Source organism: Coptis chinensis, chromosome 7 (assembly GCF_015680905.1).
Source record: "Coptis chinensis isolate HL-2020 chromosome 7, ASM1568090v1, whole genome shotgun sequence".
Lineage (NCBI taxonomy): Eukaryota > Viridiplantae > Streptophyta > Magnoliopsida > Ranunculales > Ranunculaceae > Coptis > Coptis chinensis.
Window position 1 is genome coordinate 55,259,012 of NC_141462.1, and position 144,179 is coordinate 55,403,190.

General features: G+C 36.9%; 8 pseudogenes across 2 annotated transcripts; 3 read left to right on the plus strand and 5 right to left on the minus strand.

Annotated features, from left to right (window-relative positions):
- Positions 1-2,580: 2,580 nt before the first annotated feature.
- Positions 2,581-33,930, minus strand: LOC147488023 (putative chlorophyll(ide) b reductase NYC1, chloroplastic; annotated as a pseudogene).
- A 10,734-nt stretch (positions 33,931-44,664) lies between these two features.
- On the plus strand, positions 44,665-47,902 carry LOC147488024 (ruBisCO large subunit-binding protein subunit alpha-like; annotated as a pseudogene).
- Positions 47,903-48,086: 184 nt separating this feature from the next.
- LOC147488025 (ABC transporter B family member 28-like) lies at positions 48,087-50,523 on the plus strand (annotated as a pseudogene).
- A 9,915-nt stretch (positions 50,524-60,438) lies between these two features.
- On the plus strand, positions 60,439-60,927 carry LOC147488026 (secreted RxLR effector protein 161 pseudogene; annotated as a pseudogene).
- A 3,540-nt stretch (positions 60,928-64,467) lies between these two features.
- Positions 64,468-75,926, minus strand: LOC147488027 (serine/threonine-protein kinase PEPKR2 pseudogene; annotated as a pseudogene).
- A 10,239-nt stretch (positions 75,927-86,165) lies between these two features.
- On the minus strand, positions 86,166-87,470 carry LOC147488028 (uncharacterized; annotated as a pseudogene). The gene is made up of 3 exons (XR_015202810.1): positions 87,262-87,470; positions 86,712-86,811; positions 86,166-86,282 (listed from the first exon to the last, which is right to left on the minus strand). The product of XR_015202810.1 is annotated as an uncharacterized LOC147488028 (transcript).
- A 736-nt stretch (positions 87,471-88,206) lies between these two features.
- Positions 88,207-94,998, minus strand: LOC147488029 (uncharacterized; annotated as a pseudogene). Its single transcript, XR_015202811.1, has 8 exons — positions 94,848-94,998; positions 90,887-91,009; positions 90,678-90,754; positions 90,348-90,462; positions 89,082-89,347; positions 88,868-88,963; positions 88,686-88,758; positions 88,207-88,569 (listed from the first exon to the last, which is right to left on the minus strand). The product of XR_015202811.1 is annotated as an uncharacterized LOC147488029 (transcript).
- Positions 94,999-105,427: 10,429 nt separating this feature from the next.
- On the minus strand, positions 105,428-106,266 carry LOC147488030 (putative potassium transporter 13 pseudogene; annotated as a pseudogene).
- Positions 106,267-144,179: the final 37,913 nt, after the last annotated feature.

The following is a 144,179-nucleotide window of genomic DNA, read 5'->3' on the forward strand; positions in this document are numbered from 1 at the left end:
AACCTCAATTCAAATCAACCATATATTCATTATTACTTAGCCACATCTTTTACTTACATCCATTAGAGTAATTTATATTAGAAATTTTTATTATCATCAACTAATTAATTAGAATAGGATTGATACCTTGCTAGCCACTATACTAATCAATATTTAATAGGCTAAGTAAGATTTGTAAAAGAAACGTAACACAAACAACGACATATATAATATGTGTTACGTGCTTTTTCAATGGCGTCGCTGCCCGCTCTAAATTGATTATGTGATAGAATACTTAATTTAGATTACCTTAGTTTAGGAATTCATATAGTATAAATTGTATATTTAGCATAATTAGATTAATTTAGCATAAATTAGATTTGCATAGAAGAAAGTATTTTCATAAAGTTTAGTGTTTGTTTAACATAAAAGAACAGTACAAAAAGCTTATTTATAAATTTCGAAAATTTCAAAAATTTTACAGAGTTGATTTGTAAACTCTCGGTAATTTACTGAAATTATTTCATATTTTTTGTACTTGTTTTACTTGGGTAAATAACATCATCTTTGCAGTACCCCGTTTTCAATTTTCTGGATGGAAGCATCTGTAAAAAACAGTTGAGCAGAGTTATTTTCACATTATTAAAAATTCTAACTTGTTTACAGGAGGAACCTCGATTCGTCAGGAGCTTCCAGTAAAAAGTTGGGCATTGTTTGACCTATTTTGACCACTTAACTAGTTGCTTGTTTACAGTGTGTTGCTACAGTTTTTCAGGACCAAGGTCTTTGGAAGAACAGTTGAGAAGAAGGATCTGTGAAACTCCAAATAATCCAAAATTTTTACAGGATCATCCTTGACACGTCAGGAGACTCCAGTAAATATTTCGTGATTTTTAGTACTGTTTTACGTATTGAATCAATCAATTGTTTACAGTGTGTGCAGAAAACTTCTTCACTAGACTCTACAGGATTAAAAAGTACATAAGAGAGACTTTACAAGCTCCGATAGCTCTGAAATTTTAAAGGCTACTTCCTAGACGTATCAGGTAGCTGCTGTAAACTTTTCAAAAATTTTGGACTTGTTTTGCTTTCTGTAACAGTAAGTACTTCTCTTCCACCATGAATATCCTGTTAGCGGTTTCATAATTAGCATTAATAGTTAGTCTCATATAGTTTGATAGTATAATTTAATTAATTAAGTGCATATTCATTTAATTTATATAGCTTAATTGTCTAGTGCATGAAAACTTGGTTTCGTGATTCACCTCGCAAACGTTTAATTAGAAGAGCAAATTCTTGTAACAATCTTCCAATTCTGGTTTTGGAGGAGACTACACCATCGAACTCAGGATCTGATTATGAATCTGAGACACAGACACCACTAGCAGACTTACTTACACCATCTACACCATCTACACATGTAGAGGATACACTAGAGAGCGTACCATTAGCCGCCATGGCTGATCAAAGAACTCTTAGCACCTTGTTTCAACCTATCGCGGTTCAACCACCGAATTGCATAGTGATGCCCGACAATAACAATAACTATGAGATTAAGTCCACCATTCTTAATATGTTGCCAAGATATTATGGTAAAGCAAATGAAGAACCGTATAATCATCTAAGTTCGTTCTTGAGCATATTAAGTACATTTAAAGCACCTCATCTTTCCCCTGAAGAAACTAGATTAAGGTTGTTTCCCTTGACTTTTGAAGATGCCGCACTACATTGGTATAGATCTCTACCCTCTAATTCTATAATTACTTGGGAGCAACTATCAGAAAAGTTTATGAAACAGTATTACCCTTTACGTAAAACTGAAGCCATGCAATTGACTATTTGAACCTTCAAAGGAAAACCTAATGAAGAGTCTCATACAACATGCACTACAAGAAAACAGGTTTTACGCCACGATAAAAAACCGTGGGAAAAAGGCTTTTCCCACAGTTTTGGACAGTCGCAGGACTGTGGACTTTTTTTGCATCGGAAATGGTCTACCTATAATCATGACCGACGGTAAAATCTACCAATAGCGACGGCCTTTGCATCAGTTATTGCTGTCAGTATGGCCACGGCAGAAACCGTTACATAATCCATGGCAAAAGGTAATTTTTTCCTACGGTTTTGGGCTATAGGAAAATGTCAGTTTTTCTACAGTTTTGGTCCGTGGGATTTGCTGTTTTTGCTATGGCTATAGACCATGGCAGAGTTATCTTTTTTGAAAAAAAAAATATTGATATTTTAATCTGTAATCAATAGAGACCTTCCAATTACCTAACAAAGCTTCCATAATAACCATACTACACCTCAAAATCATCATTTCCATTCATCGCATGTTCTATATAAACTAGTACAAAGCAAATGATTGAATTAACTAGTGCAAAAAGGGAGTCTCTCTGTATCACATGTACTATATAAACAGTTTCCTAAACAAAAAGATAGACGAGTAATATGAGATGTTCTATACACAAATCACTAATAAATGCACGGTAAACTCAGATAATTAGAGCGGTTAACAACTGCTATTTCCAAGTACTATACATATTCTCAAGTAGAATACATATTCTAAGATAATAGGCTAGGTCGTAATCTCAAATTACATTAGTGTGAGCCTTTCAATCCTGTAACTGGTTCAATAGGCTGCAACAAGTCAAGCATAAAGACTACAATAAATCTTAGAACGAAAAATTACTTTAACATATAATGGAATGCATGGTAAATGTAGGAGTCTTACATAGCAAGTCAAAGTGTCAGACCAAAAAAAGCAAACCTTGTATTGAATTCGAATCAATCCTTAACAATTTCCTACAAACCGAAAAAGGATATAAAAAAATGAGTGGCTTAACTTTGAAAAATGAATTTAGAAATCACTACTGTGCTCGAGATATAGACTAGTGTATGTGAGCAACTGGATGAAACCTATCAAACAAATAATATATTGAGGCGCTGTCTAACTTGAAATTAGAGAACTGAATGTCGTAATTTAACTTTAATATGACCATATAGTATAAGGACATAAGGAGGAAAGAAATGTGCTTCATGATCTAAGTTGTTGGGGGGCAAGAAGAGGTGCAAGGTGTTAAAATTCTCAACTAACACAGTACGTGGGCCTCCATGGAACGCCTTTGATTGCGACCAACTACTTTCATTAAACATTGCCTCGAACATCAGGGTGCCGCCTTTGGCAGCAAAGTTCATGATTGAAATTTTGAAATGAGATACATAAACAACAGAACCACATGCATGCTAAACTCAAAATGTCTCTAAGCTAGCTTGTGTAGTGATTAACTTACAGCAACAAAACCACAATACCCAATGCAGTTTCACCCAAAAAGAATTACATTGCTAAAACAAGACAATGCAGACAATTAGAGAAGATTGCTTGAGTACCTTAATCAAATATTCACTACCAATTGAATTCATATGCCTCTGAACTTTACATATAACCTGAAATCACAAAGCCTTAGTTTAAGTCCTAATACCATTAACAACAGAACGCGTCAAGCCCTAACCCCATGGTCAAACGCGTGATATGAATCTCTAGAAATAAAAAAAACTTACCCGACGGTTTTTCTCGTAGCTGCAGTGACTGCCCAAAAAAGAGTTAAACCATGGGTACCCCATGTAGTTCTATAAAATTGCAATTTTTATCTTAGAGTTAAGCCACTATAGAGTGATAACAATACAATGTTTAGAACACATAATCCTTTAGTATTCCATGCTGTAATAACTATACGCACTGTTATTGTGTGTAGTCGGTGGTGGAACAACTAGCATGTGATTGCTTGGGTTGGTGCCTGATAGTGTATCTTCAGGAACTTGCTATACCTTTTTCGGTTTACTATTAACAGAAGTTTAACTTATCATGAAAAAGGTACCTCAGAAGTAAATCTGTAAGCACCATGCCTGGAGATGCTGTATGTACTCCTACCTTCGACCACTTGTTCTCTGTCAAAAGTGATGCCTGAAGTTGCCTTAGACTGCACTTGGTCCAACCATATCTACAAGTCAAAGTAGTGAAAACTGAGTGAAAAGCATTAACAAATAATAAACAATCTTAGATCTATGTTGTCAAGTACGAGGCAAGGTGCTAGGTTCCCAAGTAGCATCTGGGATCTGAGCCGCCTCGGCTACGCCTTCAACAACAACTTGCAACTTGCCGCCATACTATTAGATGCTAAGCACAAAAACTGCTGTTTACTTTAAAATGAATAAAATTAGATTAAGAATGAACAAGAAGAGAGCTTACACAGCTTTCAAAGGGGTACTAGAACCTCCATATCCTGCACCATCCACGTTAAATATGTGACCTCCTTTTTCCTGGGATCTCATCACCCACATGACTTCTCGTGTGCAAAGCAAAGAGCCAACTAAATTTGTTGAGACAATCTATTCATACAATCATGATGTATAAAACTATGTCAGTTAAGCACCACCGGCCCCTTTGGGAAGAATAAGTACACTTACTAACTAAAGTAGACCATCCGTCTCAATTGAGAAAAAAGCCAAAATCCTTCATATCATGGAAAGCAATGGTTATTGTTTAGATTTATGTCACCAATTTTCTTAGCTCATTAAACATATAGTCACTAATTGTTTAATGGCATTGGACCTTTACTATTACCACCCCCTTTGCGGAAGGTGATAGAAAACCACATTTTGGAACAAAGCAATTACTCAGATGAATGAATTCAGAGAAAAAGAAACACCTGCTCAATATCTTCATCTGCGAACTGCAGTAAGGGTCTAAAACCTTGATTAGTGCCAGCATTGTTTATCTGTTGAAAAGCAGCAAAACTAATGAATTAGAAGAAATATAGGAGGAGATGATAAATACATTGCAATAGATAGACAGATTGAAACTGCCATATCTGCGGCATTGTAACCAATAAGATAGTAGCTATTCACTCACCCAAATATCTATTGAACCAAGTTCTTTGACAGCAAAGTTGGCTAGTCTTTCTACATCTTCAGGTGTGCAAACATCACATGCTATACCAAAGACCTTTGCATGTGCCATATTTGCCCCAGATGTAGGATTTGCACTGCGTATCCCTTCTTTTAGATTCTCTTCAAGCTCTCCAACAGTTGATTGGACAGACTAAGAACTGCCTTAACAAGATCTAAGTGAGGAAGGGAAGGTAAACATAATGCACCAAAATGACATAAACGACAATAAAATGTGTATGCCACCTGCGAGAAGCAACAATAACACGATCCCCAGAAAGAAAAATTCTCGTGCAAGTGCTTTGCCTAGTCCCCTTGTGCTGTAACAGAAAGAAAAAGATGAATAAGAGAAAACAAATGTTTTCAAAGCAATCTTTGATCTATAATATCCAAATGTAATTGCATAACCAAAGGAAACATTCACAAGGATATAATTATAAGAACGCTGTTTCAAATCGGGTATAGCATCAAATCAAACATAATTAGTATACAAGTCACAAAACAATGAAATATAGGCACAATCCCGAGAAAGTTGAACCAGATAGCCAGGTTACTAGGTTATTCAACGATTCCCCCCAAATCATTAGAAAGAATAACTAACTACCATAAGAATTCAACATCAACATAACATCACAAGACCATCATTTGGTATCAAGAACTTGGCACCGATCTCTAATAAGCAAGTACTTTTATGTTTTAAATTGAATCTGGTTGAGAAACCGAAAAAGACTATGACAATTATCTTCAAGCATAATACTAGACAAGTACGACTTCAACTGTTTAACAAATTACCAAGAACATACTCCTTATTTCCTTCTTTTGGTTTATATTAAACATAAAACAGACTGAGAAGGGAACAACAAAAACAAGAAGAAGAATAATCACAGTAAAATGAACATATCAGTTAAATTGAAGGTAATTAAAATTTCAAACTAATCTAAGAAATCTTACCTTCCAGTAATGACAATATTTCTTGGACAAGCCTTATAATGTTCTTCCAAAACCATATTGGAACCAATCATCGTTCCGATTATAATTCCCCCAAGCCAATTGACTGTCCCCACCTTCAAACAAAATTCACGCAAAACTTTCTCAATCCAAAAATTCTAAATTAATGTAAAATGTCCCACCAAATTATGAAAAAATCAAACCTGACAATTGAAATCCAGTTGCAAGTATGACTCCAGTACTCATCATAGTCACAAGATATCTTCCAACTTGAGTAGCACACTACAATTCAAACCAACAACAAGTTTATAAGCAAAATAACATAACAAGCATATTATCCACAAATCTTACCGAGAAGAAAAGCCCTTGGAAAACCTGCGTTCTTATATTCTTCTTTACCAGAAAGAGTAGTACCAGAAACTTTTAAAAGAAATGTTTTCAAAGAATACAGTGGCTCAACTCTAAAATTGCAACCACAACTATCATGATTCTAAGATAAAAAATGGAATGACTTCAAACCCAGTTCAAGAAAATGAACATAATATTAAAATACAAAGACCATTCACATATATTACATAAATTAGTAGAACAAACCTGTAGAACTCTTTGGCCTAGACTGCCTTGAATGCCCCCCCTGATTTGGGATTCTTGTCTCCTCCCTATTTTTTGTTCTGTGCTTCCTGTTTTTCAATATTCTCCTCTATGAATTTCAATGAACGGTCTATTTTGATCCATTCATCCCTATGAACTAACTTGAGTTTTAAAGCTAGTTCTATAAACAAACAGTAACTGAGTTCACAACCTAGTTCACATTGACAGAAACAAAACATTTGAAATAATCTCTGATTCAAAGAATAAAGAATGCAGAGCCTAATCTCTATTTCACTGAAACAAGAGCCTAGTTTCTTCTATTTTTTCTTAGCTGACTCTCTTTTCTTTTTCTGTCCATATATAAGCTTTCTCACCTAACAAAAGATGATACTAGCCTTACACTTGGTAACATCTAAATAAACTACAAAAAACCAAACAACCCTCTAGCTTAAAAGAAATGACACCCATATCCTTTGTCAATGTCCTGGGACATGACACCCAAGTGTTGATGAAAAACCAATTTGATAAGATAATCATGTTTGGCGAGATGTCGTACAATAATGATGAGCACTCACCTTTTGTTCCCCTAATTTTGTCAAATAAAAATTGAAAATTAGTTCTCTTAATTTTGTCAAATAAAACCCTAAAAGGAAAATCGGTGCCTGAAACAAATTTTTTGTTTTCCTTACCTTGTCAAGATGAGAGAGAGAGACAGAGACAAAAAATGTAAGTGGTGGTGGGAGGCGAAGGTAAGTGGTGGGGAAGAAGAAGAATAACTGATCGAGCGAGTGCATATTTTCGAATTTTCTTTTCTTGTTCAACCCGACCAATTTTTCGGGCCCTAAGCCCACGGTCATAACGCGTGGATATGAATCTACAACAAAAAAAGTCTTACCCGACGGTTTAACTCGTGGCTGCCACCCACGACCCAAGCAACAAGTAAACTGTGGGTAATGGTATGTAAGTATGCTTCGTGGGCAAAGTAGCAAGGGTTCATGACCGCGGCAAAAAATACCGGTTAGCTGTGGGTAAAAGTCCATTTTCTTATAGTGATGGGATAGATTTAATGATTTACTTGTCTGTTGTCCACATCATGGTTTTGACATACTTAATATAGTACATTACTTGGTTTTGACATACTTAATATAGTCCACATCATGGTCTTTTATCTATGAACCGTTAGTTAATTGAATCAATGAATGGAGAAAGATTTACAAGTCTTACTCTTGATGAAGCCTATACTTTCTTGCAAAATTTTTATGAGAGTTCTAAGGATTGGGCAAATAGTGACCCTAAGGGCATGGCACGTGTCGATGGGGGGATGAGTTTTAAAAAACCAGGTATGTATGATGTTAGAAACGATAGTTGATAAGCACCAAAAAGTGTATTATGAAACCCCATTGAGACATATAAATTTGGTTAATTATGTGTTTAATAATCATGAAATAAATATGTTTTCATACTTTTGCAGGTATTCACAGTAAACATGGAAATATTGGTTAAACCTGCGATAAAGTACGGGGAACGACGTATATATGAATTCTTCCAAATCCGCACAGAAGCATCAAACTTCCGAAGCTCCTACCTCTTGAACCAGGACTCCGAATGTGACAAGTGAGCTGCTCAGACAATCAGATGATGAACTCTACGCGATAGGGGGAAGTTGTAAAATTGCCCAAAGACCGGACCGCCACTAGACTGCACATGGACCCACTATGCAGGCCCGCAAGATTGGATGAGTCATCAATCATGGAGCATGTCAAGACAAAAATGACAAATTATTAGTACAAAGTTGACACCTTGCATATAATTAATTAGATTAGGTGTTAATAGTGAAAAAAAAGACAAGGTGTCACTTTGTTTTAATGTGGTGGATAAAAATGAAGTAAATGTGGTTTGATGTTTCACGTGGGAGGAAATGAGATTTCTCTCAAATGGAGAAGAAAACAAAACAAGGGGGGGACACTCCATTTACTCCCTTGACTTCTTTTCCTTACCTTGTATTATTTTAGTTCCTTAGTCTTAGATTTTTTATTAAGTTTTATTTTGGTAAGAAATAACTTGTAATAGTTTTAATGGAGGAAACCTTGTGTTCCTCTTGAAAAATTCTCACTTCTTCATGTAAGTGAGTATATAAATAAATAGTTTTCTTCTTTTTCTTCTCTCTCTCTCTCTCTTTTTACATTCCACACTTGTTTTAGTGTTCTCCCAAGGATCATGAGCTAACTTTCCTTTTTTGGGGAGTTAATAAAACTCATGTGAGGGAAAATCTTTGTTGTTTGGTTTAGTAAGTTGTTTAGGAACAACAACTAGACCTACATCCTATCCCAAAATGATAGTTGGTGTAGAGTCTAGTTAGGGATCAAAGTGATGAGCTTAGAGATAAGTCATTGCTTTGGTTCCACATGCTAGCATGTATGAGCTTAGAGATGAGTCATATATGTTAGGGATCAAGTTTTCTTTTATTAGGACTTGTCTATGAGTTCTAGGAAGATAATAATGAACTTATTAAAATCAAATAACAAAGGTTATCTTCACATGAGGAGGATTAACTCTCCACCTTTGTTTTTAGTAAAATTTTATTGTGTCTTAGTTGCATGACTTTTGTAACTTAATGTTTTTAATTTTTGTGTAGTAAAGAAACCAAGTATTTAGTATTAATATAATCATATTTAAACTTACTCACTAGTTCCCTAAAGAGTAAAACAACCAAGTTGTAGTTTGTCCTAAGCTTTAGGTTGGTTCAAATCCTTACTCCAACTATATGAACACGAAGATCGTGAGTAAGGAAAAACTTTGAATTCACACTTTTGCCAAAGAAGAGAAGCAATTCTCTAACATAGCAAAAGGAAAATATCAAAATGGTGTCGCTGCTGTTCTAAAGGCATAGGACTTGTGCTACAGATTGGAATTTGCTCCAAAGGGAAACCCCCCTCTCATCCTCCCTTATTTTTTTTTTTGTTTTTCATTTTTTTTTTTATTTTTTCGCCGACAAACAAACAAACGACGACGACCTCTCTCGAATTTTTTGCTGTACTTCCAGGTACAAAAAGTTAGGACTGGCAAAGTAACCTACACAAGATCCTAAGGTTTATGTGAAAAGTTGAACTTATTGTGGCATAATTGACACGCATGCGCTAAAGATCTTTGACTCTCGTCTAGGGTCTAACCAGGCGTCAGCTGGGTATTATTTTCTTTTTTGCTCCTGTTCTACCTCCAAAGATCCATCGATAAATCTTGATCCATATCCAGGCCTAACTCTCTGGAACTGTGACATAAAATTCGAATATCTTCTGGGATTAATTACGTCGACGGATTGAAACGTCTGTTTTATTTCTTTGGCGGACTTGCGGGAAGCAACAAGTTCCAAATTTTTACTGTTTTTGCATGAATGCCATGTACGTAGTTATTATGTACTAATTTATGGATTATTATTTACGTGTTAGCCTAGAAATATGCATGAATCATGTTCATATACCTGTAAATATTTATATACGATTAACTGGGCATGAATTGCATCTTAATGTATATATACATATAAATGGTACTGTTTTGCATGGTTATCTGTCTTTTTACATATAAGTGTCTATTGTTGCATGTTTCGTATTTCTCTACGTATAAGTACACGTCTTGTATAATACTTCGATTTTGTCAATAAAGAGGAGAACATTCCAACGAGGGTTAAAATCTGAGTTGGGTAAGTTGTTTCTAAACCCTACGGGGTGAAGCTGCTCTCTATATGACACTCGCAATCTCAATGAGTATTGCCGAAATCAATTTATTATGCAATACAAGAGTCGTATTTTAGTCTATGTATAATACGTTACATGTTTAGTTTTAGCATTGTCTTATTTATATGCGTACGTATACTATATTCGCATGATACTGTATTTAGATACGTATGAGTGATTCAAATTTGCCTGTTACTGTTGATATACGTCTACGTAATATCGATCTACAAATTAGCGTACATATACCTATTACTGATGTATATTTGCCTGTACGTATGGAAGTATTTATCGATGATACAACCTTGCCTATTCGTATAGCTATACGTATGAGTAGAGTATCTTCACATGCTACTACATCTAGTATTGTATGAGTAGATCGTATTTGCATGCTTGTATTTTCATCCTTGCATAAATTTTAATTCCATAAATCTTAAGCATAATCATATTCCAACAGTGTCTAGGAAACTTGAAAGATTGAGGTTACTTAATTAGAATTATGCTTGCACGGAAAACCTCCCTCATATCTCTCTTGTGACCTGGCTGTTTGTTTATGCACACGTATTCCTAGCTTCACTGCTACGTTAGCAGCAGCTTAGGCCTACGTTGTTACACTCTAATGTTTTAAGATAATAATACAATTCAAGTAATAAGAAGTTCCTTCTGTAAATTAGATCTAATTTTATGCTTGCATGAGATTAAGGTCTAGTTCCATTAAAGAATTTGAACATACCTATAGTCGGAGAAAATACGATAAGCAATTGCGGAATTTCTCACCTAAAAATTGTTCTTCTTCTGTTAATTACCTTCATCAAGTTCCTTTGTCGCCATTAACTTCTGCAGTTATGGCTGACGATCCTCCACCAGCTGAGAAGCCCCTGTCGGACTTCTATACTGCATTACAGGAAAGACCTTCTTCCTGCATCAAACTTGAGGACATTGTCGGTGATTTTGGTATCCCACCAAACGTTTTTAGTTTGTTACCTGTGTACCATGGTTTGGATCATGAAAAACCATACAATCATCTTTGTAGGCTTCAACAAGTGGCCACAACATTTCACCATCCAGCTGTCTCTAAGGAACAACTCTTGCTTCGGCTATTTCCATTCACCCTAGCAGAAAAAGTGTCAATTTGGCTTGCAGGACAACAGCCACAATCCATAGACACATGGAATAAACTTGTTCAACTTTTCATGCTTCAATTTTACACTCAAAAGAAAACTACTGAAATGCTTCAGAAAATTCAATTCTTTTGTCAAAATCCTCATGAATCGTTTACGGAAGCATGGAGTCGCTTTACTGATCTTCTTTTAGAATGTCCTCATCACCAACTAGACAAAGTCGTCCTTGTCTGTTCCTTCTTTAATAGACTTTCTGATCATCAAAAAGAAACTCTTGATATAATGAACGGCGGTTGCTTCATGGACAAAGGAGCTACTGAAGCATATACTTTTCTTGAAAAATAAGCGAAAAAAGGTACACACTGGGGTAACACTGAGCAGTCTAGATCATCAAAGGATACTGTAACAAAGGCTACATCTATTTTTGAGGTAAAACCCGATCCCGAATTAAAAAATTTGATAGAATCCCTAACTAAAAAAGTAGATGCCCTTGCAGTTCAAGTAAACGATCAACTCCCAAAACAGGTCATGAACGTTGACACATCCCCATGTGTTCTTTGTCTCAGTCCTGACCATCCTGATGTTTATTGTCCCTTGTTATATGCCTCCCCTTCTCAACCATCAGAAGAGGCATGTGCATTCAACATTCCTAATGCACCTTGGCGACAACATCCGAATTTCGCTTGGAGCCAGAATAACCAACAACTGGAGGCTCCTCTAGGTTTTGCTAATCCACCTGTTCGACCAACCAACAACTTTATTCCATACCGCTAAGGAAATAATCAATAATACCAACAAAGTCAGAATCAATTTCAAAATACTTCGGATGCTAACTATCAAACCAACCGTGGTCTTGTTCCAGCCAATCCAAATCCCAACTATAATCAACAACTTCTCAGCAATAATCGTGATCTAGTACCTGTTGCACAACCTGCGCCACTCGTTACGGATAGGACAAGTGAGACTTTCTTAGCTTACGTGAACTAGCAATCTCAAATTTTAACGTCTATCTAACAATCACTTCAACAATTGGCACAAGAAAAGAGTCAGAAAGGTGTGTTTCCTGGACAAGCAGTTCCAAACCCTAAGCCAGCAAACACTGCCTTTGAACTCACCAATGCACCTGGTACAAGTACTCCCAACCAAGGTGAGGTGCACGCAATCACTACTTTTCGATTTGGAAAAACTGTAGATAATCAAATACGTATGCCAGATGATCAACCAAAGGAATCCGACGGTTCAAATGAATCTATTTCCAATAATGAACCTACGGAGGATTCAGCAAATACAACAAAGTCAACATCTCAGAATTTAGGAAACAAGCAAGTAGACCCCTTTGCAAAATTCCGCCCTAAGGCACCGTTTCCTACACACTTGGCAAAGAATAAACCTGATGAGAATTTTGCTAAAATTCGAGAGACTTTTCAAAATTTGACAATCAACTTACCTTTTCTCGATGCCTTAAAGCTATTGCCAAAACATGCAAAATTTCTGAAAGATATGTGCACCACAAAAAGGAGAACTAATATTCCTCAACAAGCGTTCCTCACCGAACAATTTCCATCAATCACCGAACACAATGGTATAGTCAAATACAAGGACCCTGGTAGACCAACGGTTCCATGCACCTTAGGTGACAAATATACGGCTACTGCACTACTAGACCTAGGAGCTAGTGTGAACTTACTTCCATATTACTTATTTAAGCAACTAGGTCTTCATGAGCTGAAACCCACCACCATGACTCTACAATTAGCCGATCGTTCCATTAAGTATCCAAAAGGAATTGTGGAAAACATCCTTGTAAAAGTCCAAGACCTTTTCTATCCTGTCGACTTTGTTATTTTGGATACTGAAGTTGCATGTGATTCCATTCCTATCATCTTAGGACGTTCGTTCCTAGCAACTGCTAATGCTCTTATTAACTGTAGGGATGGTTCCATGACCATGTTCTTCGGAAATCTTTCGGTCGAGGTAAATGTGTTCAAGATGATGAAACAAATTCCAGAGCCTGACATTGATGGTGAGGTGAACAGGGTTGATAACATTGTGCAAGAGTATTTAACAAACACTTTTCCTGAAGATGAAGTATACCAATTTCTTTCCTTTAGCGATTCGGAATTTGACGACGATGATTATACACAAGAAGTAAACGAATTATTAGAGTCAATACCATTATTTGACCCTACGACCGTGATGTCTAGCAAATTGGAAGAACATCAATCTGTTTACTCTATGGACAATGACTTTCCTCAAGAATCTTTAATACCCACACCCTGACTTAAAACCTCTTCCTTCGGAATTAAAATACATACATCTGGATCCAGATGGTAGTCATCCAATTATTATGTCATCTCAATTGACTGATGATCAAGAGTCCCGTTTAATAGATGTCATTCAACAACACCGTTCTGCTATTAGATGGTCCCTCGATGACATTAAGGGCATTGACCCTAATGTATGCACCCATCACATACATCTTGAAGAAAATGCTAAGACGTCACATGAACCGCAGTGTCGTCTAAAGCTAACCATGAAAGATATGGTAAGGGAGTAAGTTTTAAGATTACTCGATACAGGTATTATTTACCCTATATCCGATAGTATTTAGGTGAGTCTAGTACAAGTTGTTCCAAAGAAATCTGGCATTACAGTTGTGCGTAATGATAAAGATGAATACATCTCCGCTCGTATTCCAATGAAATGGCGAATATGCATTGACTATCGCAAACTTAATGCAGTAATTTGTAAGGATCACTTTCCCCTGCCCTTCATCGATCAGATGCTTGAACAGTTAGCCGGTCATGCATATTACTATTTTCTTGATGGTTATTCAGGATATTTTCAGATAGTCATAGATCCTATTGATCAAGAAAAACTACGTTCACCTGTCCTTTTGGTACATTTGCATATAAACAAATACCTTTAGGCCTTTGCAATGCACCTGGTACTTTCCAACGCTACATGCTTCACATTTTCAGTGATATGGTTGAACGTTTTATGGAAGTATTCATGGATGACTTCTCAATATATGGAGACTCTTTTGATAGCTGTCTATCAAATCTTGAAAAGGCCTTTACACGTTGTGAAGAGAAAAACCTTGTTCTTAATTTTGAAAAATGCCATTTCATGGTTAAAAAAGGAATAGTTTTAGGACATATCGTTTCAAAAGACAGAATCGAAGTCGACAAAGCTAAGATAGAAAAAATTGCTTCACTTCCTATACCAAAAATAGTTCGCGATATTCGTGCATTTTTAGGACACGCATGTTTCTATAGGAGATTTATTCAAGATTTCTCAAAGGTTGCTTGACCTTTAACCAATCTCTTGCTTAAAGATGTCGTTTTTGACTTCAGTTTCAATTGCAAACAAGCTTTTGAGACTTTAAAATCTGCCTTATCTACCACTCCCATAATTCAACCACCTGATTGGTCTAAACCTTTTAAATTAATGTGTGACGCGAGTGACTATGCTATTGGAGCTGTACTAGGGCAACGCCGAGAAGATAAGCCAATTGTCATTTACTACGTGAGTAAAACCCTTAATGAAGCTTAACGTAACTATACAACCACTGAGAAAGAGTTTCTCGCCGTTGTATATGCCTTGGATAAGTTTCGTCCTTACCTTGTGGGTTCTTCCACAATTGTCTACACTGACCATGCGGCGCTTCGTTACCTATTAGCGAAAAAAGATGCAAAATAGAGGTTAATCCACTGGATTCTCCTCTTGCAAGAATTTACTCTAGAAATTAGAGATAAAAAAGGTTGCGAAAATGTGGTTGCAGACCATTTATCAAGACTTGTCAGTGATATTGATACTGATACCGAACCTATCTGTGATTCCTTTCCGGATGAACACTTATATTCCATTTTTTCGTCCCCCTGGTACGCTGACATAGTAAATTACTTAGTTACCGAGGAAGTCCCTTCATCTTGGTCTCATAATGACCAAAAAAAGTTCTTATCCACTGTGAAATTTTATTTCTGGGATGATCCCTACCTCTTCAAGTATTGTTCCAACCAACTAATCCGTCGTTGCATTCCCAACTGGGAATACAATGACGTGTTATCCTTCTGCCATGAACAATCTTGTGGTGGTCATTTTAGTGGTAAGAAAACAGTGGCCAAGGTTCTACAATGTGGATTTTATTAGCCAACACTGTTTAGAGATGCACATGAGCATTGCAAAGCATGCAACCGCTGCCAGCAGCTAGGATGTATTACTCAACGTAATATGATGCCCTTAAATCCCATTTTAATTGTGGAAATCTTTGATGTATGGGGCATCGACTTCATGGGTCCCTTTCCAAATTCTCATGGCTTCCTTTACATACTGGTAGCAGTCGACTACGTGTCAAAATGGATTGAGGCATTGGCATGTCGTGTTAATGATCATAAAATTGTCGTTTTTTTCGTAAAAGAAAATATTTTCTCTCGATTTGGCATTCTAAAAGCTATTATTAGTGATGGGGGAAAACATTTCTATAATAAATTTTTTGAATCATTAGTAAAGAAATATGGAGTCACACATAAAGTGGCAACTTCGTATCATCCTCAAACCAGTGGCCAAGTAGAAGTCTCTAATAGAGAAATCAAATTCATTTTGGAAAAAACTGTTAATCGATCTAGAAAAGACTGGTCTTTACGATTATCTGATGCCTTGTGGGCATACAGAACATCTTTTAAGACACCTATAGGGATGTCTCCTTATCGCCTCATTTTTGGAAAACCTTGTCACTTGTCGGTTGAACTTGAGCATCGTGCTCTATGGGCCATCAAAAGCCTCAATTATAATACTAATGCCGCAGGCGCAAAGAGAAAATTACAATTAAATGAGCTCGAGGAAATTCGGAGTGATGCCTATGATCTCTCGAAATCTTATAAAGCCAACATGAAAAGAGTGCATGACAAGCACATATTGAGAAAAGATTTCAAAGTTGGTCAAAAAGTTTTGTTGTACAACTCAAGATTACACATTTTTCCAGGAAAATTAAAAACTCGATGGTCTGGTCCTTTCATTGTCTCTGCTGTCACCCCTTATGGGGTTATATCTTTGAAAAATGAAAATGATGAAAGCGAATTTCAAGTAAATGGCCAACACGTAAAACATTATCATGAGTTGCGCTCTCCAGATGTCGAAAAGACTCTTCTCAAAGATCCAGTCTACACAGACTAATAGATTCACTGGTGTACTTCTTTCCATGTGATATAAACAGGGAAAGTATGCCATTAGGGTAGCCGGGCCCTCTTCTATTTCTTTTCTAAAAATCCATAGAGTGTGTGGTTGCAAGCGCCAGAACCTTAGTCCACAAAAACTCTACTTTAGAACTGAATATAAATGTCTTCTGTTAATCGAGCAAACGTGCCATCTGGTAAACAATGGGTACAAAAAATTTCAACTCCTTCCTTCTCTTCCCTTTTCTATTCTCTTCCTCGCGAACTTCAGCTCATCATTTGGTGTAAATCTCACCCATCTCGAATAGGTAATGGTCGTAGTACTTTTGCTCGAAAGCAACGGGCGAAAAGAATGGGGTGGTGTATGAATTGTCAAACACCTTTCTGTCCAGGTCTTGATCTACTATCCGATATGAGCTGGTATAAGGTATATTATTGTCTAACACCAGCTCAGCAGGATAAACTTCGTCGTCGTCCCGTTGCTCCCACAGGTTGGGATTCGTCTTGAGGATCTGACGTTAAAAGACTCACATTCGTCTTGAGGATCTGATGTTAAAAGACTCACATTCGTCTTGAGGATCTAACGTTAAAAGACTCACCTTGTTTATACTCGTGTCTTTTATTTTCACCTTTGCACTAAGTGTTGTGCACAAAGAGAGTCGTGATATGCAACATCGGATGGTCCCTCGTTCGTACGGGCAATGGATTTCACCAGGCCAACCCCGAATAGTTTTCTATTTGATGACAGTTCGGGGCGGTTTGATGCTATACCATATGTACTAAGGGTAATATTATTATTAGACCATTGCACATTGGTCAGGGATGGTACCGTCCTGAACCCTAGGCTCCCAAAATATAAAGGTTAAGCCACAGTCTGGCTAGATTGGGTTCGTCCCAGAGCCGACATGACAGTTGCCTGATTTTACAGTAATGATTTTCTTCTTGAAATCCAGTGTTGTTAACACGTTCATCTCCCTTTGTACATTTGTATATAAAATTTGTAAATAAATAAACCCCCCAAATAATAATAAAAAAAAAAGGTTTGATTGTGATTATGCCATATTCCAGTGGATGGCATTTTTAATGCCGATCGTTTTGATATCTCATTCGTTCAATTTGGAGTTAAAACGAATCGAAATTCTACGTTTGAAACGAATCGTTCAATCATGGCTTCTACTTAGACGGGTTCACAATCCTAGTTGGTGACACACATCATATTTTTTCTAAACAACAGCTTGCCCTAACTTTGGATCTTCCATATCACGAATCGGCCGCATCATGGAATTACATCTATCATAATTCTTACTGTTCCTTTCAGTGGCAAGTGTTTCGCGAAGCTTACGGTGATGGTCTTGAGATTAAACGAGGAGCTGGCCATGTGCCATGGCGCGACATCACCATTCCCTTAGCAAGCATGACCATGAACATGGGGACTGCGATGTTGTTTGTACTCCTGAACATCATGGGAGATTGGCATTTTTCTACTGCCAATGAGGCTGCCTGCGTAGTATTCAGTGCATTGGCTCAAGGTCATACATTATTTAACATCTTAGGTTGTGTTATCTCCAACCTGAAACGAGCTCGCACTTTTCAGGATCAGTATATTCTTTTACCGGTAACCGCTTGCCGAATCATGAAGACACATTTCCCACAGTTTGCAGCTACTTTTCATGACTGGGTCAAGGTAGATTCTATGTGCCCAACAAAAAGAATCATTCGTTCATTAAGGTTTAGGCAATGGAAGCGTCCCGCTCGGTGATAACTATAAAATGAATAGTCTACCTACGAAATGAACTATGAATTCACAACGTAAGTAAACTAGAACTATTCTTTTACGTGGTTGATTATCAAAGCTTCTACTCTCAATGCGAATTGCACTAAATGGAGTACGAAGTTCGTTCCACTCCTAGTTCCATAGCATGGATTGTTTTCTAAGTCTAACTAGTCGCTCTTAAGTCAATGAGAGCTTTACGAAATATTATACTACGATACTTAATTAAGATGATTACTAGAAATTAACTACAAATGCTATGGAAATACTATTGTTTGACTCTAGATAAAGGAATTAGAGGGGAATTGAATCCACCTCGAATCCAACTTAATGACCTAGTACAGATTGTGGTATCTCGATTCTTACGTTTTCACGGCAAGAATTCGAGTCTAATCCCTAGTGTTCATGGAATTTCTACCAAGTACTAACTAGCATGTGAGGTAAGCCCACCCATTCTCATGGCTAAACACGACCTTCTAGAGTGGAATAGATGCTAAAACGTTTCTATACTAAACAACTAAGTTTTCATCAAGGCTTCATCAACCCCTCTAATGGAGGTTTAGCCTTGAATCATCAATCTAACATTTCCCATTGAATCTAAACTAAACATAATGTAAGAAATTTAGATTTACTTAATTTGAACAATAATGAATCTAACTTAATGGCTGGAATGAAATAGGAACAAGAATTGAAATTAGATCTAGACTGGAAATGACAAAATTCAAACTTGATAAAAATACTACTTTATTTATCTAATCAATCAAGAACAATGATTCAGAGATTTAATCTAAAACAAGAATTTAAATGGAACTAAAACTTAATTTAATTAATAAAACTAGATCTATAATTCTATATCTTAATTTAGGTCTAACTAGCTACCATTAACAAAGAGCTACGCTTTTGTTTTTATACATCCAGATCCAAAATTCGTGCATGGGCTTGGAGCCATGGTTTGGGCCAGAGAATCAGGCCCAAAACCCAATTCTTTCAGTCCAAAAAGGCCTCTTCAGCTGCAGTTGGCTTCCACAGACTTTTCGTCCATTTCTGCTCCTCTGATTGGGTCATGGCTTGGACCATTGGAAAGCTCTTTTCGAGCCGGTCGTTTTGACATAAGGTAGGCCTCATTCCGAGGTCTGAGTCCAAAGATATGGCATTCGGAAGTTCTGCTGACTTTTGCTCCTTTATCTCGCTAAAGTGGCACATTTCTGCACATAATGGACTTTGAAGCCTGAAATGCATAAAAACACGTAATCAGTATTAACTCTTACTTATTATTCATAGAATTGGTCTAACAGTATGATTATTAAGGGGTTAAAACTACAGTTTTGGGCTCTTATCACTCGGTACCTGAGGCATGTTTGTTGTTACCCGAAGGATGAAAATATGAAGAAACATTTGAGGAAATCCGGAGACAAAGAATGGGCATAAATTTGGCAGACTATTATCTTTTAGCGCGATGCTAAGGAAATGCATTTCCTTATTGAGGATGGCAGACCTACACATCCCGCTGGAAGGTAAATTTGAGCTTGTCATTGTACATATATCTAGCTAAAAATTATGTTTCGTGTGCTATTGTCTTTCATTATTCCGTGTGCTATGTTTCGTGTGCTATTGAACATTTTATTGTTTCTTTCTGAATAATATATTATGTTCTCCAACCTTTCTGTTCCAGCAATCTAGCCCTAATTTTTGCTCACGGTTCTCAAGTAATTTCTCTCTTTATTTATTGATACTTCGAGGACTAAGCATCATTCTGTTTGGGGTTATTTTTAAACCTGTAGCAAAAATTAGGCATATTGTAACCTGTATATAGTTTTTATTTTCTTGTTAATAATTGTAGTTAGTGACAAAGTCTTGTTTCCTTTTCAATGATGAAAATTGTCTAGAAATCTCACATTAGTATCCGAATTATGATTTGTTTTAAGAAACTTAAGATAATACGTATGCAATAGTTTATACATCTTTTCATGAACATTTATGCACTGAGTATCATTGATTGTCATAACAGTAAGTTTCTGGAACCAACGGTTAGTTACTTAAACTATAAATCCTGTGAGAATCTAACCAAAAGCCTTAACATGAGTCATTTGTGTGTGATGACATAGAGGAGTAGTTTTTCCGATTAGAGAAAATCACGCGTCTACTTACTTGATCACCACCCGAACCTTAGGCGAGAATTTAGGCCTTCTTTGGATCGACATAGCTAAAAATTCTTACATCTTACAAATTTTACCGCTAGTCACTCCACTGAACCTTTCATCAAATCTTTCACTTTCACCAAAAATTCCTTACCTATCTATTAAACCAAATAAAAGAACCTACCTAAGTGAGGAGTATGAGAAATATGATGAAATGTGGAAAAATAAAAAGAAAGACTTGTCCCAAATAAAAGTCAGTTACTTGCTTAAGGAAAGAAAAATAGAATTATGTTCTTAAGCAATAAAAAAAAAAAAAAAAAAAAAAATCAGTATCCAGAGGCTTAAGAACAAGGGTTGGAAAACTCAGTTAGAAGAAGGAAAGAAAACAAAGAATTCTCTAGTATAAATATCTTAAAGACCCTATTCTCTCATACTCGTAAATTTTGATTATCCATTTCCATTTTCTTGTACACTATCACTTAAGCCCCATAATACCTAATAAAGACCTCTATCTCAATTAGGAGTAGGGTGGTGTGATAATAAGTAGTAGACGTGATTGATCGACATCGGTTCCTCTGACTGTCATTGAGATGTGAGGAAATGTGTGCCCACTGCACACTAGAGTTAACAAAACCTGAGTGGTAAAATTTTGAGTGGAATTGTGTTTCGACACATACCTGTGAGAACCCATTTAGGTACGCTCTCCAAAGGATCCAGAAACAGCCCTGCTAGTACATTTCAATGCAAGTTCACTGTATGCATTATCATATGTAGATGTTTTAATTATTGGATGCATATTAACTTGAGTTTCAAAGAAATCAATCCTTGTTCCCTGCTAAGGAGATGTATGGATATCTGAGATTAATTTAGGAAACGAGTTTTTATCACTGAGTTGTTGTAGTATAAATAAAGTTTGTGAGTATCTTCTCTAGAAAACTCTCACGAGGCTATAACTCGTCCACTAGGGAATTCCTAGTGGTATAAGGCCTTGTTGCATATGGTAAATGCAACTGCACTCTGCAAAACGAGAATTAGTTAGGACTACACATTTTTGGCCACTTATCTGTTTTAATGTCTCTTCTTTGCTTGATGACAAGCAAAGTGCTGTTTGGGGGTAGTGTGATAAGCACCCAAAAGTGTATTATGAAACCCCATTGAGACATATAAATTTGGTTAGTTATGTGTTTAATAATCATGAAATAAATATGTTTTCATACTTTTGTAGGTATTCGCAGTAAACATGGAAATATTGGTTAAACCTGCGATAAAGCATGGGGAACGACGTATATATGAATTCTTCCAAATCCGCACAGAAGCATCAAACTTCCGAAGCTCCTACCTCTTGAATCAGGACTCCGAATGCGACAAGTGAGCTGCTCAGACAATCAGGGCGATGAACTCTACGCATAGGCGGGAAGTTGTAAAATTGCCCAAAGACCGGACCACCACTGGACTGTACATGGACCCACTATGCGGGCCCGTAAGATTGGATGAGTCATCAATCATGGAGCATGTCAAGACAAAAATGACAAATTATTGGTGCAAAGTTGACACCTTGCATGTAATTAATTATATTAGGTGTTAATAGTGAAAAAAAAAATGCAAGGTGTCACTTTGTTTTAATGTGGTGGATAAAAATGAAGTAAATGTGGTTTGATGTTTCACGTGGGAGGAAATGAGATTTCTCTCAAATGGAGAAGAAAACAAAAAAAAAGGGGACACTCCATTTACTCCTTTGACTTCTTTTCCTTACCTTGTATTATTTTAGTTCATTAGCCTTAGATTTTTTATTAAGTTTTGTTTTGGTAAGAAATAGCTTGTAATAGTTTTAATGGAGGAAACCTTGTGTTCCTCTTGAAAAATTCTCACTTCTTCATGTAAGTGAGTATATAAATAAATAGTTTTCTTCTTTTTATTCTCTCTCTCTCTGTCTCTCTCTCTTTTTACATTCCACACTTGTTTTAGTGTTCTCCCAAGGATCATGAGCTAACTTTCCCTTTTTGGGGAGTTAATAAAACTCATGTGAGGGAAAATCTTTGTTGTTTGGTTTAGTAAGTTGTTTAGGAACAACAACTAGACCTACATCTTATCCCAAAATGATAATTGGTGTAGAGTCTAGTTAGGGATCAAAGTGATGAGCTTAGAGATAAGCCATTGCTTTGGTTCCACATGCTAGCATGTATGAGCTTAGAGATAAGTCATATATGTTAGAGATCAAGTTTTCTTTTATTAGGACTTGTCTATGAGTTCTAGGAAGATAATAATGAACTTATTAAAATAAAATAACAAAGGTTATCTTCACATGAGGAGGATTAACTCTCCACCTTTGTTTTTAGTAAAATTTTATTGTGTCTTAATTGCATGATTTTTGTAACTTAATGTTTTTAATTTTTGTGTAGTAAAGAAACCAAGTATTTAGTATTAATATAATCATATTTAAACTTACTCACTAGTTCTCTAAAGAGTAAAACAACCAAGTTGTAGTTTGTCCTAAGATTTAGGTTGGTTCGAATCCTTACTCCAACTATATGAACACGAAGATCGTGAGTAAGGAAAAACTTTGAATTCGCACTTTCGCCAAAGAAGAGAAGCAATTCTCTAACATAGCAAAAGGCAAATATCAATAGTGATCAAGAATTAAAAACCGCACTAGTTAATTTAACCACAGGAATCGAAAACTTAGACAAGAAATTTGATTCATTTACTTCAAACCCTCCAATGAATAATCAACCTCAACAAGCAATGAATGTCAATCAATTTTGTGAGAGTTGTTTCACCACAAACCATGATACACTAGTTTGTCCAGTATTTGTTGCCCATAACTTTAGTAACAACTATAACCAAGATCCACGAAATAATTATCAATGGAGACAGAATATGCCTCCACAGCAAAACCAATATGGTTTTCAGGGTTATCAAGAGAACAATAGGCAACAATACATTAATAGAGGCACAATAGTACCTTCTCTACAGTATTACCCACAACAACAACAACAACAACAACAACCAAACATGAACAGAGAATTAGTCATAAATCCTATGGCTAATTACCAAACCCAACCCAACACCACAGATGAAACCATGAAAGCTTTAGCCACCAAAACCGAGAATGAATTCAAAAGAATTGACCAAAAATTCGATGTTATAACTAAACAAATAACACAACAAATTTCTTAGGTAACTCAACAAATAACTTAATAGATGAGGAAACAATTAAATTAGATACTAGCTAGTCTAGCATACAGACCCAGGGGAACCTAACCAAGCCAAGCTGAACAAAACCCAAAAGGTAGAAATATTTATCAAGTTGAAACCACCCTTTCATCCGCACCCACAGAGGGAGTTAACTCAATATCTACCCTTAGGTTAGGAAAGAAAGTAGATAACAAAGTTGACACACCTGATTCTGATGAAGTTGTTATAACAAAAGATAAGAAAAAGGCAGTTGAAACTGAGAAAACCAAAGAGTAGGTAACTGAAAAAATTCCACCCGCACCATTCCCCTCTAGGTTAAAAGATAACAAAAAGGAAGCACAATATAATGAGATCATGAATATTTTTAAAAATCTACATATCAATATTCCTTTTCGAAGTGCAATTAAACAAATACCTTCATATGCTAAATTTATAAAAGACCTAGTAAAAAAGAAAACAAATATTCCTAAAGACACTTTCCTTGCACAAAGTTGTTCATTTTTTCTACAGAACAAAGTCGTAGTAAAACATAAGGACCCTGGTAGTCCTACAGTTACGTGTAGAATAGGAGAGGACTACACTGATCAAACATTATTGGATTTAGGTGCTAGTGTGAATTTATTACCATACTCAGTTTATAAACAGCTAGGGTTAAAAGACTTGAAACCAACAAATGTTAGACTACAGTTAGCTGATAGATTTATTAAGATTCCACGTGGGGTAATAGAGGATGTGATTATCAAGGCCTGTGATTTTTATTACCCCGTTGATTTTATAGTTCTTGACACTTTACCTACAAATGGAAACCAAATTTCTATCATCTTGGGTAGACCATTCTTAGCTACAATAGAAGCTTTAATTAATTGTAGGAATGGGAACATGTCCATAACTTTCGAGAATATGAGAGTAGACATAAACATTTTTACATTATTTAGAAAACCTGACGATGATACGGAAAAGATGGATAATTTATGTGCAATTAGGGGTGTAATACGGGGTGGGTTGGGTCAACCGCGGGTCAAATAGTGATGGTGCGGGGCGGGTTGAAGTGTCATGTCTTAATACCATCACCCGGCTTGTTGGGTCAGCTTACAGGGCGGGTGGAAATTATCATTTTATCCCAATTTCACCTAAAAAAAACTTTCTAATTCTGTAAGTAATATATTTCCAATTCACAATATAGAGAAATAAATGGAATCAATCAATAAAAAATAAATAAAAATAAAAAAAACTTGAACTTGAACCCAAAACCATATCTGCAAATTTGAAATTTCATTCTCGTGATTTATTTGTAAATTGATTATTTTCCATAACATGATAAAATGAAGATGAGAACGAGAATCTATGGTACAAAACAATAAAATATAAACTAAAAGAATTCAAAATTAATACAAGGATGAATGATTCATCTTCTCCAAAATTCGAAAGTTGAATTTGAACTTTTGATATTTGCCTAATGTTCAAACTTGAATATTTGAAATTGATGTTGAACTCATAAGTTTGTGTTCATATCTCCCAAATTTGTACAAAAGTTAAAAGAAAATATAAACAAAATACAAAAATATTAGAGTTAGAGTTTTGAAATTATGCGGGTCAACGACTTTTGACACGATGCGAGTCGGGCGGCTTGACGGGTCGAGTTTGAGCATAGAACTTACACCTATAGTCCGACCGCGTAAAAACGGTGGGGCTGGTCTATTTTGGGTCGGTGCGAGTTTGGGTGGCGGGTGAAGACCGGGTACCCTACCGGATGATGGGTTAACGATTTTTTTTACACTCCTATGTGCAATACACACAATAACTAATAAAAGTTTTAGGAACACTCACTACAAAGATCCATTTTTATCATGTGTATCACAATTAGACATGAATTATAACAAGGATAGTGTTATACACCATATTAATACATTGCTAGAGACTGGTCAACCTCATGCAAAAATTGAAGACATTCGAGCATCTTTATGTCAAGCTACTTTTAATCGTAGATTTATCAAAGATTTAATTAAGATGGCTCGCCCTCTACTAAAATGTACAGGTCACGCATGGAAAAAGAGGAAGATAAAAAGAGCAAAAATTGGATTACAACCAAGTTTTAAGTCAAGGGAATCTGACTATAAAAGACCCACAAATTTAGAAAATTAATTACCTAAGTTAGTTAGGGGGTAACCTTAAGTTTTCCCCCTTTGTGTCGTCTGGAGACATTAAACGTAGCTCTTATGGGAGGCAACCTAAGTAGTTTAAGTAGATAATTTAATCAGTAGCTCATGACAAGAAAATTGAACTGAGAAAATAAATGCGTACTTGAACTTGTGTTGAAGATATAAAGTAAAGAACTCACCGAATTCTTTAGCTTTTTATATTTCCATTCCAACTGTGAGTAGCTTTCTCCAAATCCAATTCAAACAATGATAGAGGACTAGGGAAGTTCCAATATAACCAGGAAAACTAACCCAGTTCGTGCAAGGAAAAAGAGGGAGAATGCGATAGATTTTGGAATTCGAGTTAAGATAGGAATTAGAATTTGCCCAGCGTCAAGAAGCTGTAGCTTTACAATTATGATTAGTAGAGACGTGGGGCACTTCTGAAAGTTTTCCTATAAAGCTCAATCTTGTCGAGTCTTTTGAGTTCACTACCTCAACACTTTCTACATCTATGTATTCTTTATCCTATCACCACATCAGGTTTGGGGAGGAGCTTTAAACATTAAGAGTATGGAGAATTGATTAGTTTTTAGTCGTTATGGTATAATATTAGAAAGAGGGTAGAAGTATAGTTAAGTTTATTTCTTACTGTCATGAGCGGTTAGTTGTTTTTAATTTCTTAGAATATCAATAGTTTATGGAGTGAGTGATTAATTAGTTTTTAGGAATAAAAATAAGATTGATATGAGTTTAGAACTGCTATGTTGTGCGTATGTGTTATTGTGTGCTACTTAGACTAGTACTACGTGAATTGCTCAAGTGAAGTAGAATCCTTTTATGCTTCAGACACAATTCCTAGTCAAAATACCCATATAAGTCAATTTGGGCCTGGAAACTTAAGGCAAGCCCACCAGACTAGGGAATTATTCGAGAAACTAAGAGCATTCCCAATGCAGGTGGATTTATTTCCCCTCTTATCATTGCCACGTAGGCAGTATTTCCCAAGTTTTTCACCGTTTTGGCGAAAAGCAAGGTGAGGCTGCCCAATGCAAAGGTGAAAAATAATCCGGGACGGGATGTTGGATTCCGTTTGGAGGCATTTTGATTGAGACGGAATGTAACATCCTGTCCGGTATTTTGTCTGAAGTTAAAAAAAAACCGAAAAAACACTCGAGACGGAATGAAACATTCCGTCTAAAAAAAATCGAAAAAAACACATAAGACGGAATCCAACATCCCATCCAAAGTTTACAAGTTAGCCACTATCTCGGTTGAAGGTTTCACCTTGGGAAAATAGTCACCAGTTAGTCACCTCTGCATTGGGCACTGGTTTTCCACACCAAAGAGGTGACTATTTTAACAAACCCCTTTTTCCCACCTGTATTGGGAATGCTCTAAATAAGACCAATATATCATTCTATTTTTTCTTCCGCTCATCTTCCAACTCTAGCCGCACCAAACGTCATCACCTTAAAACCTTCGGTCGGCAATATAAACCTCACCGTCTCTCACCACCAACAAGGAGCTCCACTGCCCACCTTCACCCATCGTCTACCACTCCTTCATTGTCATCACCAGTCAAAAGTTCAACTTGAACTAGACGCTGCAACCTCCAGTTACACCTACACGAGACGAGGAGCACTTATTAATCGGCAAGGCCTACCGCCGGTTAGTTCAGAATTAGTTTTCAATTTTGAATTGTGGAACTCGATATTCCCAAACAGTAGCTTTGATCAGCTCCTCTAAGTTTCTCCAGTTTTAGTTCTAAGTGATTCCCCAATTTTCGGATTCTTTTTTTAATTTATATTCTCTTGATGGCATGGTGAATTTGATTTCGCATTGGATAAGGAAAAGAATACTGAAAATGAGAAATAGAATCCAGTTGTCGAAGTTTTGATTGAATTCGGGTTTCTATTTTGTCTACTGTTGTCAGGAGGGAAATAAGAGAACATGAAGGGTGATCAGGTGGTCTTGAGTATAGGAAAGACTGGTAGATTATGGGTATTTGTTTAGGAATTGGAGAGAAAGAGGTCCTGAACCTTAAGAACTTATTAGCCAGTAGTAGTTCTTTTGTGATAAGGTTTTGAAGGTTTGAACTTTAACAACTTCTTCACCGTCCTTTACTAATCAGGTGCGCTGCATGGGTCCTTTGAAAACAATGCCATGAACATTTTTTTTTTTTAAACAAGAATGTGAAAAACGCAGTTGGGATTGTCTCTTTCATTCTAAGGGGGACAAATGTCATGAAGATATTGTTCACGTTTTTATGATTGTAGAATCAATTATGAGGAGGCGAGTGGCCTGGGAAAATGGAGTTGAATGGGATAATGAATCTGAGCTTATTATCATAACTGATTTTCTGGTAGAGAAATTTGGACTCTCACAGTTCCGCATTTTCTTAATAACTATTTTTGATCACTCATGTACTTGATTGTCTATTATGGTTTTATCACTCTTATTTGTAGGCGGAGACAAATCTTGTATTCCGTGCAACAATGAAACTATTGATTTAAGCTATTATTATTATTATTATTATTATTATTATTATTATTATTATTATTATTATTATTCATTATTCATTGTTTAATTTTAATTTTAATTTTTTAGTCGTGTCATTTGTACATATGACTCATTATTCCACTCTAGCACTTTTTCTCCCCTTTTTTGGAGACGTGTAACTCTACGGATCGAGCACATGACAATTATTTAGTCATTATAGTAAATTTTAATCCTCATGAATCATTACTCTTATTTGTTTTGTTAAGGATATAAATTCTACAGATTTTAGTTGATGTAATTTTGCACGCATTTAAGGTAATATCCTCATTCTCTAATCATTTAAACTATGGTAAGCTTTCAGTTATTTTATTTAGTCATTGAGGACAATGCCTAATTTAGTTAGGGGGGTGAGAATTAAAATTTTGCAATATTTTAATTACAATATTTGGAAATTTTATATGTGAATTATGGTGATTCTAGGTGAAAAGTATATTTTTATGGTTTAAACTGGCTAATGAAAATTGGAAATTATAAATCATAGTCAAGATTAGTAAAACTTTTAGACTAAGTTTCTATTACTAGAAATAGATCCCACTGATAAAAGTCTTAGTCTAGAGTAAGTTCATATAATACACCACTAGAGAAATTTCAAATAAAAGAGCAACTTAAACTTCTACCAAACTAGAGGATTAGTACAGAGACTTGACCTACTTGACCTGTGAGACTTGAGCCTTTCAATTTTAATTTCTTGGAGAGTCTTTACGTAAATCTGAGTCCAAGTTGACTCAACCAATTTTCTGTGCTTAAATTCGTTGTGTAGTCTTATTTATTCTTGATTTGGTTAATCATGAGGTGACATCAAAGCGTAATATCATATTGATAAGTCAAGTAGTGAACCAATCAACCTTTATCCCACCTAGGAGGATTATCATGTTAACCCCTTTTGAGCTTTATATATTAAGCCTTTTATTCCTAAACCAATTATCTTAAACCCAACTCTAGATAAGGAGTATATCCCATATTATTAGTCTTACCCATATTTCTTAGGATTTCTAAAGAAGTACTAAGGAGAAAACTAGAACGAAGAAGATTTTGAAGGAAATTTTACCAAAGTCAAATGAAGAAAATCATTCCTTTTGCTCAAAAAAAAAAAAAAAAAGTAAAAAAAATATATAGAGAAAAGAGAGAAAGAAAGAAGAAAAAATATAAATAATTGAGCAGAAGTAGTGATAGAGTTCAAGTGTTGCAGTCTACAAGTGAATTTTTTTCCAAGAAGGTCAAAAGCAAAATGGTCTTTAGTATATTCTCTGAAATATTTGAATCCCTTTTACCCTTTTCTTGTTAACCTGTCCTAAGCCCCATCTTAATACTCAGACTTATCACTAAAGTATGATATGAAATGTAAAATAGGTGAGAGGATGCTAAAGTGAAGGACCCGACACTTCAAATGTGGCTGACATTCTTTCCTTGAGACTTTATTTATATATTTGCAAATTTCCGTCTTTCTGACTAAATATGTGGGATGTTCTACTTTTTACTAATTTCCCTTCATATGGAGGTAAAATTGAAAACTTATCTGAGAGAGATTTTTCTTGTGAGTGTATGAAATGGTGAGATTTGAAGTCAAAATACTAGTCCAAAGGTGAGGTAGAAATTCCGTTGCTTGGAAAAGAGAAATGAATCAAAATGGTTAAAAATGAATAAGCTCTAGTTAAGAAGATTAGTCAGTCTTTTCTATCTTTATGAATAGAACCTTAGCCTAATGTTTTATGATCATGGGTGTGATAAGTAGTAACCTATTGATTTAGAAATTTTAACTGAAAAAATTGCTTTATCTAGATTTCACCATAGTTCATATGTAAAATTGATTTTGTGGGTATATCAACTGAAAACCCTCACGAGGCTATAACTCGTCATTTAAGGGTAATTTAAAGTTTTAAGGCCTTGTTGCATATGGTAAATGCAACCGCGATGCTTGCGAAAGTGAATTAGTTTATTATTTAATTAGTATTGTTAGCTTTGAATACTTCTCTAGTATAACACATATTTGCTAAGAGACAAGCAAAATACTAGTTGGGGGCTGTGATAAGTGCTCAAAAGTAATGATTTATATCCCCAATTATATGTATATTAGTCTCCATTTTATATTTAAATATTCTAATATGATGCAATTTGAGTTTTTGCAGGTCAAAGAACCTAAATGTGAAATATGGAGGGAAAAGAAGTCAAACAAGTAAAAAAGGAGTCACTGGGAATTACAGCTAAAGGCCTAGGGCAAAAATGTCATATTTGTCTCTATAAGTGCCAAGCCTAATGGGACTCTAAAAGAAGATAATAATTGAGTTAGAAGAGTCTTAAATCTGATCTCAAAGCCTTAATTTCGACTTCATAGGAAGATGAGATCAACATGGAAAAGAATTTAGAGTTTCACAAGAATTAGGAAACTGAAAGCTGTCAGAAGCTGCAGCTTGGGAAATAGCCTGCAGGGCAAAGTGGGCCATGTCCAACATTTGTCCAACCAAATCCAACTTTTTCAGGATTGGTTCTAAATATATTCCAGAGAGTTTGACACCAAATAAAGATAGGATTCGAATCATTATCCAAACGAACATGTCAGCTAATATGTAAGGCACAAAAACCTCAGTTTACATCATCTAGGAAATTTAGTGTTTGCATCTTAGATCTAGAATTTAGAGAGAAGAAAGTTCAGACCTATTTCACCATTACCATCTATAAAGATTATTCCTTTTCATATTGTGTTCATAGCATAGTATGAGGAGCTAATCTCCCTCCTCTTTGGAGAGGAGATGAAGCATTTTTCTTATGTTTTAGTTTAGTTTTTCTTCTATCATGTTTTAGTATAAATCCCCCATTGAGTTTCTTCTTATTAGTCTATTGATCTAATGCTCCTTGTGGAGGTTAGGAGGTCTTAGGGTAACTCATGATTATGTAGAGCCAAATATCACAAACCCTAGATTATTTTCTTCTAGATTTTAGTGTTATAGTGTGATGATTGGATTTTTTATGGCACCTCAATTAGTTGTATTGTTAATGCCACATGTGAATTTTCAATGGCACTTAGAGTTGTATATTGAATGCCACTTAAAACACAATTTGGTTAGATAGAAGGTATCAATGGAGATTGAAGAAGTACTTGGTGGTAAGGTGGAAAGCACGTTGAAATCCAAATATTAACATCAAGGTTATGAGCATAAAGTTTGTAGGTATGGTGAGTTTTCTATCGGTGATTTATATTAAGCATGACGGATTCATCTATTAAACTAACTCTATGATTTTGGTGGATTCATCTCTTCCAAGATATTCTCTCTCTTCATTCATAATTATATATTAAATTTAGTTTAGTTTATGCATAGTTTAAATCTCAATTCAAATCGACCATATATTCATTATTACTTAGCCACATCTTTTACTTGCATCCATTAGAGTAATTTAGATTAGAAATTTTTATTATCATCAACTAATTAATTAGAGTAGGATTGATACATTGCTAGCTACTATACTAATCAATATTTAATAGGCTAAGTAAGATTTGTAAAAGAAGCGTAACACAAACAACGACATAAATAATACGTGTTACGTGCTTTTTCACTTAGATGCACCCTAAATAATGAAAAAGAGGTAAAAAGTTAAATGGAAAACCAAATTACATAACTAACCTGAGAAGAATGTTAGAAGCTTCTACCAGTACGGATCAGGCTATTCTGAGTACCACCTCTCATCTTGGGTTCCTCCTGAATCCCGAGTTATTCGTTGCATGCATTTCACCTTCATATCACTATGTAACCTTCATGAACACAAAACAAACTGCATGTATACAATGAAATTCATTTTCATTCGAGCACAATTAATAGCATAGTATTTACGCGTACAACAGAAACTTTGAGGAAAGCAAATTAGCAATAAGCAAACTCTAATTATTGGAACAAAGATCAGCGAGGGGGAGATCCATAAGAGGTATACAAAATATAATAAAAAATATCATTCATTGCTTGGCTACATATGACAACTTGTATGTATATATTGCAAGTAAAATCTACTAACATTGTGTATTAAAAGGGATCAATTAAATCGATAGACCATGTTCAAAAATTATTATAAGTTTGGAAGTTTATAATGTATACTGACTGAGCAACTTTCATCGATTGTTTCAGTTCTTTTTTCCCTTTAATTTTCTTATATAAAATAACTTTTTTGACCTCAAGGCCATTCGAACCAGTTCAGAACAAACAACAATGATGGAGCATAATCTCCTTTTAACTAAATTTTGCAATATAAATATGATTGTAGGAGTTTCATTCATACAGGGGAGAGTCAGAGCGAGTCTACACCTAAAACTTATAAATAATCAATGTAGACCTAAAACTCAAAACTGGTCAATGTACCCACTTACGTGTAAAGAAATCATAGTTGATACAGTGGCAGAAGGTGGACTGTTACAGAGAAAGCATTAAACTAAAAAAATCCAATGGTAACATATGTGAGAAGCAAGTACCACAAATCATGATTCCTCAATCTTAATTATTTGAGGCAAAAGCCAAGTGAAAATATTATATCTAAAATTTTAATAAGATTTCTCAATTAAATGGGAACAGACTTGCTCGACCTTTGTCCGCATACTACAAAGGAATAATCGTATCTGCTATAGGGGGGATTTCCCGTCACTGAACAGATGACACGTGTATGGGAAATAACCTAGGACTATAAATATCCAGAATGAGACGATCACCATCGGATCAGTCCTGTGAGTTAGTAATCTCGTGCATAGCAAGAGTGTTTAGTGGACATGTGCCAGGCACATGACTGACCGCCTTCCACCATAACAGTTACCCCAATTGTTAGGAACTGATGTAGACAGTTCTTGAACCGAAGGGAACTGAAGATGGCAATCTTTGATGATAAGGAAGGCATTGTAAAAACATGTCTTAAGAGTTACCTTATAGATATAATCTTCCCATACACGATGGGACATTATGATCAGCAAGGAAACTTCTCATAAAGATATGGTCTAGATTCAGACTTCCATAAAGAGGGAATTCCTAATAGGAAGATCGAGTCCAAAGATGGAAGGGAACTCACAAGTGGTGAAGACAGCCTTAACCCTAGGACTCTGAAAGCTCTTCCTATATAAACCAGAGGGATTTCGTTCTTAGGGACTATATAAGATAGGTCAGACAGTTCAACTCTGAACTCATAATCATCTAATCCCTTCTCTATTCATTTAAAGGTTCCAAGATCACAAGGCATAGAGAAAGATCAGGGAAAACTCGAAAAATCCCCTACATCTAGTGGCGTCGTCTGTGAGGATAAAAACAGGTAAATATTCGTTTCAAACAACTGATTTAGCCTAAAAACTCTTACTGTTGTGATGGTAGGAGCAAAGAAAAAGGGTGGCACTACCACATGCAGCGTCGTTGTAAGAGAAGAAGAGTATGAGACACCTAAAGAGGGGGATAACGCTAGTCACCACGACGCGAACAACCCCCTCCAAAGACCCATGACCAGCACCGACGCACCAGCAATTCCCAGTGCAGGCCCCATGAATAACGCTTAAGAAGAGCACTAAGATGGTGAGAATGCTGTTCTCACCAACCCAGAGTCTGTTCAGGCAAGCCAGACAGTGCAGGCTCTGGAACATCAAAGGAGCAATCTTGAACGAGAAGTACAGCTGCTGAGGCATTTGTACCAATCTGACATAGGAAAGGAGCCACTCATCGATCTCGATGATGATGATGACCTTCCTGTAGGTGGTCGTGCAAAGAACCCAAGGCGTGGGGGTCTAGCTCGACGCGAGACATCTGAGTCAGAATACAACAACTCATATGAGGACTCGGATACAACATCTGAACCAGAGTCAACCGACTAGGAACGTGATGTCAACCCTCGACACATAAAAAGAACTCAGACCAAAAAGCATTCTACTAAAGAAGCTGCATGGGAAATTGAGAAGAATGACCTGATTCGTCAGATGCATCGGATGATGGGCAAGGGGAGAAAAATGCAAGACTCCATTGTTCAATCTGCCATAAAATGGGCAGGCAGATCTCCTTTCGCATCACGAGTGATGAGGAAACTATATGCCCATGGTTATAGACAACCAAAGTTCAGTGTCTTTAATGGCAACTCAAATCCGATGGATCATGTATTCAGATATCGTGCCACCATGGGACAATATGAGAGAGATGACCATGTCATGTGTCAGGAGTTCAAAGCCTCCTTGTCTGGATCTACGCTCCAGTGGTACCATTGATTATAGGAGCGTCAGATCAAGTCCTCAGAAGAACTATTTAGGACCTTCATAGATAGGTAATCATGCAACAAGCATCAACCTAAATGGATCGATGCACTGCTCAACATCAAGAAAAAGGATGGAGAGGCATTGAGATCCTACATGCAACGGTTCATGGAAATTTCAATCCAAATAGAGTCTTATGATGAACAGACTGCTATAATAGCTTTTAAACAAGGGTTGGATGAAAACAATGCCTTATTCGGATCTCTCTCCAGGAAACCACCCCGTGATTTATAGGAACTCCTTGACAAGGTTGAAACTCATGCGGGGTGGGAAAAGGATATCTTGAACAGACGTCAAGAAGCGAAGAAAACTAGTTGGATAGTTCCTAGAGTTCTTCAAGAAGGGAATGGAAATTCTTCCCCTCAAAAATTAAAGAGAGACCTTAATCGTGGTCGCCAAAGGGCCGAATCCCCATCAAAGGGACGAATGCCCAGAGGGCAATACCAAAATTTAGCCAGTAGTGCAGATGAAAAGCAACAGAAGAAGCCACGGGTGGAAGGAGCTGAAGAAGCTTTTCCCTCAATGGACAGAAACTTCGCCCCTTTGAACAAAATGCAAGATAAGATCTAGACTCGATAAAAAATATGAGTTACCTCAAATGTCCAACTCCGCTTAAGTCAGGTTCCCTGGGTACCAGAGACCAAAGAACCTACTGCAAGTTCCATAAAAGTAAGAGTCACATCACCAGAGCCTGCAGGACCTTGAAAAATGAATTACATGATCTGATTGAATGGGGGTATTTGAAGCAATTTGTGGCACACAAACAGGAAAATGAAGTACAACCTGAGGATATCAGCACGTCAGGTCAGGACCCCCCAGGTACTGGACTGCTCAACGGCCGACTCCAGATAAATATGATTTATGGTAAATCAAGTAAACGAAGTGGACAAGTCACTGACAAGGGTGCGTGATATTAGATGCGCATCGCCAAGCAGATGAGGATCATGAATAGTGAGCTGACTACAGGAGCTCAGGTCAACGCGGTACCCCAGAAAGATCCGCTCATTCTTTTCACTGAAGTTGACTGCCTTAACTTCCAAAGCCCACATGAGGATGCGTTGGTTCTCACACTCCCTTTTGGAGATTATGATTTGCATCACATATTGGTGGACCCAGGCTATTAAGCAGATATACTATACTATGATGCATTCAAAAAGTTGCAGATCCCAGATGCGGAGATGGTTACCACCAGCTCCAACCTGTATGGATTAAGTGGGGACAAAGCTCTTACAGTTGGGGAGATCCAGTTACGTATAGCGACTGGTCTAGTAACTCTTATCATAAACTTTGTTATGGTAAAAGCTAACATACCATATCACATAATTTTAGGCAGGACCTGGCTACACAGACTCCGAACCGTTCCCAGTACCTATCACCAATATCTCAAAATTCCTACATCATTAGAAAATTGAGACAATCAGAGGAGATCAGGTTGCTGCCAAGACGTGCTATGCTTTGGCAATAAAGCAGACCCCACTCTTTTTTGAACCCATGGAGGTGAGGCAACCCGCCAAATAGCAATTACAGTTGGATCCCCCTCTCCCAGACCTGGTCCCAAGAGAGAGGGAGGATCCCCCCTTACTAGAGCCGTTAGAAGAGGTGGATATTGGGGGATGCAACTCCCCAAAAACCACTTTCATCAGCACCATGTTGAGTTCAGAAGAGCACATGGCTTACAGTTCCTCTGAGAGCACAATGACGTGTTTGCTTGGTCGTTTGAAGAAATGCCAGGAATTGACCCCCATATGGCATGCCACTGACTCAATGTCTGTAGTGATGCAGTAGTAGTCAAGCAGAAACGAAGGAAAATAGGTGTTGACAGATCCAAAGCTGTAAAAGCCGAAGTTGAAAAAGCTGAAGGCAGCTAAATTTGTCAGAGAAATCAATTTTCCCACTTGAATTTCTAATATTGTCCCAGTAAGAAAGAAGAATGGGTAATGGAGAATCTGTATCGACTTCATGGATCTGAACCGTGCATGTCCAAAGGATAGTTACCCTCTACCACGAATTGATAAATTGGTGGATGCAACAACTGGACATGAACTGTTGTCTTTCACAGATGGGTTGTCTGGTTACAACCAGATCCCCTTGCATGAAGAGGACCACAAGCATGCTAGTTTCACAATCGAGGATGGCCTGTACTGCTATCAGGTCATGCCGTTCAGACTGAAAAATGCAGGGGCTACATACCAGCAATTGGTAAACCAGATGTTCAAAGGATTGATAGGTGATATTGTGGAGGTGTATGTAGATGATTTTTTAATTAAAAGACTAAGACGAGGATATCATCTCTCTCACCTGAAACGTGCATTCGACATTCTCAGGGAGTATTGCATGAAGCTCAACCCTACAAAGTGTGCTTTCACTATCTCATCAGGGAAGTTTTTGGGATATCTAGTTACTAAAATAGGAATCGAGGCAAACCCAGATCAAATCCGGACACTCCTAAATATGCCCTCACCTAAAAATATGAAAGAGGTTCAAAAAGTTACGGGCAGGTTAGCAGCTTTGAATAAGTTCATCTCCAAGAGTTCAGATAAGTGCAAACCTCTTTTTCAGTTATTGCGAATGAATACCTCATTTGCATGGACAGAAGAATGCCAGAAAGCATTTAATCAACTCAAAACATACCTGGGGGCACCACCAATCCTTTCCAAGCCAGTTGAGGGGAAGTCTTGGGTCTTTATCTTTGTTCGTCTGACTACGGTATCAGTTCTGTACTAATACGCGTGGATGAAAAGAATGTTGAAAAACCTGTCTATTTCTTGAGCCGCAAGCTTCTTCCAGCAGAAACAAGGTACCCAAAACTCGAAAGAGTCGCTCTAGCACTTGTTTTTGTAGGAACCGTTATGGTTGCATGTCATTGTTTACAAACCGTGAAAACCCATGTGCAACGGAATAAGGGTGTTCACGATTATGATTAGGAATCATACCTTTTGATCAGCTGTGATATCTCTGAGAATCCAAACTCTATGAATCAGCAACTTCTTAATTTTCTGTTGTATTCCTGTCCTTGGAATGGACGTTGTGTGGGCAACGATCTACCAGCCACTTCTTTCTTTCTTGGCCTCTCTTACTCACAAGGTTAGAACCGAATTTTGGGACTAATTTTGCTTGAGCAATAACTCAGTGTTTTGGCTAGGAAAGAAGGGTTTCCTTATATAGGCTACAACATGGACCATGAGGAGAATTTAGGGTTAGGTCTTCTGATGGGCTTGGGCTTCTCATGTTCGCCCAGAACACACGGCCCAAGTCCGTCAACAAATGGCTTATTCCACTAAAGGCCATTGTTGTACTACAGCCCTAATCCCAAATTATGTGTATTACGTTTATGGGCTCCATATTATATGCTTCTTGATCTCCCCGTGTTAAGATATCGAATGCCCATTGATTAGGTCAAGTTATTGACAACTACATTAATCAACTTCTTATGTCCTTGAGTAGTACTACTCAACCTCATTGTCATGTCGGATTAAATCCACCTGTAGGGTTTACATGACAATCTTTATGAGCTCCTCAAGGGGAGATCATCAACCCGACTTCTTGCGGGTCATATATTCCTTTTATAATAAATAGCACACCTTACATACATTGTCATTACCCAATCCATCAAGTTTGTTGATTCACAAATGAATCTCACTCATTGATGATTTAAAGGAATGTACAATGCGCGCAAGTGCCTGTTATTATATCCAGATTAAGAGGACAAGCATCCATAATAACAAAGGTGTTTGTTTTCTTATATAGTTAGTATAAAGAGAAACAACCTCACTTGGTCTTGTTCAATACACACAAAGTGTACTAGTGTAATCCTGTAGTCAAGATAGACTAATACTAGATTATACTACAACCATACCAATAGTTTGTCCAAATCCATCTAGGTTGTGAACGTTTACTTATACTTTATAAGGTACTGATGATATGATCTTCTGTGTGTCACCACACACCATATCATCTACAACATAAAGTATTAGATGCATGCATATAATTAATAACATATATAATATGCATAACATTTGCCCATATGATTTTCATTCAAAATATGAAGAATTAGAGTTAATACAAAGGTAATGCTTTTAGTATATAACCCTATCAATTTTTGCAACAGAGAAGTTGCGACCATACTTCCAGTCCCACACTATCAGGGTAATCACAGAGTACTAATTGCGGTCAGTTCTAGAAAGACCGAACAGGTCAGGGAGGCTAGGAAAATGGTTTGTGCAACTTACATAATATGATATTATTTACGTCCCCAGAATCTCAGAGAAGGGTCAGGCACTAGCAGAATTCTTAGGAGATTTCCCAATGACCTACATAGGGTACGACTCAACTACCCCCAGTTTAGATGATCGCATCCAGCCTGAATCTCTAGAAAACCATCTAGATCCCTGGGAGCCAAGCTCCGGGTGGCGGTTGTTTATGGATGGATCTTCGAATGACAAAGGCGCAGGAATTGGAGTTGTGTTAGTCACTCCTGACAATATGTGATTGGAGAAATCCATCTGGTTAGGTTGGAATGCTTCCAACAACGAGGAAGAATATGAAGCCACTCTTGCTGGCCTCACAATGGCTATCGATATGGGCCTAACGCACCTCACAGTTTTTAGCCACTCACAGCTAGTTGTTTTTTAAGTTGATGGTGGATACGAGGCCAGGGATGAGCGAATGGTAAAATACCTGGAACTGGTAAGGGGCCTTCAGAGCAAGTTTGAGAACATTTAGTTCTATCAGTTGCCTCGGTCAGGCAATAGACACGCAGATGCTTTGGCATATGTTCCCTCAATGTTAGGCAACAACGAGTCTCGTTCAATCCTTATCGAGTTCTAGGAGAAACCTAGCATTCAGGTCCCAGTTACAACAGTTTGTGTTGTTCCAGCCATTACTCCAACTTGGATGGATCCATATAAGTCCTATCTTAAAGAAGGGACACTCCCTGAAGATAAGAATATAGCAAGGCATCTGTTTGCAAAGTTATAAAGATTCACCCTCATAGGAGATGATTTGTACAAGAAGTCCTTTTTGGGACCTCATCTCAGATGTCTCTCCCCAGATCTCGATAAATAGGTTATTCGAAAAGTTCATGAAGGAATTTGTGGCAACCATGCTAGGGGCAGGACTTTAGCTCTCAAGATCCTAAGGCAAAGATATTTTTGCCTTTATATGCAAAAAAATGCACAAGTTTTTGCCCACAAATGCTAAAAATGTCAACGATTCACTCCACTTATCCATGCTCCAGCAACAGAACTGCACCCATTGGATAGCCCATGGCCATTCACACAGTGGGGAACTGACATTGTAGGACCCCTACCACCCGCTCCTGGCAATGTCAGATTTTTGCTAGTCGCAATGGATTATTTCACCAAGTGGATAGAAGCAGTTCCCCTTGTCTTCATTCGAGAACAAGACGTCAGAAAGTTCATTTGGAACAACATTGTCTACAGGTTTGACATACCCAAAGTTATCATTTCAGATAATGACCAACAATTTGCTGGAGGACTAGTTGATGAACTGTGTGAAGAGTTTCACATCACCCATATGTTCTAAACTCCAAGGTATCCACAGGGCAATGCCAGGCTGAAGCCTCTAATAGGGTAATCTTGGATAACATGAAGTGTAAATTAGATGATGCAAAAGGTTTATGGGTTGAAGATTTGCCTAAGGTCCTATGGGCGTACTGAACTACACCTAGGCGATCAATTAGTGAGTCTCCATTTTCACTGACTTACGGAACTAAAGCTGTCATACCTCTAGAACTGGTAGCTCCCACTTAAAAGTCAGATGTTGTGCACACTCTGGACAATGAGGAGCTGTTATGTAGAGAAATGGATCTCCTAGATGAAAAGCGAGAAGGTGTCGTACTTCGCTTAGCCACTAACCAACAGACTTTGAAAAGATCACATGCCAAGAGAGTCCGGATTCGATCTTTCAAAACTGGCGATTTGGTTCTCCGTGAGATCCCAGAGCCCAACGACCAACTTAGCCCTAACTGGGAAGGACCATACATCATCGACAAGGTTGATCGAACTGGTTTTTACTACCTACGCACTGTTGAAGATGACGTTCTTGTCAAACCATGGAATGGACAACACCTTCACAAGTACTATCAGTAAATTGTTATTTCATGCTTTGTTATGCATATTTTACCATCAATAAAGTTCTTCACCTTGCAATCGAATATATTCCTTGCACGTTCTTTATTATCCTCAATAGACTAAGCCTTTAGGGAATTATTTGCTCACTATCTGTTCAAGAATATTGTATGCCAATTTGCTTTGGAACAAGTGATACTGAGTAAGGGAAAGTCGAGCTGTCAGTTCCTTTCTCAGCCCTATGCAGCTGGAACTGTATGCCAGTTCTTTTAAACTGCAAAGATCCTCGATGGGTTAAGCCTTTAGGGACTATAACCACGTTAACTGTTCAGTAAACTGTATGCCGGTTTGACTTGGAACAAGAGATAGTGTTTTTGCAAGCCTTAACTATATGAAAATTCCAGGCGCTCTCAAAACATCAAACACAGGGGCTGCTAGGAAGATCTGGGTGGGATCTAGATCCTAGCACACCATAATTGGCCTAGAACTATATCGACATGATGGTGCTAGGGAAGGCTCCTCCAATGCTGTTCAGTCGATACCCTTTTTTTTTTTTTTTAAAAATAAAATAGACCTATCGTTATTAAACACAGTGTTGTGCTCATCGCACCAAGTTGCTTTCACAAAGGCATGTACCTTTATGCGATCGAACTCTCAGTTACCGTTAAGTTGAAATGGCTCCCATGACATCCTGATCAGATTCTAGTTATGCCTCATCTTAATCTGTTTAGCCTGCTAAGGTCACCTATTGTTGTTCCAAATGAACTTTGGAGGCAACAGGGGTAGAGTATGCACAGTAATATATGTAATATAATATAAAATACTTCGAAGGCATACATAAAATAGAAGAGCTGCAGAGCTCAGTAAGTAAATAACATACATAAAATAGAAGAGCTACAAAGCTCAATAAAGTAAATTGTATGTGAGCTACATAGCTCGATATTACAGACCCATAGAATAATTGTTTTTGTGAATCATCAACTAAAAGGCATATAAAGCAGGGGTAGAATCAAACTTTGGTTCACCATCGATTCTTGCTTCTTTGCCGCACCATCGTGTTGGTGGTTAGATTAGTTGGAGCGGTTAGTTGAACGAGCATTCACACAGGCGGAACTGGCGTAAAAAGGAAGTTAAACTGGAGGCAGGTCATCATCGGTGTCTTCTTCAGAAGATGAGGAGGCATACCATGGGACTTTAGCTCAAAAGGATTTCAAAGATTGATACGCAGACTTTGTTGTAAACATACTTGAACTAGTCTCAGTCCAAACCACCTTGTCCTTATCCAAGTTTAGGTGTATGCTCGTATTAAGGATCCATAGTTTGACTTGACAAGGGGGTGCACAACAACACACTAGTCACCAGAAGAAATAAGTGAATCAACAGTGGCGTCCTTGAGGAAGTTTAGAATTAATCTTGCTTCTGTATTCACAAAGGTTTGTTTGAACACCAAGGATCATGCCAAAGGGAGGTGTTTCTACCATTGACAATCATGTGTCAAGTAAATTGGCTTGCTGTCTCCCTATGGTCCAAAATATTTCTCCATACCCAAGAGCAGTCTTTGGGCACCTCCATGGTCTAGAAATGCTTGCTTGTAATATGATATGTCCACACCCATTGTGCCCACAAAGATTCCTCCTTACTACCAGTTTTGAATACAAGTCCACAATAAGTAGCTTTGTTCCAAATTTTTGGGTCAATTATACCAAGGCTACCTTCCACCTTTCTCAATCTGATAGTGGCTGAGTTTGCTGGATATACTTTCAACTTAATGTTAGCTCCACACCACAGATATCTATTACACATCTTTGTAACACGATCCTGTAGGAACCGTTATTTCAGAATGAATATTTCTACAAACCGTGAAAACCACGAGCAACGGAATTAATGGTTCTCACGATTTTAGATTGGAAAACATACCTGTAAATTCGGCTTCTTGATAACTCTGAGAATCTAATAGCTATGAAATCAACAATCAACCTCTTGATCTTCTGTTGTATTCCTTTCAATAGATTGGACGTTGTGTGGGCAACGATCTACCAACCCCCTTCTTTCTCACAAAGCTAGAACCGATTTTCAATCTAGATGAATAGTGAATTTCGGCCAGGAGAGAAGGGTTTCTATTTATAGGCTACAATAGGGACCATGAGGAGAAATTAGGGTTGGGCTTCCTGATGGGCTTGGGCTTCCTATGTTCGCCCAGAACACACGACCCAAGTCCGTCAACAAATGGCTTATTCCACTAAAGGCCATTATTGCACTACCGCCCTAATCCCAAATTACGTGTCAGCATTTATGGGCTCCATATTATATGTTTGTTGATATCCCTATGTTTAAGATATCGAATGCCCATTGATTAAGTCAAGTTACTGATAACTACATTAATCAACTTCTTATGTCCTTGAGTAGTACCACTCAACCTCATTGTCATGTCAGATCAAATCCACCTACAAGGTTTACATGACAATCCTTATGAGCTCCTCAAGGGGACATCAACAGCCCGACTTTTTGCGGGACACGGATTCCTTCTATAATCAAAAGCATACCTTACATACAATGTTATTACCTAATCCATCGAGTTTGTTTATTCATAAATAAATCTCACTCATTGATGATTTAAAGCAATGTACAATGCACGTAAGTGCCCGTTATTATATCCGGATTAAGAGGACAAGCATCCATAATAACAGAGGCGTTTGTTCTCTTATATAGTCAGTATAAAGAGAAACAACCTCACTTGGTCATGTTCAATACACACAAAGTGTACTAGTGTAATCCTATAGTCAAGATATACTAATACCAGATTATACTACAATCGTACCAATGGTTTGTCCAAATCCATCTAGGTTGTGAACGATTACTTATACTTTAGAAGGTACTGATGATATGATCTTCTGTGTGTCCATACCATATCTTCTACAACATAAAATATTAGACACATGCATATAACTAATAACATATATAATATGCATAACATTTGCCCATATGATTCTCATTCAAAATATAAAGAATTAGAGTTAATACAAAAGTAATGCTTTTAGTATATAACCCTATCAATCTCCCACTTATACTCAAAGCATTGCTTTTTAGTATACTACTAACAAATCTCCCACTTATACTTAAAGCTATCACTACTAAAAAAAAGGGTTTTTATCTCGGTTCTAAAATTAGCCTTATCTCGGTTCTGCTGATAAGAGAGATAATATGTCCTGTAAATGAGATAATATGTCCTGTAATTTAGGTACTAACTCTGAGTATAAATCTGTTATCTCGCCTCTTACTTAACCAAGATAAAATATATGGATTTTACCACTGGTGGATAGGAACTAATATAATAGAAAATTTCATTTATCTCACCATTGTGGAACGGATATAATAGGAAATTTCATTTATCTCACCATTCTAAAACTGATATAATAGGAAATTTAATTTATCTCACATTGAACTGATATAATTGATATTAAACCAAATATCTCGGCACTAAAATGATATAATAGCTATTATACCAAATATCTCGACACTAAAATGATATAATAGCTATTATACCAAATATCTCGGAATAAATTAAAGAAAACAGAAATCCCAAAAAAAAATAGAAGTCCAAAAAAAATTGAACTCCCGCTCTACAGTACTCTCTATCTCGATCAGGAATATCATTCACGAACTCACGATAATGGCAACTGCCATTCTAATCCCAAGTATCTCGCTCTCTGCTATCTCTTCGTTTATTTTTAATCCCAACTATCTCGCTCGATCTCCACTATATATCTCTTCGTGTATTTTTAATCCAGCTATCTCGCTCTCCACTATCCGTGTATTTTGCCCTCTTCACCTCTCGCACCAACGACTCAGAAACAATTCAAGTTCCACTACCCATTTCAACTCCACAGCAGTTTAACAACTCTTATGGGTTTTCAGGTACTAAAATTATCTTAGATTAAGCTAGGAGATTATATAGTGTTCAAAACTAGTCAGATTTTTGAAAATTCATGTATAAATAAGTTAGTGCCTAACCTTTATAAACTGATTTGCAATTTTTCCATCAGCTATTCATTCCTTGTTAAAACAAATTGGATCTGAGGAGGTTCTGGTCGTCCTGCCTCAACTTGATTTGCTTTTGTTAAAAAAAAGAAGAAGATGGCGTCTGCTAATGCCCTCACCACTTCATCCATCCTCCAATTCCCAACTCAGGGAAGCCTTAGTAATAGGACAAATCAGAGGCAGAAGCTCAATTGTAGACCATTTACTGCGAGAAAAGCAACCAGGTTTGTTGTACGTGCAAATGCTAAGGAAATTGCTTTTGGTTAGGCTTCAAGGATGACTCTTGGCTGGAATTGATAAGCTTCTTGATGCCGATTGGTGTTACCCTTGGTCCTAGAGGTATATCATTTATATCGATTGTTCTCTTTTGTGATAGATATATGCTTAAGAGGTATATAATGAGAACGGGACCTTATAGAAAATGTTTTAGTTTGGTTTGCCTATGTCCACTAAGTTCTATATGGATATCTGACTTCTTTTAGTAATACCATTCATTGGTCTCAAAATTCTTGTTTCGCTATCTTTCTTGTATATTTTGAAGGAAGGAATGATGTGTTGGATGAATATGGTAGCCCAAAAGTGGTGAATGGCGGGGGTAACAATTGCTCGGGCAATTGAACTTGCAGATCCTATGGAAAATCTTTGGTGCGGCTCTCATAAGGGAGGTAGGATATTCTTTCTTTAGATGCTAGTTTGTTGGCATCATGATTTGTTCTGTCTAAATCACCCTCTGATTTTCTAGTTGTCTTGTTAAAATCTTCTCTCCTATATTTCCCCCTTTTCCCAAAAACGTACACATAATTATTTTGTTTCAACATCGCTAGTGGTTGTTATTAGCGCATATATTTTGGCCCTTCTCCTTTCTTTTGATTTTTTTTGAGTTTTATGCAAGAGGCATTGATGTGTGTAATCAAATTTGTAGAGAAATTATATAGTGTTTCTGCTTTGGACAAATGATTTCATCAAAGATACCACCCTTCGTTTTTTATGAACAGAAAACCATCTTATAGTGATTATGCTCTCCTGCGCTGAAACTTGAAATCATTAGCCATCATTAATATTCTATCCGAAAGTAGAAATGGCTCTTTTCACATTTAAAAAGTTGAAGAAAATGCTTGTTTTGCAGTGCTTGGTTTAAGAGCTAAGTGTTTTTTTGCAGATATAGGATTAAGAGAAAAAAACATATAGGTCTGTTCGAGATACTATGAATAGTAACTGAAATTATAATTCCAGGACTTTTTTTCTTTGTTTTTTGTTGAGGAATTGAGATTAAAACTAATATTTAATGAGTTTTACAATTTGGAATTATTGAAAAGTTCCACAGAATTCCAATTTTATGTACTTACTTTGATGGAGTTAGAATTTCCCTGTGGGAGAGAGACTCATTTGTAACATTTGTATTTTCCATCTTACGGGTTTGTCATTTGTCACCCTCTATTTAGGGTGAGCACTTGTCATCATAACGATTCACATTTTTCTGGTAGTCTTGTTGGGCATCTCGGATATATACCAACTTTTGCAGTCCCGCCATCTTGTGTGTTGCCCTTTTTAACTTTTCTACTCATTATAGTTTATGATCATGAAAGCAATCGATGATCCTTTGAACACTATATATTTTCTGAACTAATGTTCGTGTTTCTCACTATAGTAGGATGAGCCGATGAGGCATAAGCGATTATGAGCATAATAATGATTTGACTGCTTGGTGTTTGGCTTGTCTGTGATGATCGAACTTTAAAATTTAGTTATTTTGTTCAACATGTATGCTATATGTATTATTGGTAGTTTTATTTAGCATTGTATGTAACACAACTACTCCTTCGACAAAAGGTTGCAAGTAAAACAAATGACTCTGCTGGTGATGGGACAACGACAGCATCTGTTCTTGCACGAGAAATCATTAAATTAGGGTTGTTGAGTGTTACATCTGGTGCAAATCCCATCTCGATTAAGAAAGGAATTGATAAAGACTATACAGGGTCTAGTGGCAGAGCTAGAGAAGAAAGCAAGGTCCATTGAAGGTCGTGATGACGTAAAAGCTGCTGCCACTATCTCTGCTGGAAATGATGAGGATATTGGTATCATGATTGCCGATGCTATCGATAAGGTTGGGGCTGATGGTGTTTTGTCTATTGAGTCTTCATCATCCTGACAACAGTTGATGTCGAAGAAGGAATGGAGATTGACAGAGGGTATATCTCCCCACAATTTGTGACAAATCCAGAGAAGTTGATTGCTGAGTTTGAAAATGCAAAGGTTTTGGTGATGAGGATCAAAAGATTTCATCGATAAAAGATATAATTCCTTTGTTGAGAAGACAACCCAATTCGCGATCTCCACTACTTATTATCTTTGAAGATGTGTCTTTGGGGAGGCTTTGGTTACCCTTGTTGTGAACAAGCTTCGAGGTATCATCAATGTAGGCGCAATAAAAGCACCGGGTTTTGGTGAGAGGTGAAAGGCTCTTCTTCAAGATATTGCCATTCTAACAGAGTTGAGTTCCAAGCCGGTGATCCGGGGCTTGATGATAGAAAATACTGAAGTTGAGCAGCTTGGAATTGCGAGAAAGGTGACCATCGCCAGGATTCAACCACAATAATTGCAGATGTTGTGTCAAAAGATGAGATCCACGCTAGAATAGCTCGGATAAAAAAGGAGTTGTCCGAGACAGATTCTCGCGGTATGATTTCGAGAAGCTGGCCAAGAGAATTGCCAAGTTGTCGAGGTGGAGTTGCAGTTATAAAGGTGGGGTCGCTTCTTAAACCGAGCGCTTGAGGATCGTAAGCTCGGATTGAGGATGCAAAGAATGCAACTTTTGCTGCCATAGAGGAAGGGATCGTTCGGTGGTGGTCTTTGCATTGGTTCACCTATCAATGTTTGTTCCCGCAATTAAGGAAAAATTTGATGATCTTGATGAACGGCTAGGTGCGGACATTGTGCAAAAGGCACTTGTAGCTCCCTCTGATCTTTAATAGCCCACAATGCCGGTTGAAGGAGAGGTAGTTGTTGAGAAAATAAAAGCAGGAGAATGGGAGATTGGATATAATGCAATGACGGATAAGTCACGAGAACTTAATTTAGTCCGGGGTAATTGACCCAAAGCAAAGGTGACAAGGTGTGCTTTGCAGAACGCACTTATGGTGGCGGGGATGGTTACGACTACACAAGCCATTGTGGTTGAGAAGCCCAAGCCAATAAAGGCATCTGCAGCAGCAGCCCCATAAGGGCTTTACGGTATGATTCGTGTTTCTTGAAGTGAAGTTACCACCAGAGATTCTTATTGTGTTTCGCCAAAGAGGTACTGGTGGCTGCCACTGGGGAAAACTGCAGTTGAGATGACTTGCACCTGCACTTGCAGATCATATTACATTGTAGCAAGAGAACTTCATACGAAAATTATGGTTTTACATTATCATGGTTTTCTTACAACCGTTGACTAACTGTGAATTAAAATCACAAGCCATATACAAGTGGTCAACTATACCTGTCTTCAAAGCTCATGGAATGGCCCAAGCGTACATATCTGATTGTGCGAGTGAAACATTTTCAACCATCATATCCGTACAGTAAGTGTCCAAAATACTCCGCTTGAGTGAGGGGATACTGAGTAGCCAATTCAATGTACTTTATCAAGGATAAACTGTAATATGTGGATTGTCTTTCTGTACTTGTTCTGCTTTCAGGTTAGATCCTTTGGTGGTGAAAAGCGTCAAATGTCAACATTCGGTAATCAGGTAATTTACATTGTCATATGGAGTTGTGGACATGTTGCCTTCTTGTCAGGAATATGATTGCTCTACCAGAAATACTAGAGTTTTAGTCATGCTATCATTCTATAGACCAAAAGTACTGAAACCTTTGATGGGCTCATTTAAACTTGGTAGATTTTGGCCTACCGGTCGAGTGACACAAAGCTTGGAATTTTCAGATCGCAAATGAAGTATGTGACTAGAATTGTAGTTTATGTTTCGTTGTTAACTTTATAATTGTCTCTCGGCGGAAGCAAAGTGAAAGCAATAAGCATTTCCACGTGGATTGTGACCTCTTTTTGGAGTATGTTTATTTGGATATGATTCTCAATGTTCAAATGGACAACGTGTCAGACTTTGGTAGTCGTATTCTCTGATATAGGAAATATGCAACGGCCAGTCAAAGCTTCGTAAGAGTAATTAATGCTTAATAAAAAAAATGTATTTTATACAAAGAAGATCTTACTAGTTCCATTAAGTACTTTCATATTGTTTTGGTTGGCTTGTTTTGCTCGCATAAGACTTTGATGTTAAATACCCATGTACTTCTTTTACCAAAAATACTAAAAGAATATTGTCGCAGGGTGAGTTTTCTGCTGGAACAGTGGCTTCTTTTATTGGATACACATTCACACTTACATTTGCTATAAGTCATTTTGGATTTTTCAGCTTATCTAATTGGTTCTTTGTATCTCCTGTCTATATAATATTGGCAATGTTTTAGGTACAAGGGTTGGTCAACACATTTGGGGATCTTCGTGGGACTTTTCGCTATTGAGCGGATAAATTTTGTGTTATCCGGGACGGAATCGATGATTCTCTTGCTTATGGTTTAGAAAGGTAACTCAATGAAAAGGAAGTTTGCAATGAAAGCCTTAAATTGTTCTACAATGAGGGGTTCACTAAGGAGAATTTTGCTCCCAATAAGCGTTTCATGTCAGCTTTAAAATCAGCTAGTAATGGATGTAGTGTAGTGTGGTCTGGTGACATTTGTCTTGAAGGTATTTTTTTTTTATCTCATTATATATACTTTCTATGATAGAGCCTTGGTTACAAATGTCTGATGACATTTATGTTTGATGACATTTGTCTTGTGGTTTTGAGTGTGCACCAAGGATTAACATTTACATGACCTCATTCCTTTGTATATTGTATAATGACGATAACTAGTAGTGTTACGAGTGGATTTGCAGCTTTTTAATATATGCTTTCATTTTTACTTCACATTTTTCTATCTTCTTTTGTAAAGTTGGGTTGTCCACCCCCTCTGATTCTTTTATATGTACCATTTGGAAAAGAGATAAATATGAAAAGGATAGGTTACTGCTGCAACATTTTTCTGGTAAGGTCACTGCTGCAACATTTTTATACTTGTTCAATCCTTCCTTTTTTTGCCCTTCTTATTTTGTTTATATTCTCTCTTATTGTGTGGTTTTATTGCTTAGAAGTAACTTCTAAGCAATGTGAGGACCCTGCATCTATCCAACTAGAGCTTTATTGGGGTGAGATAGCTTCCAGTGACACACATAGTAATTATGTCCTTGAGCAATCAAATAATTCTGTTCAGGTAGGGGCCTCCACTAAAGATGCACCTCAAGTTGAGTCCTCGGTTGCCAAGCGTGGAGATATTCTTATTGACATCAATAACCGATTCCCTCGGGATTTCCTGTCAGATATATTTTCAAAGGAAAGATTGACTGAAGAGTCCTCTAGCATAAGTCCGTTGTACAGTGATGGAACTAAACATTGGTCATTCTTTCAGAAGTTAGCACATGATGAGTTTGTTAGAAATGATGTTTCTCTTATGGATCAGGATCATCTTGGATATTCATCTCCACTTACTAAGTTGACGAAGAGAGTCTTGGAGCCTATAATTTTTCACAGCTGATGACCGACGTGAATACTTTAGGACTTGTGGATTCTCAAATTTTTTTTGAGTAGGAAATTTAGCAGGAACCATCTGTAATAAGGAAATTCAGCAGGAACCATCTGTCTCCTTTCCTGAATATATAGAGAAAGGTTAAAAAAATATCTTATTATAGTTCGAAGAATAGTAGTTGATACAATATTTGAGTTTCTATATATAATTGATTGATCACTAGTACTCTTTGAAAGTTAAGTTCATGTTCGACATTGTTCTTTCTTCTCTTAATGAAATAAGTTATTCAAAGAATTTACTTATGTTGGGTTGTTTTTGTTAATTGGTGTTGATGTTTATGAATATGAAAGAAAATGTGGTGGTTTGGGACAGGTTTTTATTTGCTGGTTAATTGTCATGAGCAATACCAACAAAAACTGACATAGGGTGAGATAAAAGGTTGTTCAAGAATCTCTCTTTCCAAAAGAATTTATCACGGTTATTTTTTGATATTATCTCGGTTTCAATAAAAAAACATCTCAGTTTTCTTCTATACTAATTGGTTTCAATCAACAATTTATCTCGGTTTTATTCTATATAATATCGGTTTTATTTAGAAAACTGAGATAATATATTTAGATAAGATGTCAGACTTCTAAGATAATTTAGTAGCTTATTATCTCGGTTTTATAAAACTCTATTACCTCAGTGGATTTTACCTCGGTTGTTTTTTCCTAGAAAACCGAGATAAAAACTCTAACATCTCACCTTTTAGCTGAGCTTATAAGCCCTTTTTTTAGTAGTGTATGCTGCCAAGCATCTGATTGCCATCCCCTCAACATGCCTGTCAAGGGGTCAACTAGGTTATCTTCTGATGCTATCTTGGTAACAGTAACATCTCCTCTTATTAGGTGGTACTTGCGCTCAATGTATTTACTTGCTTACAAGAAGTTCTGGAGCCAAACTGATTATTTGGTTGCCTCAGTGGCTGCCACATATTCAGCTTCCTTGGTAAAATCAGACAAGCATTTCTTCTTGACAATCCTCCATACTATGGCTCCACCTCACAAGGTAAACACACAACCTGAGGTAGACTTACTCTTGTCCCTATCTGACTGAAAATCAGAATCTGTATACCCTAAGGGAACCAAACTATCTGCTTGGTATACTAACATATAATCCTTAGTCCTTTTCAGGTGCTTCAGAATATGTTTTACGACAGCCCAATGCCCTTGTCCTGGGTTCTTCTGATATCTGCTAACCATGCCAACGGCAAAGCAGATGTCTGGTCTCGTGCATAACATGGTGTACATTAAGCTTCCTACAGCCGAAGTATAAGGAACCGCTTTCATGTCCTCTATCTTTTTTGGTGTCTTGGGACACATATCCTTTGATAGAAGAACTCCATGCCTGAAAGGCAAGAAACCTTTCTTGGAGTTTTGCATGTTAGAACGAGTCAACACAGTATCAATATAGGTAGCCTGAGATAAGCACAACATCATTTTCTTGCGATCTCTTATAATTTTGATCCCAAGGATGTGACCCGCTTCTCCCAAGTCCTTCATATCAAATTGCTTTGATAACCATACCTTTATGTCTGACAACACTTTCATATTATTTCCGATAAGTAAGATGTCATCTACATAAAGCACAAGAAATACCACTATGTTTCCATCAAATTTCTTGTACAAAACAAGATGCTCTTGACCTTTTTCAATAAATCCTTTTGGTTGCTCCATATAGGTGGTTTCCTCAAGACTTCCATTAAGGAAAGTTGTCTTGACATCCATTTTATAGACCCACTTGCATCCAATAGGTTTTACACCATTGGGTGGCTTCACAAGCTCCCAAATTTGATTAGAATCCATAGATTCCATCTCAGAATTTATTGCCTTTTGCCAAGATTCTACATCTCTATCTTGGAGTGCTTCATTGTTGGTCCATGGATCAGGATCTTGGTTATCAGTGGTTATGGCTGAAGACATTCCCAAACCAATCCACCTATCAGGTTGTCTAACAACCCTCCCACTACGACGAAGCACCTCTTGTTCTTGTACGTCATTGGTGACACGTTGTGGTTCCTATTCTTGTACAATTGGTACTGAAGTAGTTTAATGTCTCTCCTCTCAATACTTTTAGAATAATACTACTCGGGGTAAAATTTAATGCACTATGGGTGGAATAAGATTAATGACGTATAAATTGCCTTCTAATGCACCAGAACAGATAAAATGTTTATTTTTCTTAATGACGATCTTGTCATTTAAAAGAAACATGATACCCATCCTTAATTAACATAGAAACTAAAATCAAGTTCTTTCTAAAATTAGGCACATAAAGACAATTCTTTAACACCATAGTCTTATTTCTACCAAAAGATAAACAAACATCTCCCATTGCAACAGCTACTACTTTCGTAGCATCCCCAAAGATAAGGCAATCTCTCCAGCATTAAGTTTTTTGGTTTCCTGGAACCTCTACAATGAAATGCAGATATGGTTAGTGGCTTCCGTATCTACACACCAGGTATTGGTAGATAACACCGCTAAACATGTTAAACGACTAGTGTATGAGACATACCTCCATTATTCTCTTTGTTGAGAAGAGGACAATCTGGCTTCCAGTGTCCTGATTGCGTGCACTTGTAGCACTTGCCCTTAGGCTTTTTCACAGCTCCTTGAGGTCCCATGCCCTTCTTTGCCATGTTCCTATGCTTCTGAACATTATTCTTCTTCTTACCGCCATTAGTCGTAGAAGTAGAAACCTTCTCAGTAGCATAAACCTAAACATAACTATGCTTAAAGAGACTCTCAGCTGACTGAAGTTCTGTCATAAGTTCCGCCAAAGAATACAACCTTTTGTTCATGTTGTAGTTAAGGCGAAATAGTTCAAATCTCTCAGGCAGCATCATGAGAATGATATCGACCTACATTTCCACATCGATATCAGCTCCAAGGATCTCCAACTCATTCAGATAAGCCATCATCCTGAATATATGATCCCTTACAGGAGTCCCTTCAGTCATAGTTGTGGTCATCAAGTTTTTCATGGCAGTTTGCCTAGCAGCCCTATTTTGGTGTACGAAGAGTTCCTTGAGATTGAGCATCATATCATAAGCCGTGGTCATGGCCTGATGCTGATGTTGCAGCACACCTAATATAGATGCCATAATGTAACACCGCAACATCTCATATGCCTTGTTCCACTTCTTATATGTTAGTTTCTCTTCTTCTCCAGCAATATCGTCAGGCTTAGGTGGGCATTCCTCATTGAGTACAAATTTGTACTCTTCAGCAGTCAACACGATATCCAAGTTGTGTTTCCAGTCTATGTAATTAGGGCCAAGAAGTTTGCTTTCCTTAAGAATAATTGCTAGTTGGTTTAAAGTGACCATTTTGAAAACTTGAGAATCACATAAAATAACTATTATGTAGGGAAAAAACTTCTTGAGTTAATAACAAAAATTAATTAATTAATCAACCCGTCAGCACCCTCCACACCGAGAAGTAGTAAGCCACGATAGTGTGGACATTTACCATTCGACATTCGTGGAAATACTTTTGGAGTTAACTTAAAAATCAATTAATTAACCCATCAACACCCTACATACCGAGATGTAGTAAGCCACGATAGTGTGGACGTTTACCATATCTTCATTCGTGTAGAGAGGTTTTTCCTATTAGTTCTATTTCTCGTCAACTTAACAGCACACCACTCGTTAGAGTGGACACATGCCATCTAGACAACTAAAACTAAAATGCTGACCTTCTTTGGTCCTACAAATAATAGCATTGTCTCCGATGGGGAGGATACCATTACTTGCATCTAAGTGTATACCATTACTCAACTTCTAAGTCTATTATCTGTAATGAATCCTTTCAGATGGAGAAGTGAATCCATACATTAATAACTTCATATAGTTGTCCTTTAGAAGTTTGTTCTGGTAATCCGTAATTAGACTCATCCGATATGGAGGAAGGCACTAAAACCGATGTGCAAGTATAATTACATCACCAACAAACCAGTAATGGAGACCGTGGGATTTATATGAAACTAAATTCCCGCTCCCACTTAGTTATTTAGATCTGAGGATCTTTCTGTTTACTGGTCAGGCCTATGTCCATGTTATCTATTATTCATGTGGGCTTAGTTTTTAGCAAACATCCACAAATAAAAACATGCATATAGAATAAGCAAATATGAACAATAAAATGGAAAACAAATTCCCAACTGTTATGACCCATATTCATTGCTCCATCCTATTCACCGAACTCTTTTAGTTGCCTTCGCAAAATCCGGCGGGTTCGGGGCAGCACCCTAAATTTTTTTTTTTTTTTAGAAATCGTGGCCTATTTCCTTCACTGGAAACCTCATGAAAACAACAAATAGATTTCATCTCACTGAGAAAAAAAAATCTCTTTCTGTCGTGAAGGGTGTGACACGCGCTCCAAATATGCCTGCATAAGGTGCATGGGGCGCTCAAGCTCCAGGTGCATCAGCGCTACCCGCACTCCATTTTTGTCTGTCCAAGGCGCGTGGCGCGCTCAAGCTTATATCGACTTCTAGGCGCATCAGCGGGACCTGCGCTCCATTTTTTGTCTGTCCAAGGCGCGTGGCGCGCTCAAGCTTATATCGACTTCCAAGCGCATCAGCGCGACCCGCGCTCAAGCATAAAAATTCATATCCGGATTTTCAACTAATCCAAATCTTGATCTTTTTTATCTTTTGATCTTTACAATAGATTACATCAAGGATAATAAACAAATAACACGATACATACCGTGATTTAAATTACATCCACCAATAATCAAAAGCTGTAAAACCAATCAATTTTTCATAAAAACAAAAATCGATCCATTTCTTTCCAGAAATCATTCTAACCATAACAGTTGGTCTAGATGCCTGTAAAACCATGTTAGAAAAATTCTACATCTACCAACAAATCTACATGCTCCGTTACCAATTGTAGGAACTGTTATTTCAGAATGAATATTTCTACAAACCGTGAAAACCACGCGCAGCGGAATTAATGGTTCTCACAATTTTGAATTGGAAAACATACTTGTAAATCCGACTTCTTGATAACTTTGAGAATCCAATAGCTATGAAATCAACAATCAACCTCTTGATCTTCTGTTGTATTCCTTTCAATAGATTGGACGTTGTGTGGGCAACAATCTACCAACCCCCTTCTTTCTCACGAAGCTAGAACTGATTTTAGATCTATCTTTCCTTGCCTCTCTTTTCAATCTAGATGAATAGTGAATTTCGGCCAGGAGAGAAGGGTTTCTATTTATAGGCTACAACAGGGACCATGACGAGAAATTAAGGTTGAGCCTCCTGACGGGCTTGGGCTTCCCATGTTCTCCCAAAACACACGTCCCAAGTTCGTCAACAAATGACTTATTCCACTAAAGGCCATTGTTGCACTACCGCCCTAATCCCAAATTACGTGTCAGCATTTATGGGCTCCATATTATATGCTTGTTGATCTCCCCATGTTTAAAATATCGAATGCTCGTTGATTAAGTCAAGTTACTGACAACTACATTAATCAACTTCTTATGTCCTTGAGTAGTACCACTCAACCTCATTGTCATGTCGGATCAAATCAACCTACAGGGTTTGCATGACAATCCTTATGAGCTTCTCAAGGGGACATCATCAGCCCGACTTCTTGCGGGACATGGATTCCTTCTATAATTAACAACACACCTTACATACAATGTCATTACCCAATCCATCGAGTTTGTTGATTCACAAATGAATCTCACTCATTGATGATTTAAAGCAATGTACAATGCACGTAAGTGCCCGTTATTATATCCGGATTAAGATGACAAACATCCATAATAATAGAGGCGTTTGTTCTCTTATATAGTAAGTATAAAGAGAAATAACCACACTTGGTCCTGTTTAATACACACAAAGTGTACTATTGTAATCCTATAGTCAAGATAGACTAATACCAGATTATACTGCAACTGTACCAATGGTTTGTCCAAATCCATCTAGGTTGTGAACGATTACTTATACTTTATAAGGTAATGATGATATGATCTTCTGTGTGTCCACACCATATCATCTACAACATAAAGTATTAGACACATGCATATAACTAATAACATATATAATATGCATAACATTTGCCCATATGATTCTCATTCAAAATATAAATAATTAGAGTTAATACAAAATAATGCTTTTAGTATATAACCCTATCAAATCCAAGATAGTCATAGGTAGAATGAAGACTCTAGCCCAATATGTGTGGAAAGAGGATAACATATTTTGAACAAGTTGGAGTCTACCTACATAAGATAAACATTTATTCTTCCAATTACATATTCTACAAGTGATTTTCTGTACAAGAGGTAAACAATCCTTGATGCCAAGTTTTGCTGGAAATAGAGGAAGGCCTAAGTATGATATGGATGGAGAAGCAGTAGTAACTCCCATACAGTCAGCCAAAACTTTAATTTCATCAACTACTGTTAGACCTCCTGCGAGCAAAGAAGTTTTGGAGGGGTTGAGGTTAAGCCCAGTTAATGCAGCAAAAGTTTTCAAGTCCTGCTTAATGGCCATGATAGACTTTTCATCCCCTCTACAAAAAGATCAAGATGTCATCCGCAAAGCAAAGATGAGTTATATTCAACTTCTTGCATTTTGAATGAGGGTTGATCCGGCGTTCCTGTAGGCTATGAGAAAGAAGGCCACTCAACAATTCCATGACAAGTACAATGAGGTAGGGTGATATGGGATCCCCCTGTCTGAGTCCCCTTTTAGCTTCAAAGTACCCATGAGGGGTGCCATGGATCAAAATGGAGAAATGAGGTGTAGTATAACACATTTTCACCCAATTGATAAACTTGTTAGGGAAGTTGAATCCGTGGAGAATAAGTTCTAAAGCTTCCCATGAGAGAGTATTAGAAACTTTCTTGAGATCCACCTTGATAGAGCTTCTGACAGTACCATACTTCCTTGTGTACTACCTAATCAATTCATGTGCTAACAACAGATTGTCTTGAATTAATCTGCCAGGAAAAAATACTGCTTGACTAATAGAGATCAAAGATGAGATGAAAGGCATTAGTCTATTAGTTAGAATCTTCGAGATGCATTTATAAATAATATTGCAGCAAGAAATGGGCCTAAACTTTTCAACTTTTGTAGGTCTTAAACCTTTGGGGATAAGGCATAAGAATGTAGAGTTAACACCTCTTGGAATATTATTTCTTGAAAAACAAGAAAGAATAGCTGCAAAGAAGTCATGTCCAAGGCAGTCCCAGTTGCTCTTGTAGAAGCAAGCATTGTATCCATCAGGCCAAGGGCTTTTGTTGTCATCCATACTAAATACAACCTCCTTGACCTCATCTACAGAGATGTTAATACATATAACTGTAGATTGTTCAACAGACACAATACTCCTAACATGAATAATTTCCAGCTGAGACATATAGCAGTTTGTAGGAGAAACTTGTCCTAGAATGGACTTGTAGTATTCAATAAAGGTATCTGTCACCTTTTATTGTCCCTCACATCTTTGTTGTTGCATATCCGTTACCACCCAAACATAATTTCTGGCCTTCCTCTCCTTGATGGCATTGTAAAAGAATTCAGTACCTCTATCTCTGTCCATTTAGTATATGATCTCTGTTGTAGATCTGTTTCTTCCAGTCATATATTCTCACAAAGACTAATTCTGAGCTCCTTTTCCTCCAAACCCAGGGTATGATCAAGTGGTAGTACTTGTAGTTTTTTTTAAGCTCTTCTAATTCCTTCATGGAGATTTTAGTTTTCTGGTGAAAATTGGAAAAATATTGCTTTGACCTCCTTTTAATTTTGATTTTAGCATCTTCAATTTTTGAGTTAAAACATACATCTCACTACCATACAACTTAATTCACCAGCAAGATTGCTAAATTTAAATGGTGGTCTACACCTGCATGCATCTATCCAAGAAACCATAATAGGCGAGTGGTCTGATATTCCTTAAGTTAAGAAATCTGCAACAGAACTTGGGAAAGTGGCATTCCAGCATTGATTCACTAAGTACCTATCCAATTTTGCCCATTTCCTATTCAAGCCTGAACCATAGTTGGTCCATGTGAGTGTACACCCCACTAATTTGATGTCGTATAGTCTAGCTACAACTAGACAATTTGAGAAAGGAATTGTTTCTCTTGGATGGATAAGAAGGTCACCAACTCTTTCATGTGTGAATAGAACATTATTATAGTCACCCAAGCAACACCAAGGGCTAGAGATGTTTGAACTTATAGCAACCATGTCATGCCATAATCTTGCTCTAGTATTCATATTATTACTAGCATAAATTACAGTAAAGAAAAACTCAGCTGAGTTATGTAGGAAAGTAACCTTACAGTGGATAAGCTACGAAGTTTCCCTCACCTTGTCAACTGAAACTCTACCAACATCCCAAAAGATCAAAATTCTTCCCGCATCATTACTGTTGTAGTTTTGCTCATATTTCCAAGATGGTGCACACAGAGAACTAATGTAATCGAAGTTCACAGCTTTAACCTTCGTTTCTAACAGACCTAACAAAAGTAACTATTTAGCCTTTATAAACTTACTAATTTGCTTAGCTTTATTTGGGTCATTGAAACCTCTTATGTTCCAAACACACATAGCCATTTAATAAACTATCTAATGATCTCGACCTCTTTTGTTCCCAGACCCTTTTGGTCAACCTCTTCCCCTTTTAGCTTGGTTGTTATTGGTTGCACCTCTATTATTGCTCTGTGGGCTTAAGGGAAAATCTTAAGAAGCTATAAGCTCTTCCCAAAGTTTCCAATTTCTCCAAGTAGTAGGAGAAATGTCCTTGACCATGAGCACCAATCTGTGATATGAATGATTTCCAAACTACAACCAAAGTACACACCCCGTTAACGATATGAAATGTATTATCTAGTGAATGAAATCAAAAAATTTCCTTGGAAAGGAATCCTTTTGTAAAAGAGCCATCATCGTAACTTGCTTTTGACTTGCATTTACCCATGTCGCATTCTCTGGTGTCACATAAGGGATGATCACAAGAGACATATTCATACGTATTAGATTTGAAATACTCATAGTTACGACCATTATTGAGTCCAAACATTCGGTACATCCAGCGCACTGAAGCCAAATAAGATTACCGCCTGTGTCTAATTCCACATAGAATGGTTGCGGTGGTGTACCAATGTCTAGTTCAACTACATAGGTTGAATCAAATATAGAACCAACCTCGGGGGTAAGGACATCTGGGAATGTGGATCCATTGGTAGTTTCTATATTCATAATGGAATAATCTAACTGAGATTGAAGGGGAAGCTTTCATGTATGCTGTTATTAACGACGATGAGCCTGGGCCATACCAAGAGGCTTTGTCACCACCTGCTTCAAATGAATGGTTAGTTGCGGCTATGAAAGATGAGATAAGTTCCATAAAGAAGAACCAAGTTTGGGAACTTGTTGATCTTCCTCAAGGGTGCAAAATTATTAAGAACAAATGGGTTCTGAAAGTTAAGCGAACTACAGATGGAACTATTGATAAGTATAAAGCCTGATTGGTAGCAAAAGGTTTTACCTAAATAGAGGGTATAGACTACAAGGAAACTTTCTCACCAATGGTGAGATTTACCTCAATTCACTTCATTTTAGCACTTGTCGCACATTTTGACTTAGAACTCTATCAGATGGATGTTAAGATAGCGTTTCTTAATGGGGATCTAAATGAAGAAATTTATATGGATCAGCCTAAAGGCTTTGAGGTAGAAAGACAAGAGCGCAAAGTATGCAAGTTTAAAAAGTCTATATATGGATTAAAGCAGTCATCCAGACAATGGTAACTTAAGTTTCATCGAGCCATTACTTCGTATGGGTTTAAGATGATTGAGGAGGATCCTTGTGTGTATGCCAAATGATTTGATAGGAGTTTTCTTGTACTGTCATTATATGTTGACGATATTTTTTTGGCTAAAAATGATAAGGAGTTGATCATTGCCACTCAGAAGTGGTTGTCCTCTAATTTTAATATGAAGGACATGGGCGAGGCTAATTTTGTATTGGGGGTAAAGATTACACGAGATCGTTCTAAGAGGTTACTTGGCTTATCTCAAGGACTTATATTAAGAAAGTTCTCGAACGATTCCGAATGCAAAATTGCAAACCTATTGATACTCCTATCCAAAAGGGTTATACTTTACATCTTGGTCTTTGCCCTAAGATAGAGACAGAGAAGGAACAAATGGCTAATGTGCCCTATGCAAATGTAATTGGAAGTCTGATGTATGCTATGATGTGTACTCGACCAGACATTTGCTTTGCAGTAGGATTAGTGAGCCGTTTTCAGAGTAATCCTAGACATGCTCATTGGCAGGATATGAAAAGGATTCTTAGATACCTTCGTGGGACTTCAGACTATATGCTTTGCTATCAGGGAGTAAAAGCAAACCTTCACGGGGACAGTGATGCTGATTGGGCTAGTGACTGGAATGAGTGTAGATCCACGTCTGGCTATACTTTCATACTTCAAGAGGTGTTATTTCTTGGAGTAGTAAGAAACAAGCCTACATTTCATTGTCCACAATGGAGTCAGAGTATGTTGCTTGTTGTACTACTGTTCAGGAAGCATTTTGGTTAAGAAGAATCTTTAAGCGATTAAATGTAGTGTAGAATGCCAAAGACCCTGTCACAGTGTATTGTGATAACATGGCAGCATTAACATTCACTAAAAATCGTAAGTACCATGGAAAATCCAAGCACATAGACATTCGTTACCACTTCATTCGTGATATGGTTGTGTGTAAAAAGGTGGGCCTCAAACATATAACTACGAAGGACATGGTGGCAGATCCCTTTACTAAGGCGATCCTAAGGGATTCCTTTATGGCTCATATTAGGAGCTTAGGACTTCGTAGGTTTTGATTTATGTTTGAGATGACCTTATAACTTTGATAGTTATTCATGTTTTTGATATTGTTGGATTCTTTATTTCATGAAATTATTCTATGCACACATTATTTTTATATTTTATAATGTTAGATTATATGGATATTCGTCATAAGTCTTTGGTCGTTCACTCACACGGAGACCACCTTGGCACATGGAATGTGAGCAGGATGAGATATATATGTATGAATGAGTTAAAATCTTTTACCTAAGAAAGGTTGATTAGATTTTAATAATCCTATGGCACAGTGGATGTGAGCTTGGTACATACAAATTATCGGCTCAAAATATATAGTTGAGATGAGTTATTAATTTTTCAAATTATAACGAAAGCCTGTAAGCTGAATGTGAGACTTTAATCAATTTCTTTGGTAAGAAATTGGAATGAAAGGCTTAAGTGAGGCGCTTAGTGAGCGACTTGACTAAGATTTGTATGGTGTGGATGTTGACGACTTCTTTTAGAACTCGACCATAGCATGTAATCATAGTACATGTGTTTATTCGACCTAATATGAGTAAGTAATTGATCCTTGTTTACTTACTGTGTGAGCATATTCTTGTTTTATGCCCTCAGTGACTAATGACTGTGTCATGATCTGAAGTAGATTTTGATGTATGTTACTCTAGCTTGTGACCTATATATGGCTAAACATGATTAAGCCTATGGAAGATGTCTGGGAAAGCAATTAATCTAAAATTGAATGGCATGAGGAATTGAGGATGACTATTTGGTAACACATTCTGGAGGCAATATGTACGCATTGACTTTGAGTTCCTGCCGGCAAAACTACTTGGTTTTTTCATGATTTTTAATTCTAGTACGAATGATATCCATATCTATAATTATTTATATGATCTATTTTTATTTTTTGGGAACTCAAATATGCGCACTGAGTTGAATATTAATTTGAGTTAAGACTCTTGAAGGATTAGAAAATATTCAATCAAATGTGGCCAAATATGTCTAGGGCAGTTATGAGTTGTAAGAGATGTGATGTGCCATTTCAGTCAGGGAATGACTTGATTTGAAACTCTCTCACAAAGTAAGTTCTCGTTGGTCGCACGCTTTATCTCCCTGTATGAAGTAAGCTTTTGCAATGTTGAAGTTGGATAAGAGAATGATATAATAGTACCACCGTGGACGAGTGGGAGATGTAAGACTTGGGTTGTATGTCCACATGTGTGTTGGATTAGGACTCAAGTCTCCAGTGTATCTAAAACACTTAAGAGATTGATCCGGATCAGAAAGAACCACATCTATTTCCCTATATATTGGGAATAGAAAACCAATGTAGGTTATCTCTCCAAAAATTCTCATTTTCACTCTCGATTCTCTCAATTCATTAATTGGCAAGCTAGGGTTTTATTATGTGAAAACATATAACCATCGTTCTAGTAATTGTGGCGACGAAAAAAAAAGACGTATCATTGATCGATTCTGATTCCGCTTCTACTTCCGCTTCCGTTGCTGAGCTTATTGACTTGTTTCGACAAAAGGTATGTTCATTCTTTTGTCTTCAGACCCAATTAATCGACTCAGTAGAAGGATGTGAATCTATGATTCCATGTGAATATCAAATGGTGGACATGTAGATTTAACTTACTACCTTGTACATGAAGCTTCTTGAATACCATGCAGACATGGTCACCCTCTAATTCCTCAAAGAGTCAAAGCTGACAATCATAATCACCATATATACATACACACACACCACCTGCCACCACCACACCACACATAAACTACCAGCATCGGTCACCACCACTTACACACACACTCACCACACTACCAACACCTTTATGGTTAGTGTTTATGGGCGAGAATATTTTTTTTTTTTTTTTTTTTTTGTGGAATACACTAAAATCTGGAAAAAGAGGTTAGGATATTTTCCAAATTAAATTGGACTTCTACAAAGCAAGTTATTTTTATTTGGTAAAATATATGGATAGTGGAAATACACTCAAACTCTCTAAAGAGGTTCTACGTAGCCTACCAACTTCTACAAATCACCTATTTTTTTAGCAAGTTTCTTTTATCTCAAACTCTCCACGTGGCATGGTAGGTTTAGAGAAAATATAAGCTATCTCTCATATTAGAGGTGCCACCTAAGAGAGAGAAAAAATTGTTTTAGAGGTTTCATTTTAACTGATCGATCTTGACCTATTTTGTTTATATATTTCCTCTCTACTTTTAGTGTGACCCACACTAAAAGTCTAATTGTGTTGTAGGCAAGATGAGTTTATTAGTAACTTTGAGAACATAAAAACTTTATCTCTTAGACTTTTTATATGATTTTTTTAATATGTATCATAATAGGTTAGAGAATAATGATCATTCAAAGGATTGGAGAATACAACAATGGATGAGTACCAGAAAAGATATGGATGGTTAATTAATCTTTCATTTGAGGTATGAGATGCCTCTTGAGCCTTGGCCACAAAAAACCTTGTATTAAACCTTCATCAACAAGAGAATAGATAACATGACTCCGGCCACCTTTCAATAATGAAATAACTCATGTTTTCTTGTTTTTTCTGCTCGGTAAACTATAATTTTATTTACACCGAAAGGAATTACAAAATTGTTAGGGAGGGCAGTAACAAAATTCTACTCCTCTCCCTGAATTTAAACTTTATCTTCCATGTCATCTGATATAAATTTCAAGACAAATTCGTACATTTAATCGATGTTCATTACACAATATTGGTCATTCTGGAGGCCTCTGTTGTTGTTGCTTTAGCCAATACTATGGATTTTCTCCATACTGAATTGACCTCTGCATCTTTCTTGCTGCCTTAGGCTGTCTGTTCTAGTTGCTACGGAAGTTGTCCCTTGCCCCGTTTCTGTCAGAAAATCGCCCTTACACCAATTTGGCCACGGTTATCCCTCCGTCTCTACTGATTTTAGTTGTTCTTCCTTGAGAAATCCGTCGGCATTCTCTTGCTTGAGTTGTAGTAGTTCTTTGTAGAACCCCCTATATCTCTATCCTACCATCCATATTCGATGAGTCCTTCTGAGAGTCGAGCAATTCCCAATATTGCTTAATATAAGCAGCAATCCACTAATTTTGAAGTCTGGGACTCCAAATCTTTGAGGTCTTCATTGCTTCTTTAAAATAGTTGAAGTGGAGTCGTGATGCTGTTCTGATTAACAAGTTCATCTTATCATCATATTGTTCTGTAAGCTCCACCATCGTCGCTTTCAATCATCTTTGGTTTCAGCAGTCAATCTCATTCAAAAGGCCTTCACTTGGAATTTCGGTGATGCAAGTTGGTTGGAGAGATCTTCCAAAACTTTTCTCTTTTTAGGCATGTTCCATGTTGGCTTCAACGATTGCTCTTTATGAAACATAAACCATGGATGACTTAGTACTTCATCCGCAGTTAGCCTTGATGAAACATCCCAAGTGAGCATTCTCCTAATGAGATCCCGAGCAGGTCGCAATATGGTGACCTACATACTAGAGTTTAAGTTCAATTTCTTTTTCTTATGTGCCTCACGAATTTCTTCCATTGAACTCGCCTCAAACGGTAAGGCCCCAACTAGGAGATAATGTAAAAGGACACCAGCACTCCAGATATCCACCTTCTCAGAATAATCTCCCAAAAGAACTTCTGGGGCAACATAAGATCGACTACCAACAAGACCAGACAACTGATTACCAGTTGGAATCCATCACGTTGCTAGTCCAAAATCTGTAAGCTTCAACTTTCCTGATGCAGTGAGTAGGATGTTCTCAGGCTTAATGTCTCGGTGTACCACGTCATTTTCATGGCAATGCTTAATTACAGATATCAACTCTTTTAATATAAGAGCTGATTTGCTTTCTGAACACCACCCCTACTTTACAACCTTCTCAAACAAATCTCCACCAGAGCATAACTCCATCACAAGATGAAGACAGTCCGCGTCCTCATAAACTGCGTAGAGAGTGACTACACCCGGATGGCCAGACAGGTACTGCATTATTTCTATCTCCCTACAAACTCTCTTATCCACATTACGTAGGGCTTTTGTCACAGCCCGAATTTCTAAACAATTACAAAATGAATATTTGAAATATAAATATCTCTCAAACATCACTATGTTCAATTGTCTAAAACCTAGGCTATGACGGGGTGAATACAACACATACAAAAACCTTAAAAGCCATATCATAAAAGAATCAACTTAAATTAAATAATCCCAAGAATTATCCACTATCACTTTATTAATAAGCTATCTTCCGTCCAAAACAAAATATCAAACAAACTCGAAGAATAAAAGTCCTCACTGCCATATCTTCATGTCATGCTGAATATGTAAACTACGTTAGTACATCCTTCCAATAAGAATCAGACCTAATAAAAGAACTATCGGACTACTCCAGGCAAGAATCCAAATCACACGCCGTGGTTCCACTGCCTTCCACCTATGTTCCCAAGAACACACCCACATTGCCAAAACAAAGCAAACATGGGTCAGTAAAATGGAATTTGCTGGCATGAGTAGACTAACAACATAAAATCATTTCTGGACTTTAATTATCCAACAAACACTTTATATGTACCCATAACTTAATCATTCTCAGCTTGGAAGACATGTAGTTCCATCATTTCAATCGACATATTTTCTTCCCAAGCAAGACTTCCATTCAATTAACTCATTATAATAACTCATTTTAATAACTTAGTAATTGAATTAAATCTTACCGATATCCACTTCTGTATAAGGGTAGGACCGCGTCCCTACACAAAATATTATTAAGTCTTACCCTCTTGCAAACGGAAGTTAGAAATTCTAAATAAACATATGTAGATATCCTATTAGTATTCAAATGTAAGCCCAAGCACACTCGTACAATCAAATCAATTTCTCTTATTAATTAATCAGTTACTTTTCTTATACACCCACCCTTTAGTACCTACTCCACGATTTGCACTCCACACATTTGCCAAATAACACATTCTTGTGTGCCTCTCTCCCTCCAAATACCACGATATCATAGCCATCTCTGGGCTTTCATACACATATTTCACAGCCACTTCGGGCATATAAACTCAGGTCATTCATGACACATTCAATGAATACCTTAGGTCATTCCCGCCACATTCAAGAAATACCTATCATACCACTAACGGGTCATTCATGGCACATTCAATGAATACCCAGGTCATTCATAGCACAGTCAATGAATACCCATTTATAATGCTAATGGGCCATTTATGGCACATTCAATATATGCCCACCTATCACATGATATCACCAGTCATAAAATCTCATTTCCAAAACTTGAGGCGTGGAAAGTTCTAAAAGGGTGCGGTAAATTTGTTTACCCATTATTGAACTTTATTGCATATATTATTTCAGAGAACGGAGGAGTATCTTGTTTCGTATATTATTGTTTACGAGTTATCGATGTCTAAGTATCATAACGTCGTATATCATAACAGAATTATAATAAGAATGAAATTTTACATAGTAGTTAATACACGTACACACGTATATACATAAAGTCTTAGCCTAACGCCAAGTACGCTAATAGCCCAAGACCTATCATAATAGACCTAATCTAAGCCAAGTCAAAGGTCAAATATGGTCAACTAGTCAAAGTCAACCCTAGTCAACAGTCAAAGTCAACCCTGGCTAACAATAGTCAACCTACCAAGGGTCAACAACAGTCAACCTGTCCTAAACTCAATCTAACCAAAACCCAAAAACTATGGCCCAAAGTGTTTAGCCTTTCCCAAGCCCAATCTAAAATAACTTAAGCCCACAAGTGAAAATCTAAACCAAACACTCAAGCCCACAAGCTCCTCCGGCCCAAGCCCAACCCAAAAAGAAAAAAGACTCGCTGTCTTCTTCTTCCTCACCAGCAGTGCACCTCCACCATCTACCACCAAAGCAGGCACCACAACCTCCACTCGCCACCACTATTAAAATCATCGGTTTTCATCCCTACTAAAAACCCCATATGCCGATAACATCAAATCTCGGTTCCCTCACACTTTAAAAATCGCGATTATGACGCCATTAATGACTTTTCAAAGCTTAACAGCACTGAAACAACAATTCAACCACTACCCATCATCCCCCGACAACAACAACCAAGAAATTAATCAACCAAAACTCTCAATTCAAACACAACAACCCATATATTATATTCATTCGGCAGTATACAACAACCCTTATATCTAATCTAAAATGAACAGTATAATATAGCCCATAACTCCATCTCAATCGACAATATAAAAGTATTCAATAGCCATTACTTTAAATTTAAGGAAAAGAATTTTGACAGAGCATACAGAATGATTCATAATGACACAGAATGAATAAAACTTAAGTAACACAGTTATACAGTTATATGTAATCAGTTTTGTATAAGAGTTTCGTATAAGGCACAATTTTATGAAAATAGTAAACCTTTTGCTTCAAGATAAAACATTCAATAAAAGTTCTGTGAAAGATTAAAAATCTACTCACTCGTGATACGCTCCTGCTATCCGCTGATATTAGCTTTCAGTAAATCTCCCGCAAGAAACCTCTCTTCTCCTCTATGTGAAAAACTCTTATTTTTTTCTTCTCTGTGTAAAAATAAATTTTACGTGTGAACTCCTTTTTGTTTTAAAACCCCCGAAAAACAAGGATGAAGGTTTATCTTGTTACCTACGGGGTTTCCTATCCTTACTAATATCTATCTTATTTTTGTTTTATCTATTATTATTATTATTATTATTGTACTAGGAAAAATAAAAGAAATAAATTGGGTGTTATAATATACACACCTTAAAAGGATCTCGTCCCGAGATTCAAGGTAGAGTGTTAGAGAAAAGCTCAGGATACATCTGTCTTATTTTATCTTCAAGTTCCCAAGTCACGTCATTTTCCCTTTCACTCCACTATACTTTTACTAAGTTTACAATCCTCCTCCTAAGGTGTTTCACATCCCTATTTACTATCGTGATAGGCCTTACTGTAAAAGTTACATCATCGTTCAATTCTAGCTCTATTGGCTAAACAACCTCGGTAGGATCTTTCACACATTTCCGTAGCATAGACACATGGAAGACATCATGAATCATTGCTAAGTTAGGCGGCAAAGCAAGACGGTACGCCAAACTACCAACAGAGGCTACTATCTTATATGGTCCAATATACCGTGGACTCAACTTTCCTTTCATTCCAAACCTCATAACTCCTCTCATAGGGGAAACCTTCAAAAACACAAAATCGCCTACAGAAAACTCAAACCGTTTCCTCTTTAAATCTGCATAACTTTTCTGCCTACTTTGTTCTGTCTTAATCCTTTCTCTAATGACTTTAATCTGTTCAGATGTCTCTCTCACTATCTCAGGCCCAAGTAATACTCAATTTCCCACGTCTGCCCAACAAGCAGGTGATCGACATGGACACCCATACAAAGCCTCAAAGGGTGCCATACCGATGCTCGACTAGAAACTGTTATTATATGCAAACTTGACCAAAGGCAAATGCTCCTCCCATCCTCCACCAAAATCCATTACACAAGACCGTAATATATCTTCTAATATCTGATTCACCCTCTCCGTCTGTTCATCTGTCTAAGGATGATAAGCAGTACTCATCGCCAAACTATTACACATAGCAAGCTGAAAACTCTTCCAAAACTAGGAAGTGAACAAAGGATCTTGATATGAAACAATACTCACTGAAATCCCATGTAATAACTTGACCACTTCCCGAATGTATAAGGAAACCAACTTATCTGTATTTCTATGCACATCAATAGGATGAAATGAGCAAACTTTGTTAAACGATCAACAATAACCCAAATAGATTCATTACCCCATCGAGACTTAGGCAAACCATCAATAAAATCCATAGAAATGTGCTCCCATTTCCACATCGGTATCTCTAATGGTTGCAATAATCCAGAAGGCCTCTAATGTTTTGCCTTAACCTGTTGACAAGTTAAACACTGAAAAATATATTCTCCGACATCTCTTTTCATCCCTTCCCACCGAAAGGTCCTCTTCAAGTCATGGTACATCTTTGTTCCTCCAGGATGAATTGTAAACCGAGAATGATGAGCTTCATATAATATCTCCTTCTTTAACTCTGCATCATCTGGTACACACAATCTCCCATGAAATCTTAATCCTCCCTCAGAATCAACTGCCCAATCAGACGGACAATCATCTAAAATATCAATGACCAGGTCATCTAACCGACTCAAAAGAAATCAGTCTCTGTGCTGCATGGCAATCACTCTACTAAAAATCACCAGCCTAACCTCCAAACTGCATATATACCCTTCATCTGTACTTGGTGTAGTCCGGACGTCATAAGTTGCTATAGTCTCCAAACTCTTCCACTCTTGCACCATAAGAGTGGTCAAAACACAAGGCAATCGACTAAGTGCATCAACAACTACATTGCCCTCGCCTGGGTGATACTGAATCTCGAAGTCATAACTACTTATGAATCCCATCCATCTCTGCTGTCTCATGTTCAACTCTTTATGTGAATAAAGATACTTCAAACTCTTGTGATCTGTGTAAAACTCGAACTTCTCACCATATAAATAATGCCTTTACACTTTCAAAGCAAAAACCACTGCCGCTAACTCCAAGTCATGAGTAGGATAACGTCTCTCGTGTATCTTCAACTGTCGTGAAGCATACCACACCACCTTCTGGTCTTGCATTAACACACAACCCAAACCAGTTCCACTAGCATCTGTAAAAACCACTAGTTTTTTGCCTCTAGTTAGGATTACTAGAATTAGAGTTGTAGTCAACCTCTGTTTCAATTCTAAGAAAGCCTTCTCATAATCATTAGTCCACATAAACTTCGCATCCTTCCTAGTTAACTTCCTGAGCAGAGCTGCAATAAGTGAGAACTTCTCAATAAATCTCCGATAATATCCAGCTAACCCTAATAAACTCCTAATCTCTGTAATAGTGGTTGGCTGTTTCCATTCTTTCACTGCAGCAACCTTCTCAGGGTCTACAACAATCCCTTCACTAGATATCACATGTCCCAAGAAATGAATTTATTCTTCCCAAAAATGGCACTTGCTAAACTTATCATACAACTTCTGTTCTCTAAATGTCTGCATCACTATCTTCAAATGCATTTTATGTTCTTCTATGTTTTGTGAATACACTAAAATGTCATCAATGAAAACAATCACAAATTTATCCAAATAGGGCCTGAAAATAAGATTCATCAGGTCTATAAAGAATGCAGGTGCGTTCGTCAACCCAAAAGGCATCACAGAAAACTCATACAAGCCATACTGAGTTCTAAATGCAGTCAAAGGAGTACTCTTCTCTTCAACTTTCATCTGATAATAACCAGTCCTTAAATCAAACTTTGAAAATTCCTTAGCCCCTTCAACAAATCGTCAATCCTAGGAAGCATGTACTTATTTTTTATAGTCACAAGGTTCAAATCCCTGAAATTAATACATATTCTCAAGGTACCATCCTTCTTTGAAAGAAAATAGCAGGGTGGTGAGTTGCTCGGTCGTATGAACCTGGTCATACACACCTTAAAAGATTCAGACCTATATACTCAAAAGATATGGTTAAACCAAAAACAAAATCACAAAAACTTAGACTCTTACCCCTTCCTGAGTAATTCCTCGACTTGTACTTTCATCTCCTCTAATAGCTTAGGCGCCAACCTGTAAGCCGACTTTGAAACTGGTGTAGTCCCTGGTAACAAGTCTATATGAAACTCCACCTCCCTTTTGGGTGGCAAACCTGGAATCTCCTGAAAAACATCCTCTAAGTCTCTCACTACTTCGACATCGCTGATATCCCTCATAGGTATCTCTATAGAGCATAGGAAACTAGACATCACCGAGTCCTCCTTACTAACACAAGTGTGAATCAACCTCGACTGACCAGGGGTATTCACTATAACTTCCCTCCTCGCACAATCCAAGGTAACATGATAATGCGTCAACCAGTCCATACCAAGTATGAAATGGAAACCCTAAAACCACAAAACTATCAAGTCTACCACAAAGACATGATCTATGAAATACAACTTAAAACCTTTGCACTCGTCATATAAAGTAACAAAACCTCCTAGCGGTGTCTCAACGCACAAAGGTTTAGATAAAGGTGTAGTTTTAAAACGTTCTTTTTCAACATACTGACGAGATATAAAGGAATGTGAAGCACCCAAATCAAAGAAAACTCTGAATATAAACTAAGATGAACTAAAGGTACCTTCAACATTCCCATGTCCTGGCATAGCTGCATAGGCTCTAGCACGAGTGACTAGTGCTGGTGCTCTCCTCTGCTGATTACCTTGCTTGGTAGGGCAATAACGAGATAAATGACCCACTTGCACACTCCCAACAAGCCCTTTCAACATTAACTATGGCTCTAAGTGCTGGTGCTGGTGCAGGTAAAGGTAACGCTGCTGGTCGATTTGGAAGAGCGGGAGCACGACCCTGAAACTGGTTACCCTGCCTCTGCCACTAATTCCCCTGAGGTCTATAGCCTCCAGGCTGCCCAAGTGGCCTATAACCACCCTGCTGTGCAAATCCTCCCTGGGATCGGAATACACCCTGCTGGTGAAATCCCCCCTGAAACCCCAGGGATGGTGGTCTCGGAAACGGACCCCTCTGAGCAATATCATAAGGCCTAAACCTATTCGACTGCCTGTTCTCAAAATGCCGAGGGCCAACAACTGGTATCTCACCAAACTTCCTCTTCCCCCTCTACTCTCTGAGGGATGCAATCTGCTCCTCATACCTTAACACCAAATCCAACACATGATCAAAGGTGTCCCGTAAAAAAAATTAACCTGCTGGCCAAGTAACTCTCTAGTCCATGTATGAACTTTTAGTTTTTCCTCTTATCAGTATCCACAAGATGGGGAGCAAACCTCGATAACTCATTAAACTTGGTCACATACCCAGTCACAGACTTCCCGTCTTGAGTCAACTCAGAGAACTGTTGAGCCAATTGCTCCTTTATTGCTTCAGGAATAAACTTGCTCTCAAATCTCGTCGTGAAGTCCTCCCAAGTCAAAGTTCTAGTGTCCAGACTAGGGGTGAGAGCTCGCCACCAAAACCTAGCAGCGTCATCAAGTTACTGAGCAGCTAACTCCTTTTTTTGAACCTCAGTTGCTGCATACGCTCAAATACATTTTCACAACTTTGAATCCAAGACTCCATTGCGATCGCGTTCCCAACACCAGTAAACCGCTGCCCACTAAGAGTACCAAACTCCTTATTACACTTAGCAAAAGGATCCCCTTGAACAGGCTGGTTATTCTGCATAGTCTGCAACAACTGATTCAACTGTCCCCCTGTCATCTGTATTGGGGTGTTCACTACAGGTCCAATAGTATTACTATTACGTGTCTCAACCATGATCTACAGTTTCAAACAAAACTCCCGTTAATATTCACATATTTCCAAAACACTTAATACTATAGCCCATATTCCACATACGAGGATCACTTAGACTTTCTAAATCTAAGCTAACCTAAGCTCTGATACCAAAATGTCATAGCCCGAATTTCTAAACATTTACAAAGTGAATATTTGAAATATAAATATCTCAAACATCACTATGTTCAATTGTCTAAAGCCCATGCTATGATGGGGTGGATACAACACATATAAAAACCTTAAAAGCCATATCATAAAAGAATCAACTTAAATTAAATAATCCCAAGAATTATCCACCATCACTTTATTAATAAGCTATCTTCCGTCCAAAACAAAACATCAAACAAACTTTAAGAATAAAAGTCCTCACTACCATATTATCATGTCATACTGAATATGTAAACTATGTTATTACATCCTTCCAATAAAAATCAGACCTAATAAAAGAACTAACGGACTGCTCCAGGCAAGAATCCAAATCACACGCTGTGGTTCCACTGCCTTCCACCTATGTTCCCAAGAATACACCCACGTTGCCAAAACAAAGCAAACATGGGTCAGCAAAATGGAATTTGCTGGTATGAGTAGACTAACAACATAAATTCATTTCTAGACTTTAATTATCCAACAAACACTTTATATGTACCCATAACTTAATCATTCTCAACTTGGATGACAGGTAATTTCTCCATTTCAACCGGCATAGTTTCTTCCCAAGAAAGACTTCCATTATAATAACTCATTATAATAACTCATTTTAATAACTTAGTAATTGAATTAAATCTTACCGATATCCACTTATGTATAAGGGTAGGATCACGTCAATGTACAAAATATTATTAAGTCCCACCCTCCTTCAAACGGAAGTTTGAAATTCTAAATAAACATATGTAGATATCCTATTAGTATTCAAATGTAAGCCCAAGCACACCTGTACATTCAAATCAATTTTTCTTATTAATTAATCAGTTACTTTTCTTATACACCCACCCTTTAGTACCTATTCCATGATTTGCACTCAACACATTTGCCAAATAACACATTCCTGTGTGCCTCTTTACCTCCGAATACCATGATATCATAGCCATCTCTGGGCTTTCATACACATATTTCACAGCCTCTTCGGGCATATACACTCAGGTCATTCATGGCACATTCAATGAATACCTTAGGTCATTCCCGCTACATTCAAGGAATACCTATCATATCACTAACGGGTCATTCATGTCACAGTTAATGAATACCCATTTATAATGCTAATGGGCCATTTATGGCATATTCAATAAATGGCCACCTATCACATGACATCACCAGTCATAAAATCTCATTTCTAAAACTTGAGGCGTGCAGAGTTCTGAAAGGGTGCGGTAAATTTGTTTACGCATTGTTGAACTTTATTGCATATATTATTTCAGAGAACGGAGGAGTATCTTGTTTCGTATATTATTGTTTACGCGTTATCGATGTCTAAGAGTCATAGCGTCGTATATCATAACATAATTATAATAAGAATAAAATTTCACATAATAGTTAATACACGTACACACGTATATACATAAAGTCTTAGCCTAACGCCAAGTACGTTAATAGCCCAAGACCTATCATAATAGACCTAATTTAAGCCAACTCAAAGGTCAAATATGGTCAACGAGTCAAAGTCAACCCTAGTCAATAGTCAAAGTCAACCCTGGTCAATAGCAGTCAACCTGTCAAGGGTCAATAGCAGTCAACCAGTCATAAACTCAATCTAACCAAAACTCAAAACTAAGGGACAAAGTGTTTAGACTTTTCCAGGCCCAATCTAAAATAACTTAAGCCCACAAGTGAAAATCTAAACCAAACACTCAATTGCACAAGCTGTTTCGGCCCAAGCCTAACCCAAAAAGAAAAGAGACTCGCTGCCTTCTTCTTCCTCACCAGCAGCGCACCTCCACCATCCACCACAACCTCCACTCGCCACCACTATTAAACCCATCGGTTTTCATCCCTGCTAAAAACCCCATATGCCGATGCCATCAAATCTCGGTTCCCCCACACTTCAAAAATCACAATTTTGATGCCATTAATAACTTTTCAAAGCTTCACAACACTCAAACAACAATTCAACCACTAACCATCATCCCCCGGCAGCAACAACCAAGAAATTAATCAACCAAAACTCTCAATTCAGACACAACAACCCATATATTATATTCATCCAGTAGTATACAACAACCCTTATATCTAATCTAAAATGAACAGTATAATACAACCCATATACTCCATCTCAATCGGCAATATAAAAGTATGCAATACCCATTACTTTAAATTTAAGGAGAAGAATTTTGACAAGGCATACAGAATGATTAATAACCACACAGAGTGAATAAAACTTAAGTAACACAGTTATACAGTTATATGTAATCAGTTTTGTATAAGAGTTTCGTATAAGGCACAATTATATGGAATCAGTTTTATGAAAACAGTAAACCTTTTTCTTCGAGATAAAACATCCAATTAAATTTCTCTGAAAGATTAAAAATCTACTCACTCGTGATACGCTCTTGCTATCCACTGGTATCAACTGTCAGTAAACCTCCCGCAAGAAACCTCTCTTCTCCTTTATGTGAAAACTCTTTTTTTTTTTTCTGTGTAAAAATAAAATTTACGTGTGAATTCCTTTTTGTTTTAAAACCCCCTGAAAAACAAGGATGAAGGTTTATCTTTTTACCTACGGGGTTTCCTATCCTTACTAATATCTATCCTATTTTTGTTTTATCTATTATCTATTATTATTTTTATTATTATTATTATTATTATTATTATTATTATTATTGTTATTATTATTATTATTATTATTATTGTACTAGGAAAAATAAAAGAAATAAATGGGGTGGTTATAGTTTTGCAGGCAAACACTACTCCATTTACCTTACTTGTGCACAACCTCACTGAACCATACCATCCCCTCTCGATTTCACGTCCCAAAACAAAATCTTCTTCAATATTCTTCTGTACTCCTATCTTATGACAATAATCAGCGCACTCTATCTTTCTCTTGAGACCACCTTTACGACTTCCACGAGATGTATCAGCAAAGCCGACAAATAGATGAGAAACAAGGTTGGCACACGCGGCTTCAACTATAGCCTTTTGTTGGCCCGCATTTATCTTCCTACTCCAAACTACTGATCTTTCTCCTCTACCTTGAAATATTTTTTTCTCTACCTTAAGTTTTATGAGATGAGTTTATGATGTTTCAAACAAAAAAATGAGGATGTTAAATCGTTAATTTATAGGCACACTCAGCTTGAGTCATACGCAAGCAACACATGTTTACGAGTTCGACTTCTAATATGAGAAGAAAAGGTCTTTATTTGAGTTTAACACGCCCATCATGATAATATAAAGCCCAAGGTCTATAAACATACAAACTCTCTCGAAAATTCGTTAGCCGCCCTTCGGCTTCAAACACCACAGATCTTTTTGCTGGTCGTGCTTATAGTTATGACTAGATTTTGGACCCAGGCATACGCCCGGGATCTTTTAAATATTTTTTCATGATGTAGAAGGGCTTCATACACTTGATAATTTTTAGCTCGTACTTGTCTATTTGTCTATTATATGCTGAAGTTTATGACGCCAATATATATATATATATATATATATATATATATATATATATATATATATATATATATATATATATATCGCCTTGGCTAGAGTGACATCCTTATTGTACATCCTATCAAAAAGTGCATTTCAACAATGAATTAGTGGCTAATTTTTTGTAGATATATTCTACCCACCATGGATTATATCCCTACAAAAAATAGATCAATCCAATATGTGGAACTTTGTCAAAAATAGTGTTTTAAGTTTGCAATTTTATCTAATGGTCTAGAAATAATTTTAAGTTTGACAAGGCTAGAAATATCGAATTGAGCTAATTTTTTGTAGGGATATAATCCATGGTGGGTAGAATATATCTACAAAAAATCAGCCACTAATTCATTGTTGAAATGCACTTTTTGATAGGATGTACAATAAGGATATCATTATAAGGATGTCACTCTAGCCAAGGCGTATATATATATAGGTATCAATGTACCATGGTTTATACCATGCCCTATAACTAGCGGTGATAATTTGGCCCTTAGGCCTTCAACCTTCTCCGACCCGGCCCTTAAAATTGCATGCTCAAGCCCTCAAAAATTAGCCCTCACAGATTTGAGGAGCAGGCCGGCCTGGCCTTCATGCTTATAAGGGGCGGGCTAGGCCTAGGTTCTGAAACATGAGCATGGCCCTCATTAAGCCCACACCAACCCTCACTTTGCCCTCATACGTTTTCTTGTTATTTTACATTATATTTATGTATTATACTCTAATTATCTAAGTTGTATAAAAAAAATCACTAAATTAGTTTTCAATAGGGGATAAATTAGAGCATAACATACCATATGCGTTTTTTGTAATTGATTGAATGATAGGTATATAAGTCATACATAAAAGCAAATCCAACTTAACAATATAGTTAAGTATGAAAAATGTAGATGTTTTAAGAGTATCATCTCTTCCACCATCTCTATCTCTTTTTTTGTTTTTCTAAAGACATAAGAATTAGTTTTGTATACTTAATTAAAATTGATATACATAATCAAAGTATGATAAAAATAAATAAAAAAATCACAAAAAAAAAAAGGTAAACTAGTCAAGTATAGTTAGACCGGGCCCGACCTGACCTTCATTTGGCCCTAAAAAATGAGGGTCGAGGGGCGGGTTAAGGGTTTGAGTTTTCATGCTTAACCCTACTCGACCCGGCCCTTAATACAAAATAGGGGTGGGCTGACCTATCCTTCAATCATGAGGGCATTTATGGTTTGAGGGTCGGGTTAGCGCTTTTATCACCCCTACCTACAACTTCACGCACAAGACAAACTAAAATCTAATGTTTTGTAGATATGTCCAACAAACTATGAAGATCACCTCCACAAAATTTTATCTCATTTGATGGTGTCTAACAATGTCAAAATATGATTGCAAAATCGAAGAATTTGTGCCGGTAAAAAAATTTCAAAGTTGGCAACATTTTTAAACGAGATTAAAGGTTTCCAAATGAGTCAAATTTTGGTGGAGTAGCCATCCATAGTTAGTAGATCATATCTACAAAATATTAGCTCTTAACTCCTCTTGTGGGGCATGGTATAAACCATGGTATAAAAAATCATGGTAAACGGATTCCTCCCCTATATATATATAGCTAAAAAGTAGACTCGTGCATACGCACCGACTTTTTTAAAAATTTGTTCAACAATCATAACTATAATAAGAAAAAAAAGAATGGGGACCAATAATAGGGCGATTGGTGATAACTGCTCAAAAAGTGCATTTTAACCCTCGATTATACCTCTTGTTTAGCCATTTTAGTGGACTAACAATGCTTGTAAGTTATGTTTTATGATTCTACAGGTGAAAAAGAGAGTTTTGTAGAATATTAGAGAAAAAGGGGTAAAACGGAGAAATTCGGAGCATTAAGGATCACATGGGAAACTCGTGGACAATCATGGAGAAGGCCTAGGAATTGAAGCTATTAAAGATGCGACTTGGACCTATTTGAAAGCCTATTTAGAAGCCTAAGGCAAAAGAATTCGTTGATTTGACCAAAGCCCGCAAAATAGGAAAGAAGGATAGAGCAAAAGAGGAAACATAGAGTCTCGCATCTGAGACGCATGGATCGTGCGTCCAGACGAATGAAACGACACTGTAGCCAATTCCTTCTCAGTTTTGGAGATGAAGTTGTACTCTAAAATAAGTTGATTTGTATTAGGAAACAAATGGTGGTTTGGAATGCTTCTAGAGCTCATTGTAACCCCTATAAATAGAGGACCTAAGTGCCTCATGTAATTTGCCAATTCACTTAGACTCTTGTTTCCAGAACTTGAGGCAGAGAGAGATTAATAATAAAAGATTCGGTTTTAACTAGCCGAGTCTTAATAAATTAGTCTTTCTAGTCTTATGTTCTTCAACTCTTCTTCTTCTCGTTCTTCGTGTTCTTCCTTCTTTATGGAAGGCTAATCTTCCCCTTCATGGGAGGAGATGAAGCCGGTGCTTAAGATTTAATGATTCTTCTGGTTCATGATGTTCTTCAATCAGGTTAGTTCTTTATGTTTTTAGTTATTAGTTTCATTGCCCAGACCAGGGGATGGAAGTATAGATTAAGGTTTTTATTTATTACAATCGAATATCATGCTAGTTTAAGGTTTTATTTATTGTAATTGAATATTTGCTAGTGACACGCTTTTATTTATTACAGTTGAATATAATGCTAGAATAGTGTTTTATTTATTGTAATTGAATATTATACTATTATTCTCTACTTTTCTTCTAGTTGTGTAGTGTTTTAGAGTAAGAGAAGTATTTTTTGCGTTTTCCTTTGATGGTGATTCATTGAATAGCTACCCAAGCTCACATAAAAGGAAAGAAGATACTAGTAACATGAACATATGAACAACCTTAAGTAGAATTATTCGTTAACGATGTTTCGTCCAAGAGGGCATCGACACTCGCTCGATTGCCTAATTATAGTTTATTTGTGAGAATAACCATGAAGCAAAAGGTCATTGAATCAAAAGTATTGGTGGATTCTAATCTCTTGAATTCCCTCTCCTATAAATTCTCAATAGTTTAGTTAGTTTAGTTTAGTTTAGAATTAGAATTTACAATATTTATAATCATAGTTTTTAATCCCTCAACCCCCTTTCCAGTCATGTCCTTCATATAAACATACACTTAAAAGTAGAACGATACCCTACTCATCCTTTACTTATTGAGGGATAATTAGGTTTTGATACGCTTCTATTTTGTTCAACGAACATCATCTATCTACATCATCCATATACCATCCAATAAACACAAAAAGGAGCGCAGGTCAAATGGCGCCGCTGCCGGGGATATAATTAATTGTAGCCCTAGAAGCGTGTCAATTGGTAGTGAAATAACATAAGTTATCCATATGATCTAGCGCCTTCTTTCTTACTTAGTTTAGTAAAAAATATTATGTGAAGTTATCTTTACCGAATTATTTCATATGTTTATTTCTTCTTTTGGTAAAATCCTCCATTGTTGACAGTGTGAGTTCAAAGGGGAAAACAATCAAGAATGAATCTTTATGAGTTTGAAAACTCCACTAATGCGGGGATAGTAACTTCTAGTGAGGAGAAGACAACGACATGGTGCCTTCCTATTCAAGCCACTAGTGGTAGCAAATTGGGGGATAATATTATGACCTTTGAGGATAAGGTCAAGGCGAATGCTACCAGGTCTGAAAGGTAACATTCCTTCGATAAGAATTCCGCAAAGTGCTTTAGAAAGAGGTCTTAACTTTTGCAAATTCAGCTTAGTGGGTAGGATGGATTTTCAGAAAATCAAACTTGATGTTGTTCAAGCTATTGCAGCTGAGAAATGGCCCCCAAAACAAAGTTGGAAAATTGTACCGCTGGGCAAAATGTACTTTATGATTCGACTCACATGTGAAGAGGATTTTGTTAAAATATGGAGTGGTGGTCCATGGAAATTTGATAACCAAATTCTCAGATTGTCGAAATGGGATCCAGACTTAGGGAAGTTCCTAATCAGATCCTTGTGGAAGATCCTAATGGAGTGGATTTTTTGCAGGAGATTGAGTCCTCAAAACTCCCAAAATTTTGTGGTCACTGCAAGTCCATTGGATACTTGATGAGTGAATGCAAATCACTACAAAAAGAGATGAGAAGTGAGAAGGACCCAAGACCTAACAAGGAGAAGAGGCCCAAAAATCAGAATAATACTGAGGCTACCACATGGAAGAAAAAGAGATCCATAAATAGGAAGAATAAAAACAATGAATTTGGGGGCCCCATCTCCTGCCCATCCTAAACAATGAATAAAAACAGTGGAACCAAGGACTCACAAGGCATGCCCATCTTTACTAACTCTGTTATCGAGGATGTGAATGGGAATGTAGTGTTGGAAGTAACACCGGTAAATGATGCAAGTATACCGCAAGCAGTTACTACAGCTCCTCAGGTTGCCACAACGCATGAAGTGGAGGCTATAATAGTCAAGGGGATTGAGCAGGTTGTACTCCCTGTTGAAATTCCTACAATTGCAACTACAACAATGAACCAAGACATAACAGTAGCAAACCATGCTACAACAACTGAAATTATGGAGAAGGAAACCCACATGTCGGGCACCTTCGGCCATCCTGAAATTGCCACAGTAGGCAATGAGAGATTATGCCCAGAAATCGGGTTGAACACAAACCCAGTTGTTGAGAGCCCGACATCTCCAACTTTGAGAAATGCTTCAAGTTCAGTAGCACCTAACTTTTGTGACCCTGTTGATGAGGATGTGGGGGTTGAGACCATGAATGGTAGAGCCTCAAACTCTTATTCTTCCTCAACACCGACAAGAGCTGAGTCCTCCTTCTCTCTTTCTGTTGATGGTAACAGATTTAATATTTTGAGGGAAACCAACTCTCTTCTCAGAACTATTAATTGGGCTGATTTAGTTGATGAAGTAGGTTCAGAAGAGAAGGGGTAAAGAACCATGGAAGAAAGCTAAGGATGGCTATAAGCCCCAATGGATGTTGTAAGAGCACTCTCATCTATCTACAAGGGCAAGAAACCTCTCAATTCATAAGAAATGAATGTCCTATTTTGGAATGTTCGAGGCATGAGAAGAACTTCACCAAATGAATACTTAGCGGAAATAATACAGAAGTACAAGCCAAACCTCATTGGGTTGGCCGAACCTCTTATAGCTCCAACAATAACTCCATAAGTGCTTATAAAACATGGCTATAGCAATAACTTTGCTTCTCCATTTTGTTTCTTTTATACATGCTAAATGTTTTTACATTTAGAGAAGAACTCTTTGGGCAGAGCTTGGTGGCATTGGCATTCTAAATTCCTCTTGGATGGCCATCGGGGACTTCAACATCATCATTACAAGAACAGAGAAAGGGGGTAGAAATCCTAATCAAAGAGCTATTAATGAGTTTGTTTATTTCATTCACAACAACTCACTTCTGGACAACACAACCCTCGACCTTAGATTTTCTTGGTGTAGCAAACAAGTAGGAAATCAAAGAATCTTGGCTAAGATCGATAGGGCACTAGTCAATAACAGTTGGTCATTAAGGAATCCAAATTGGAGAAGCTAAATTCTGCAGAGAAAGTTCTCCGACCACTCTCCAGTTATCAGTTGGTGTACCAAGATGAACATTAGGTCAGACTATGTACCTTTAAGGTTCTGGAAACTATGGCTGGAACATGCTCAGTTCATGGAATTAGTGTCGAATAGCTAGAATTAGTTATGTGCAAACTGAAGCGACTAAAAGGGGAACTGAAGGAATGACACAAGAAAACCTACTGAGGCAATCATGACAAAATCAAGCAAGCAAACCTCTCTCTTAAGGACATCCAGAAACAGCAGGAGGATGGAATTTTTGATGTACAGCTTCACCTACATGAAATGGAAATTGAGAAAATCATTTCATCTTTAATGCAATCTGAAGCAACTATGTGGAAGCAAAGATCGTGCATTAAAGAGGAGCTTGAGGGCGAAAGAAACTCTACTTATTTTCATGCTAAAGCCCGAATCTGGCAATCCAAATCTTTCATTGAAGAGATTAGAATAGAGGATGGAACTCGTTTGCATGATCAAAGGCAAATAAAGGAGTTTCTTGTGCAGGCATATGAAAACAAGTTCAAAGCTAGACCTGTTGTACACAGGCAAAGGCTTATGGACCTCATCCCCCATATGGTTTGGGATCTACAGAATGCTTCTCTCATTGCCATGCCTACTTGGGTGGAGATCTCAGAAACTGTCATGAGCATGGATCCTAGTAGCTCTCCAGGTCCCGATAGCTTCCAGGGCATGTTCTTTCATAAATGCTGGAACATTGTGTGCACTGATGTATGTCGAGCTATATGTTCTTTCTTTACAGACCAAATTATTCCTCAAGGTATGAATCCCAATTTCCTAGTAATGATTCCCAACTGTGAAAATGCTAAAGAAATTGGTCAGTTTAGGCCTTTATGTTTGAGTAATTTTATTTTCAAGATAGTCACAAAAATTCTAGCTAGCAGGCTAACCTCCATTGCTGTGAATATCATTTGTTGTGAGCAACATGGCTTATTGAAGGGTAGAACAGGTAGCACAGCCATTTCCATGGCATCAGAACTCGTGAATGACATGCACATTAAAAGAAGAGGTGGAAATGCAGCTGTCAAACTGGATATATCCCAGGCTTTTGATTCTCTCAGCTGGGATTTTCTCTTCATGGTTCTTGATAGATTTAGATTTAGTTCCACTTTTTGTGACATGATCAAGATAATTCTAAGCAGTGCTAAAATCTCGATTATGATAAACGGTGGCCCTTGTGGTTTCTTTGGCACAGGCAGGGGTTTATGTCAAGGAGATCATTTATCCCCTATACTCTTTGCACTTGCTGAGGATACACTTAGCAGAAGTATCATAAGGCTACAAACTTTAGGCAGAATCTCCCCTATGACTTTCGCTGGGAATTGTCCTTCTCCATCTCACCTTTTATTTGTGGATGATATCATATTATTTGCTAATAGTAGCTTAAAAGGTCTTCTGCACTTTAAGAATATTCTAGAATCTTATCAATCATCAGCTGGCCAACTGATGATTAATAAAGACAAAAGCAAGCTTTTTCTCGGGAGCATGACTGTTACCAAAAAACGAAAGGTGGAGACCTTGTTCGATATCCAAGAAGGAAGTCTGCCTGAAAAATATTTGGGAGTTCCTCTATTTAAAGGCAGAGTCACCCAATCTAATATTCAACTTATAGTGGATAAGTTCAAGAAGAGAGCAAGTGGATGGGTTGGACGACTCCTTTCTTTCCAAGGTCGAGCGGTTCTAGCACAATCTATTATGAATAACATCCCCGTGTACAACATGGGAATATACAATCTAAAGGAGGAAGGTGGGCTTGCAATCAAATCACTTAAGGAGTTGAATCTTTCACTTTTTATGAAGTTGGCTTGGCAACTACTCACTGATCAGTCCTCAAATATATGCATTTTTATCCCCTTATAATGCTTCAATTTAGTCAAATTATATGATCAATAATGTAGAAAACTCACGTTCTTATTGGTTTTGTAGGATAAAAGCCTATTCTAGACCAAATATATAAAAAGACATGTTCTATAGCCAAAAGGAGCCTAAAATGGACCTTATGGGACAACTGAGAAAATGTGGAAAAAAGTCAACAGTCAAAGTCAACTCAAGGGTCCAAAAAACTCAAAATCTCAGGAAACACTCTAAGGACTCAACCTTTTGTAAGACAAGGACTAAGCACAAAAGCCTCAAAAGACCAAATGATCAAATTCCCAAAGGCATGGGTTTCGGCCCTGATAAGAGCCCAAAATTGTAGTTTTAACCCATTAATAATATTATATTTAGACCAATTATGTTTATAATAAATAAGAGTTAATATTGTTTACGTACTTTTGTGTATTTCAGGTCTTGGAGTCAAATATGTGAAGAAATATGTCACTTTTGTAAGTGAAAAGAGCAAAGGTTGGTTGCTAAGAAGTTCTATGGTTAAAGCCCAAGTTTCAAAGAGAAAAAACGTTTTTAAAGCCCAGTCAAGGCTGAAAAGTCAAAGTCAACAGAACTTTCGTGGGCCGTATCTTTGGACTCAGACCTTGGAATTGGGCCTACTATATGTCAAAACGACCAGCTCGGAAAGAGCTTTCTAATGGTCTAGGACTTGATCCAATCAAGAATAAAAGTGAACAAAAAAGCTATTGCAATAATTTCCAGCATAGAAGCCCTTTTTGGACTTAAGTAATTAGGTTTTGGTCTTGATTTAATGGCCCAAAACATAGCTCCAAAGCCCATGGATGAAATTGTAAACCTAGCCCTCTCCTATATAAAGAGGACTAAGGCAAAACTATCTATCTCTCTCCCATTAGACAATAATTTAGTTTTCTTCTTAGTTTTAAACCTAGTTTATGTTTTATTAGCCTAACCACCATTAATACAAACCAAGTTATTTTCAGTATAAGTATTCTTTTAATTATGTCTTCTTCTTTTTATTATTATGTCGCATGATAGTCTACTGAATCATAGCTAAACCTCCATTAGAGGGGTTTGATTGAAGCTTTGATGAAGACTTGATGTGTTAGTGTAGAATAGTTGTATTAAGGATATTCAATTCTAGAGGGTAGTTCATTCACCATGAGAATGGGTTTCAACTTCCTCTCATTCTAATTATTAGTTGGTTAGAGATGCCATGGATAATTAGGGATAAAAAGACCTAACCTTTATGTTGAACCTTGTGTGAAATATAAATATTAGGGTTGCAACAAACTCCATACTAACATGTTAGGGATTAATCAAGGTGGATATCAAATCTCCCTAATTCCTTCTCATATTCACATCATATTATTTCATTGTCATAGTTAAATTAGAATATATTAAACCATAGTTTTCACCATATTAGTTATATTCACAATAATTACTCTCAAGTTGTTGAATTGTTAAATCACTAGTAGAATTAATTAGGTTCTAAGCAACTAGGAGTGGAATGAATTTTGACTCCAGTTTTATTATAAGATAATCATGAGTAGAACTTTGATAACAAATGTCTTAAAGCATAGTTTACTTCTTCCTTGTCTCTGTAGCGTAAGTAGGAGTAAACAAGAGTTTTTAGTATTATCAGGCCTAAAGGGCTTGACCCTATCCACTCAAAGAAGGCACAAGAAGGTTCTAGATTAGGTTGCTTGTTGGATAAGATAAAATGAGGGCAAACTTGTACATCTCTACACATATATAAGTGTAGAGATGCCTACAAGATATGTAGACAAGTTAGTGTAGGCTACTTAGGAGTAGTGTAAGTAATTAGGAGTAGGAATAGTTAATTGTTTTAAATTGTTTTTATTATTGTTTTCCATTTTCATTGTTTTAAAGCTTCAAACTTTATTTAATCAAAGTAATTTTCTTCCATTCAAAGTGTTTAATATTGTTTTTCAACACAATAGTTCCTCAAAACATCTTCTTATTCATTCATTCAACCAACCAAAGTTGGTTATACTCATTTGAATCAATCAAATGAGTATAACTTGGTAACCAACACTACACCATAACAGGCTATTTGCAACGGCAAAAAAGCATTGCTAATAATTTTCGCAACGCTTTTTAAGCGATGCAAATATGGCGTGGGTAAACTGTTGGAAATTTTTGCAACAGTTAATAAATATTGCAAACAGAAATTTCCAACGGTTATTAACCGTTGCAAACTAAAATTTCCAACGGTTTTTAAGAGTTGCAAATATTATTTGTAACGCTTGTTTATGCCTGCTTGGTACAAAATTTTAGCAACATTTTTAAATTGGTAATGGTTATGAACCGTTGCTGATGGGTTGCAAATAATAATAAAAAATCTCATATTTTGTAGCAACCAGCTAAACCTGCCCCAACCAAGGTGAGAGAATGCTAACATTGTGTCAGCACAATTATAAAAATCTGCTGGAGCCAAAAAGGCAAGGCTAAGGGACTAACAGTTCATGGAGCTAGCCACAACTTGAAACGAATCTACTACACCTATATCACTCGCTAAATCAAAGGGCCAATAAGTATCAGGAGATGAACCCAGAGAAATCCCATCTGATTCCTAGCAAACATTCAAATCAAGATACACCAGACGAAACATCAAGTAATAGCAAATAAAGATGGGAACAATAATCATGATAAACTAGAATTATTGAGAATCTTTAGTACAACTGATTGTCATATAAATCTTGCTCCAACAGATTTAAACATACTAAATCAACTGAAATCAAACTTTTTATCGTCTATTAAGGTCCTAATTCACCACAAAAAAAACATGTCTTCATCACAACAATCTCCACCAAAGCACAGCACGCCGACTCCACCCTTTAGCGATACTGAAAAAGTGCAGACAATAGCAACAAATCATAATATGCATCTATTTAATTCAATAGCCTTGGAGAGAAAGGAAATCATGTCCCTAATTTAATAATCCACTTTCTTTCTTTTAGTCTAAAAGACTAAAACCCATTAGTGTCAACTAAAAACATACCTTGATAAAGCCAATTTCCTTGGCATTGCTTCGGAAGCACTACCTGTAGCACATGAGACCATACTTGCGGATCAACCCATGGGGGTTTCCACAAACTCGACTGCACGAAATTCAAGGCTTCAAGTCAATAAAAAATAAAAAATGAAAGCATGTCCTCCATAAAAAGGATGAACCATAGACATAAATTGACGTAATGCAATTCAATGAAGAAAGTAGAGGAACATGGTTTTATCTTCCCCTGAATCAACAGATAAAGTTTTGCATCAAACACTATGATTGGCTGAGAGATGCAGTGTACATACACTAAAAGCCTATACATTCATTGTTTGAACATGGGTGGTGTCTGCCTCTCGAGTACACAAATGTAAGAGGTGTTTACATTTTTTAGTAATAATTCTTAGCAAATTATTAACATTAGTACCAATCCCTTTATAGGATTTACACGATTTCAAATGCAAGATAGTATTACAACCCAAATCACAATAAATAATAATGATTCGATCCCTAAACTAATTATAGTCTGTATACTATGAAGTAGAAAAAGTATTACCAAGTGCGAGAACCGGGACCGTAGGTCTTAGGATGAGAATTCCACACGTTCGAGTGCCCCATCTTCAAATTTATCACAGAGAGAAAAAGAGGCTCAAGAGTGCCAAAGTCCCACATAAAATAGAGTTCCAAAAGTTTTAGTCATTTACCCTGTGGAAGATGCATCCAGTTCCTTCATAGATAACGTAATTGTGATCATTGAAACATGACATGTAGCTTCTAGGCTGCAAAAAGGATAAAAAAAGAAAAAAGAAAAAATGTATTTGTAAGATATCATTTTAGTGACAAAATGCTTGTTTCTCAAGGGAACAACAAAGCACAAACAAAAATTGCTCCTTACGGAAGAAAGCCTTCTTCCAAAGGCTCCCACATGTCGGTAATATCAGTTGATCCAATAGATGTGTTCTGATGGAGACCAGCAATCCTTCTCTGGAAAAAGGAAATTCATCTTAGATAATGCAGGTATCAAGTGTATTAAGTGCAGGTTCATCAAGGTAACGGTCATCTCTATAAAGTGCCAAAGCATGACCAATAAAGTCCACTGTGTTGTCATCGAGACCATATTTCCTAATTAAGAAAAGGTTAACAAATATTTGTGAGCAGAAACTCATGGTATATTGTAACACTTCTCGAACCATTTTTAAGCGTTAGCAATTAATTCCTAAAATTCACCCAAATAAAGTAACGCTTTACAACATTGCTAACGCGTATATAACGTTGACAACTTACTAACAGTAAATAGCCGTTTCAAAGCAAAACAGGTGCTCCTATTATGGTGTAGTGACAGTTAGTAACTTTAAGATGTTATGCTTTTGGTAAGCGTGTTGAATATGTCATCCGAATCACTTATATCTTAATTAATATTACATACAACACCATGTTTTTGAGAGATGGAAAAAATTTAAACACATAACTTGTAACCTATGATTTCGAGAGATGGAAAAAATTTAATTAAAAAAGTCACTCTAGGCATTCATTTTTCACACTGATAAATCTTAGGGTCTCTTTCGGTCAAAATTGTTAACATATAAGATAAGAATTTAGGCGGTACATCATTCATCGTAAAAAAGAGTAAAACTAGTAGTGCAAACAAACCCATATATTAGAGAAGAAAACCAACCAAGAGAACACCGATGTAAAGAAAGGAACTGTGGTGGTAACAGGACAGATGGTTTAAGAGATTACGTGGGTAATTTCCTATTGTAACACATTGAACTTCATGAACTTCAGGAGAGCAGTTGCAACACATTGAACTTCATCAACTTCGGGAAAGCACTCCAGCTGCAAACAAAAGATTTCTTCGAGAGAACTGCACCCAGAACCACAAATGATATTTGATTATCACTCTTCTAATTGTATATGAACAATAATATATCTGTAGAATAAGGATATATCTATAGAACAAGGGTATATCCGCATATTTACCTACACTGTGTAAACAGGACTACACTTGGTTGGTAGAGTTTTCAGGGATCTTAATCTGTTTGTACAACCCACTCTGCCAATCATATTTAATTGAATCAGCTGAAAATGTTTCTTAACAAACAAGGCTGAAATAGATAAACTGGATGTATTATTACAATGTATATTTGTTGTATTTGACTTACTTCTCATCCATCTTTGGTGCCTTTGTGCTTGCAGTGACATCCCATAACTTGACTGTGTAATCGGCAGATCCAGAAGCGAGGAGTGAACCTTCACCACTGACATGTCGATGGAGTGGTTGAGTATAAAAGATAGATTGCTCTTGTTATAACACATTACATTAAAATAATGTAGGCAAACCTTAAAAAGCTTCCTCCAGCTTCAGAGCCTTCCTACCTGAAATCAAGTGTCCAGACACAAGAGGTGTACCCCATTAAAGGTGTAATACAACAACCACTTGAAAGATCCCACATCATGATTGTACCCTCCTCATCACCTGATGGCATATACCGCCCATCAGGAGACATTTCCAAAGATAGTATCATACTCCTGTGACCAATAAAGATCTGTACACACTCTCGACTTTGTACATCCCACAATTTCACGGTCTTGTCACTAGAACTAGTTGCAATGTAGTTGCAGTTTGCATGCCACCGGACACACTAAATCATTATAACAAATAGCAATTAGTTAATGATTCAATATCATATTTTGAGAACGCCAAACTACCTAGCTTCTGCATAAGACCTGTTTTGATAAAATGTGCACTAAGTTGTGGTTATTCCATGAGGAATTAGAAAATCAAAAGTGTATGCAACTAAGAAAGAGTCTTGTAGATAAAGAAGACCATCTTTACACGAATAAAATGTTCAAAAAGTGAAATTTTGTTTCTCTAAAAGAAACATAACAAGAAAGTACAAGCTTTAACTTGTCACTCTCATATCCAATTATTTCTTTTATCTTTTTTTTTACTATTTTAACTTCTTGGGATGTCTTACCCGCAACAGATTTACTGTGTGTGGGAGTGTGGAACTACAAGGGAGAGGAGATAGCGAACTTGAATGGTTACTTTCTAAAAGCCAATTTTCAATGTAAAAAACTTGAACTAAAGACCTCTGGTTGTTTAGATTTGATTAGGTTGCCATCAGGATTCACAATGGGACCTTATAAACGTATCTCCAATGGAGGTGTAGAGTTGTACCTCCACATAGGTGCCACTAGAACTTTACAACTCCTACAGTCTAATGTACAATATAAAGATATCCACACTATATAGGTTACAATGGGAAATTTTAACAAATTTGGAACTTTAAAACACAGGTGTCACTTGGAGTGAATTCCTAGTCATGATTAAAGAGGGATGTCACTTGGAATTACTAATTTTAAACTCACACGTCACTCCAAGTGACATCCGAGCTTATTTTAAGTTGCCACTTCACTCCAAGTGACACCTGGGTCTTTTATTAATTTACATCCAGGTTGAGAATTCTCCACTCGATCTATTAGTTTTTAGCTATTATCTACAGTTTGCATCCTCCATTGGGAGGGTATTTTTGAGATTGGGTGTGTAAATTTTACATCTTATACGATTTACACCCCCCACCAGAAATGCCCTACATAACCACATAACCAACATAAGATTTGTACAAAAAAAGTGCTCACATCAACATCAAATAAATGCCCTGCCATTATTCTTAGAGGCTGTATCCTGTCCATGGACCAAATTCTAGTAGTACGGTCATGTGGAGCTAGCAAAATAGTGCCCTATTGGACTAAACTGCAACAAAAATAAAAATCAGGATAATGGATAAAAGGAAAATGGCGAATCTGATGAATGATACGAATTCAGCATGATAGTGAAACCATGAGACCGGAGCAGCTTATGTATCTTCATAACAGCCAACTAATGTAATTGTAAGAAAAGAAGTTGCACTTCTTATTGCCATCAGAGGAAATGTTTGAGCACTATTAGTTGGCAGAATAGGTTTTTACCTAAACATCCCAAACAGGATAATTATGCCCTTTGTAGCAAACAAGATTCGCATTCAACTTTGTGCTCTATAATCGTACTGCAGCATATCAATGTAATGTTCTATTAAAACAACTTGGTTTTTTAAGATTTAAAAAAAAAACATACAAATAAAAATAAAAAATGAGAAATGAGACACCACACGGATAAATAATGTAAAAGGATAACATACTGGCCATATCTGATGACAAAGAAAGAATGAAATCCCCAAGAGGACTGAATGTAGAAGAATAAATGGGTCCAGCGTGTCCCTAAAGCAAAGTATACGATCTTCTCCCATTCTCTGAACCTGGATCTGGATCGAGATGATGATTTTGAGGAAAAAGAATTTCAATTTTAGGGAATTTGAAATGGGTACGAGAAGGTAGGTATTGAGCCTTTAAGCTTCTTGAATTGAATAGAGAGAGGGAGAGCGACAGAAAAGTGTAGCGGCGGTGAGAGAGAGAGGAGAAAAAGTAAAGTTATGTTTTATATTTCAAGTTTTTAATTTGTAACACTTCTCAAACGCTTTTTAAGTGTTAGCAATTAATTCTTGAAATTCACCGAAATAAATTAACGCTTTACAACATTGCTAACGGTTATGTAGCGTTGGCAACTTGCTAATGGTAAATAACCGTTGCAAAGCAAAAAAGGTGCGTGTTGCAAATATCCTATTATGGTGTAGTGCAAGTTAAGAAAAGTTTGGTTTTTCTCCATCACAATTCTACTCACATTAGATCTAAGATGAACAACTTCAAAACCCCAAATACACACCACCATCCTACTTCACTCACCATGGAGAATTCACGGTCTAAGTACATAGATCAGAAATATAAGATGAAAAATGGCAAGTGGCTGGCCTACTACAAATGTTCTTCCATATTGACTGGGTTTAAATCGGCAATGGAGGAAATGAGACCACACTTTTCATGGATTATTGGGAAAGGTACAACTCTGGATGTGTGGAGAGATGCTTGGGCGGGTCAAAATGCAGTTTCTGAACTACTTCCCCAAACTAACTGGAGAAACTTCACCACAAAGGTTAGCGAATTGATAATGGATAACCAGTGGAACTTCCCTATTGGAACGCTCCAGATTTTTCAAATCTGGGTATAGACCTCAACTCCTTACCTCCACATTGTGTTGATCTAGAGGACTGTAGAATTTGGAATTTCGATAAGGAGGGTAAGTTCACAGTACTCTCCGCCTAAGACTGCATTAGGAAAAAAAAGATTATTGTATGGTGGCACTCATTCATCTAGAACTCCTATGTGCACCAAAAAACCTCTGGCATTGCTTGGAAAAAATTTCAAGGGATTACTCCAACAGATGATAAGGTCATGGGTAAAGGGATTCAAATGGCTTCTCAATGTCTTGGATGCAAAGAAGAGGCAAAAAGCTACAACCATTTATTCTGGAGTTGCCCAAACTCATAAAAGCTATGGGTTTGGATTCAAAGTCTATTTCTCTTGGATCTAGACACTACAAGTGGGATAATTAATCGATCTTAAAGGGATACTGAAAGCCGCTCATCAAGCCAGTGATCATCTCCTAAATGTACATTTTATTACCCTTACATTACTGCATTACAACCATTCTTATGCATAATGAAAAGACAACTCATAGCTTTTACTACCTTTTTCAGGTTACAGGCTAATTCAGACCACTTATCATAAAACTTGTATCTTAGCGCCAAAAGGAGCCTTATTAATGCTATTATGAAGACTCAAAGCTGCTATGAAAAATTGCTGAAAAAGTCAAAGTCAAAGTCAGAGTCAAAGGTCAAGGACTCAAAATCAGAGAACTGAAAGTCACGTCCTTAACTCAGAAGACTAGAGATGGATGACCTTGCTACAAAAGAAGACTTGCTCAAAACCTAGCTTGATCAAGAAGATATGAAAAATCAAAAACATAAAGCAACATGGTGAGGTGTTTTGATTGTAGAGAGAAAGGGCATATCAGTCTTTTGTAAGAGTAGGGGTATAAAAACCTAAAAGTAGGAGGAGAGAATACACCTAGGCTTAATCTAGTGTCATGTAGGAGTAGTGTAATATTTATTTTTAAGTCATTTACATTCTAGTCTTTTTTTCATTTACTTGTTGTTCTTTATTTCAAAAAAAAATTCAAGTTTATGTTTCAATCTTCAATCAAAGTTGTTTCATTTCAAGTTTATGTTTCAATCTTCAATCAAAGTAGTTTCATTTAAGTTTAGAAAGTTTCAATACAAGGTTGAGTCATTCAAAAACAAGTCATGAAAGTTAAGAATACTATCTTCCCTTATTCATAAACTCCTATAAATCCATCTTCTAAACAATTTATGGTGAACCTCATCAAACTAAACTTTGAACTTAACACAATACAACAAACTTCAAATGGCATTGCCGTCATGGATTGGAAAAAGATGATTCTTGGTTGAATTCTAAGAAGGGAAGCATCATTCTATCCACTCCATTTCTTGTTTTTCATTTTTTTCATCATTTCATTTTGTTATTTTTCAATACTGGTTTGTTTTATTTCAAATCCAAGTTTGAGGTTGAACTACTGGAGAAGAGCTGAAGCTGCTGCCAGAAGCCAACAAAACTTTGCCGAAACTAGAGGGGCGACTGCCCGTGGACTGCCGCGCGACCGCCTTGTCTACTCCAGTAACTTGTATAAGATTTTTTGACAGCTTGATCCAGTTTGTCTTGTGGTTGTAACTACAGATCTGGATTTTGTAATAGAGTAGTATAAATCAGTGAACTTTGTTGTGATTAAAAAAAACAAAAGACAAAAAACAAAAAAATCAAAAATATTAGGTTATGTTGATTATGTATGTTAGCATGAGTTGATCACTTGGTTGAAGTTGTTCAGCTTACCAAAGATTAGAGTTTTCATTGTTTTGGGAAGTTCGAGTGTGCGAGGCGAGTCGTGAATCATAGGCTCGCACACTTTGAATCAACTTGGTAATCAACACTCTAATTACGATTAGCTCTAGTGAATATAGTTAATCTATTAGAACTAGTATTAGTATTAGTGTTAGCTTTACTTTTATGTTTTCGACCTTTGAAGGCAAAGTTGTATAAATATTGAAAACCTGGATTGTGGGCTTTTTAAGTAGTCTTTTTTGTAACCTACTCTAAAATAGGATACGCTCGAATGGTTGAGCCTGATTCTCATATCACACGCCAACCAGCATCGCCTTCTCCTCAAGCAGCGTATAAGCATGGTTTGAGAGGTAAACTCTAAATCTCCTCGAAGCCCATGTAAAAGGATACCTTGTGCGTTCAAGTGTGCTTACATGATTGTTTGATTTTAATTTTCACACTGCAATTTCAATTCACATATAAGGCTGAACCCGAGCCACATAACAACCATTGGGAAGTCATTCCCCAATGTAGATAAAACGGATGTTGTTTGATTCTTGAAGCCTAGACCAAACAATCAAATTAAAACCAATTAACTAGAGCCTAAAGTAGTCATGCTCCTCTAGAAAAAGACAAAAATATAGCCACGAGGATTTAGAGTAATCAGTTACCAAATTCCGGTGGACCAACTACCTTCCTCACTCGCATCCCCCAGATTCATCGTGAATGATTCGTGGTAGCACACCACTTGGTAAAGTGATTTTGTTTTTTTTTTTTTTTATTAGCAAGCGAGGTTGTTAACGGGGTCCCCTACCCCTCTTATTAATAATAAATAATAGTTTGTTTACAGTCACTTCCTCACATACTCTCTCCCTAGAGCATCATCATGTGCTATTTTCATTACATCTTCTACTAAAGTATTTAGTACAGTTTCATGAAAACTAACATTTGGACAATTTACAGCTAGTGCATCAGCTAACATATTTGTTTTCTCTATATATATATGTTCTATAGAGAAGAACAAAAGTTCCACTTCCATTACTTGTATACTCTTGATCTGCTTGTTTGCTATCCATGGGTGCTTCTTTGTGTTGATGAAGGCCACCATATTTTCTGAATCTGTTTGGGCTTCTGTCCTTGCTATTTCATTCTTTAGCACAAGTTTGATGCCTTGCTCTAAATCTTGTAACTTAACCAATGCTATACTGTGATGATCCGAGACCCCATGAGTTGCTATTGTTACTACCCCTTTTTTTTTCGATAACCCTCTTATTACCCCTTCACTATCTTTGACAACTGCTCCCCACTAACCTCTCACTCCTTGCACACTGCCATCAGTATTTACTACATAATTCCCTGGTGTTGGCTTCTTCCACTTGCACTTCAAAGTTTTGTGTTCCATTATGCCCACCCTTATATTCCATATCTGTTTGAATTGTGTTTTCTTTGGCCCTGCCTCCATTTGATAATCTACTGCATGTATCCTGCTATCAAGAATGGAAGGAAATGTTAGAGAATTGATAATTATGGAAGAAAATCAAGAAAGGATAATTGCAACTACCACCATATATTCTTACCATTTTCATCACATTAAATATTCCAATTTCCATTAATTACTTATTCCTTAGATTTCATTATATAAAATCATTCCATAATACCTTATATCCTAACCACCATATATATTCTCCCATATCCTCACCATATTCTTATCAATCACTCTATTCCTAATTCAAAACCATATCATTCCATTTTATTCTTTATTTGATTTCCAATTTATATTTCCTTCCTTCCTCATACCTTGATAATATCTCTTCTGTATTCCATTTTCTAAATTCTTTTATCTTATATTTTCTTCTTATATCCCAAAGATTATTTCTATTTTGTGTGAAGATATTATATGCACAAAAATCTTGTTGGTGGAAGCTATAAATAGAAAAGAGAATTGGCATTGAGGGGAGAACCATTCTACAACCATTCTACACTCATTCTACACCCATTCAACATCCATTCTAATATCCAAGTAGTAGAAATTTTGCTTTGTAGTTTTAGTTCATTTAATTAGTGAGAAAGAGTGATCTTGAGTGTGTAATTTTCCGAAGATCAACATCAAAGCAATAAAGGCAGTTTCAATGTTCACTTTATCTCTTGTCTTTAATTATTCTTTCATGTTAATTAATAGCATGGAGGGCTAAGCTTCCACCCGATGGTGGAAAGTGAAAGCTTTCCATGAATTTCCTGTTATTTTGTTTTTGTCCTTTTTGTTAGAATCTCTACTATATGTGTTTTTGATGAAATCCAATGATATCTCTTTTTAATTGATTTTTGCACTAAGGTTAAATGTGCATGGTTTCTATCACCTTAAAAAATATGGGGTATTTTCCATTGTTAGTTTATTCTTTTGGTTAAAAATCTTTTAGACTCAACTTTATTAGTTATTAAGGGATTTTTGGGATTTTTTGTACTTCTTATTGTGGACATTGAATACCTAAAAATTTCTCATTTGGAGTCAAAGAGAATAGAGGATTAAATTTAATATTGAAATGTTTTATTATGTTCTTCAAGTTATATTTTCCACTAATTCTAGAACTAGCATTTAAGATTTAGTGAAGTTTCGGAGAAATTTAACAAGAGGTATAAAACTGAAATACAAGAATTGTTGGTGAGTTAGTAACTTTCTACCAAGGGTTTTGATAAATTGATCTTTGAAAATTAATTTCTTTAGTTAGTCATTATATCCTTACAAGTTACGTTTATTTTTAGTTTAGATAAGAAATTAGAAATCCTCAACAATTGTTTTAATATTAATCACCAAGTTAGCTATTGGTTTATGAAATATTTTCTCCCCCATTTATTCACTTCAAGATGTGGATCGATACCTCACTTACCGCTATTCTAATCATATTTTATTGATTATTTTACAGTTTTTGAATTTTTTGTTGATTGACAAGTTATAGACGACGGAATTAAATATTCAAAGAATTTGTACAATTCAGCGGGGCTCTTCTTAACTGGAGTGATAGTCTTAGGAGTTTGTATGTTGGGCAAAGTCTCATTACTGGGAAGGTCTAGAAAATTATGACGGATTTCAAAGGCAATTGGTTTAAGTGCAAGCTTGAGGTTTCTTTGAAATGGTTTAGTGGTGCAGTCCTCAGAATTTGGTGGATTTTTTATGAATGGAGGTTGGCTTTCAAAGGTGTTAACTCGGGGGAATGATGGTCGGGCGGTGGTTCTTCATATGATCTCGAGGACTCAGAGAACTCTTCATCTAGCTTTGGCGTTTCCACAAATTTGTGTTTCATATCGTCAATATTAAGGATGTCACAAATTTGTTCCATCAATAAGTCTTTAACGGCCAAAATGAAATTATATCCACTTTCCACTATATAATTTATATCCTCTTCTCCAGGCACTTCATTTTCTTTGTCCTCTTTATCTAGAACTTCCTAAATTTCCTCAATGTCATCGTCTAAGTTTGTTGAGTTACTCTCCAACACAGGTTCTAGAGCTTCTTCTGCCGGAGTGGCCTCATCCATGGGTGTATTAAGACAAATAGGAGAAACTGTAACTTTAGGCATGTAATCATCATAAGAACTGGAATCCACACGTTAGTCAGTTGGATGGCGATGGGGTTTTAATTGGTCATAAATGTCAAGATAGGCTTTAGCAATTGGTTTCGTTAAAGCATCACCTTGTTCCTCTTGTTGGTTGGTTTTTGGACTGGTGGGAAGAACATTTGTCTCAGACGTGGTATTAATTAAAATGGATTGGAGAGAACAGAATGTCTTTGCTATTTGTTGTATTTGAATTATTTGCTCGACCATTGATTGGTAAAGTTGGTATGTGATAGATGGTGGAGTGGGATATGAATTAGATATGGATGGTGATGTGAATGGTAATGGACCGTTAGAGAACCCATATTCTGACTGACCAGGTGGATATATGAATGATGGTTGACTATTTGTAGTGGAATTCCATGAATTGTTTGCATGATTAGAAAACTCTGGGGTGTATTGGGTACTATGGAAATTTGAAAATTAAGGTTCGTAATCATAAGAATATTCCATAGGTGGGTCGAACTCGGTATATGATGTGCATTAAGACGCCCAATGATACGGACTACCACAACAAGAACAAGGTTATGGGTTTGCATTGTAATTCCATGACAGTTGCGATGCATATTGATAAGACATGTATGCTAAAACAAGAATGATGCACAATCTGCAGAAATTCATTTGTGATCTTGAAGTTTTTGAAAAGTTTGCATGCAATATCTATAAATTAGATACTATGCCCTATTTGAATTTAACAGTGGGCATGAAATTAGGTTTTGGGAACTACACGCGTCAAGGGAGAAGATCGCTACTTCACCAGATAGTGTGCCACCAAGAATCTCACCCACGGTATTTTTGAGGGAGGGGAGTGAGAAAGGTGGTTGGCCCACTAGAATCTAGTAGTTTACTACTCTCTTTGTTTGTGCTAGATGTTTATCCTGATGGACGTGACTAATTTGGCTCTACTTGGTTGATTTTATCTTTTTAATTTGGTCTATGTAATAAACATTTCATGCAACGTCCGTTCTAAAGTGGGTCTTAATCCCACTTTTTGTTCTTTTATGGCTCGGGTTTAGCCTTAGCGTTTAAATGTAAAGATGAGACTGAAATGTAAATCACACAATTATCATGCTTATTAACACACAAGTATCCTCTTACACTTTGTAGCGAGGAGGGTTAGAAATTACCTCCCAAGGTGTACGTTCACGACCCTTGGGGTGAAGGAGACGTGGTGGGGTTGACAAAGTGTTTGGTGTCTTGCGTGTCAACCCACCATTCGAGCTTTTCCTTATGGTTACAAATTTAATCTAACTAAGACCTACAAGTTGGGTCGAAATGTTGGCAAAGCCAATAAATTACAATTGATTGCCTTCGTGGGCTTAAACTATAAAAGCGGTAAACACAAAAATTAACTACGTTTAACTTAATTAAACAAAATACGTAAAAGTTTGGAAAGTGTTCGTCAAAGATTGGAACTTCAACCCCCAAGTTGGATTGTGATGTGCACGCGTGGTACTACTCTTTCGTGCCACGCACATCTAACCGGTCCAAGTTGGTTGAATCCCCAACTCTTGGTAAGTAAACTTAAACCAAAAGACTTAATTCCCCAAGCTTAAACTATTTTGTAGTTAACTTAATTAATTTTTTTGTGTTTTGTTTTGACTTAATTATATGATATTATCTTAATCTAAACATGCATAAACAACAATTAATGAAACTAAAACCTAAACATATTACTAAACTAAATTTTAACTTTTAACCTTGCTGATGGATTACTAATTCATTTAAAAAAATACATTTTTTTAATTTTTTTAAATTGCATTTTTAATTGAATATTTGCTTTTTGAAAACTCAAAAACTTGTAAATCTATCTACTTTTTATCTACTGACATTTGAATTAAAAATACCTAGGGGAATTAAAGTGGGCTTACACATGAAGATTCTGAGCCAACAGAATCTTCGGCGGATGAAAATGAGGCATGCTGTACGCGGACGCGGGGAAATGGTTCACGGGTACGTTTCGCATGCGGGCGCGAGTGTGGCAAGCGTGGCACGAGTTCTTTTTCTCCATTTGCACTCTATTTTCTACAACAATTTCTGGTGAGTTGTCTCGTGCTACTGTCGAGCTCCGTTTGCGCAGAAAAGTACTGGAAACACACAGAAATGAAACATCAGTAGCAAAAATTTAATACAAAAAACTAAAAAATTGAAATGAAGATTGAAAAGAAGGGTTCAATGGTTGATGCTTTTCTCCATCTTCCTCTTCCCATATGAATCCATGACGGCGGCGCCATTTGAATGAAGTGATTTGATAGTAGTGAGAAGGGTGTTGAAGTTCATCTTAGGCTCTTTGTTTGGAGGAAGGTTTGTGATGGATAAAACACTAACATTTGTAACTCTTCTCTCCTACTTGTCTATTTGGAATTACTCTCAATCTTAAACTTGTATTGAAATGATTTAGAAACTTGTATTGAAATGATTTAGAACTTGGGTTACACTAAAGCATGATGAACATGAAAATGGAAAATAAGGAAATAAAAATTTAATTTAAAAACATTTAACCTACTCTTAATGACCAAAGATTAGATCTTGGGTTTCTATACTCCTAACAAACCAAATGGTTTGGACCATAAAACTTGGATAAGAAAATCTCTACATCTCTTTGGTTTATATAGGACACCATTTACAATTATACCCTTCCTTCTAGAAACAAACTTATAGGCCCTTGTATTAAGCCCACATAATAGAAGTCTTGAATTTGGCTTTTGGTCCCTGGGTCAGTAGCTTTCAGTCTTGAGTCCTGGAGTCTTTGACTTTGACAGTTGACTTGACTTTTAAATTTGACTTTCCGACCACTTTCCTCCTAAGATGGAGTCTTCCCAAGCAGCGTAAATAGCCATCCTTTTTGTGCCAAAATGCACGTATTATGAATATGTGTCCTAAATGTCCTGTATCTTGCAAATGGTAGCAAAAGCTATAAGTTGTCTGTTAATTAAGCATAAGAATAGCATATTTGAAGCATTGCAAAGGTAATAAAATGCGCATTTGGAGACTAATCAACTACCCCCAAATAGCATTTTCTTTGTCCTCAAGCAAAAGATGAGAGAAAAAAAATTAAGATCGCAAATGTGTGATTTATTATACTAGTCTCGTTTGTCGGAGTGCGATTGCATTGACCATATACAACAAGGCCTTAAACCACTAGGAATTCCCTAGTGGACGAGCTTAAGTCTCGTGAGAGTTTTCCAGAGAAGGTACTCACAAACTTCTTCTATTTAGTACAAAGAGTCTTGTTTCCTTATTTATTCTCAGAGGTTTATACATCTCATAAGCAGGGGAATACAAAACAGCTCCTTTGAAATCAGAATAATATATATATAGTAGTTTAATCATCTAAAGATAAATGTGCAAAACATGAGCAGTGAAATGCAAAAGCAGAGTTGTTTTTGAAACTTTTGGAAAGCGTCCTTAAGTTAGGTCCTCACAGGGGTGTGTTGCAATCATAACTCTCTGATAGATTTACTCAAGTTTCATTTTCTCAAGTGCAGATGGCACCTTAAATTCCTCACATACTCGAATGACGTCCAAGGAAATCGGGGTTGATTGATCACAATATCCACTTACTATCACCATCCTATTCCTAATTAAGCTAGAGGTATTTTATTAGAAATTACGGAGCTAAGGTAGTGGTTTATAAATAAAGGGAAAGGAAAACAAACTCTGATAAGTTGAGATATTGGGTCTTCATGATATTTGTAACAAGAAAAGAACCTCATTTTGTTCTTTTGATTCTGAATTTGTGATTCATTCTTTTAGCCCTTTGGATTTGTGACTCTATATGATTTTGAATTTTGGGAGTTCTAACTTTGCTTTTGTTTCTTTTGAAATCGACTCCTTTTGATTTTGAACTTTTGGGAGATTTTGATCTTTTGGATCATTTCTTTCTTTTCTTTTTCTTTTGAAGCTTCTAACTATTCTTATTTTGTACAAGGCCTTCTCTTCTCTTTTACATATCATCCAATTCTCAACTTCGGTAAGATTTTTATTGTGTGTGGTAACGGTTTAGGGATTGATGGCAAAGAAATAAAAAGGCTTTTAGAATTTGGTGAAGGCTCAAGGGGGGTAACTAGAGGAAAAATTATGTTTTTGGGGTTTTAACGTTTATTTGGCTATATCGATCCAAAAAGAGCCTAAATTCTCTCCTAGGATATGGCGTGGTGATCAGGAAAGTGGACATGTTATCTTTTTATCCGGACATCCTTGTGTCATCACTCAATAATCATTCAGATAAGGCTTTTGGCTAGATTCTCATAGGATATGAAACTTAATTGTTTTAACCTTGGTCTCGGAAACTCACTGTTATATACAATCAAATGCTGATGCATGCCAGTCATGTAAAGGTACAAAAACTATTCTATGTATATTAGTCTAAGTTCAAAGAACGAATCTTTACTCTATTGCTATAATGAGACTTCTAAACCTTTTATTCATCATACAAAAAGGAATACAAGACTTTTGGTACTGAACAGAAAAATATTTTTGGTCTTTTCGAAATATAGAAAATCTATCTAATATAATAAATGCCTAGTTTTTGCAAAATGTTACTATACCACCCCCAAACAGAAATATGCTTTGTCATCAAAGTATGAAGAAAATGAAAGAGATTACCATAGGAACATGAGCAAAAATGGCAGGAACATGTACGTTGTTCTTCGTTATGAAAATATACCACCCCCAAATAAGTTTGGAGCGTGGGTTGATAGATATAGAACAAGATGTACATGTGTTAATTATACTAAGGATTTACGTAATTATTCCACTATGAAATACTTAACATGCATGCAGAATTATACTTACAAGTTATGAAATAAATAAAAAGATGGGAAATGCAAGCATGCAAACAACTATCTATATGAAATGTGTGTGTGTGTGTGTGTGTGTGTGTGTTTTTTTTTTTTTTGAACAAGTTGTTTTTCTCAATCTAAATGTATATCTAACCATATATAGGGTTTATACAAGAGAATAAAATAATACGTTTATCTAGTATTATTTTGGTTACTCTGGTGCATAAGATTTTTATTTTTTATTTTTTTTATATCCTCAAGTTTTTGAAAAACTATGTAGAGATGTTTTAAAGATAACTCGTACAAAAGTTGTGATTTTGAATACTAAGTTTGAAAACAAAACAAGTGATCTTAAATTAGGCAACTTTTGTGTCGGCTCTTTATTGAACCCAATCCAGTCAGACTGTAGCTTCAGTTATGTGTGTTACAAGATTTACTGCGTAGAACGTAGTGGGATGGTTTATCTGATTGTACACTAGTGGATGGTGGAACTAGGTCTCTTTGATGGATTTTGGTAGTTCTTGTTAAAATTGGGTGGAACCAATGCTCTGTTTTGATTGTTGTAGGTATTTTGTCCTTGTCTGAATGTAGTTGGTGGGTTCCCTAGAGGTGGTTGGGTTTATGGCTTTGGGTGTTGCCTCCATGGTGCATTCAGTATATTGAAAGCACAGACTTCTTGATGGTATGTTGGTGCACAAGGGACAATTGGTATCTATGTGGTAAAAGCTGAGACAAAAAGTGCATGGTGATATGGGCGACCCTTAGTAACACATAACTGATCCTCAAACCGCCCTTAGAAGAATGGAGATTGCATACTTCTAAGGGTTGGTCTATGTGGAATCCATTGCCCGTTTTGTTTTTATTTTTGAAAAATCACATTACTATTGATGTATCAAGAACCTTCTATTATGAGAACGGAGAAAAACAACTATTTTATTAAAGAAAGAAAGAAAGAAACATTTGTCTTTGGTTTTTATGTTCCGAAATTACTATGACAGAAAAATATAAACTATAAAACTACTAAGAAAAATCACTATGACGAAAGTGATCCTCCCAATAGAAGGTGTTTGAAATTAAGTGATTCTAATTGAGAACCATCCCATGGTTTGGTCTCCCTAGATCTTCCACCTTTCGTTTTGCAAGTAGGCAAATCTAGTGAAGAGGACTAGCTCTATTTCTAGATAATCTAGTCTCTCCTCTCATATTCTCTAGTTAGCCCTATTTTGTAGCTATTCCAACCAGAGAGAAAGACGAAGCTCGAAACAATTAGAAATCACCCATAGAAGGAAAAAGTTTTCAAAATTAAAGGCTCCAGCTACTAACCATCCTACGGTATGGCATGCCTATGGAAGACGAGACATGCTAAATAACCATGAGAGACAATCATAAGACACCTTCACTCAATCACCTACAAAATGATTTAAAACCTAATCTTTTGTGCATATGATCTACTAACCATAAAGAACATCTCTTCAAAAATTCAACTATTTTGATAATATTTAACATTGGCAAAAGATAATTGCAAAACCTAGACATTTCTGGACCGTTAGATATTTTTTCAAAAGTGGACAACAATTTTTATCTAAGTTAGAGGATATCAAACGAGTTGAATTTTTGTAGAGATGTTCTTTATGGTTAGTGTGTGAACCCAATTCACACCCTTTAACCTCACATCTTCTCTCTCCTTTCTCCCTTTGCGAAGACCAAACCTCCTCTCTTTTGAACCTCTCAGCTGAACCCCTTAGGGGCTGCCTATGTACCCCCGAGCTTCCCAGAAGATCAAGCTGTCGCATAGTTCTACCCTCTCCTTTTCTCCTCCTCCCCTCCTCTCTGCCGCCTCCTCTTTCTTTCCTCTTTCTTCTTTTCCCCCTTCCTTCCTTTCTTTTTTTCTCTAAGTCAAAGTCATTAGGCCCATCCCTTTAGCCTAATATCATATGACACCCATTTGTTTCTCTCTCACTCCTCTTACCTGTGATGTTCGTAGTCATGAATATGGCTCACACAAATGCCCCCTCTCGGGTCCGTCGATGAAGACAGCGGACCCGAGAAGACCTTGACCGGTAGTGCTCCAAAACTCAAACAAATACACCTAAGACGTGACCTTTCTGAAAAAAATTTGGCAGCGTCTCCTCTGAATTTTCTGCATTTCATAAACCTAATAACTTGTCATAACCTAACAATTTAATAAGGGTATAACCAAACCACATATAAAGCCTCATATCTTAGATATAAACTCAACTACGAAAGATATACTGATTCATAGAACTGAATACTTAACCATCTCGACCAAAGCCAAAAAATGACTAGAAATAACGAGGCCCATAGCAACAAATATCTACCTTATAACGCCACTTATTCTCACCTTGCAATTCCCGCATCTGCCTATTTGTAACCAACTGACATACGTAAGGGTCCAACATTAAACATATCCCCCAAATCACACCAAGCACGCTCCAGCATATGCATGTGGTTGGGAAATAAAACAAAAATCCACATCTTAAACATAAAACTCTACGAGGTGGGTACCTACGTAGCGAAGCCACTCGACACGGCTGCTTCCCTTTCAGGGATCAAGCCATAGGTAGTTCTTCCCTCTCATACTAATACACCAGGCTACCAAACTCAAAATATACTAGGTCCCATACGTATTCAACGCCACGAATAAAATTTATCAATAGCCATGCACAACCTAACACCCTAGCTATAAAAGCTATAAACAACAAGCTGTAAACTCCTGTACATACCGTACCATTAGAATATGAAACGGGATGATTAATAAACCACAATAAACAACCCATCATTTGCACTGGCTCCATCCTTAGGGCGGCGGCAATAGGTATAGAGGGCCGTGGTCCGCGAATCCGGAACCACACTTGACACAAAGAGCCGTTGGCCTGGAAATGCTAGAGGCAGCTTAGTTTGTCCCCAAGTTGAACTCGGACATCATCATCCACAGTGGACTCACCCCTCACACTGCCATGGAGATGTCGAGGGCAGCTTAGTTTGCCCGGGCAACTCAGCTTGCCCCCAAGTTGACTATAGAGATGTTGGAGGCCGCTAAGTTTGCCCGGGCCACTCAGCTTGCCTCCAAGTTAACCGTGGAGATGTTGGAGGCCGCTGAGTTTGCCCGGGCCACTTAGCTTGCCCCCAAGTTGACCGTGGAGATGTTGGAGGCCACTGAGTTTGCCCGGGCCACTCAGCTTGCCCCAAGTTGACTATGGAGATGTTGGAGGCTGCTGAGTTTGCCCAGGCCATTCAGCTTGCCCCCAAGTTGACAATGGAGATGTAATTCCGCTCGTACTTGTCTGATCTTGAAAGCTATGTGACTGCACACTACACAAAAGGCATAAAAGTACCATAGTATATGAAGCTACATAATTCTCAAACCATTCTCCCACTTGTTGTCATGAAAGGCAAAGACAAAAATAAGCAAAGTCAGGAACACATCATAACGATAAATCGAAAAATATCAAGAGGACGCGATGTTTCGTGTTTCTTAAGCTAGGAGGCGAACAAGGCCTGAGTGGCTGCAAGCTGATAGGAGACATATGAAAGTAACATAGTCTAGCTTCGGACCCTCATTCTGCAAATCGTGGAATAACAAGAGTGCCTCCCTACCAAGACCATGAATTCCATACCCAACTATTATAGCATTCCACAAGATGATATCACGCTTTGGCATCCTATTAAAAACCTCCTTTGCAAGATGAAATCCTTGAATAGCATATGCCACAATGCATACTCGGCAATCACTTCTTGCTGGAGCAAAGCTTATTTCTGAAATTAGGGTAGACACCATAAACACTATCGTGGCAATCAATTTGACGTCTATCTATTCCATATAATATCAGCTACAGAAAGGACAGAGATTGATGGGGCCAAAATACCATCACTGATAAGCATACTAGTACCCAAAAGCACAACTAGGAGTAGTAAAATGCGAGAACTGCGATGATTCCTGAAGTGTTGTTTTACTAATAAGCTTGTTCTTGCTTCTTTCACAAAATTTTCAGAATTGTAAGCAGATAAGTTATCTTCTGCGGCATCGGAAGAGTTCAGAAGGCCCATCTGGGAGTCTTGGCAGAGTAGTGAGTACAAAGCAAAGATTCCACCTTCACCATTGTCAACTACTCCTAGAATAACTATTATATACTTGCATAGAGGAATTAGAGTCAAAGTCCAGAAAACCAAAGAAAGTAACCCAAGGATCTCATCATCATTGTCCTGAAGGCGTGTCCTCCTTGAGAATGTGCTTATGAATACATAGATAGGTGAAATGCTCAAGTTGCCAACAATAACACCAAAGCTCTGATAGGCTAGAGGCAGGGTGGTCATGGAAGTTTCACAGAGTACGATACAACACAGATAGTGCTTCTGCCAACAATTCCAAGTCCAATGCTAAATTCACACTCTAAAGAATATACACTTTTCCTTATTTTCTTAGTTAGCATTTTGACACATACTTCACCTCTAATTCTTAATCTGGATGAACAATATCGCACAAGTAAGAACATTTCATTTGGACTTCTAAACCCAGCGGATGACGACCATTTTCCAACTTGAGACTTTTGTTCCTACATCCCACAAGTACTACCTGCCTCTAGTTCATTTGTATCACATGATAGTTTCTTGCTGAAACATTTATAGTTAACATCTGGGTATAGAGAAGAAGACACACTTAAAAACCCCTGTCAAACATAGGACTTCACGGTACCCATTGACCACATTGGATATAATAAATTGCAAGGTCAAAAGCAATTCCATCTTCACCCATTTAGCATATAATGGTTTACAAGAAGAAGAATGAACATGCTTTAGTTGGCATTGACTACTCCTTCATAAGCTGGAAACTGTAGACTCACTAGAACAATGTGCCAAATTCCCAAAAGTACTGTCTACTGAGGCTATGACACAATGCATATACGTTCTAATCTATACCCATCGAAAGCTAATTATACCAAAGATCCAAAGTCTTATCCTTAAATTATAATCTAAAATATCATAATGCCCTTAAGAAAATCATTCCCCCAGCAGCACCAAACACAGATAACATGGTTTACGTTTCCAATGAAATGCAGCTTCTCAACCCCGCAAGCTGCTCTTCAGCTCTTGCCCAAAGTCAAGACAAGCATCTGCCAACAGACTCATTATCCTTCTGCTTCTTCCTTGCTACTACTAACTCCTCCAATGCCGCCCTCTCATTCCGCACTTTCTTGGACTCTTCTCTCAATGCATTTACCATAGCCTTCAAAGCATTCACCTCTTCATGCAGTTCCTCTAGGTGTGGAATGTAGATACAACATCTCAATCTCTCTCACCTTTATCATCATCAACAATTATTTGAGTTATTTCTGAAACAGAATTACGCAACATCTCACCATGAATTCTGCATTGATCCAACTCTGGCCACAGCTCTGGTGCTACCGAACTCGAACTACCTCTGGCCTCAAGCCAATGGACTGCTAGCTGTTCCTCGGGAACCATAAATTTCGGCTGCTAACTGGGCCTTGTTGCCCCCCCCCCCTGACCGACAGTCGTCAAGTCCATTCCTTTGATAAACTTGTTGATCCTGGTCATTGCTTATGCAAAGAGGTTACGCTGGAAGTGAATAGTGGATGACTGGGAAGTGAATACTTATATTGATGTTCATGACTTCAACCCTTCTCCTCTTAATGTGATAGAAACCAAACTTCTTACCCTGCCACCTCACCAAAAGCAGATGGGGATTTGATGGACAAAAAGCCAACGGATAAACAAATGATCAGATCAGATATAAATGTCTCTTGGCACTCATTGATCAAGTTCTCAAAGCTGATAAATGTCTCAAAGACCATTCATCATTGTAAACAAGAGCCCAAATATAGAAATGAGTTAGTTTACTCTCCGCGTAATACAAAGATTCATCCGATGCGCCCAATAGTCTAACTCCCTCGAAGGGAACAGTGGGCAGTTCCATAAAACGATTAGTTCTCTCTCATGTTCTCTGGAAAGGTCCCACCTTTCTCTGGTTTTCCTAAACCCCAAATAGTGTTCGCAACCACATTTTTTCCCACCCCATCTCTCTACTTATCGATCCCCACAGACGGCGCCATTGTGTGAACCCAATTCACACCCTTTAGCCTCACATCTTCTCTCTCCTTTCTCCCTTCGCGAAGACCAGACCTCCTCTCTTTTGACCTCTCAGCTGAACCCCTTAAGGGCTACCTACGTACCCCCGAGCTTCCCGTAAGATAAAGCTGTCGCGTAGTTCTACCCTCGCCTTTTCTCCTCCTCCCCTCCTTTCTGTCGCCTCCTCTTTCTCTCCTCTTTCTTCTTTTCCCCCTTCCTTCCTTTCTTTTTTTCTCTAAGTCAAAGTCATTGGGCCCATCCCTTTGGCCCAATACCATACGAGACCCACTTGTCTCTCTCTCGCTCCTCTTACCTGTGATGTTCGTAGTCATGAATATGGCTCACATAGTTAGTAGATCATATTCACAAAAGATTAGGTTTTAAATTATTTTGTAGGTGAAGTTGTGGTTGTTTTAGATTGGTCTTTATTTAAGGTCATTTTAGGAGTCGGGCTATATATATATATACCAAATCTTCTTTGCCTATAGATATCTTTTTAACAAAACTTCTATAGATTCTGCAAATGAGTTATCACACCTATGAGTTATCACATCTGAGCAAAATATTTTAGTTTCATTCATTAACTAAATTGGACTCGCTTATTACCATCTAAGCAATTCACTTGGCAATTCTTTAATATTGGAGCAAAACCATAGAAAACCTAGATTATGTGTTCATTGAATTCTAAAAATAAATCAATAAATAATTTTAAGAAATTTTGTGTATAAGCATTTATTTTTCGTGTATATATTTAGTTCCTACTTGATATTTAATAGCCAAGCTTATAGCTGTCGTTGCACTAAAGTGTGTTTTATTAATATCAGTTCTATTAAAAGTGTGGTAGTGTGTTTGCATCATAGTTTGCCATCTTTTTGTGGGTTTCAAGTCAGAACTGTGTTTGCATTATATTGGTCAATTCTCTATCCTTATAGTTTTGGTTTGGTAATGGGAGACTTGACAATCATACTTCTGGAATTCATTTGGGGCTTGAAGATGGAAGACATATGAGTTTGTTCTTGTGAACTACAAGTTATTCCTTTAGGAAGGTGTCTTTGTAAGTACCTCTTGAGTAGGTTTGTAATTGGTCTTTGTATTACTCCCTCTAATGATGATACTCAGAGGATTAAGTTTTATCCTTTGGGCGTAACCCCAAAACTTATTAAAAAAATGTGGTAGTGTGTGTCTTCTCATGTGTTTTAGACTTGAAGCCGTTGATTTTGGTGACGCACTGCACAAAGCTTATTCTACATATTAATCAAAATTCCAAGGAGATATATAAATACAATAATATACACCACTAACCAATTCAAGGTGTATGTCCCCATCAAAGTTCCATCAAATTCCTTGCTAAAATTAAACGTCAAAACATATTAGGTCTAGCTTCAACACAGATTAAGTAATACAATCACCAATGTTTTCTATATGAATGAAAGGTCAAGTGCAACTCTTTGTATATATAGACAATCAGGTAATTGATCGATTATATTACCATTGTCGTTGCCTGACAATAATTATTTTTCTCATATAGTCATGTGAATGTAACATAGTGCACTAATGTTCCAAAAATTAGGCACTAATAATATTATTTCCATACCAGGCCAACCAACCTACTAAAAGCCATCCTCTGATCCATGGTAACAACAAAGTTGTTATTAACTTCTTTAGTCAAACACTAATAATCAATACCTAATTTGGGTGTTTTGCGACCGTTGACTTCTGTAAACCATATAGGAAAGCATGTTGCCTGTTGACTTGAACTACAATGCGATTGCAGTCTAATTCCTATCATTATGGTCTTTATTCCCTATGAAGGCTTGAATCTGCCTAATCTTCTCTATGTATTTATCTGGGATTGCTAAATAGTCATAGCTAAATTCAATCGTATTGAAGTCATTCATGAGTTTTCTGGATATAAATAGTATGTGAGCTTTAGCTAAATTCAATTGATGCATTGTGTCCAATTCTCTCCTCAGATAAGGAGTAACACAAATTCTCATTATCGTCATCCCACGCAATAATTTGATAATATGGATTGAGGATTTGTGTCTCACTATTGTATTAAAATTTGGTTATTCATATCGTATTGCAATTTGGTAATACATAAAAGAGAGGTTATATTATAGATTTCCTAACTCTTAACACCCCAATAATGAAATCCATAAATCATATTGTACTAACCTTTTAGCAGTAATCTTTCTATAAAATTGCACGAAAAAGCTTAGGAGTGATCCTTTAAGAAATTGGTAGATAAAAAACTTATAACAAAGATTAGCTAAAAGTTTATAATTGTGCTTACAACACAAAACCGGTCACATGTACAACTGCCTTCCATATATTCCCAACGCTATCATATTATGTGCATTGCATTGAATGACTGTTAGATCCAAGGGAGTCACTACACCTCACAAATGAGAAACTTCAAAGTATGTTGGCTATGATAACACAACAAAGCCAAAAATAACGATATCACAAAATATATGGTGTGGATATTCTTCTAATTTGTATTCAAGCCGTTGATACTTATGTTTTAGCAAATTCATGGACTCTAATAGCATCATTTTTTTTTTGGAAAGTATTCAATTCATTGATACCTATTTTTTAGCAAATTTATGGACTCTTATAGCATCTCAAGTTTTAATCAGTTATATCGTGATTCAAGTATACTAAAATAGAGACATTTAAAAGATATTTTTCTTTTTTCTAGGTGGCACTGTAATATGAGAGATAGCCTTTCCTAATAACCTACAATGCCACGTGGAACTTTTTTTTTTGTAGAGCTTGAGTGTATTTCCACTTTCTTTATGTTTTACCAAATAAAAAAATTTGCTAAAAAATAGGTGAAAATAGGTGATTTGCAGAAGTAGTTTCATATTACGAATCAAACACTTTTAGTGTCTATTATAAAGCACCAGCTTATTTAGAAGTTGGCTAGATCTAAAAATTTGTTAAAATTTGATGAAATCGGGTTGTCCATTTTTACTTTTGCCAAGTATATATTTAATATAAAAAAATACTTGACAACTCATTCTACTGTTTGTATGCATCTTCAGATCTTCAATATGATTTTCCTTACAATTTTCCAAATCTGTCGTTAAACTTACAATTTTCCTTTATTAGTAATAAAAATAAGAAAAAGGGAGAAGAAGAGAAACAAAGAGTCCATCATTCCGGCTAGTGTTTCACTCTACTGTGTTTATGAATTTTATGTTCTTTAATTTGATTGCAAAACCTCATCAATAATATTCAAACTTCTTTGACGAAACTGATAGTCTTTGGTGAATTGCTAACTCAACATGCTTAAAGAAACACATGTAAGCTCTTTGACATCTATGGACTTAATGAGTCGGAGCATGTACCACTCAAGAGCACTTCCCTTTGTGGCAGCATTTTTATTTCCCTTAAATATTGTTGTGGGAGTTGCTGAACAAACAAACAATCTAAGAGAGTGTTCTATCTATGTCCTATACAAATAATATTTTATTTGTCTATTTCCTTACTTCTATTGTCATATATTTGTCACTTTTTAGTATATATTTTTATTTAAATATAAAAGGGAGAAGAAGAGAAACAAATAGTCCATCATTCCGGGTAGCGTTTCACATATGTTCTTTGATTGCAAAACTTCATCAATAATATTCAGACTTCTTTAACGAAATTGATCGTCTTTGGTGGATTGCTAACTCAACATGTTGAAAGAAACACATTTATGGACTTAAGGTGTCACACCCCGAATTTCGACAGAATTCGGAAAAACATTATTTGTCCCCGACTCTTCGATCTCCAAGGTGTGACGCACTCTCCACTTCCAAAAAACCCATAAACAGTTTAAATAATGCGGATAATTAAAAACTAGTAAAAATTTCAATTAAACAAATGTCCTCTTCATTACAAAAATTTACAACTAAGATTAGGTTACAAATCTCTTTTCAATAACTCCTTATTTAAAATTACAAATGAAAGTACAATTACATTGTCTAGACTGAAAATCTATATCACCTTAAGGGAAAACAAAATACATCCTGAAATGCAATGCTAACGCAAACCACATGCAGCAGCCAACCTTCTTCAACACTAAACCTGTCAAAACTTATCAACTATGTTCATTGAATGAACACACCCGATAAGCAAACATGCAAATCGGGTCAGCATTATAAACAATGCTGGTGGGAGTAGTCCTAAAATACAACATATAATATACATATATATACACAATCCATACGGCAGTTAGTTCCTCCACCGAGGCGCCTTAACTTTCAACGACTAATACAACATCCTTAAGTACAATAATCTAGGCAGGTAGTTCCTCCACTGAGGCGCCTTAACTTCCCACTAACCACACAACAAACTATATGCATCAGAAATAAGGCATGTAGTTCCTCCATCGAGGCGCTTTAGGTTCGAACTAAACCAATAACCAACCAATAGTATTACCATAATTATATTATTTCAGGCTTTCTTTGAGTGTCCCTAAAATCACGTCGTATCTATGTCTTACCTAGTTTCCCTGGCTACCACAATCGCTATCCAACGCCGAACATGTACATCCACATGCCTCCCCTTACATAATGAACCACTCCGTGCGTAACCACCACCGGGATGGATGCCGCGACACCGTAAATCCTCACACGGAAGCAATTATGTAAGTAATGCCACTATTCGGCATAAAATATCGCGCGTCATCGTTCTATTTTGCGAACGGAATAATCAAGCCACTATTCGGCTACGCCAGGAGGGCCATTCAGCTTTACTGAAATGCCAGAAGGGCCGCCCGAAGGCCATTCAAATTAACTAAAACGCCAGAAGGGCCAATCACATGAGTTGTGGTAGTTAGGTTCTAGGATTTTCGTTACGTAATTTATTCAAGTGTCATACATTAATGACTCATAATAAATTCACTATATCACGTGCAGGTCAATTACCTTATTGCACTAAGCCATAATATTTAGAAATATCTCAATTATATCTCATAACCACTTTCATACTTTCACGTGCCAATATATTATTGCACTACACCACACTCCCGTAGGCAAATATTCACCAATACTATGCTACCTCATAGTAGCATCTCACATATATAATAATGGAGTATTTATACATTTATGTCTCTAAAACTATTCCATTTAATATATATAACCCAACATATATATGATTTACACACTACTCACGTCAAATCTTAATTAGATAATGACAACTAGATTTATATCAGCTTCCACAGCATTTCCACATTTAATTTGTCCATACCATTTACAACATAAAATGTAGCACAATTATACAGTCTACAATCCACAATCAAAGCCCAATATATATATGCTTTACACACTACTCACGTCAAATCATAATTAGATAATGAATATAAACAAACGTGTGAAAAACTAGAAAAGTCAACGTTTCCTAGTCAACGGTCAACGGTCAAAGTCAAAGTCAACTGTCAATGGTCAAAGGTCAACAGGTCCTGGTCAAAGTCAAACTGTCCTGGTCAAAGTCAACATGTCCTAGTCAAAGTCAACGTGTCCTAGTCAAAGGTCAACACATCATGGTCAAGGTCAAACTCAACATGTCATGGTCAAAGTCAAACTGTCGTTTCCATGTTCGACAGGTTCATGGTCATAGCCATGCTTCATGGCTAAGGTCAAAGGTGCATGGCTCATGGGCTCATGACCAAGGTAAGGGTTCGGACCCAACTGGCCAAGCCCAAACCTTAGAACCCGAAAGTCCAAACATGTAAAGACCCAGAAAGATCTATTTTAAGTCCAATGGACTGGCCCAAGCAATATCAGAAACGAGCCCAAAACTTATACTGACCTGGCCCAAAACATAATTGGATTCGGCCCGAAAACAAACAAGGAAAACTGTCCCAAAATTTAACTGAAACTGGGCCCAATCTAAACCAAAACTGGGCCACAACTTAATTTGGAACTGGCCCCACACTTTAATTGGGTCGCCCAAAGAAACAAAGAGAATCGCCCAACATAACTAATGTGGTCCGGCCCATAACAACTTTAAACTAAAATCGGGCCCAACCACAACAAAAATTAGAACCGCCCAACCAATACCAAAATAGAATCGGCCCAACAACAAATGAAATTAGACCGCCCAAAATTGAAACCGACCCAGGCCCAAGCCCAAGCCGTCAACAGTTCTTCTTCCTCACCCATTCTCTCCTCCACCACCACCAAAATCTCGCCACCACAAATTCTAATCGCCTACCCATTCCAACCTAGCGGTTTGACTCCAAATGAAAAACCCCACCTCTTTAAAGAAAACGAAAACCCCCAATGTTAGTAAATCCAAACTCTTCTCAACCTAGATCTAAAATTTTCGGTTGCCATTAATGGCTTCTTTCGAGCTTCCAACAGCATACACGCCTCCTCACTACCCACACTCATCAAACAACCAACCCACAACAACCCAACATGCAAAGACACAACCAAAACAATTCAAACTACCAAAAAATCGCCCCACCCCAAAGAGACAAGATAATGGCGTTCGGGCCATTGACGCCCCCTACGGGTTTAACCACCGAAACCACTACAACCCACCACAACAAACCCAACACTCCACCAACCAAAAACAAAGTTCGAAATAAAACTGGGCGCCGCCATTAACAGAGCTTCGACAGAGCTTCTGCGAGGCTTCCAACAGCCACCCCATATCAATCCCGACGCCCTCACACACTCAAACATAAACAACAAATAAATAGTTCAAACCGTGGTACTGTCGATATCTTGTCCGAGCCTTGGCCGCCATTGATGCTCTGTCGAAGCTTCGACAGTTCAACATCAAATAGCCCAATAAGCGCAACAGTCCAACAGTTTAACACTCCAGCCGATTTACCAAATGCAACAAAACTCCAAATCAAACAGGAAATTGAATAATAATAACGGACAGAAACCTTAGACAGATAAAATGTCCGTATACATGGAAAACCATAAATTCGGTGAAATAGCAAAATAGCTACTCACCTGTATGAACAGCTCCTACGAATTTCTCCGAGTCCGAGCCGTCGCGCTCCACCCTCCAGAAATCCAGCTTTCATCTCTGCCTCCATTTTCATTATTTTATTATTCTCTGAACCCTATTTTCCAGAACAATGTGTTTATATACTGGGGTCCGAAACCCAAGCCCAACACAGACTCGGGCCCAAAAATCAGGCCCACATGTCCAAATCCAATCCAGCTGATTTTTAAATAAATAATTTAATTAATTAATAAATAGAAAAATATATATTTTAAATACGGGCGTTACATAAGGAGTCGGAACATTACCACTCAAGAGAACTTCCCTTTGTGGTGCCAATTTTATTTTCGTTAAATACCATTGTCGGAGTTGCTGAACAAACAAACAATCATAAAAAGTGTTCTATCTATGTCCTGTACAATGCAAATAATGTTTTATTTATCTATTTCCCTACTTTATTATTGCCATATATTTGTCACCTGTTTTTTTTTTGTAACTTTTTTTTTTTGTACATCTTAAAAGGCTTTTATATTATTGAAAACTTTTGGAGGTTAGTTATCAGAATGGGTCTTAACTCTTAACTAGCTAGGTTGATTGTATAAGTACACTAGGACAATGTAGAACTTAGTTCTTATTCGCAAAACCAAAAATAAATTTTCCAAATATTAAATCTTTATGTGCTGCTAAGCGTTATAATACTATTCAACAACGTTATTAGAAGTACCATGGCAATGGGTCACGCAAAAAATGGGTGTGGAGAAGATGTCATCAATTTATTTAATTAGTTCAAAGAAATGGGACTAACACCCGATGCACAAATATTTATAGCATGTGGTGTCCTATTTGATGAGGGGATGTTGCAGTTTGAATCAATGAGCATTATCTGAGTGTAAAGAACATGTTGGGGAGTACAAAATGTTTGAAAGAGACCATAAAATTCATTGAAAAGATGTCGTTTGACCCGAATATAGAAGTTTGGGAATCCTTGGTGAATCTTTGCAGAATTCATGGTAACATAGAACTCGAGAATCATTGTGTCGAGCTTGGTAGTATTTTCAAATTACTCATGTACACAATTCACTTATTATATAATTTTATGTATACTATCATGACAAATAAGCACTAGCTCTAGCTATTATTATGAAAGAAGTAGATCAAATGCCCAGTGACATATTATAGAAATACTCCAAATGTACAAATCTTATGTGTTTCTCTCATATTTTTACGAGTATCAAATTCAAAGGGAAATGACCAAATTATTAGCTTACCACGAACATAGCTTACATGGAATTTTAGTTTTGGATTCTAACTATGATGAATTTTAGTGATTTTTCTTTTTTACTAAAAGTGTTTTAGGCGAGTAAAATATCTAAAAGAGCCTGGCCCAAGATCCAAAATCTAGTATAATAATAAAATGGAGACATTGGATTGCTTCTGTAACTCCTCTTGCCACGTAGGATTTATTGGGTGTCTGACAGTATGCCACATGGTCATCAGTATATAGGTGGATCTTGCAACATGGGTTTAGACGTTCTGTCGTAGAATGATAAGGAGTATCTCCCTGAATTTTGCACTACAATACTTTATCAATTTAAAGTTAAGATATATTTAAACTTATAATTGTCAAATGAAAATTGATATATATTTAAATTTGTAACAAATGAGGTCATTTCAAATCAACACTCTGAGTCTCTGACCTCAATAATTTTGATGTAAATGTAAATGTTGTCATATTTAATCCCTCATCTACATCGAACGTTGAAATCCCACCAAACGGCCATGGAAATCTGAGGAATGTTCATATATAGCATTCATATAATATGCTTCATATTCGCAGTCATGTATAATGTACCAAACGAGTGTCATGTGTATCCGGCCTTAAGAACTAGCACATCCTTATACACTATCATATAATAGAAATATAAAATCCCTGAAAACAGAAATAGAAAAGAAATATGAACATCTCTTCAACATTTTAATTCTGCTTGCAACATCTCCCTCATTCTTTGCCCCTGAAGGGCTTAGAGACATGAAGTGCCTTGGTAATCCCTTAGATAGATCCACATGCAACAGCCAAAGCAACAAGTAAGCAAAAGAAGTTGAGGATTTGGAGCCCAAACCACCTGTAGGTGAATCTTTGGATCTTCTTCTGTGAAATGTACATTTCAATAGGAAAGTAAACCGTAAGCGGAAAGTATCCAATGGCTCCAAGTAACGCCACTACATCGTTGAAGAAAGGCATGGCCATGGAAAACACATTGTCAAAACTACAAATGACATCCTCCATATAAGCCGAAACAAATTTATTTTGTACTTTCGATATGTCCCCTTGATGTTTATGATATACTCTCGATTTATTAACTTTGAGTGGCACCATCTCCTAGTAGCCCAAGTTTCAACTGCAGCGAGCAGTATTAGAGTATGAGGGCGTGCGCCCCTTGTTATTGGTTTGAGGAAGTGCGCCCCCTATACGTAGTTGACATATGTAAGCCCCACATTTCTATAAGTGTGGACTATAAGTCAAATTCATCCGTATCTAGTAATTTCTATTCTCATGTTTTGGGTAACTTCACACCCAAGGTAGGTTAGTACGTATAAATATGTAACTCTGGGTAGAGAACAAATACTCTAACCCTAATTAATATCACTCTCTCAATAACCTAATTATTTAAGACTCTATTCTTCTCCATTCTTCTTCTTGCATTGGTTTCTCTCCATCTCTCAATGTCACAACTCTCCTAGCATCACCACTAACATGGAATTTAACATGGTATCAGAGCATCATGTTCAAATCAAAGTTTAGTGGTATGTTAAGAGAGGATTCTCTTAAAATCAATATCTAAATAAATCAAAATCAAAATCAATTCTTTTTCAATTTTCAATATTCAATTCAAGTTTTAATATTTCTCACAAGAAGAAGTTCTTCTATTTTGAATCATAGGCTACGCTCATTTGTATGACAAAACTCATTTCTACTAATGTTCGTTGATCTAATCTTCTCTTTTGCTGTTGGAGATTTTCTTTTCCGACAAGCAGATCTAATGGTGTTCTCGTTGATTCAACTCTTTTTATGTTATTGGGTGTACTGTTCACCATATTGTTCATCGTTACTGTTTACGGTACTGTTTATCGTCCCTGTTCACGGTATTGTTCATCATTACTGTACACAGCACTGTTCAAGGTTCCAGTTTCGTATTATCAGTTTTTAGTATTGCTTCTGCAATCTCTCTATCTCATTATTCTCCATGGTTCGAAGTAAGTGATATAGGGTGCGCACGCCCTTTAGAGTGCCTTCGTCAAGGCGCGCACACCCTCTTCAGTATTCAAGGTTCGCTTTATCTCGCGGTCGTTCAGTATTGGTCAAGGAGCGCACGCGCTCAAGATTGCCTTCGTCAAAGGGCGTACGCGCTCTAGAGTATATCGCGAAGCATTATTTTTCCTCTGTTTCTAGTACTGTTTTAGAAGTTCTCCACCTTGGTATTTTGATTAGAGGCTTCTGTTTCATCTTGGTTTTCTCGACAACTTGCACATTTTATAAACTTTCCTTTATAAGGGTTTGACTCCTTTTCATGTCATGGTTCTGAGTTCTATGGTGTTTCACTGGCTTTATATTTTAACCTTCTTATTGAGGAGTTTATTATATACTGTTATCGTTAATGGTTCAGCTTTTCAGGTTTTGATTCCTTTTATGCCGCAATGATGCCCAGAACTCAGGTGTTTCCTTGACTCTTACTATCTCTTGTTGAGCTCTTTGGCTAAAAAGCACGAGCTTTCTATTCATCTTTCAGGTTGCAGTCACGTCATCACTGCACTATTCAAAATTCATCTCGATCTCAGGTTGCAGTCACGCCTAAACTGCACTCATATAGTCATATTTCAGTTTGTGCTTGTGGTACAACTTCAGTATTCAGGTTAGGCCATTGTCTAAACCGACAATTTCACTTTCCATAACGTCTCGTCTCAATAGTTGTTTGAGTTCTTCAACTAAAGGCAGTTCTATTCGAAAGGGGGAGCTGTATTCTTATCTTTTCTTTATGCAATTCAAGCTATAATTTGCATAGTTTGCGGCATTACAGCTTGAGGGGGAGTATTAGAGTATGAGGGCGTGCGCCCCCTTTATGTAGTTGACATATGTAAAGTCCCACGTTTCTATAAGTGTGGACTATAAGTCAAACTCATCTGTATCTAGTCATTTCTATTCTCATATTTTGGGTAACTTCACACCCAAGGTAGGTTAGTATAAATATGTAACTCTGGGTAGAGAACAAATACTCTAACCCTAATCAATATCTCTCTCTTAATAACCTAATTATTCAAGCCTCTATTCTACTCTATTCTTCTTCTTGGTTTCTCTCCATCTCTCAATGTCACAACTCTTAGCATCGCCACTAACATGGAATTTAACAAACAGTGGTGGAATGAATACTTATATAAATCCCACGAATTATTAATAAACAGCATCTCTACTCATATGATATCCGCAAAGGAAAGATCCTGACAGTATAAATGCTAGCCAGGGATTCTAATTTTATCACCCCGCAACACACGTCAAAATATCAAAAATTTCAAAACATTAATGTTACCAATAAAAAAAATCATTACTGGTACCCTGCTCAATTTGGATGTAAAGTCATGCTATGATACCATTCTTGTTACACCACGAAGTTTCGATCCCAAATAATGTTTCACGTGTCCATTAATTAATTCTAAATTATTACAAATATCATATCTTAATTAAAAACAAGATTACACGTAAAATCACCAAATGTCTTTATATGCAATAGTATAAATTACTAAAATAGATACTAAGAACATTTGTAGGTGATGGAGGCATCAACTGTATGTTTAAGGCCAAAATTTGAGGCAAGCATCCGCAAACAATGACCAACTCTAGGTGGGAAATCGCAAATTGTCAAGGAACTAACCCATGCGACAGTTGCAATGCCTCAGGTGCAAAAGTAAACAAAAAAAATTATAATAATCAAAAGCAAACAATTGAAAACAGTTACAAAAATAAAATAATCAAAAGCAAACAGTTGCAAGTAATGGTGAACAGTTGCAAAAAGTGTTGGAGCAACACTGCCAATGTCGTGTACACCATTCCAAAAGTAAAAAAAAATAAAAATCCACGCGACCACTCCTAATATTGCGCGACATTACTAGTGTCGCAGCTATTCTGCTCAAAGTAAAAAAAAAAACGCACGCGACACTCCCACTGTCGCGCGACATTGGTAGTGTCGTGCCGCATCCGCATCCGAAACTGCAAATTTGCCTCCACGGATGTGGCTAGACAATTGATGCCTCCATATTTGCCTCTACCTAGAGATGGTTTATTCTAAAATTCCAAATGGTGGAGGCAAATATGCAATTGATGCCTCCACCTAGAGATTCTCTAACACTCATCACCAAGATCAGTCTATACGTAACTTAAAATAATTGGGTTATGATAAGCTTGACCCATATCTATGGGATCCCCACTCCTTCAACCAAAACGTTATCCCCACTCTTTCGCGACATCCAGTAACTTTCCAATTGTGTCTTCATTCGGCTTGTGATCTGTCAAACAATAAAATAGGAACAACCCGGTTAATTTCAAAATGTTGCATGTATCCGTCCATGAACGTAAAGTCTTAAATACATTTAACAAAAGTACAAAACTATCTGATTCAACTACTTTGAATAAACAATCGGCCTCATCTTTGAATCTGTTGTTGTCCGCCAAAGGCCATGGATCGTAAAAGTAAGAGTGAGGCAAAATTTGCTTGTTAGCTATAACACCCCTATTTTATTTGATATCCAAAATTATTTATTTTACAGAATTTAATATATTATTGATTGTTTTATGTAGAAATGTAGAATTGTTATAGAGGGAAATTTATTTATTGTTAAGATATCTGCTTGGTGTTTGGGTGCTTACAATGGATTAGAAAATATTTTGCCAGAAATCAAAATAGATATTGTTGTGTAACACGGTATATTTGGAATGCTATAAAACGGTTGTGCGGCACTTCCGAGTAATTATGACATTCTACTATATGCTGGAACTTATGTGTTAAATGCTATAATCTGTTCTGTAGTATTTTATAATGATTTATATGTTTTTTTATTTTTTATTTATTTATTTTGTGAATGATGTAATTGTTGTTTTAAATGATATGATATGTGACGTAGTATTCTCTGATCAGTTACTACATTCATATGTAACAAGTCAAGGTTGTTGGACCTCTTTTAGATGGGGCATCGATCGACAATCATAGACCTTCTAAAGCTAGGTGCATATTCTTATTCTTAGATATGCAACTGGTAATAAGTTCATTCATTATGGGAGCTTCTATTCCAATCTTTCATTTTACTAATAGTAGTCCCGAAGATTTGGCAATACTATATGGTTTAATGTTGGTACATACGCAACCTATTCAAAAACGTTGTCATTGAAAGTTGAAACAGATTCGATGTTGAATCACCTCCCTACACTTCTCAACTGATATATATGCATTTTTTTTTTTGCTTGGCAAGTAGAAAGTATATTAAAAGCTAAAAAAATGTTACAAAAATGTGTGGTCTTGACTATGATGTCCCACCATGATCAAGCTCAGCGTATCCAAAAACATAGTACATGATTTTGAATTGTAACCAAGGTGGTTTGCCCTCGTAGATTAGATTTTCATTAGTCTGAAGGGCCACTCCAGCTTTTGTAATCACATCCGTTGAGAAATTGGCTTCTCTAAAAATTGATGTGAATGTTCGGCAATTTCTCCATCGCGGTTGCATCTCCTATGGTAGGCTAACATTGCAAAAGGCTTTGATTTCAGGTTCCAAGCCTGCTTCATTCCATAGCATTAGCCATCCCTTACTTATAGCTAGTTCAATACCCTCCATGATAGCTAAGCATTTAGCTCTAAAATTTGAACCATTACCAATATTTCTGCATAGATACAGTTTGAAAGACCCTTCGAAGTCTTTAAAAGTAACGCCAATACCCAAGGGACCTGGATTGCCAAAGGCAACACAATTAGTATTTAGCTTCATAAAATCTCTTTCTGGTGGTACCCAGGTACACTGCCTAGTGTTGGGGGCTATCCTTGGTCTGTTGGTTAAATTCCATGCTCTAAGAGTAGCCACATCTTTAAAAGAAGACTTGTTACTTGCCCTAGAAAGATGCGAGGTAGTGAAAATGTGTACTGAATCAAATGCTTACATTCATCCAAATTTGCCTTTTTGCCCTCAAAATTGATTTGGTTTATGTGCTTCCATAAAACTACCATACCACCAATGAGAGTTGTGGTCCATAAGTGCTTGAGTCTCACACTCCAAAGTTTCACCATTTTATAAGCATCTAATAATGAAATAAGGGGTTGGAGAACTTCAAATCTACTTGTAGTCCACTTCCAAAGAGCCTAAGAGAATTGACACACCCATAAAATATAATCCAGAGTTTCACAATGCTGTCGACAAAATCTGCATACTGAAACTAGGTAGATACCCTTTCTTTGAATGACATCATCTGTAGCAGTACACCCCTTGAGAATCTTCCAGGAAGTAGTAGCAACTCTCGAGTGTATATAGGAGTTCCACACCTGTTTATGCCAAGCAATCTTGTTCCTATGTTTTCTGATAGTCTCATGTGTTGATTTGCATTAAAAACATCCCTTGAGATCGGGGCACCATATCAGGTATTCTAGAGGTTCTGAAAGATCTCTAAGCACTCCCGTTTTATTTAGACCAACAACATCGAGGATAAAAGAGGGAGGATTTGGAATGACCCAGTCATTATTAATCAAGATCGAGCTCACCTTGACAGTGATCCCCTTAGATTATGAGAGCTAAGGTTTAGAATAGATTTGATAGAAGAAGATTGCAGCCAGTTGCCTCTCCATAAGTCTATCTTTTCACCATTACCCACCACCCATTGTGAGCGAGGGAGTATCTCAGTAAGTGCCTCTTTGATGCCTCCCTAAACAGAAGACCTTTTGTAGTACTCAATGAGATCACCCCTACTGTTCTTGTACTTGTGCTGCATGAACTGCGCAAAATCATTAGATTCACTTAAGAATTTCTAGGCTAACTTCATCAACATGGATTTCTTGATGTCTTTCAATCTCATAATCCCAAGACCACCTTCAGAGTAAGGCTTACACACCTTATCCCAGCTAATAGTCGTTGCTCTCTTTTTTTATGCATCCCCAGTCCATAGAAAGTTTCTAATACATGTTTCTACTTCCTTGATCATAAGAGATGGCCATTTATATATGGTCATATTGTAAATGGGAATGTTGCTGATAATAAACTTAATCAAAACACTCCTACCTTGAAAAGATAACATACGACCCCTTCCAACTTGAAAGCTTTTTCTTAATCTTATCCAGAACAGGATAGACAATGGACTTAGTAACTCTACCTTGTGTCAGAAGGGCACCAAGGTATTTTTCTAGCAAGAATCCCTCAGAAATATTAAGCTCTTGAAGATACGTGAGGTTAGAGTTAAATTTGGCCAATCCTTTGACAAAACCACTTAGCAAGAGGCAAATGCGGTTGAAACGTCGAGGGGGATGGGACTTTTGCCTAAGATATAGGGCGACACTGATGGCAACCCTACCTATGTGATTGGTAATCCTATGAAGTAGGTTCAATAGGAAAAACAAGTCACCTAGTCATCCCAATACACTATTATCTTTTATTTTTGAGATGTCCCACCCTATGGCGAGATAGTACTTTTGTATACATTGTATAACTAGAATTGCAGTGAGTAAGGATGAGTGATTATACTCTTATTGGATTCCATAGTCCATTTTATTATGAGATAGTGTATTTAAACTGCAATGTACACTTGATGGAAATCCACCTATATGAATGTAGAACTGGGTCGGTTCTTATGGATATTTGAGTATGTATTCTAGAGCATTCATGAAACACAGTAGTGCAGGGCCAAAAAGCGCAACACCTCAGAATTTGCATATAATGAAAAAGCAATGTGGGTGCATGTCATCTATTTCACTAAAAGGGAATGTTGGTTCAAAGATTTTAAATCTGCCAGTTTCACGTGAGATAAGTCATGTTACCCTATGACTGGTTTAAGCTAGTGGGGGACTATAAGTATTTTGAAATAGTGGAGGATTGTTGGAATTCCCCTGAGGTATTTCAAACTACTTATAAGTATGCAAAATGGAGAAGAATCACATTGAGTGTTCTCTTTATTTTGTGCTTTGGTGATAGTCCCACACTAGTTAGCCACCACTAACTTTGCAAGTAAATATGGACTTTCTCTAGCATAAGGGTGCCCTTAGGTTACACAGGTTTTTGTGTTAAGAGAGAGGACGCACACAAAGACACATGCACGTGCGTGAACCCGCACCGCACCGAGTTGAGACATGTCGTGTCAAGTTGCGTTCGGGCTCAGGCTTGGGCTTGATGATAATGATGAAGTGGTGAGTATAGTTTATTGAGTCGAAGTTCGTCCTAAATCTTGAGTTGAGAGGAATGGTTGATGACTAAAAGCAAGAACGTTTTCAACTTTTCTTATTCATTGTTCTAGATCTACAAGGGTATTGAAAAACAAGTTTGATACCGATACCTATAATGAGCGAGAACTAGAAATGGAGGCGATTTTTAAGGCGATTCTATGAGTGACGTATTGGAAGGGCAAAATAGTAATCAGGTAAACTTTTTACTTTTTTTAGCCAATTTCATCCTGTCAAATAGATAAGAGTATGATAAGAGCCCAAATGTAAGTAAAACTACGAAATGAACAATGAAACTCAAAACGTAAGTAAACTAAAACTTTCTTATGATGCTATATTTATCAAAGATTCTACTCTCAATACTATGAGATATAGTGGAGTAGGAAGTTCGTTCCACTCCTAGTGCTCTAGCATGGAATGTTTTCTAATCTAATTAGTCGGTCTTAAGTCTAATGAGAGTTTTACGAGGGGGAATTATACTACGATGCAATATGAAATTGATTATTTGAATTTAAATTACGAATGCTATGGAAATATGATTGTTTTTGAATCTAGATAAAGGATTAGAGGGGAATTGAATCCACCTCGAATCCAACTTGATAACCTAGCATAGGTTCTTGTATCTCGATTCTTACGTTCTCTACAAAGAAGAATTTCGAAGTTCTAATCCCTAGTGTTCATGGCATTTCTACCAAATACTAACTAGCATGTGAGGTCGTCCACCCATTCTCATGGCGAATCACGACCTTCTAGAGTGGAATAGATTCTACAATGCTTCTACACTATACCACTAAGTGTTCATCAAAGCTTCATCAACCCCTCTAATGGAGGTTTTAGCCTCGAATCATCAACCCATCATTTCTCATTGAATTATAACTACACATCATATCAAGATTCAAAATTTACTAATCTAAATTAAACAATAATTGAAATCTAATTAATTAACTAAGAATGAAATAAGAACAAGAATTTAAACTAGATCTATAAATGCAAATGACAAAAATCGAAATTGAATAATAATAACTATTTTATTTATCTAATTAAATGACGAACAATCATTCAAGGAATTAAATAAAACCAAGATATGAAACTAATTAAATTAAACTAATTAAATCTAAGGAAAACTAGATCTAGAATTAATTAATGGGGGCTACTAATCTAATCTTTAATCTAGGTCTAACTATCTACCATTAACAAAGAGTGAAGCTTTGGTTTTTATACATTCAGATCCAAAAATCGTGCATGGGCTTGGAGCCATGTTTTGGGCCAGAGAATCAGGCCCAAAACCCAATTCTTTCAGTCCAAAAAGGCCTCTTCAACTGCAGTTGGCTTCAATAGACTTTTCGTCCACTTCTGCTCCTCTGATTGGGTCAAGGTTTGAACCATTGGAAAGCTCTTTCCAAGACGGTCGTTTGGACATCAGGTAGACCCCATTCCGAGGTTTGAGTCCAAAGATACGGCCTTCGGAAGTTCTGCTGACTTGTGTGCTGTTTCTGCCCGCGTCGACTTTCCAGCTTTTGACCGGGCTTTAGAAAGGCTTGATCTTCTTGAATCTTGGCCTTTAATCACGGAACTCCTTAGTAACCGACCTTTGCTCCTTTATCTCGCTAAAGTGGCACATTTCTGTACATAATAAACTTTGAAGCCTGAAATGCATAAAAACATGTAATCAGTGTTAACTCTTAATTATTACTCACATACTTGGTCTAATAGTATGACTATTACAAGGTTAAAACTACAGTTTTGGGCTCTTATCAAACCACCCCCAAATAGCATTTTGCTTGTCCTCAAGCAAAGATGAGAAATTAGAATAAGTGACCAAGAATGGAGTTTTATCTACTCTCGTTTCGCTGAGTGCGATTGCATTGACCATATGCAACAAGGCCTTAAACCACTAGGAATTCCCTAGTGGACGAGTTATAGCCTCGTGAGAGTTTTCCAGTGAAGGTACTCACAACCTTCATCTATACTACAACGACTAAGAAATAAAACTATTGTTTCCTTATTTATGTCCAATTATCTATACATCTTACTAGCAATGAATCTGAGAATAATCATGTCGAAAACCTAAGCTAATATATGCATAATAATCAATCATCTACTTAATAAACATATATACAATGAGTAATGCTTTGAAATGCAGAAACAAGTCCGTTCTGAAACTTCGGAAATAGCGTCCTTAAGTAGGTTCTCACATAAAAGTCAAGACAAAAATCACTCTAATTTTTCCACTCAAGTTTTTTTCTACTCCAGTGTGCAGTGGGCATACTTTACCTTACAATCTCAATGACACACAAGGAAGCCGAAGTCGATCAAACACATCTGCCACTTACTATCCCACTAACCTATTCCTAATTGAGCTAGAGGTTTTTATTAGGTGTTGCGGGGATTAGGAGATGGTTTAAGAAGGAAGGAAATGTATATTCAAAAGGGACAAGTCTGAGATAATAGAGTCTTCATATTATATAACTAGAGAAAACCTTGTTATTTACTTTTGCTTCTACACTTTGTTTCCATCCTTAGCCTTTTTCTTTTGGCTTTTCGACTCCTTTTATTCTATTTTTGGAGTTTTTATTTTATTCCTATTTTTATTTTTCTTTTCTTTTCTTTGGATGGAAACTTCTTTTCTTTTTCTTTTCTCAAGCAACTAACTAATTTTGTTTTACCATGGTTTTTCTCTTCTTTTTCACTCATCCTATTCTCAGACTTATTCTAAAATGGGTAGGTTGATTTTTATTTTTATTTTTTTTATTTTGTTTTGTTTTTGTAACAGGGTAAAGGAATTGTGGTTTATGAAAGGGCTAATGAAAGGATCAGTGGGGCGACTAGCGGAAAATATACTTAGGTCAGAATTTCTAGCTATATCAATCCAAAAAGGGCCTAAATTTTCTCTTAGGACATGGTATAGTGGTCAAGCAAGTGGACGTGTGATTTCTCTATTCGGAATATACTTCTCCCTTGTGTCATTTCTCAAATGTTTCACTCATATAAGGCTTTAGGCTATATTCTCACAGGATTTGTAGAATAAGTACTCTAGCCTAGATTTTAAACTTACTGCCAAACAATCATAGATACTCATGTAATATATTTATAGATAGATGCAAAGATTATTACCTACATATTAACCTAAGTTTCTAAAAACTATTCTAATGCAAAAGCTACGTGAGACTTCTAGATTATTAAGAGCATAGAGAAAGAAACAATACCAATATTCCTAAGTGTATAGCATAAACTTTTTATTTTTATTTTTATTTTTTATTATTTTTAAGACAAATAATACGTAATATACAACCTAATATGTGCTTAACATTTACATTGTGTTTCTATACCACCCCCAAACAATTTGGGAGAAGGGGTTCATGAAACAATTCAATAGCACAATTAAATTATGTAACTAACTATTTTTATAATTTTTAACATTTTATAAATAAAAGTCGTAATTTACATCCTAAAATTGTCTAATTTTTGCAAATGTTTCTATCCCACCCCCAAACAATCGAACGCTTTGTCCTCAAAGTGTAAAGAGATAAGGAAAGAATATACCATAGAAACGTGGCAAAATTGGCAAGACTGTAATAACAAAATATTATAAAGATGATATGATAATATGAAGCACAATTAAACTGGTATCGCATGCTAACTAACACAAACTCTTTGGAGTAAACATGACAGGCTTAGGGTGGCAACATGATTTGAAATGAATACCAAAATCGCCACCCCCAAACAAAATTGGAAAACTCTTTTAAGTTTGAAAATTTTGTTTGGCCTATACTCCGTAAAGTTGGTATTGTACAAAAACTTGGGTCTTTAAAAAGTCGATTCCCTAGACTTACTAATATATATGTATTAAAATGCAGTTTACCATATATCAACAATCGAAAAAGTTGTGGGTCTTTCCACAAATAATTAACATGGAATGCACCATCAAACAGAATTAAGCACCAAGATTTCCTATGAAATAAAGCGATGAAACTCTAAATGTAAGTAAAACTAAACGATACTTTATGTGCCTAAGATTTATCAAAGTTCCTACTTCACTATATCTCATAGTATTGGGAGTAGAATCTTTGATAAATATAGCATCATAAGAAAGTTTTAGTTTACTTACGTTTTGAGTTTCATCGTTCATTTCGTAGGTAGACTATTCTTTTTATGTTTTATCAAATGGCGCCGCTGCCATCTTAGTTTCACTTTAGCATTGTTTTCATAGTATAATTAGTCATTTTAAGTCCCATTTCACCCACCCACCCTTGTTTGATTCATACCGTGGTTGTTCGTTTCAAGATTGAAAAGTTTTCGCGAAAAATTACACCTGAGCGACCGCTTCCCATACCGAAGCGCCGACCGCTAAGTTATCGAACACGGAGCGACCAGCGTCCATACCGCGCGTGACCCACGCTTAGGTTATTGGAACATGAGCGACCCGCTAAGTTATTTGGAACACGGAGCACGATCGCGCTATCTACGCGGCCACGCCTAAGCAAAATTTTCCGGATTTCTACAGTTTGTTTGAACTTTGATTTTTAAGTTTTTCAGTGTTCTAACTTGTTATTTTTAATCGAACACGCGTAAACAAGACGCTATTCATAAGCGAAGCAAGGACGCAATCAGGTATTCCTTTCTTCCACACCTCGCATCTCCAGTTAGAGGTTTCTACTAGTATATCAGAATTGTTTGGAGTGTTGCATGTTTAGTTAAGTTCGACTTAGTCTTGCATGAGATTAAGGTCTGGTCGAAGAAAAATAATTAACGTAATTACACGGCAACGTCAACAAACAAGTCTATCTAGTTTCCCACCCACTACACTTCTAGCTACTATTTCACACACACACACCACCGATATTATGGATGAAGAAAGAGAGACTCTCTCTCTCGACTTTTATAAAGCCTTGAGCGATAGCCCTAAATCTTGCATCGTTCTAGCAAACCCAGTGGGGGATTTCCGCATCCCCCAAATATATTTAATTTGTTACCCGTTTTTCATGGTTTAGACCATGAAAAACCTTATCGCATTTACGCGTAGGATTGAACAAGTCCTTATAACATTCCACCATCCTACGGTTGGTGCGGAACAAATTAAATTGAGGGTATTCCCTTTCACCTTAGTCGATAAGGTGGCGTCTTGGTTAACTGCCAAAGCCTAATTCAATGGACTCGTGGGCCAAACTTGTTCAATTTGTTTATGGAACATTTTTTACCCACCCCTAAAGACGGATGAAATGCTTTCCAAGATTCACTTCTTTTGACAGAATCCTCATGAATCATTTTCAGAGGCTTGGAATCGTTTCACCGATCTCCTTATAGAGTGTCCACACCATCACCTAGCAAAAGACACGTTAGTTAATTGCCTTTTCAAAGGACTTCTACACCACCATAAAGAAGTCCTAGACATAATGAATGGGGGTAGTTTCCTAAGTAAAGGAGCCTCAGAGGCATATAAATTTTTGGAAGATCAGACTAAGCGTAATAATAATTGGGGGGGGGGTGTAGTGACGATTACTCCCGCTCTGCTAGTTCTTCTTCAACAGTTAAGGCTACCAGTATGTTTGAGGTTAAATCAGATCCTGAGCTTAAAACTCTAATTGAATCCCTCACAAAAAAGGTAGAGGTCATTTCTGTACAACAAAAGCCTATCCCCGTAATGAATGTAAATTCAAATCTATGTAGTTTTTGTTGGAGTCCTGAGCATCCCGACTCCCACTGTCCTATAGCCTATGAACATTCTTGTTCCATTAATAGTGAACCTAACGCCCCTTGGAGACAAAATCCCAACTTCGGTTGGAGAAATAACCAACAAGTCACACCTACAGGGTACAATAATCAATATGTTAGGCCAACACACAGTTATAACCAAGCTCCACCACAACAAGGACAGGATCAGGGTAATTATAATAATTATAACAACCAAGTGGAACCTCGACAAAGTCAAGCACAAGGTCAATGTAGTTATAATAATTATAATGCTAATAGAGGTATCATTCCGATAAATAATAACAATCACAATCTGCCCATAAATAATCAACGCGAGATAGTTCCAGTCACACCACCCGTGACTACTACACCCACACAACCGGATCGTCTTGACACCTTCATACAAGTGAGCCAACAACTTTTCCAAACCATGGCTCAATCTAACCAATACATTCTACAATCCGTTAATAATTTAAACCAACAGTTAGCCCAAGAGAAAGCCCAACCAAAAGGCGTGTTTCCAGGCCAAGCGATACCCAACCCTAGAACAGCAAACACAGCCTTTGAGGTAGACGGTAATACTAGTACGGAAACTACATCCGTAGGTCAGCTAAATGCCATCACCACTCTCCGTTCTGGAAGAGTGGTTGATAACAAAGTAACTATGCCTATAGTTACCCCATCAGTACTCCCTACACCGGATATCGAACTAGATACCAAAATAGAAACTAAAGAACCTACCACTGTAGAGGTACCAGTTAAACCACAACCTAAGAAACAGAAAGCCAAGGTTACACATCAAGTCGAGCCATACGCTAAATATAGAGTTTAAACCACCGTTCCCTTAGAAATTAGCCATGCTAACGGGGATACTAACTTTGAGGAGATTAGGAACGCGTTTTCAAAAATCTAACGATAAACCTTCCTTTTCTCAAGCTATAAAAAGCTACCTAACCACGCTAAGTTTCTTAAGGAGTTGTGCACTACTAGGCATAAGACCAACATACCTAAAAGGCGCTTTCTAAGCTGAGCGGTTCCCAACTTTATCCGAAAATAATGGAATTGTTAAGTACAAGGACCCCCGGTCGTCCCCCCATTGCATAAATGCACCTTACGAGATTCTCACACGACGACCGCGCTACTAAACCTGGGGGCTAGTGTTAACTTACTCCCATTTTATTTGTATAAACAAATAGGTCTAGAGGAGATGCAACCTACTAAAATGACATTGCAATTAGCTAATCGGTCTATTAAGTATCCTAAGGGTGTGGTTGAAAACGTGCTGGTTAAAGTCCAAAATTTTTACTACCCAGCTGGCTTCGTTATCCTCGACACATAAGTCACTAACGACTCTGTACCTATCATTTTAGGGCATCCCTTCTTGGCAACTGCCAACGCGTTCATAAACTGCCGCGATGGTTCGATGTCCTTGTCTTTTGGCCATCTTTCTGTTGAGGTAAATGTTTTCAAAACGAGGACACAATATCCCGATTCATCTACAAATGGAGAGGTTAGCATGATCGAGAGCTTAGCTCAAGATTACTTCAAAAACATGTTTCCGGAGAAACAGATTAACAAATTTCTTTCCTTCGGAAATTCTGACTTTAACAATGACTCCCTGATAGTAGACGAAATCGAAGAAGAATTCCTGCAACTCTTTTGCACCGCTTCATTACCACTTCGCGAGTCCCCCCTTGCCAACAACCATTCATCCCTTGATGCTATGACGGAAGATGAATTTTTCAATCTCTATCCCAGTGTTCCTTTTGACCCACCTATTGAGGAATGTCTTGCATATATCAAGATTTCTGATGATATGGACTTGAGAGCTCTAGCTGAGAATCATTCACCTTTCATCACCAATATTCCCCACCCTCCACCTTTTCAAAGGAACCTCGAGTTTGCACTCGATCCTTTAGTTTCTCCTGTGCTTCATGATTTTTTAAGTCCACCTAGTAAACAAATACTTGCCAAGGATAAACCACTTGACACCTTCATTTTCAGACTTGAGACAGTCCCTAACTACACCATGAATGAGTTTTGTGCTAAACCCACATCCTCATTTTTTCCATGCTTTCCCTCTAAAACTTATCCCAATCCACCATATTTTCCACAACCATTCACTTTTCCACACTTATTCACTAGGACACCCTCTCGTTCAAAGATGAAACATAAGGTGCATGCTCGGTTATGTTTTAGATCTATAAGGTTTTGCTCTCATTCCACTAAGCTACGTCATAGGAAATCTTGGTACTTAATTCTGTTTGATGGTGCATTCCATGTTAATTATTTGTGGAAAGACCCACAACTTTTTCGATTGTTAATATATGGTAAACTGCATTTTAATACATATATATTAGTAAGTCTAGGGAATCTGACTTTAAAAGACCCAAGTTTTTGTACAATACCAACTTTCTGGAGTATAGGCCAAACAAAATTTTCAAACTTAAAAAGAGTTTTCCAATTTTGTTTGGGGGTATTATTTTGGTATTCATTTCAAATCATGTTGCCACCCTAAGCTGTCATGTTTACTCTAGTAGAGTTTGTGTTAGTTAGTGCGATACCGGTTTAATTGTGCTTCATATTATCATATCATCTTTATAATATTTACATTCACGTGTATTGCCAATTTTTGCCACGTTTCTATGGTATATTCTTTCCTTATCTTTTTACACTTTGAGGACAAAGCGTTCGATTGTTTGGGGTGGGATAGAAACATTTGCAAAAATTAGACACTTTTAGGATGTAAATTACGACTTTTATTTATAAAATGTTAAAAATTATAAAAATTAGTTAGTTACATAATTTAATTGTGCTATTGAATTGTTTCATGAACCCCTTCTCCCAAATTGTTTTGGGGTGGTATAGAAACACGATGTAAATGTTAAGCACATATTAGGTTGTATATTACGTATTATTTGTCTTAAAAATAATAAAAATAAAAATAAAAATAAAAAGTTTATGCTATACACTTAGGAATATTGGTATTGTTTTTTTTCTCTATGCTCTTAATAATCTAGAAGTCTCACGTAGCTTTTTGCATTAGAATAGTTTTTTAGAAACTTAGGTTAATATGTAGGTAATAATCTTTGCATCTATCTATAAATATATTACATGAGTATCTATGATTGTTTGGCAAGTAAGTTTCAAATCTAGGCTAGAGTACTTATTCTACAAATCCTGTGAGAATATAGCCTAAAGCCTTATATGAGTGAAACATTTGAGAAATGACACAAGGGAGAAGTATATTCCGAATAGAGAAATCACACGTCCACTTGCTTGACCACTATACCATGTCCTAAGAGAGAATTTAGGCCCTTTTGGATCGATATAGCTAGAAATTCTGACCTAAGTATATTTTCCGCTAGTAAGCCTAATCGAGCCTTTCATTAGCCCTTTCATAAACCAAAATTCCTTTACCCTGTTACAAAAACAAAACAAAATAAAAATAAAAATCAACCTACCCATTTTAGAATAAGTCTGAGAATAGGATGAGTGAAGAAAAGAGAAGAAAAACCGTATGTAAAATGTAAATTAGTTAGTTAGTTTTTAAAAGAAAAAGAAAAGAAGTTTCCATCCAAAGAAAAGAAAAGAAAAAGAAAAATAGAAATAAAATAAAAACTCCAAAAATAGAATAAAAAGAGTCGAAAAGCCAAAAGAAAAAGGCTAAGGATGGAAACAAAGTATAGAAGCAAAAGTAAATAACAAGGTTTTCTCTAGTTATATAATATGAAGACTCTATTATCTCAGACTTGTCCCTTTTGAATATCCATTTCCTTCCTTCTTAAACCATCTCCTAATCCCCGCAACACCTAATAAAGACCTCTAGCTCAATTAGGAATAGGTTAGTGGGATAGTAAGTGGCAGATGTGTTTGATTGACTTCGGCTTTCTTGTGTGTCATTGAGATTGTAAGGTAAAGTATGCCCACTGCACACTGGAGTAGCAATACTTCAAATGGAAAAATCGAGTGATTTTTTGTCTTGACTTTTATGTGAGAACCTACTTAAGGACGCTTATTCCGAAGTTTGAAACGGACACATTACTGCATTTCATAGCATTACTCATTGTATATATGTTTATTCGTAGATGATTGATTATTATGCATATATTAGCTTAGGTTTCGACTTGATTATTCTGTATTCATTGCTAGTAAGATGTATAGATAATTAAGACATAAATAGGGAAACAATAGTTTTATTTCTTAGTCGTTGTAGTATAGATGAAGGTTATGAGTACCTTCACTGGAAAACTCTCACGAGGCTATAACTCGTCCACTAGGGAATTCCTAGTGGTTTAAGGCCTTGTTGCATATGGTCAATGCAATCGCACTCAGCGAAACGAGAGTAGATAAAACTCCATTCTTGGTCACTTATTCTAATTTCTCATCTTTGCTTGAGGACAAGCAAAATGCTGTTTGGGGGTGGTTTGATAATAGCCCAAAACTGTAGTTTTAACCCTGTAACAGTCATATTATTAGACCAATTATGTGAGTAATAATTAAAAGTTAACACCGACACGTGTTTTATGCATTTCAGGCTTCAAAGTCCATTATGTGCAGAAATGTGCCACTTTAGCGAGATAAAGGAGCAAAGGTCGGTTACTAAGGAGTTTCATGATTAAAGGCCAAGATTCAAGAAGATAAAGCCTTTCTAAAGCCCGGTCAAAAGCTGAAAAGTCGACGCCGGGCGTAAAACAAAGACACAAGTAAAAGAGAACTTCCGAAGGCCGTATCTTTGGACTCAAACCTCGGAATGGGGCCTACTTTATGTCAAAACGACCGGCTCGGAAAGAGCTTTCCAATGGTCCAAGCCTTGACCCAATCAGAGAAGCAGAAGTGGACAAAAAGTCTATTGAATCTAACTGCATCTGAAGAGGCCTTTTTGGACTGAAAGAATTGGGTTTTGGGCCTGATTCTCTGGCCCAAAACATGGCTCCAAGCCCATGCACGATTTTTGGATCTGAATGTATAAAAACCAAAGCTTCACTATTTGTTAATGGTAGATAGTTAGACCTAGATTAAATATTAGATTGGTAGCCTCCATTAATTAATTCTAGATCTAGTTTTCCTTAGATTTAATTAGTTTAATTTAATTAGTTTCATATCTTGTTTTTATTTAATTCCTTGAATGATTGTTCGTCATTTAATTAGATAAATAAAATAGTTATTATTATTCAATATCGATTTTTGTCATTTGCATTTATAGATCTAGTTTAAATTCTTGTTCTTATTTCATTCTTAGTTAATTAATTAGATTTCAATTATTGTCTAATTTAGATTAGTAAATTTCGAATCTTGATATGATGTGTAGTTATAATTCAATGGGAAATGATGGGTTGATGATTCGAGGCTAAAACCTCCATTAGAGGGGTTGATGAAGCTTTGATGAAAACTTAGTGGTATAGTGTAGAAGCATTGTAGAATCTATTCCACTCTAGAAGGTCGTGATTCGCCATGAGAATGGGTGGACTACCTCACATGCTAGTTAGTATTTGGTAGAAATGCCATGAACACTAGGGATTAGAACTCGAAATTCTTGCCGTAAGAACGTAAGAATCGAGATACAAGAACCTATGCTAGGTTATCAAGTTGGATTCGAGGTGGATTCAATTCCCCTCTAATCCTTTATCTAGATTCAAAAACAATCATATTTCCATAGCATTCGTAGTTTAAATTCAAATAATCAATTTCATATTGCATCGTAGTATAATTCCCCCTCGTAAAACTCTCATTAGACTTAAGACCGACTAATTAGATTAGAAAACATTTCATGCTAGAGCACTAGGAGTGGAACGAACTTCCTACTCTACTATATCTCATAGTATTGAGAGTAGAATCTTTGATAAATATAGCATCATAAGAAAGTTTTAGTTTACTTACGTTTTGAGTTTCATTGTTCATTTCGTAGGTAGACTATTCTTTTTATGTTTTATCAGAGTACAAAAAGGAAGTCAGAAACTTCCCTTTTTGCGGGGGTTTTCTTCCCATCAGTATCGGATTAACTCCACCACTAACGATGGATATATTGGAATTTTAGAGAACACTGCTCGCATGAGTGAGAATAGCTGAAGAAAGAGTCCTAGCATAAGCAAGACCAGCTCTTTTGGCTCCGGACCAAGTCGAGAACCAAGCTCAAAGGAGAACTATTTCTTTTGCTGACAAAGTAAGAGGTGACCAACCTCAACATCTGGATGTCGAGGACCTACCTATACCGGAAATTAAAGGCAACATGCCTTCTACCAAGCTCCACAAGAAAGCAGTAGAAAGGGGTCGAATTTACTGCAAGTACTGTTTGGTGGGTTGGTTATATTTGCAGAAAATCAAGCTGGAAGAAGTACGCTTAATAGCAGCAGATAAATGGAATCCTCAAGGTGACTGGAAGATTATTCCTTTGGGAAAAGGCTTCTTTATAATTCGGCTTACCAGTGAAACTGATTGGAGGAAAATTTGGAGAGGGGGTCCGTGGAGGTTTGGGGAACAAACTCTAAGGCTATCAAAATGGACACCAGACTTTGATCCTGATGTTCATACCAAAACCAAAGTTCTTCTCTGGATTAAATTCCCTAAGTTGGGCCAACAATATTGGGATTACGAAATCCTGATGTCAATGGGTAAATCTATCGGTTACCCAATTGGAGTGGATAAACACACACTAGAAAGAGACTTTGGTTTCTATGCTAGTGTTCTTGTTGATGTCGACATCTCTAAATCTATCCCAACACCCCCAAACAGCACTTTGCTTGTCCTCAAGCAAAGAAGAGACATATATACAAAGAAGTGGCCAAAAATGTGTAGTCCTAAGCTAATTCTCATTTCGCAGAGTGCAGTTACATTGATCATATGCAACAAGGCCTTAAACTACTAGGAATTTCCTAGTGGACGAGTTATAGCCTCATGAGAGTTTTCCAGAGAAGATACTCACAAACTTCATCTATACTACAACGACTCAGTAACAAAAGCTTGTTTTCTAAATTTATCTCATATATCTGTACATCTCCCTAGCAGGGAACGAGGATTAATTTCTTTAAAACTCAAGTTAATATGCATACAATAATTAAAACATCTATATATGAACATGCATACAGTGAACCTTACATTGAACTGTACAAGCAGGGCTGTTTCTAGATCCTTTAGAGAACGTCCCTAAATAGGTTCTTACAGGTATGTGTCGAAACACAAATTCGCTCTTAATTTTTCTACTCAGGTTTTGCTAACTCCAGTGTGTAGTGGCACATGTTTCCTCACATCTCAATGACAAACAAAGGAGCCTAGGTCAATCAATCACATCTACTACTTATTATCAAACCATCCTACTCTTAATTGAGCTAGATGTATTTATTAGGTATTGTGGGGCTTAGGTGGTGGTGTAAAAAAAAATGGAAATGGAAAATAAAAAATGACAAGTATGAGAGAATAAGGTCTTCAAGATATTTATACTAGAAAAATTCTTGTTTTCTTTTCCTTCTTCTATATGAGTTTCCATACTTTGCTCTTAAGCTTTTTGAGTTCTAATATATATATATATATATATATATATATATATATATATATATAAAAAAATTAAGAAAATATCATTCTAACTTTCTTTTCTTTTTCTTTCCTGAGGCAAGTAACTGAATCGGGACAAGTCTTTCTCTTTATTTTTCTACATTTCATCGTATTTCTCATACTCATCATTTAGGTAGGTTTATTTTATTTGGGGTTAATAGATGGGTAAGGAATTTTTGGTGAAAGTGAAAGGGTTGATGAAAGGTTCAGTGGAGTTACTAGCGGTAAAATTTGTAAATGTATGAATTTTTGGCTATGTTGATCTAAAAGCGACCTAAATTCTCGACGACTAGTTGGGATGGTGATCAAGTAAGTAGACGCGTGATTTTCTCTATTTGGAAAAACTACTCCTCTATGTCATTACTCACATATCACACATATCAAGGATTTTTTGTTAGATTCTCACATGATTGATAATTTAAGTAGACTAACCGTGGGTTCTAGAAACTTACTGCTATGTACAATCGATGATACTCAGTGCATGAATACTCATGAAAAGATGTAAAAACTATTGCGTACATATTATCTTAAGTTTTTTAAAAACAAATCCTAATTCGAATGCTAATGTGAGATTTCTAGACGATTTTCATCATTGAAAAGGAAACAAGACTTTGTCACTAAGTACATTCACTAAAAAGAAAGTAGAAACTATATACAACCTACAAGTTGCTTAATTTTTGTTACAGGTTTAAAGCACCCCCAAACTAAATTATGCTTAGTCCTCAAGTATCAATAAATAAAGAATAGAAATTACCACGAGAACCATGAGCAAAATTAGGATTTGGATTGTCAGAACAGAAAATTATTATAACATAATATATTATATAGAAATAAACAAAAAAAAAACAATAGCACACTAAACGCAACTATATACAGTTAGATATATATACACAATGGCCTACTCAAATTTACCAACAAGTAGGTCCTGATGTTCTGGCATCCTCTCGAGTGAAATGCATTTCCTTAGCATCGCGCCAAAAGATAATGGTTTGCCAAATGGTGCCCCATTTTTGTTCTCTGGATTCGTTCAAATGTGCCAACATTTTGTCATCGTCCGTGTAACAACGAACATGCCTCAGGTACCATGAAGGATGTCGCCATTGCTAAAACCTTAATGAACGAATTATTCTGTTCACCGGGCACATAGAATCTACTTTAACCCAGTCGTGAAAAGTAGCCGAAAACTGTGGGAAATGTGTCCTCATAATTCGGCAAGTGGTTACAGGTAAAAGTAGATACTAATGTCGAACAGTGCAAGCTCTTTTCAGATTAGAGATAACATAGTTTAAGATATCAAAAAATGTATGACCTTAAGCAAGCGCATTGAATACTACACAGGCAGCATAATTGGCAGTAGAAAAATGTCAATCTCCCATGATGTTCAGAAGGATAAACAATATCGCATTCCCCACGTTCATGGTCATACTTGCTATGGGAATGGTGATGTTTGGCCATCTGCTAGGTGCAGCTCCTTCTTCTTTAATTGCAAGACCATCACCGTATGTTGCATGAAAAGCAGGCCATGAAAAGGAGCGGGTAGAGTTGTGGATGATGTATGGCCATGTTGTTACCGGCTCGTGATAGGGAAGATCCAAAGTTATGGCAAGCATTGGTTCAGAAAAGATATGTTGTGTGCCACCAACTTGGATTGTGAACCCGTCTAAAAAGAAGTCGTGTGCATGATTGAATGTTGGTATGTCTTCCGATACAGCCAAACTTGGAGAATAAGTTTGGTCAGGTTGAAGAACTAGGGAAGACCACCCGATGTTGGTGATGTAGTCACGAAAGTAAAGGCCATAAGCATTGGAATCCATCATAGCCTGGAAGGATTGCTCAGGAATGTTTTCAGAGTTTACATGCTTGATAAAGATGATCTTTGATGGAGTAGAGAGAGGGGTTAGGCAAAGAGTCCTCCCAGACTATCAATTAGTCTGAGGAAACGTCCAAAATGAAGTAGCCGCATTGCGTAAAGCAACGTGAGGGTCCTACCAAAAGGAAATCAAGTATGTCTCCCACGCCTAATGGATAAGGATATATATGAAGAGAAGTGTCCAATAAAGTTTGACTGGATGGATGAAAGAGTATGGAAGAAGATAGACCCCTCCTGTAATCAAATTTTAAAATAACAGGTTAAAATTTGATTATTGGATATTAATAACAACTTTAATTATGGCAATCCTAGTAGGCATTGCTTATAAAAGAAGACACAAAGATAACAACAAATTTTTTTATTATTAGAGCACATGACAAAAAACTTAATTAATAATTTATTTTTTTATATTTTATTTTTTTTAAGAAGAAAATTATGGATCGCGATGATGACGATGATGGTTATGGGGACGCATATCATGCACAAGACTGTTTAGTTGATCAATTTGTTGGCTGAGCTGAAGCTGAATGTCCCCCTGATTGGCAGAGAGTGTAGTTTGATTCTCCATTAGGAGAGCGTGATTTTCCAAGGACTGAGAGTGATTTTCCAAGATTTCCTCCTATTCAATGTCGTGCATTGCTTGACATTCTTGGAAATCCAGTTTGATTCAAGATTTCCTGGCGTGCGTGTAGTTCTCGCATGCCTTGGTGAAGAAAATGAATGCCTTCCATAGGATTAAAAATGTTTTGCAGGGCATTTTCATCAAAGAAATGTTCAGAGCTTTAGTCTTGTTGTTCATCTATCAGAGTGTCTAGAGTCCAAAAACCAATGGCGCATTCTGTGTGAATTACAGTAAGGCCCGCTTTTTGAAGAGGTATTTCTGGATAAACAGTTGGATAACCCCAAAGCAACATAATTTTTATGACTAGAGTAGGCAGAGGTGCTAACCATTTTTATGCCTGGTGATCGAGTTCCAGAGATATTGGATTATGCAAAAGTTATCCCTTTGATTCTGCATAATCCAAAGTAGGTGGAGTTGAGGTTTTGTCACTTCAGATGATTGTGATGTACCTGCCACATTGTGTCCTAACCAGTGGAGCACAGCTCGTTGATTATGTTTCAAGGAGCGTTGAAGAACAACATGATGTCTATTTCCGATTTCGCCACGAGATACAGTGGCCTGTAGTATTTGTTTGACGGTATCAAATGGTGATTCTTGAATATGGAACTCCGGGTTATTCATTGGAATTTGTAGTATGTCGGAGATAATTTCTCTAGTCAATTCAAATCATTGTCCATGGGCATGGAAATAGAATTTACCATGTTCATGTCTGCTAAATTGGTAGAACATCAAAACCAATTCTCTGGAATAAGCAGCTTCCAAATGATAGAGAAGAGGCATCCATCCTCATCGTACAATTTCTATGTCAAAATATGGAGAAAACAAACCTTCATCAAAAAAATTCAAATAAATTTTCTCGGGTACTATCTTTCTTGGTTGATCCATTTGAATGTATAATTGAGGAAAGGATAGTGAATGTGTGAAATGAAGATGGCTTAAAAGAAGAGATTTATAGCCAATATATGAGCATGTATGAATTAGGATGGCAAGTGTAGTTAGATTCAGAATTAATATGTGGAAAACACAAGTGAAACATGTGTCGTTGTTACACATAATTATGTAACAGAAACTATGGGTATCCATAGTAGGTCTTTTCATGTCAGATTCCCAAAACAATTACTGAGGGGTTCACAATGTTAGAAAATATGGAGGAAGGTTTCACATAGCAGTTAGACCAACACATATTTTCTATCTTGAGTTGTCAAATAGGGTATTGAAATGTCCCTAAGACTGTTACTGAAGTATGTAAAGAGATAGAACGTATGGAGGTGAAGTAGCCACTGTATAGTTAGACCTACAGGTAAATTCTGAATTGATGTAGCAAACCTCAATAATGACAGATGGATAGAATGATCGAGCTGCGTGCGCGACATGTGTTAGGCCTATCGTGTAACGTGCGTGACTTGCTATGAACACAATGAGTCGAGATTGATTTATTTTTGTGACTTATTGATTTTGTTTATTTGTTATGGTCTTTATGATTTTTTTATGTTTATGATAAGGTAAAAATACAACTAATACACACAAATATTAAACCGTACAAATGTTTGAGAATTATTTAACACACCACACTAATATACAAAGAAACAAAGGAAAAGAGAGATGTAGGTTACATTGATCTAGATATTCTGGAGGATGTTATGCATGATTAACAGTATCACAACGATAAATACTGTTATCAGGAAGACCCGAAATGCCGCATCACGTTGCTGCTTTTCGAATTTCTCGATCGGATCCATTATGTCGAAGAAAATTAGAGTTTGTGAGGATTATGTTGTAGAGAATGAGAGACTGGGATGAGTGAAGTTTGATGAGGAATGTCGAATTTTATAGGCAAAAATATGACCATTTGTGAATTAGCATGCCTAATCAAGTCGTTGGGCCTAGTAGGGTATCTGACCGTTGAACCTACTTTGGATAAGTCCGAAGGACTTACTATTTGAATCAGTCTGTTAGACTTAAAGATTGGGTCCAATGCATAAAGCAACAAACTAATATATATTTATAATAGGAAGACAATAATCTCATAACATAAATAATTTCTCATTTAATCCGTCTGGAGATACAAAATTATGAGAAATTAATCGACATATTGTTTTACATCACTAGAAAAATAAAATGCAATACGTAAAGGAAACAAATGACATAGTCATTTTCAAAGAAGGAAGCTGCTACTGTGAATATTCAGGGTTAGCTGAAGATGAACTAGGGTTACAATGACGATGGTCACTGCAAACTCCTAAGTTAGCTAACTAGTCCTGTATGTTGCCTAAAGACTGAACCACTTGTTCCTGAAATTGATGCTGGTTAGCCATCAACATGCATTGGAAACGGTTCTGACGATTACGCATCTCTTGCTAAAAATCACCCATGGAAGTTTGCATTTGTTGCTAAAAAGCAACCATGGAAGTTTCCATGCGCTCCTGGCGAGTAAACATTTCATGCATGCCCATGTTCATCAAGTGTAATGCTTCCATGGGATGACAAGTTTCTTGCATGTCATCGTCATTAAAGTGATGTGATGGAGACTGAGGAGGGGTAGGCATGTTAAGGAGTTCTGCGCTATGCTCTTATGGACTGATGATTCAGGACACAAGTCTAAAAATTACTGAAATTTTCAAACGGCTTTGTGGCAATAAAAGGAGTCGCAGACTGGAAACCCCAATAAAGCATAATTTGAGTAACAAGTACGGCAAGATGTGTTGACCTGGATTTAGCATTTGTAATGATAGTGCAGAGGAATTCCACCATACAGAAATTTACCTTGCGTTCCTGTAGAATCCACAGTAGGTGCATAAATGTCTTGTTGATGTCAGACGTCTTGGAAGTGCTTATGACATTGTAGGCCAACCACTGAGTCACTGCCAGCTGGTTGCATCACAATGAGTGTTGGACCGTACATTTTGAGGTCTCATTGTATTCCCCCTCGATTAGCGTGTCGACTATTAGGTCAAAAATCCTTGGATACTCGGATTGATGTAGTGTTGGTTCATTGAATATGGGATTAGAATGCATCTGATTAATTCCAAAGTGAGTTCGCGTTCTTCTCCGTCGACTGCTACCCAAAATTCATTCCCCCAGAAACCTCCATTATTGTAAAACTTCAACACCAAATCTTGGGAGTAACACTCCTCATTTAGATGTAGGAGATACTCCCATCCTCTATCCTCAATTTCCTCATCGAAAAATGGGTGGAACATTCCCCATTGAAGAGAGTGGAAAAATTACGCTCAACTGTTATGAGCCTATTCTGAGCCATAGAGAACTATTTTGGACTCGCCTAGTGTGGATCTGAGATGAGCACTGGAAGGGGAAGTGGTGGTAGAAAAAAGAAGACGGTTTGGGGTAGATTTAGTCGCGTGCGCTGGTCGAGTCTAAGGTTGGATATCGCGTGCGTTGGTCGAATTTGGGGAAAACCAGATCCGGTTTTTGTGGGGGAAGAAAATGAAAAGGAATGATGGGTGGGAGGGGATCGTGTGGGCTAAAAAACTCGCTCACGTGAGTTAGGTCAGATCAAAATTTTTGGCCCAAGCCCATATGAAATCCGAAAATTCCCATTATGTCCCGAAATGGTCCGAAAACTTCAAACATGAAATCTCGATTCGTTTCAACTCCAAATGGAATGAATGAGCTGCCAAAATGATCAGCATTAAAAATGTCATCCAATGGGATATGGCAAGGGCACATTCAAACTTGTTTTTGAAAAGGTTGAAGAAGATTATACAATATATCAAGGGGTTGAGTCCTGTAGAAACAGAACTCAACCATTTTTTTATTTTTTTTATTTTTATTTATGTACAACTGTACAAGGGGAGATTAACGTGTTAACAACACCGGATGACCATAAGACTCACCACATACAATATCAGGCAACTGTCATGTCAGCTCTGGAGCGAACCCAATCCAGCCGGGTGGCTTAACCTTTATGTTTTGGGGGCCTAGGGTGCAGGACGGTACCATCCCTGACCATTATACAATAGTCTAATAATAATAT